Source organism: Myotis brandtii, unplaced genomic scaffold (assembly GCF_000412655.1).
Source record: "Myotis brandtii unplaced genomic scaffold, ASM41265v1 scaffold506, whole genome shotgun sequence".
Taxonomy (NCBI): Eukaryota; Metazoa; Chordata; class Mammalia; order Chiroptera; family Vespertilionidae; genus Myotis; species Myotis brandtii.
The window spans coordinates 149827-274282 of NW_005369287.1; the positions used below are offsets into that span (position 1 = coordinate 149827).

At 49.7% G+C, this 124456-nt stretch overlaps 4 protein-coding genes and 1 long non-coding RNA gene across 20 annotated transcripts in view; 3 read left to right on the forward strand and 2 right to left on the reverse strand.

The window, feature by feature from the left end:
* Positions 1–22819: 22819 nt before the first annotated feature.
* CCR9 (chemokine (C-C motif) receptor 9) lies at positions 22820–30779 on the forward strand. 2 transcript variants are annotated; one of them, XM_005877056.2, is made up of 3 exons: positions 22820–22957; positions 27382–27426; positions 28719–30779. In XM_005877056.2, exons 2-3 carry the CDS (start codon positions 27406–27408, stop codon positions 29805–29807), a joined length of 1110 nt encoding a protein of 369 aa, XP_005877118.1. In that variant the 5' UTR covers positions 22820–22957; positions 27382–27405; the 3' UTR covers positions 29808–30779. The 2 variants fall into 2 exon arrangements, with proteins under 2 accessions (XP_005877118.1, XP_014403929.1); XM_014548443.1 differs by lacking the exons at positions 22820–22957; positions 27382–27426 and adding an exon at positions 27103–27325.
* Positions 30780–38585: 7806 nt separating this feature from the next.
* FYCO1 (FYVE and coiled-coil domain containing 1) lies at positions 38586–107966 on the reverse strand. 4 transcript variants are annotated; one of them, XM_005877057.2, is made up of 19 exons: positions 107519–107966; positions 105276–105466; positions 96971–97106; positions 95598–95704; positions 93532–93657; positions 89922–90028; positions 86705–86848; positions 85736–85826; positions 82285–84666; positions 80980–81072; positions 80168–80286; positions 77962–78129; positions 75965–76111; positions 75023–75228; positions 72523–72667; positions 59217–59312; positions 48696–48906; positions 43281–43390; positions 38586–42041 (listed from the first exon to the last, which is right to left on the reverse strand). In XM_005877057.2, exons 3-19 carry the CDS (start codon positions 97023–97025, stop codon positions 41966–41968), a joined length of 4383 nt encoding a protein of 1460 aa, XP_005877119.1. In that variant the 5' UTR covers positions 97026–97106; positions 105276–105466; positions 107519–107966; the 3' UTR covers positions 38586–41965. The 4 variants fall into 4 exon arrangements, with proteins under 4 accessions (XP_005877119.1, XP_005877121.1, XP_014403883.1 ...); XM_005877059.2 differs by lacking the exon at positions 105276–105466; XM_014548397.1 differs by lacking the exons at positions 105276–105466; positions 107519–107966 and adding an exon at positions 101604–101686.
* On the forward strand, positions 50096–51104 carry LOC106727956. The gene is made up of 2 exons (XR_001364191.1): positions 50096–50325; positions 50427–51104. It is a non-coding gene; the product is annotated as an uncharacterized LOC106727956 (long non-coding RNA).
* CXCR6 (chemokine (C-X-C motif) receptor 6) lies at positions 62707–67806 on the forward strand. 3 transcript variants are annotated; one of them, XM_014548405.1, is made up of 2 exons: positions 62707–63556; positions 66025–67806. In XM_014548405.1, exon 2 carries the CDS (start codon positions 66046–66048, stop codon positions 67063–67065), a length of 1020 nt encoding a protein of 339 aa, XP_014403891.1. In that variant the 5' UTR covers positions 62707–63556; positions 66025–66045; the 3' UTR covers positions 67066–67806. The 3 variants fall into 3 exon arrangements, with proteins under 3 accessions (XP_014403891.1, XP_014403890.1, XP_014403892.1); XM_014548404.1 differs by having other exon boundaries at positions 62707–63529; XM_014548406.1 differs by having other exon boundaries at positions 62707–63525.
* Positions 107967–112441: 4475 nt separating the features above from the next.
* XCR1 (chemokine (C motif) receptor 1) overlaps positions 112442–124456 on the reverse strand; it is a 49993-nt gene continuing 37978 nt past the window's right edge. For 8 of the 10 annotated variants that reach the window (XM_005877066.2, XM_014548400.1, XM_014548398.1 and 5 more), the window contains 2 exons: positions 122656–122755; positions 112460–113669 (listed from right to left, as the gene is read on the reverse strand). In XM_005877066.2, coding sequence (XP_005877128.1) covers positions 112627–113652 — 1026 coding nt within the window. In that variant the 5' untranslated portion in view covers positions 113653–113669; positions 122656–122755 and the 3' untranslated portion in view covers positions 112460–112626. Of the gene's footprint in view, positions 113670–115690; positions 115830–122393; positions 122564–122655; positions 122756–124456 lie in introns of those variants that run through there. The other 2 variants (XM_014548401.1, XR_001364189.1) reach the window with 2 other exon arrangements.

A 124456-nucleotide genomic window follows, 5' to 3' on the forward strand; every position in this document is an offset into this window, starting at 1 on the left:
TTTTAAAGCCTTTCACACACTTGATTTTTAGGAGAAAAAAACTGGCTAATTTACATCCATTCCCAAGAACAGTGAATAAAGACATGAATAGTAGATGAAAAATCAATGCTACTGTATTTTTCTTTTTTAACAACTGTCAGAATGTGGTGTCAAGAAAGAAACACCAACTGACTCACAACAAAATCATCTTGTGCTGATCTTCTTTACTCGGAAAGATTCCGTGCATACTTAGAAGTACAAGGACTTTAGCCCAAATATGATGACCCCTTTGACATTTCCTCCAAGGGCAAGGGAGACGCTGGAGCACAGCACCTCTGGGTAAACATGGTGACAGAGAAGCATTCAAAGTGACAGGTGAACTAACACACTCGCCTACATTTTCACCTAGTGTCACGGAGATGAGCTATTAACGTCCCTAAAATCTTTTCTATTCTTTGTTAAACTTAAAAACCACAAGCTGTATTTTGCAAACTATACTTATATACTACATATCCTATAAAAACAAGAAGTAGAACAAAAAGACAAGCTTAATTTTTTTAAAAAAAAGAGAGATCTTGAGAGAATGAGAAGCTGCAGACTCGACTGCTGTGAAAGTGCCTTTGTTTGATCCAAATAAAAATGGTAGTGAACTTGGCTAAGTCTGGACTACTATTTTATCTCATTGTCTTTCCCCAAAGAGCAAATAGTTTTCCTGTAATGTCATCATTAAAACAATAATTCTACGAATTGTTGATCTGACCCTTGAGGCCGCAAAATTTGTGATGGGATGTTTACTATAGAAATTGGTGTTTGTTCACTCAAAGTTGTAGGCTGTGGTTGTTGGGGGAGGTTTGTTTACTTTCTCATCCTTGTGAGGAATCCACTGACTGAACTCAGAACAAGCATGTCAAACTCGTGGCCCATGGGCCGCATACCTTGTTTATTTGGCCCGTGTTAGCCTTTGAGTTTGACATGCTTGCTCTAAGATGCTCTCTGAGAAAGAGGCATTTGGGGGTATTGCTCCTTGAAAAAGTCATTTACAGCTGAAAGAAAACGGCTCTAACAGTTGAATTTTAAAACAAAGTGCAGGAAATCACTTTCCTGGAGTGTGAGTGGGTAATACAGCTCATGGGGCAGACATGGGAACTGATTTCTTCCTGGATTTTTATTTTATTTAAATTTATTGGGGTGACACTGGTTAATAAAATTAACCTGTATTTTAAAAAAAATTTGCTATGCTGAGCCCGGCCGGTGTGGCTCAGTTGTTGAGTGCTGACCTATGAACCAGAAGCTCACGGTTCAATTCCCAGTCGGGGCACATGCCTGGGGTTGTGGGCTCAATCCCCAGTAAGGGGTGTGCAGGAGGCAGCCAATCAATGATTCTCTGTCATCATTGATTATTTCTCTCTCTCTCTCTCCATCTCCCTTCCTTTCTGAAATCAATCAAATATATATTTAAACAAAAAAAGAAATTATGCCAAGAAAATGTAAGAAGAGTGTGTGTCCATGAGCGTATGTGCGTGTGTGTGCATATACATGTGTGTGTTGTGTATGGATGTGTCAACGTGTGTGTGAACGTATGGGGATGCATGTAGGGTGCACATGTGTGTGCGTATATATGCATAGTGCATGAGTGTATGTGTGTGTGTATGTGTGTGTGTGTGTGTGTGTGTGTGTGTGTGTGTGTGTGTATTAGTGGAAGAGCAGAAATGAACAGGAAAGGACTTGGGAATCCTGAGCTAATTCAGATGCTGGATGGGCATTTATCACGAGCTAATCTTAATAAATGCTTTCTGTAGGTGATGAAAATGAGCAAAAGGGAATAACCGAATTCTCTAACACTAGAATTGTGGGAGATTTTCTTTGCCTGAAATGAATCTTTCCTTATTTTAGATTTTGTTCCAATACTTAGGCCGGACTCAAATGTTTCAGCAAGAGGCCACCACGGGACTTTCAGAGCAGGTGGAACAGACAAGTCATTTTGAAATGGGATCACAAGAGGCCGGAGGGAGCTCCCCGGGGGCTTGGGAGCGGAGGTGCAGGCTGCGTCCTCTCCTGGTCTCACAGCCCCAGCCCAACCAGGAAACGGGGCTCACGGGGTTTCCGTAATAAACACGGAGTGGTGGAGCCAGTTACAGTCTGTGAGCCAGTTACGTACCCCTTGCCCCTTAATTAAAAGTCGCTCTTTTTTTCTGTGAGGAGGGGAGATGCTCAGCTTCGGTTTCCCAACTGATTCTGCTCCAGTTCATGGCCCACATTTTCCTGCTTGACTCTCATTTGGGCATATTTCTTTGGGATTATTTTTAGAGAAAAGATAAGAAAACACGCACAAGGTCCAAGCACACTGGCCTTGTAGGAAGGAGTTTAGGCCCGAGAGGCATCATTTCTGGGAAACCAGAGACACCGGGAGTGGCACTTGTCCAAATCTCAGGCACCCCCTGTGGCAATCCTAGTTCTGTTGAAAGAATGCAAAGAAGCAAAACAACAACAACGAAAAACACCCCTCCGAGGGCAAAAGTTCAAGGGAGGATTTATTTTTAATGGTAAAAGGAAAGATGGTTGGTGAGTAAAATCGAGAACGCTGATTAAAACTCGAAAGCTCAGAATGCCCAGAAGTGCTGTTTGGTTGGCTGTATGTGTGTTTTTTTCAGAGCCAGAAGCTATCAAACACATCTGCCTTGTTCCTAAAAGGTTTTTCTAACTGGTTGCTCATCTCAGATGAGAACCATTTACTACATACAGCTTCAATGTGTGCAGAGCCGGGGGGGGGGGGGGGGGGGGTGTTTAAAAAAAGTTCCATGCGTAGGTTGTCCCTGCTGATGAATGAATGATATCTGCAAAGGTGTGTGTGTAGGGGGGAGGGGGGGTGTACGTGTGTGTGTGTGTGTGTGTGTGTGTGTGTGTGTATGTGTGTGGTGTGGTGTATGGTGTGTTGTCATGCTATTTATTTGCAGATACAAGGGGCAGAATTAGAGATGAGACCCTAGGTGAGACCATAGCCTGGCCCTATGGACATGTTATTACAAGCTCAGGCACAACTGATTTGAGGTCTAACCCTTCTCTTAGGAGGTTTCACCAGTTACAACTCTCCAGGTAACTAACTGGAAGACTTCCCTGAAAGGGAAATCTATTTATTGAAGCTAAAAGCCACGAGGGACATTCATATCATTTATTACAAACTTGACTTGGAGATAACCGAGGTCCCAAGCTTACCTAAGTCACTGTCAAAGCGTTTATTCCCTGTCTGGTGGTTATTGTCATTATTATCGATGTGGAGGTCATTTTTCCTGAGCAAATAAAAATTACACAGGATGGGGCAAAAGGAGATGTATGAGTTGTGAGTATGAGAAACACAGGTTAATCCTTGTATTGTTATTAATTAGTTATTATATTATTTTCTATACGAACAACTGTGAAACTACTTTTGCCCCACCCTGTATATGGCCAGCTATGGACTTTTGCAAATCAAGTTCATTTTCTTGTCCATGAAATGTATTTTGGGTCTGATAGATCTGTCGGACACCACCGAGGCTCTGGGGGTCACTGCTCTTGTGAGGTCAAGTGAGTCGTAAAGCTGAGAGATTGGTTGTGAACGTCGCTCTTCCTTGGGAGAAACTTGCAGATTAATTGTAGCCTCTGCATCCTCCACTGGGAACCAGTAGGGATGTGTGGAGCAGCCTGGAAGCAAGTCCCATAGATGAAACTTCAAAGAAATACCAGGGAGCCCTAGCCAGTTTGGCTCAGTGGATAGAGTGTCGGCCTGTGGACTGAAGGGTCCTGAGTTCGATTCCGGTCAAGGGCACGTGCCCAGGTTGTGGGCTCGATCCCCAATAGGAGGTATGCAGGAGGCGGCCAATCAATGATTCTCTCTCATCATTGATGTTTCTATCTCTCTCTCCCTTTCCCTTCCTCTCTGCAATCAATAAAAAAAATACAGGGGAGAGAGCAACAAGTTAAATGACACCACAGGTAAGCAAGGGGGCCCTGTGAGGCCCAGTGGCTGAAATAAGGAGATTCCACGAAGAAAAGACTAGAGGCTACACTAAGACACCAATGGGACGTTAACAACCGGTCACAATGCATGGTCTGGGTGTGGTTCCTGGTTTGGACAAATCAGCTACAAAACATTTTGAGGGAATTTGAATAGATGCAGATATTAGATTATTAATTTTTGCTGCGGTAGCATTATTGCTTGCTATGTAGGAAAGTATTCTTACTTTTTAGAAATACATCTTGAGGTATGTAGGGGGTTATGTCATGGTCTCTAGTTTATTCTTTACGGATGACACACAGTGGGACAGTGCATATGAAATAGACTGAAGTTCAGGTTCCCCTATGGAATGGCTGAGCACACACAGACTTTTTAGCAGCCACACATATCAGAGACAACCACACCAGCAAGTAATGTGTAATTGTAAGTTGCTATCAAATAATGAGCACAAATTTTGTACAACATCTTCTAAAGATTGACGTCTTGCTGGTGAGTAAAATGAAAAAGGATAGCATTAAATGTTCAGTTCAAAATAATGAGGAAGGCATTATCATAAGAAGATAAGTAAAAAATATTTATGAAAACCTGGGAATTGACTTAATTTCAGCATGTTCACAATTAAAGATTTTTTTCAACACATTCACATTTTATTTATCTTGAAATAAACTATACAAAATTGACCTTCTTCACCAAAAATAACAATATTTTTTTGTATTACTCCTAGATAATCACAATTAATGATTTTGATAACTTTTCTTCCCTCAGTGCTACTCAAACTCATCATCTACTAGTAAAAATCAATCAGCCATGGGAAATGGTTAAATTATAATATGTCCATAACTGAAATATTGTGAAATCATTAGCCATTAAGATTTGGATTTAACTTAACTTTTGGATTAAGTATTTAATAACACGAAAACAGGTTTATGACAGAGTATACAACTATATCACCATATAGTCCTAATTTTATGTAAGTGTAAATGATTGAGCCCCAGATACTTGCTGAGGGACCATTTGATGCAGTCTATTTTAAAGAGGAGAGTAGGTTCTCACCACATTGGGCAGATGTGGTAAATTTCTGACACGATAAAGAGAAACCCAATTTTACTCATCTGCAAAACTGAGAGTTGAAGAGGTGAAGCCCTTTTGCCCTTCTCAGGATGACTCACCTCAAGTGAGCCTCCTCACCACCAAGTACAGGACCGAGCGATTCTGCTGGGACAAACACAGAGGAGCCCACGCCGAGGGTCAGAGCCTAAACCTTTGGTCCTCCAGGGCATTTTCATGGAACATTCTCTCACTCTCAGGAAGGGCGGCCCACCTGTGTGCAACCAGGAGGCCAGGATCAACCTGAGAAACGCAGTCCTTCCTCACCGGCAGCCTGTCCTCAGTCATGAGAAGGAAAAGGAACTTCACCAAGTGTCACATTGATTTAAAATTTTGAAGAGACCTGCCTCTTTCATGGGACGGGCAAGTAAAATTCTAACCTTGGTAAAAAATACATTTCCCCGATGACTGGAGTAGGTACTCAGCAACAGTTCAAAAGACTGCGGTAGAGCCCAGAGCATTGGCAAGGAAAGACCCCCAGGCCTCACTGTGCAGAGAGTGAAGCCAGAGCAACGGGTATCCTAGAACCACACTTACACCCATGTACATGTACGCACATGCACACACACATATACACACACACAAGCAAAACACATGCAAACACACAAGGCTTGCACATGGAAACACGTGTATACACATGCAAATATGTACATGCACACACACGTGTGCACATGCAAACACGCACACACACATATACACACACAGCCATGCACATGCAAGCACACATATATTCACAGCCATGCACATGCAAAGAAAAAGCTCTGGATAAACATGTACTAAACTTTTAATAATAATAGTAATAATAACACGAACTAGAAAAGAAACAGAATAAAAGGGAACTTAAACTTCTCATACTCTATATATTTCTGAAATTTTCTTTTTACAGTAGCAGATATTCACTTAATTCTTATATAATTTTTAAAAAGAAGGAAAGATGAACTCATCCACTCTTGGTAGAAATGTAAAAATGGTACAGTCACTAGAAAACAGTTTGGCAATTCCTCAAAAATTAAACATAGAGTTCCCAGGTGACCCAGCATTTGTAACAGCCAGAAACTGGAAGCAGTCACAATATCCCTTCCCAGTGAATGGACAACAGACTGTGTGGTATAGCTGCACAATTGAACACTAGTCAACAGTACTGTTAGCATAGGCAGCTAGTCTATAATAACAAAAGTGTAATATGCTAATTAGACCAGACGGACAGACGACCTTCCGCACGAAGCCAGGGCTGTGAGGGCCAAAACTCTTGCATGAATTTCATGCATCGGGACTCTAGTTAGGTCATAATGAAAGAGAAGAGAGCCAGACATCTAATTAAGCCAAATTAACTAGAAGCTACAGGGGACAGCCACATCCTGGGCCAAAGGGACATTAATCCCAGAGCAGGCAGGAAAGACCGGCTTTCCAATCCCCCCCAGAAAACAGATTGGGGGGGGGGGGGGGGAAAAAAAACGGGGGGGAAAATCCTCTGCAGGGCCCATGTGCAGTAGAAGCCGAGATGGTGCAGAGGGAGGTCCTGGTACTAAGCACGTGTCCGTAGATGCCAGAACTTTGAGGCATGTGCAGTAGGAGCCAAAATAGTGACCATAAAGGGAGGAGTGTAGCCTGGGAAAACCTGGGAAATGGATCAGCTAGGGAAAGGGCACAGAACCCCGGAAGACCCAGGAAACGGATGGGTTAGGGGGAGGGCCCAGCACAGGCTGGGAAAACTCAGGAAGGAGGTTGGCTAGTTTAAAAGACAGCCTGCTTGTTCCTGAAACCAAGGAAATATATGGAGGATTGGCAAGGACCTGGGGGCAGCTGCTACGACATGCCCGCTCTCTACATCCCCGAGGGCATATTATTTCTTTTCACCCCAACAAATCTCGCACCTATACTTCTCCCATGCGTGTGCCCCTGACATTCTTTTCTCTCGACACCACAAGAACCCATTTTCTCCCGCAACAATAAGGAACAATTATTGATACACACATTAGCTTGGGTAAATCTCAAAATAATGATGCTAAGTGAAAGAAGCCAGACAAAAAAGAGCACATACTATATATTTCCATTTGGATAAAATTCTAGAAATGCAAACCAAACTACAGTGACCAGAAACAGATGGGTGGTTGAATGGGGCGTAGGGATGGGGAGAGGTGAGAGGGAGGGATGGCCAAAGGGCACAAGGAAGCCTTTGGGGGTGATGGGTGTGCTCACTGCTTCGTTGCGGTGTTCTCAGGGGCAGATACTATATCAACATTTCTCCAACTGTACACTGTCAACAGCTTCAGTTTATTGTGTGACAATCATATCTCAATGAATCTTTTAAAATACATGCTTAATATAGACCATTTGGAAATTGCATAAGAATGAAGACGAAAAATAAATAGCATCCTCACTCCCTCGAGAAGACAACTGCTAGCATTTTGAGACCTTTTTCTTCTATGAAATTTTCACACCCATCAGGTTGTAAGTTCTACAAGGGCAAGTCTACCTAATGCATCAGTGTAGTCCTAGCACTAAGCCGGAAAAGCAAGCGTTCGATAACCAGTGAGAATAAATAAATGAATGTGGAAATACCCTAATTTCTTCACGTCCTATTATGTCAGAACTTTTTCATGTCATTCAAAATTCTTCGAAAATATATATATGCCTGTACACCTTTTCACTGTGTGGATCTACAGTATCTGATTTTAGACTTGGGTTAACAGTTTTTCAATATAATCAAAAGTGCTGTGATATTCAGCTTTGTGGATACACCCTTGCTTATATCATGGGGAATTCCAAAGATCCAATTAAGCAGGTTAATAATTTAATTTTACATTGTGCAGATAAGAATAACATAGTTAAATTTTTCATCTTCAAAATTCATTTGTTAATTAACTTCTCTCTCCCTGAGTTTCCTCTTTTGTAAAATGAAAGCAATAACAGTGTCCACCTCTCAAGGTGGGTGTGAGGATAAAAGGAGATGGTGCACACGCAGAGCTTATGACAAGGCTGGGCAGAAAGAAAATTGTGATGATGGGCACTTTGGGGGCCATATTTATGCCAGAATTATCCATGTTTCCAGGTAAATTGCCTCACCTCAAGAAGTTGTTCTTGGGATCTGTCAGTCTGAACACACCTCTCAGCCTGGCTTAAAGAATCTTGGGAATGGGTTGGAATGAAATAGTAAGATCTGCAAGTTTCATCATCACTGTTTAGCACCTCTTTAGAAAACTCATCTCAGCCAGAGATAAATATTGGCCCCAATGGAACAGATTCCAAGTTCTGGCCCTGGATAGCTCCAGGGACCTGAAGAATTCAGGGGATAAATTTTCTTTTGAGTGGACTTGCCCCAGCTTTCTGCTGAATTTCAGGGTTAAGTAACTTGGTTGAAACAACTAGCTTCGTAGAGTTGCGGTAGCAAACCATAAATCATTCTAGGTTCCCGAAGAAGCTCTGTAAACCAGAGGAAGCCAGATGACTCTCAACAGAGCTGCTTGATTGAACTGTTTTGGAGGGGATTTTTAGCCAAGTCCTGGTTCTCAAGTCTCAGCATTTGGCAGAAACATTCAGTGAGTCACACACACACACACACACACACACACACACACACACACACACACACACCTTTTGTTCATTCAGCTTAACAAAGAAAAGATGAACATATATATGTATAGAACATACATATATATTCAGAGTGTCTGCCACTATATCTTTATTTAAATAATAACCACCCCCTTTTATACCTAAGGAAACCGAGATTGGTCACTTGCTCAACCCTCCACTTAGTAGGTGGTGAGAGGGACAAATCCAGCTCCCTCTAAATCCAAAGCAAGCATGTGATTTATATACTATAAAGTAATCATATCAGCCAGCATTCCCCCTGCGCACGAGCGTTTACAAGGTCCTTCAGGCCCTGACAATCCTTCTCTGTTCAGGTGGCTACTCCGAGGCAGGGCTTCTCCCCACGTCTCCCAAACTCTGCTACCTGAGGGGCGATTCTGGCCCAGCTGCATGGGCATCGCCCAGAAGCTTGTTAGAAATGCAGACTCTCAGGCTCCATCCAGACCTGCCAGAATCAGTATTTCAACACAATTCTCAGGGGATTTGTTGTCTGATTAAAGTTTGAAAGGATTCTGTCAGCCATCAAACGTACACATCATGGCCAGAGCAGAGATACACAGAGTCATTAGGAAGAAACAGAGAGAGGTCCCCCCCCTCCCCCCCGCCCCCGAGGCCAGCAGGTCTGCACTGAACAGGCTCAGGCAGGGAGGAACAGACAAAGGAGCATCGTGGAGGCCTCCACTGACAGGCAATCCCAGCATTGCTCACGGACGGAGGGTTCTGGCTCAAGGCCATTGGCAAGGTCAGTCCTGCTGTGTGAGGGATGCATCAGTCACCAAAGCCTGCTGACCCTGCATGTTTGTCCCAGGAGACCCTTAGGAGGCAGATCGTAACCCGTTTTTATGCTTCAAGACTCATGAGGATATCCCTAGAGGACAGGACAAAGACGGAGCATATCTTCCTAATTTTGAAGGCAATACAGCCAACTCTGAGCCCATAATTGCTTGTATCACTGAGGAGCCCTCGTCTGTGGAAGGTGCTGGAAGCAGTGTGGGTAATGTCTGCAGAAGGCTTGGCATGACGTTGGTAAGGAATGAAAGTCCAAAGGAAGCTCTGATTTTTGTGTCCTACTACCCCCGTCTCATTGAAATAAAAATAATTAAGTTTGTCTGATCCAGGAAGGGGAGGTCACAGAATCTGGGAGAATCCAAAATGACATTTACATCATCTAACCTCTTGTCTAAAACCATTTACTCTAGGCCAGTGGTTCTCAACCTTCCTAACGCCACGACCCTTTAATACAGTTCCTCATGTTGTGGTGACCCCCAACTATAAAATTATTTTCGTTGCTACTTCATAACTGTAATTTTGCTACTTTTATGAATCGTAATGTAAATATCTGATATGCAGGATGTATTTTCATTGTTACAAATTGAACATAATTAAAGCATAGTGATTAATCACAAAAACAATATGTAATTATATATGTGTTTTCCGATGGTCTTAGGCGACCCCTGTGAAAGGGTCGTTCGACCCCCAAAGGGGTCACGACCCACAGGTTGAGAACCGCTGATCTAGGCCTGTACTTGGCTTCTTCAGTGAGTCCGCCCATGGAGAGAGTGGTTATGCCAACAAAAGTCCTCGAGTCCCCATGACATCTGCTCTTACATTTTCCTTCAAATCGCCATGTCTTTCCATTATACAGCACCGCCTCAGTAAGTGGGGGTATGGATTCGAAAGTTGTAATAAAGATGTTCCTGAGATGACTTCTAGGCCTGTCACCATCTCCCCGGTGCCTGCTCTGAAGCTCAGGCTGGTGGGAGGGACAGGGCAGCATGTTACAAGGGTGCTCACAAGGCCACATGGGGAGCCGTGTGGTTTGGGGTCAGGAAACCAGGCGCCTGGCTGCCGGGCTACACCCACAGACCCAGGCACCACCACCAAGCCAGGTGTCTCTTGGGTTTTGGCAGCTCTGAAATTATGAGTTGACAATCAGGTGGCACGGAAGCCTGGAAACAAAGTTATCAGTCAATCAGATGCCCCGCTTGGATGTGGTTTAGACATCCTGAAAGTGAGCACACTGTGGCACAGGGTGGAAATGCTATGCCCGGGATGAGTGATGGTGTGTGTGTGTGTGTGTGTGTGTGTGTGGTTGAACAGAGAACCTATCTTTGCTCTTAACTATCAGATGAACAATGAGCGATTTTGACAAATGGGATGATTTTATAATCACTTTCTAATGAGAAATAATCATATATTTGCCCAAGCACAAAGTCTACTTAACATTGAAGACAAGTTACAGTATTTCTGTACTTTTCAACAGATAGAAAAACACTTAGAATCCTAAAATGTTTAAGGTTAGTTACACAATTATGCAACTTACTCCTGAATACACTCTCATGGTAGAATAGTCAGTGATTACAGACCAAGTTAAACTCCCCCTTGTCCACCTCCCCCCCCCTCCCCTCCAAATTTTTCTTGGAGGTAAGCAGTGTGACCACCTGGGTATGACTCCTTCCGAAGTCTTTTCTCTGCAATTATAAATGTGAATAGTTTCCTAGACATATAGAGAATGTCATCTTGGTGTTTCGTTTTGTTTCCACCAGAAATACCACTCTATTGAACATATCTACAATGTGCTTTGTTCGTTCAGAAACATACCCAGGAGATCTTTCAATGTTAGTACATATAGGCCCACCTCGTTCTTTTTAGCTGCTGCACAGTATTCCCTAGAATGGATGTACCATCCTTTATGAAGTCACTGTCTTATGGATGGACACGTAGGTTGTTTTCCATTTTCACCACAACCATCTTGTGAGCTGGCATGAATATTCTCCGAAGGGGACACCATTGTGGAATTGCTGAGACACAGGGACACAATCCTGCCATCATCCCCTCCCGGATGAACCAATGTGCACACACTCAGGACTGGAGGAGCGTCTCGTTCCCACCTCAGTGCTCAGTAGTCAGCTCACAAAGATTTGCCTATTTTCAGGGTGCAAATATTTTTTAAAACACATTCCATTGATTTCAGAGAGGAAGGGAGAGGGAGAGAGAGATAGAAACATCAATGATGAGAGAATTATTGACCGGCTGCCTCCTGCATCCCCCACCACCACTGGGGATCGAGCCTGCAATCCAGGCATAGGCCCTGACTGGGACTTGAACTGTGACCTCTTGGTTCATAGGTCAATGCTCAACCACTGAGCCATGCCAGCTGGGCGCAGGGTGCAAATATCATGGCTGTTTAACGTGCATCTCCCTGGTTTTAGTTAGATAGAGCATCTTTTCCAACGTTTCTCTCACCTCCTCTGGGAATGGCTGCCTCTTGACCTTTTCATATATTTTAAAACCAGGGTTATTTGTCTTTTTCTTTTGAGTTTGTAGGAACAGAATTTCTTTTCTAAGAGAAATTGCAAAAAAGTAACCGCTTTCTTTATTTCAGAAAGTCACGAAAACATCTGCTTGCATAGAGAAAAAAAAGCCTGCGGTATATGTGTGTGCATCTTTTTTCCATAGCGTGACTTTAACACCCACACACCCTTAGAAAACGGAGTGAAGCCCCTAAGATTGCAACAGCAAAGAAGAAAGACCAAGAACAGACTAGTAACAAGAGAGGCCCATTCCAGCCAAGCTCAGAATCCCGGCTTCCTGGCCCGCGGAAGGCTGCGTGAGCCACCCAGGGCCAGCTCTTCCTAGTGGGAATCTTCTCTGCAGCGGGAGCTTAGGATTTGGGCCCTGGCTTGTCAGTTGCTCATCTAAGGAAGTGATGTAAGTCTGTGGCCCTCGTCTGGGGTTATCTGAGGGGCTCATCGCAGTGACAGACAGAGGAGCAAGCAGGTGGCAGCAAGGAGTGGCAGGCCCAGGCTCACCGACTCACCCTCAACCGCAGGGGAGCTTATCTGCACGGGCATCTTCCTGGCTGACAGCTGAAGTCTGGGGGCTCGAGGGAACGGGCACGAAGGGGGTGCAGCGGGGCTACAGGGGCAGGGGCAGGAGACCCCAGCTCTCTGCAGTTCTTTCTGATGTATGCGGATGAGGCCGGGGAGCAGATACAAGCATAGACTCCAAAGGTGGGGTACGGTGTGGAGTAAGGAGCTGTGACATGATCCTTTTCACCCTCTGTTTTAATGTTTCATTAAAAAAGATTCCATAGACTCAACATCACTAATCGTCAGAGAAGTGGAAATTAAAACCACAATGAGATGTCACCTCACACCTGCCAGATGGCTATCAATAAAGCAATAAACAACAAGTGCTGGCGAGGATGTGGAGAAAAAGGAACCCTCGTGCACTGCTGGTGGGAATGCAGACTGGTGCAGCCGCTGTGGGAAACAGTGTGGCGTTTTCTCCAAAAATTAAACATGAAACTGCCTCATGACCTAATGATTCCACTTCAGGGAATGTGTAAGAAGAAACCCAAAACATCAATCAGAAAGAATATATGTACCCCTATGTTCATTGAAGCATTATTTATAATAGCCAAGATCTGGAAGCAGCCCAAGTGCCCATTGGTAGATGAGCGGTTAAAAAAAGCTGTGGTGGCCCGGGCAGTGTGTGTCAGTGGTTGAGTGTCAGCCTATGAACCAGGAAGTCACAGTTCAATTCCCGGTTGTGGGCTCCATCTCCAGTGTAGGGCATGCAGGAGGCAGCCAATCAATGATTCTCTCATCATTAAGGTTTCTATCTCTCTCTCTCCCTTCATCTCTGAAATCAATAAAAATATATTTTTTAAAAGCTGTGGTACATTTACAAAATGGAATACTACTCAGCCATTAAAAAGAAGGAGATCTTCCCCTTTGAGACAGCACGGATAGACCCGAAGAGTATTATGCTAATTGAAATAAGCCAGTCAGAGAAAGACACGCACCATATGATTTCACTCATATATGAACAAAATAAACTAACAAAGAAAATAGAAACAGACTCATAAAAATTAAATCAAATTAAATGAAAAGATTCTATAAAGAGAGGCTCCAGCCATTTTTTGAGAACAGGCTTAGGGAGGCTGTGGTTTGATCCTTTGTGAAAAGCAGCTAGGCAACAATAAAAAATAAAAAGATAAAGCGGCTAGGAAGCTGGAGTTATCACGGAGGAGGTGCTACTGGGAGCCCAGGGGAGGTCTGTGACAAACAGACCCAGGAGGGAACAGCTGGTGTGGCAGCAGCAGGACCTGGGGGCTTGTTCAAGTGCAGACTCCTGGGCAGCCCCGTTTCTGATTCTGTGGCTCTGCAGCACCCACACTCTAACAAGCACGCAGGGCTGCTGGTGGCCCGGGAAACACACTTAGAACCCCTGGACTCAGATAAGTCCTGGGAAAACCTGGGCCCAGGGAGAAAACAAAACAGATGCTGGGAGGTTGTGAAGACGGTTTGTAGCTGTGGTCTCCTCTCAGCTGCTGGGGAGGAGGCGGAAAAAACTCAGACATGTCCTCATGGCAAAGTCTGCAGGTGGCAGGTGAGGGGTCACGTCTGCCCGAGGAGCTTCTAGAGGCGGGGGAGGCTGAAGTCCTGGCTGACACCCGCTGCGGGGCTGCAGTGTCTTTAGAAAGATCTCCCTGCTCAAAGCCAGGGCCAGGGCCAGGATGAGCTTCAACTGACGAAGAATACATATTAGAAAGGAACCACATCCTCCCCAGATATTTATTTTTTTAACCATTGAAAACTGGTAAAATTAAAGTAATAAATAACATGCACTTGGCTAAATAAAGGTCAAATAATTCTCTAAAGGATGAAGACAAAACCCTCCTTATCCTTGTTCTTTTCCCCCCAGTCCCAGTCCTATTCCCAAAACCAACTTCTCTAACTATACTGAGTACCCGAATCCCCTGGGATCTTGAAAAATGCAGATTTGACTCAGTGAGTCTGGGGCAGGGCCTGACTCTGCAGTTTTTACAAGCTCCCAGGGGATGTGAGGTGGCAGATGAGGGGTCCCGTCTGCCCGTCTGCCCGAGGAGCTTCTAGAGGCGGGGGAGGCTGAAGTCCTGGCTGGTACCCGCTGGTACCCGAGGGGCTGCGGTGTCTTTAAAAAGATCACAACTTACAGAATCATGAGCTAAATAATAATCATTGTGTTAATCCACTAAACTGTGGACTGGTTTGTTATGCAGCAATAGCCAACTGGTATACCTCGCTTACTTCCTTTAGAGAACGTCTCCAGAAATTCAGTTAGCTGCTCAAAGACTCAGCTTCCTTATCTTTAAAAAGGACACACTCTCTGTCTTATGGGATTTAAATGAGGTGGTGTTTGTAAAGCTCCTGGCACAAACTAGTTGCTTGGGACATTTATTTTCTTTTCTTTTCCCCTGGAGAAGGCTGGGAATCCAGTCAAGAGGAAGCCTGCACTGTTCTTCCCCAGGAGCAGGAGAGGAAACCCTGGGAAATCTCTGAGTGGCTTTGGAAGCATTAAGAAAAAAGGTTTTTATGCAGCTGAACAAAGGAAGCATCTCTCACCCTTTGAGACAGCATGGAGGGACCTGAAGAGTATTATGCTAAGCGAAATAAGCCAGTCAGAGAAAGACAAGTATCACGTGATCTCACTTATATGTGGAATCTAATGAACAAAATAAACTCCAGAACAAAACAGATCCAGAGACATTGAAACATGCAACAGACGGACGCATTTCAGACGGGGAAGAACGGGAAGAGACTTAACAAAGAATTATATGCATACATGCATCGCCCATGGACAAACATTAGTGGGGGAAGGCCTGGGGAGGGACCGGGAGTGTGGTAGAAGAGGTCAACGGGGGGAAAGGGGACATTTATAATACTTGGAACAATAAAGTTTTAAACAATTAAATTATATTAAATTAAAAAGAAAAAAAGGTTGTTAGAAAGGGGAATCCAGGGTGCGACCTCGAGGCAAGCCTGCTAATTGGGTTGAATTTAAGTGCTCTTCCTACCCTGGCCATTCATTGAATTTCTCTGTAGTGCCTAGAAATAAAATCTTTAAACAACAACAGGATCAGTATGGCTGCTCTGGCACCTCCTGAACACCACCGTCTCAGATAGCAACCCCAACAGCACCCTGGGGCATAGCTACTGACACCCTGCTTTGCAGAAGAGGAACAAGGCTCTGAGACAAGGCCATCCTGCAAGCACGTGCAGACTGGGCAGACCCCAGGTGTCACCATGACAGCGCGATGACACCTTCCAGAGAGAGTACCGCTCACTGGGCCTGTGCTGAGGGCCAGGCCTTGGCTCGGCTCTTCCCCACTTTAGCCCTTTTTCCCTCACGGCAACCCTTGGAGGGGCACTGACCCCACAGACAGGAAGGGAAGGCCCTTGCCCAGGGTCCCACAGTACGTGGCAGTCATCCCAGCACTGTACGCCCGAGTATGGACCTTTCGACTCTCTTCCTTGGCCATTCCCGGGGGTGGGTGGAATGGGGGGAAGTTCAAGAAATTGGGTAGATAGCAGGAGCCTTAAAACAGAAAGAGAAATGAGCTAAGTCTTTGAGGCCAACAGAAAGCAAGGGCGGGTCATTTCTGTGGTGCTGGCAAGAGTGGGGAGAGGAAGGGGAACTGTCCCCCACCCTTGCTCAGAGGCTCCCCTCCCCCCTCCACCCTCCCCCCAATACAAGACACCGCAGGTGGAAGCCGAGACAGCAGGTGACCCTCCTACGTGATCTCGGATGTAGGGGGAGAAGCTTCATCAGGGCTTGTCCGAGCGAGAAACTACTGGGGTCCAACTCCTACAGCTGGAGACGTATTAACTCTGTCTGGGCCGTAGGACCGTCTGGGAAGGCTGCTGCATGACCTTTGTCGGTGTATTTTTTTTAAACGTGGTTAATATTGAAAAATGAGCAGTCGCTTCTCAGGTGGAGCCCGGTGAGGAATCTGAAGCCTGGGCTGGGGTCTGAATTCGGTTCCCCGTCCAGCAGGTAGCAGCTCAGGTGTGTGGTGAGAGGAGGAAGCAGAGCCTCGGGCCAGCCGCTGCCCATCAGGAAGGCTCCTCTGAGCTCCATGTAGGGGCTGACCTTTGATGTGGTGGTTCTGATGTGGCCATTTTGAAACGGGACGTTTTGACACAGCTATATTAATGCCGTGGAAAATTTCTGACTTTTAAACAACACCAGCCATTGAACTTTCAGCGTTTGAAAAAAGTTATCAACTATCAGCGTCACCAGGGGTCAGAGACAGGGTGAGGGTCAAAATCCCGGGCGCAACTGGGGGCGGGATGAGGCTCTGGGATGGGGGTCCATTTGTAATTTGCGTTTCTTCTAGGAAAAGAAGAGTTAAAAACTGAATGGTCTGATTTTTAGGTTCACAAAACTCCCCCTAGTTAAAAACCCTTCCGGCAATCAAGACAGTGTGGTGTTGGTGAAAACACAGGCAACTAGATCAATGACACAGAATAGAGAGCCCAGAAATAGACCCCCATGAATATAGTCAACTGATCTCTGACAAAGGAGCAAAGGCAATTCAATGGAGCACAGTCTCTTCAACAAATGGTGCTGGAACCACTGGCCACCCACATGCAGAGAGTGAATCTCCACACAGACCTCACACCTCCTCCGAAAATTAACTCAAATGGATCACAGATCTCCATGTAAAGTGCAAAACTAGAAAACTTTCAGGAGATAGCATGGGGATAAACCTAAGTAGCCCTGGGTGCGGCGATGGCTTTTGAGATACAACTCAAAAGGCACAATCCATCAGAAAGAATTGAGAAGCTGGACTTCATTAAAGTGAAAAACATCTGCTCTGCAAAAGATAATGTCAGGAGGACGAGAAAATAAGCCACAGGCTGGGCGAAAATATTTGCAGAAGATACATCTGATGAAGGACTGTTCTCCAAGATATACAAAGAACTCTTAAAACTCATCAATAAGAAAATAAACAACCTGAATTTAAAATGGGCCGAAGATCTGAACAGACGCCTCACCAGAAAAGATACACAGATGGCACATAAGTATATGAACATATGCTCCATGTCATATGTCATCAGGGAAATGCAAGTTAAAATAATGAGATGCCACTACGCACCTATTAGAATGGCCAACATCCAGGACACGACAGCATCAAACACCCCCGTTCATTGCTGGTGGGGATTCTAAATGGTACGGCCACCGTGGAAGACTGTAGGTAGTTTCTTACAAAACAAACTTCCTCTTACCCTATGATCCAGCAAGCATGCTCCTTGGAATTCTCCCAAACGTGTTCAAACTGTATGCCCACACAAAAACCTGCCCATAGATGTTTACAGCAGCTTTATTCACAATTGCCCAAACTTGGACGCAACCAAGATGTCCTTCAGTAGGTGAATGGATACATAGAAAGTGGTCCATCCAGACAATGGAATATTACTCAGTGATAAAAAGAAACGAGCTATCAAGTCATGAAAAGACGTGGAGGAACCTTAAGTGCATATTACTAAGTGAAAGAAGCCGAGCTGAAAAGGCTATATACTGCATGATTCCAGCTATAAGACATTCTGGAAAAGGCAAAATGATGGAGGCGGTAAAAAGATCAGTGGTTGCGGGGGGCTGGGGGAGAGGAATCAAGAAGCAGAGGATTTCTAAGGCCGTGGGACTACTCTGTGCGATACTCTCAGGGTGGATACATCATTAGACCTTTGTCCAAACCCCAAGAACCTACAAAACCAAGCGTGAGCCCTCGGGTGAACTGTGGACTCTGGGTGGTTATGATGACAGTGGAGGTTCATCCGTGGTAACAGATGAATCACTCTGGTGGGGATGCCTGCGTGTGGGAACTCTCTGTACCTTCTGCTTAAATTTGCTGTGAACCCAAAACTGCTTTAAAAAACCCCGCAAAAGCCCTAACTGGTTTGGCTCAGTGGATAGAGTGTCGGCCTTCGGACTGAAGGGTCCCAGGTTCGATTCCGGTCAAGGGCATGTACCTTGGTTACGGGCACATCCCCAGTGGGGAGTGTGCAGGAGGCAGCTGATCGATGTTTCTCTCTCATCGATGTTTCTAACTCTCTATCCCTCTCCCTTCCTCTCTGTAAAAAATAAAATATATTAAAAAAAACAACAACAACAACAAAAACAAAAAAAACCCCACAAGACTTATTTTTAAAAAAGCCATCAGCACATCTCATGGTCTGGTTGTCACCAGCGCTGCAAAAGTTACCTGCTGGGTGTCAGAGAGGGAGGGACATGGGTGTTCGGACTCACACCCACGCCTCCCTAGAGTCAGAGAGGGAGCAGGGACAGTGGCCAGCAGACACGGGGTCTGGCTCCTGTGGGCCGAGCTCAGGGACACGCCCATCCGCCAGCTGCTCTGGCAGGCGGGCCTCACGCCGAGAGCCTGCGGAGAAACCGCGCGAGCTCTTGCTGTTTTCCTTGAAGTCTCCCACGCAGCAGCCCGTGAGCTGTGAGACGTGGAGGTCGGGTCATGTCACTGTCTGTGTAAACCTCTGATGTTTACGTAAACCTCACGCCTGGCATCAGATCAAAACGACGACCCTGGCCTCTAGTCCCCGCACGAGGGGGCCCACCGTTTCTCTGGCTGCCCCCCCAGCCCTCTCTGTCCCCAGCATATGGTCCTGACATCCCGGGGCACGGCCAGCTCTTCCTGCCACCTCCCCTCTGCTGGGAATGGTCTCCCCAGTCTTCACCTTTATGGGGACTTCTCTTCCTCAATGTCACCTCTTAAGCGAGCCCTCCCGAAGCCACACTGTCATCGCTCTGCTCCAATTCTGCCATTTAGTTTAATATGATCTGTCTCGTTTACTGCTTCACCCGTCTCTTAGATCGGAGCAGGCACAGAGTAGGAATGTGACAGAGATGCTGAGTGAAGGACTCAGCTGAGCTCTTCCAGTGAGCAAGTGTGTCCAGGCAGAAGGGCTGAGCCTTATTGCTAAGAGCTGAGGCACATGAGATAAATCCTGCAACTGGTCTCACATTTCACCTGCTGCAGGCACAGACCTCGGAGGAAGCGGGGAGGACATTCATCTCCCTTATAAATAGCTCAGGTTCTGCAAGAGCTTGGAGGCTGCAAGATGAACTCTTGACCTCCCTCTGAGCTCCAGATACGTCCACTCCAATCCCTGGACCACATCACACCCAATGCTAAGTGCGTCACTGTCGGCTCAAACCAACTTTTCCTCTCACGTCCCCTCTCTGTGAAGGCACCCAAGTCTCTCCGGAGCCTCCAAGTGACCTTGCGCTCCCCTTCCCTGTCGTTTGTCAGCTCTTGTGGCCCCCATCCCTTTCATTCCTGCTGCTGCAGGGTGGGGACCATCACTCACTCATTCATTCATTCATTCATTCATTCTCTCTCTCTCTCTGCCTCTGACAACTGCCTCCTATCCGGCCTCCTCACTTTCAATGGCTAGTCATGGCCACTGAATCTGACAAAAGATAAGGGAGGGGCTCCCCTTCAAGCCCCTCTGCCCCTGGCAAGAGGAGAGTGGCCCCCAAGCCCCAGAGGCCTCGGCTTGTATCACAGACAGAGCCGTCCCAAGGTGCCGGCTTAGGGAGAGATATCAGCTGCTGAAAGGTGGTCTGTCCAGACCTGAACTGTCCACCATGGTGGCCACTAGCCATAGGTAGCTGTTTACATTTAAGTTTAAGCCAATTTTAATTTGTTAAAAATTTAAAAATATTTTTATTGATTTCAGAGGGGAAGGCGGAGAAAGGGGGAGAGAGAGAGAGAGAGAGAGAGAGAGAGAGAGAGAGAGAGAGATACATCAATCGCTGCTGGGCTGCAACCATGGCCAAGCCCCCAGGGTCCCCAGCCTCATGGGGCCAGTGGGCAGAAGGAGAGTCCTTACAGATTTATCCCTAGGACGTTTGCCATTGGGGCCCCTGGCCACTGCCCCCTCAGACTCTCCCCACCGGGCTCCTGTGAACCCCTTGCAGACACTCTGGACTCCCCAGGTTCAGATAAGGCCTTAGTCCATGAAGAGTAGACACCTCACATCATCACTCTCCCAGGATGTGTGGGAGCCTCAGAAGGAGGACAGACCCCGAGCCTGGTTTAAACGTGGAGGCCCTGGAAACGGAGGGTGGCAGGCAAATCGTGTTAGACGCTCAGAACGTGGGAATGCCGGAGCGTGAGCCCCCGCACCCAGCCCCGCGACCCTGAGGGGACGCACCCCGGCCCTGCCCTCGGGAACTCTCCTTCGCGGGGTGAGAATGCAGAGTAATGCCCATGGCAAAGGGGAACCTGAACCTCTCAGAACCGCCCAGCTCTGGATTCTACCTGCGAAGAGAGAAACGCAGCCAAGAAAACAAAAGAATGGGGCTTTCCCTCCAGGGAACGAACCTGAACCCACGACAGCTAACACAACCACATCGGTCCCAGGCTCCGAGAAATGAGTGGGTCCTCTCTCCTGCTTCCCGGCAGCCTCGTGCCCCCCGCCCCCCCACACACACACAGGCTCCTCTCTGCACCCCTGGGGAGGGGACCTGGGAGTTCTAAGGCAGCTCTTCCAGGCCCCGAGGCTACCGGGACCCCAGGGTTCCCTATCCTTTAATCCTTTTCTCCCCCACTGCCTGCCCCACTTCCCTTCCTCCCACCGTCTCACCCAGGCAGCAGGTGGGCAAGTAGTGGGATGCCCTTACCTGGGGAAGAAACAGCCTGGGCCCTGAGAAGGTGGAAAGCCCAGCATCTTCCTACACCACAGGGCATACCAGCCTCCCGAAAGCCTTCCCGGCCTGTCAGACCCAGGGGGAAGCAGGTTCACGGCTCTGCGCAAAGACAGCGGGAGAGGCAGTTAGCAGCGCATTGTCCTCCCTGTGCTGCCCCTCCCTTCTCTGTCACAGTGGCCAGTGGAGAGGGAGACGCCAGGGGCTGCTTCCCAGCCATGCACCCTTTTCGACACGATGCTCAACGAACGTGGGGCGAGGGAAGGGGACTCAGGGCTCCGTGGAGGTGGCGGCTGCAGAACCACTTTCATTCTTACTGCGCCCGTCTGAGGGCTGAGTGTTGGTCCTTCCTACGTAGATAATCAATTCAACTCTTTGTTTTCTTTTCTGTCCAGATTGATGGTGACCGAGGGGCCCTGTGTCTGGGAGGCCCGTTCTGCTGGAGGGCACCACCGGGTCCACAGGGTAGGGGGGCACTGACCAGGGGAACTGCCTCCACGGGACTGTGGTTGTGATTGTCCCCAGAGCAAGTATGGAGGACTCTGTCATAATCACAACAGGGGACCCACTTGGGGCTTCCCTCTGTGCCCAGCGGGGGTGAAATTGTGACGTGATCCAAGGCCCGCCATCGACGGGGCTGGGGAGACTCCCGCTGCGAGCCTCGTTAAAAACATAACATTTTGGCCCGGCTGGCACGGCTCAGTGGTTGAGCATCAACTTATGAACCAGGAGGTCACAGTTTGATTCCCGGTCAGGGCACATGCCTGGGTTGCAGGCTCCATCCCCAATGTAGGCGGCAGCCGATCAATGATTCTCTCTCATCATGGATGTGTCTATCTCTCTCCCCCTCTCCTTTCCTCTCTGAAATCAATAAAAATATATTTTAAAAAACACATTTTGTATGTTTAGGCTTTTTCCAAAATTTCATCTAAACACCCATAATGAATAAAATGAAACATATTATCAGTGTTAATGTATCTGATGTATAGTGGCCACGTCCAAATAAAATCTTGCTCTATGTGACCCCGAGTTTAAGGTGCTTGAGGTCCCCCAGCATTCCCTGTGTTCCTAGGTCTGTGTCACATGTTGGCTACCGTAGTGCCACTCGATAGGATGCCAGAGAGGACGGGCACGCTGTCCCTGGCTACGTGCGGCTATCTCACACCTACCGTGTGGCTTGTGTGACTAAGGAACTAGTGACATTTGAATTAATTTTAAATTAAAGAGGCACATGGGGCTACCAGTCACTGTATTGGACGGCACGGCTCGATGGGTTTAGGTCAAGGCCAAAGGGTCCCAAGGTGATGGACAGCTCTGGGGCGACGATCCCCCAGGCCTGCTCAGACACCAGCACCTGAAGAGACCTTACAGATGCACCTTCACCAGCTGATGGCCCGGCCCTCACGGGGACTCTCCACTTCCCTTTTCCTGTCAGCAGCTGCACCATCCAGGAAAAAACGCTATTCTTGCATGATCAGCCTGTACATGCGTGTTCAGAGATGGTTTTAGCTTAGCCCAGCTTCCCCTGGCTTTTCGTTTCTGGTTGCAAACCATCGACGCTGCGAATTGCTGAAAGCTGCAGCTGGTGACACCCCACTCCCCACCCTCTGGGCCCACCCCACCAGTGACAGCACAGACAGGGGTGGCCTGGCTTCCTCTGTGCTGTTTTCACCGGGTCGCTGCCTGCTCAGAAGGCTTGCCTCTCGTCCCAGGCAGACAGCAAGCCAGCCCCTCCCAGGCACAGCTGGCGGCCCCTTCTCCCCGAGCCTCTCTCGCGTGCTGCCCTTCAAGGTGAGTACCCCGCTACCTCCTCCTCCCCATCCCTGGGCCACCTGTGCCCTCAGCTGTGTGCAGTCACAACAGCTTCTAAGACCCAGGCTTTTGTGTACGTGTTCAGTGGTCATGAGTACCAGGCTTCCAGGGTGAGCGATGACATGCCCAGGAGGTGATGGGTCGAATAGACTGTAGCCCATCCAGACAACGAAATACTCAGCAGCCACCCAATCGGATGTTGTAGCTCCATGTTAAATTGGCATTAAAAGTGGCCCATGAGGGACTGTTCACTAGAAAGCAAGATAGAGCATTGTGTGTGCAGTCGGATTTCCTCACCATTGAGAGTGTGCGCGTGTGTGTGTATGTGTGTGTGTGTGTGTTTGTGCATGCGCGCGCACACGCGTTACAGAGAATCATCTAACAGGAGGTGTCTGGGAAAGTTAACAGCGGCTAAACTAGACAAGAGGCGTTTGTGTTTTCATTTCTTTCATGATGCGTGCTTTCGTTGGGGGGATTTTCCTGGTACGGTGTGAAAAGACTCCTTTATAATCAGAAATCAGCCAAGCTGCTTTCTTTTAAATGACTCATCAATGAATACTGTTTTGCCTTTCAAACATACCCCTCTTGAGTTCTTAATCAGCTGCTGCTCCCCGCCACTGGCAGGGCAGGTGAGCTGTGCTGAGTGCGGGCCTGGGGTGGGGTGAGCCAGCAGTCCCCATGCCCATCTCCTCCAGGATGAACAAACCAGAGCTCAGGGAAGCCTTTCTTCCAGGATCTGTCTGATTACTCAGGAGCCCCACTCACAGACTCCCACTGGGAGTCCCCTGGGGCCAGGTCAGTGCCTATGGGGCCTGGGGGGGGGGCCTGACCTTGTAGCAAACTGGACAAAGATCAAAGGAAGCGCCCAAATTCCTGACTCACATCAGTGTCCAATTTGCTGGGTTACTACTGTGAGCCATGAAGGCTATGGATGGGGGGCGTTACTGCGCCCACAGCTGCTCCCTGCTCACTTTTATCTTGGTTACGTGAGGACAGTAGAGAACAGAAAAAAAAACTGATTCCAGGCTAACTTGTCTAAGAGGCATGTTCCACTTTTGGAGACTCAGCAGGTCTCTCGCTTCCTCTACCTCCAAGGTAGATGCGAGGGGCACACATCTCATGCTTTCTGGCTTTCATGCCTTTGTTGATATGTTTCTTTGCCCTGGAGCAATGTTCTCTTCCTTCATTGTATGTGTCTCTGTGATCTCCAGGCTCCAAGGGCCAGCAAAAAACACCACCTCCTCAGCGAAGCCCTCCTAGATTTCTCCCAGCGCTGGAGAATATGACTTCTTTCTCCTAATTCCCAAAAGCATTTCATAGCATTCAATACCATTGTTGGTATTTGTGGCCATGAGCTGTGAGGACACAGGTCATGTCTTATACACTGTTTAAGCTAAGCAAGTGAATCAGGTATCAAGGCACACTTGGTAAGTGAGCTGTGGGATGAAGACCGTCCCCTTGTTCTCACAGAGCTCTCTGCATTCTGCAAAAAGCATTCATGCACGGCATTGCTCTTGACCCTCCCAACAAGCCCTCGGAGAAGGTTGGCTATCATCTCCCTTTTATAAATATATGTTTTTATTGATGTCAGAGAGGAAGGGAGAGGGAGAGATAGAGCGAGAAACATCAATCATGAGAGAGAATCATTGACTGACTGCCTCTTACATGCCCCGTCCTGGGGATCGAGCCTGTAGCCCGGGCATGTGCCCTGACCAGGAATCGAACCCTGACCTCCTGGTTCATACTCTTACATGCGTCCTGGGGATCGAGCCTGTAGCCCGGGCATGTGCCCTGACCAGGAATCGAACCCTGACCTCCTGGTTCATAGGTCGATGATCAACCACTGATCCACACTGGCCGGGCTCACCTCCCTTATATAGATGAGGAAACCCAGGCTCAGTGAGGATCTGTCACTCCTTGCAGGGTCCACAGGCAGAAAGGGATGCCCAGGGCCAGATGGGGTCTTTCACTTCTGGCCCATGATGCTCCCCCCGCCTCAGCTCACTGTGCTGCAAAACACAGGCGGGCTTTCCAGTTGAGGCGCAGAGCCCTGGACGGGGCGACTCTGAGCAGCAGGGGCAGAGATGTGGGGCATCCCTGAGTCAGGCACCAGGGCACTCCCAACAGCCTCTGTACCTTTTGTCATATGCGGGGTTTCCCCCCTCTGTTTTTCCCTCCTTCTCAGGGGCAAGAGGAAAATGACAGTGCGCCCTGAGGCTTCGCGGTTTACGAATAAAATACTCAACAAGTATTCTGACTAAGATAGAGGGGAATGGAGAGCAAGGCCGCTGGGGGTGTCTTTAGGTCTGGGGAGGAAAATGGTTCGTTTTTGCTCTTTGGCTCTCGCCAAATTTTCTATGAGCCAGAAACACCTTTGTCACGGAAGAAAGATAGCCCTTATAAAAAGCCAGCACAGGGGTTCAAAGACGCACAGCAGCTCGGGGAACAGAATGGGAGACCTGCGCTCAGCGAGCGGCCCGGCCAGCTGGGCAGCTGCGAGTTCCTCCTCTGGACGAGCTTTGCAAACAGGTCCAGGGAGCGGAAGAGCAACGGGGCCTCTTTTTTTTTTTTTTTTTTTAGTAAAGCTGACAGGTTATTTTTCTGTTAGCTCTTCAAACTTCATGCACAAAGTAAAGGAAAAAATGAAAGTCTCACTTTGCACTGGCCCTCATTGTTCAAGCTCCTGCCAGACAATGTTTCAGTGGGAATCAGCTGTGAGGTGTGTCACCTTTTATATAGATTTTCAAAGATCATGCAACATAGTCTTCTACATCAGACATTTTCACCTAATAATCTTGCTGAGCTCTTTATACACTGTGAGGTCTACCTTATTCTATTTATTGGCTGCGGGTGGTTTATTGAACAGATGCATTGGAATATGACCAGTTTCTGGATAGTTAGGTTTTTTTCTAGTTGTTGTGTTTTGTTTTGTTTTTGTCCTGGGGGGAAATGCTGACACACGGCCCTGTATACGTCTCTGTGTTCTTTTGAGATAATAGCAGTAGGTGTGTTCCCAGCAGATGAGCTGCTGAGTCAGAGCCGTTGTGCTTTGTAATTTCGACAGATATGGCTTAACCCTCCAAAAAGATCACCTAAACTTCCACTCCCCACAGCCGCTCGGAGGCCCGTCCCCGAACTCTCACCAACACCATTCTCAGCGATCCCTGTGTGCAACCTGAATCCAGCAATAACCAACCATAACCAAGGTCCAACAACAATCAAAGACAAATAGCTACTCACCCAGCCGGTGTACCAGCCATTCACCTCTACTCTGTAGCAAGGGTTCATATTTTACTCATCCTTCCACTATGCTTGAGGGGCGTCGGGACTGTTACAAATAAAGCTGCTATGAACACTGGTTCTTTAGTGTTTGTGTGGATAGTCTTTCTTGCATTTTTCTTAGGCAAACACTCAGGAGTGGGGTGGCTAAGCACACGGAGAGCGTAGGCATGTTTCATTTTTTAAGAAACTGACAAATGCTTTTCCAAAGCGGTTGTCTCACACGGTATGCACTGAAAACCACTGGCTTTCAGAAAAGCAGGACGAGTCACGGTGCTGTGTTATAAAAAGGAAACCAGCAGGTTAGGGTGGGATCGATGACGATGACAGAGAAGGGTTCCTTCTAGAGCTTGGGTGTGGCGCTGGACACCACAGAGAGGACCCGCCCGCTCAGGCACAGGCCCTGCCCTGAGGGAGTCCGGCTGTGGGTCCCTCGGTCCTACAGGCGTGTGGCTTTCACAGAGATGCAAATACCTGGAAACAGCAGCGGAGCCGGCCTGCGGTCAGCCGAGGCCTGTACATGAGGCCACTACCTCTTCTTTGGTAAACAAACCTAGGGACTTCCTTTTCGGGCAGGAGTCAGGATCCAGGGAAAACAGGGCCCGTTACCCTTCTCGGAGCTGGTAAGCCAGCGTGCAGGCAGGTGCTGGGGCGCTGGGCCCTCCGGGAGAGGGACTCCGATGCTGGCAGATGCCACCCACCTTTCATGTTCTTGCCACCTGGTTACCCAGAGGCCCTGCCCCTGCCCCTGCGGAGTCTGGGCCCGAGCATTCCCAAGTCACCCGCTGTCCTGCGGTCGTCAGGCTGATAACATGGGGAAGAGGGGGATTCAGGTAAACAGACTCCGATGGAGAAGCTGAGCCAAGAGAAGCCGAGCTGATGGACAGGACGCTGGAATGGGAAGGCGCCAGGGCTCTCAGAGGAAGGCTTCGCTCATGTCTACGGGAACAATCAAGATGATTCTGGAATGTAGACTATCTGACTGACATTGGCACGGCGTGCACCCCAACCTTGCTTGCGATCTTTTTCATGAGGAAAACAGATTTAACATTGAACCTCCACCGTTAGGTGGGTATCACTGCTCCTTGACAAGCCTCTTCTTTATCTTTGCCCTCTCTTTCTAGAAGCGGGCTTGCCTCTGACGCACCATGACACCCCTAGAATTCACAGTGAGTACAGCTCCTGAAATGCACTCCTGTCTTGCCCTTTTTGGGGGTGTGGGAAAGAATCCAGGGTGGGGGAGGGATTTCTCTGGGAGGTTTCCCTGGGTAAGATCCCTGCTGAGCAGCGCCCCATAGAGGCAGTCGATGCACAGTGCAGAGGGCTTTACAAATGTGGAGAACCAGAAGCCCTTTGGGGTATGTTGTGAAGACAGAGGAAAATGCAATTTTAGATTTTTGCTCCCTCCCACCCTCCATCCCTTTCTCAAGGGCTCATGGCTCAGGGTTCTGATCACCAGCCCTTATCTCCACTCCCCCTAGCAGGGGTTCTGGACTGGCTCTGGGCCAGGAACCCACCCAAACTATAAGGAGGGGTGTTATGTGGGCATGCATGTGTGTGCATGTGTCTGAACAGTGTGTGCAATATGTGTATATGTGCATGTGTGCAAGAGGGCAGGCATGTTTGTGCATATGTGAGTGTGCATGTGCAAATCTATGCATGAATTGCATGTGTTTGCATGTGTATGTGTGTTTGTGAGGGTCTGCATCATGGGAGTCTGCCCTGTACACTGCACAGGGCCCTGTACTTAGAGGTGCCACTTGCGTGATTTAATGCTCTACTGTTTTGAAATTCTTAACAAATTTTGAACAAGGGACCCTAAAAATGGTACAACCTGTCTTGGGGCTTGTGTATGTACATGTGTATGAGAGTGTGTGAATGTGTGTGCATGCACGTGTGTACATGTGTGCTCAGATGTGTGGATACGGTTGGTGCTGCTGGAGCAGAGTACCCATAGCTCTCAGAAGACCCAGAGGGATCTGGACCCAGAAAAGTTGAAGAGCCTCTGAGGACCTTTTTGGGGAGGACAGAACAGAGAGGAGAAGGGGCAGTCAGCATCATGCGCAGAGCATGATAACAGTTTGTGCCCATCAGTGGTCCCGAGGGGCATTACTCCATGAGAGACCTGTCACGTGTCCTGCAATTGCTCACTCCTTGTGTGTGCCCTCCATGAGCGGTGAGTTCCAGGAGAGCAGGAACCGTGTCTGACTTACCCACCTCTGTATCTTCAGCACATACAGAGTATCTGACATACCATAGGTGCTCAACAAACATTTGTTGAATAAATAAATGTTATGATCCAAGCAGATGCTCTCAGAATCCCTGTTTTCTGCATGTACATTTCTTTTGTCTTATCAAAGGCTTTGGGGCTTGGAAGGGTCAAGTGGTCCATGCCTCTGCCATCAGACAGAGCCTCCAAAAGAGTGTCCTTGACCTAATGCCGTCTTGCGTCTCCTTGCAGAGTCCTGTCCCTAATCTGTCTGATGACTTCAGCTATGACTCCACGTCTTCCATGGATGACTATGAGAACTTAAACTTGTTGGACTTCTTCTGTAAGAAAAACAATGTCAGGGAGTTTGCGAGCCACTTCCTCCCGCCCTTGTACTGGCTGGTGTTCATCGTGGGCACCGTGGGCAACAGTCTGGTCATCCTCGTCTACTGGTACTGCACCAGGGTGAAGACCATGACGGACATGTTCCTGCTGAATCTGGCCATCGCTGACCTCCTCTTTCTGGCCACTCTTCCCTTCTGGGCCATCGCCGCTGCCGACCAGTGGAAATTCCAGACCTTCATGTGCAAAGCGGTCAACAGCATGTACAAGATGAACTTCTACAGCTGTGGGCTGCTGATCATGTGCATCAGCGTGGACAGGTATATCGCCATTGCCCAGGCCACGCGAGCGCAGACCTGGAGGCAGAAAAGGCTTCTATACAGCAAAATGGTTTGCATTGTCGTCTGGGTAATGGCGGCCGCTCTCTGCATCCCAGAGATCCTGTACAGCCAACTCAAGAGGGATTCTAACATCACCATCTGCACCATGGTGTACCCTCGTGATGAGAGTACCAAGTCGAAGTCGGTCGTCTTGACCCTGAAGGTGATCCTGGGGTTCTTCCTTCCCTTTGTGGTCATGGCTTGCTGCTACACCATCATCATTCACACTCTGACCCAAGCCAAGAAGTCTTCCAAGCACAAGGCCCTGAAGGTGACCATCACCGTCCTTACTGTCTTTGTCTTATCTCAGTTCCCCTACAACTGCATCCTGTTGGTGCAGACCATCGACGCCTACGCCCGGTTCATCTCGAGCTGTGCCGTTTCCATCAACCTTGACATCTGCTTCCAGGTCACGCAGACCATTGCCTTCTTCCACAGCTGCCTGAACCCAGTCCTCTATGTGTTTGTGGGCGAGAGATTCCGCCGGGATCTTGTGAAGACCCTGAAGAACCTGGGCTGCATCAGCCAGGCTCAGTGGGCCTCCTTTGCCAGAAGAGAGGGCAGCTTGAAGATGTCCTCGGTGCTGCTGGAGACAACCTCAGGGGCTCTGTCCTTGTGAGGGACCGTCTCGCAGGGGTGGATGGTCCCTTTGGAAGTGACAATAAATACAGATACAGCTTCCCCACTGATGGGACCAGAGGGACACCCCAGAAGAAAGAGGAAGTGAGAGAGAGACAACTCAGAAAGGAATAATTGGAACATTATTAGTTTGAGTCAGAATTCGCCAAGCCAGATTTTTTCAAAACTGCCTAGCCATCCCGGGGCAGCATCCCGGGTCTGCTGGCTCCTGGCTGCCATGCCTGCGATTTTCAGAGAACTGATGGACAGCATGCAAGCTCCCCCGGCTCCCCCTGGCCTGAGCATTCATGCATCTGATCTGAGGCATCTGAGATTCTCAGAGCATCGCGAGTTGCCATGGTTTCAGTTCTGCAGCCAGCCCTTCCAAAGCAGACACCGAGGCGTTGACCACTGCACGTAGTCCACAAAAGCACAAGATTTCACGGAAACTTCCATCTTTGGGGAGTTTCTGTCCTGTTTTTGAGGCTGATGCCTATGCCAGGTCTTACAGAGTCTTAATCTAGAATCTTTCCAGACAACTCAGATCCAGTCCCCCCGGGTCTCCTTGATCTGCTCTGGGCCAGGGAGGGTCCTTGTTCCTGTTTAGAAATGATCTGCAGGACTGGCCACTGGGCTGGGCGACTGACCATCCCAGCAAGTCATCTGGGTTCGGTTGGCTTCCAACCCATTTCTGTGTCCTGCCGGAGGCCCTGCGATTCCACACCTGCCTCAGGGCTGATGTGGCGAGGAGCCGGCTTGCCCACCGGGGTCATGGAAACGATCTCCTCAGCCCGTGCAGGGAGGACCAGCCCCGGGTCCCCCGTGGGCTCGCTCGGCTCAGTGGCTTTTGTGAGGGTTCACTTGGCTCCCTGTAAATGGGCTGGTCCACCGGCCCTCTCGTTGCTGAGGCTGCTGGGAGGACATCGGCCTCCATGCTTCTCCTTGCTTAGTGTATAGAGCTATCACGTTTAAAGCTTTCAACTTAGACATTCGACTGGAAAAAAGTAATATCTTTTTTTTTTTTGCGTCTTTCTTTTAGCTGTTTGGCAATTTGATCACATTTGAAAATATTTCATATATTAGAAAAATGCTTAAATTTTTTAAAATTTAGTTTTCAATTACGGTTGATATACAATGTTATGTTAGTTTTAGGTAAACTAGAAATAGTTTTTGATGTACATTTTAAAATATCTATTACTGGTCATTTTCTTCACTCTGTCCCGATATTTGAAATATGTACAATTACAGAGAAAAGAGCCATATGAAGAGTGTGATGAGGAAGAGACTGGGATAAGGAAAACGAATCTCCGAAAGACCTGGAAACCATGTTGGCCGACCCGTTTCTCTCTCCTCTGGTCAAACTTACTTCCCAGGTTTCCCCAGTTAGTCCAGGGAACTGCCAAGGACTGTTAGGGCAGCTTTGCCTGACCCGGCAGCTTCGCCAGGTGTCTAGAGGAAGCATCTGATTCTCCATGTGCCGGGACTTACTGTGGTTTCAAGGCCAGGCCATCCCTTCCAAAGGGGACACAGAAGTCTGGACCCTGCCACATCCTCCATCTCCTGCCTGCTTCTAAACGACGGGTTAGTGGGAAAGTGCACAGAAAACAGGCAGCAACAAGGGAGCACAGGGGGTCCTACAAAGGCCTCGCTAACCCATCCCGTGTGGGGCAGTTGGTGGCGAATAAGCATTGGCCGTGGACCAGCACATCAACAAGGGCTCCAGTCCCACAAGCGCTGCTCACAGTCAAGGGGAGGGTGACTGCTGCAAGGTCAGTCTATGGGCAGAGCCATCGGCATGGCCACCATTCCCGGGAGACCCAGATGTCGTTGGAGGAACTTGGAAGAATAAGGAACAAGCATGGGTCGAACCTAAATAACAGCACGCAGGTGGGCGAGAAGAACACAACTCTTCCGTCCTGGGTCCTCTCGATACTGTGGTTCTGGTGTGACGTGTCATGGGCCCTGTGGAGCTGAGGATGGGGGATGGAGGGTGGGAGGAGGGTGAGCCAGGATGGAGGTCACTGAATCTCCTCTCAGTCTAGAGCAGCGGTTCTCAACCTGTGGGTCGCGGCCCCTTTGGCTGTCCAACGACCCTTTCACAGGGGTCGCCTAAGACCATCCTGCATATCAGATATTTACATTATGATTCATAACAGTAGCAACATTACAGTTATGAAGTAGCAACAAAAATAATTTTATGGTTGGGTCACAACATGAGGAACTGTATTTAAAGGGCCAGAAGGTTGAGAACCACTGGTCTAGAGTCTACACTGTGATGGTGACTCAGTAGGAGTCTAGAGGTAAATAGGACATTGGCCAGTGTAGGCTGGTTGGCAAAACAGTGCCAGGAGGCCCACCCTCCCCTCTGATTTTGAAGAAAGAGATGTGGGAACAGCACAAGGACCACGAACCCTGAGTTGCGCCCTAACACACGTCATCACGCCCAGTTCCAAGGGCTTCCTTTGGGATCCCACTGTCACCATGGACTGTCCGGACCTAACAGCTACACCGCAGGATGGAAGACATGCTGTGACTCTTATGCTTTAAGATTCGTTGTTGGCAAATTGCCTTCGTTTTTAAGTGATTGCATAAGTAGGACCATTTCACACTCAAATTAAACCAGGTTTCAGGAACAGACTCATCTTAAGATAAAAAGTTGGAAGAGTCCACACGGGGAAATCCAGGAGGAAGTTGTGATCATCCAACATTTCCAGAAAACACGCTGTGTGAGTACTTTTTGAAATAAAGGAGGATTATAGTATATCATTACATTTTACTAGAACTCTATGCATCAGAAAAATGAAGAAAGTGAATAAAGTGTGATGTTTCCATTACCAAACATGGCTTTTCAACCACAAAGTTTAAAAAAAACACCTAATTTTAAGCTGACCCATCACAACATGTATATTCAAGTGGGAGTCATTGTTTTGAAGTAGTCAGTTTGACATCTGGTCGTTTGAAATTGTCGTTCAGGCCTACAGCATACTCATGCATTCATTCAACAAGCATTCATCTATGTACCATGAACCTTTCTACTCACTGAGGTTATAGTGGGAACACAAGATCCTTGCATCCCAGCAATAGGGACAGGCCACGTGCCACGTGGACTCAGATTTGGGAGAATGCTCTGGAAGGCTCTGTCAGGTGAGAGCCCGTGGCTGAGAATCACGAGGCTGGCCTTTGTATGGCTTACCAACTGGTTTGCAGACAGTTCCCGGGACAGGCAACTCACATGGCAGCCTCCGTGGGTGAGCCCTTGGACAAGCAGCTTTGTGTGTGTTTCTGATCTGGTGTATGTGCCTTGTATGTAGTAGACACAATATGTTGAATAAATTGGTTAAAATGTAAAATTAGTCATTTGTCCAATTTGTACTGCAGTTACCGGAAATCAGCTGCCAGGAAACTTTGGAAAAGTAAAGTTGGACAACCTGGAGCAATAGCACATTGTGTCCTTTGGGTAGTAATGCCATCCCCTTCCCTACAGGCAGCGAGAGGAGCGGGTGGTCCAGGGAGGGCTGGCTAGAGTGGGCTGGAGTGGCTCAGACTGCCGCCGGCCCACTCCTGAGAAGGGTGTGTGTGTATGATTTCTTGCATTGGCCCACAGTGGCTGTTACAAACAGTCCTGCGTGAGGAAGCAAGCAGCCCCGTGAGCGCCTGCCGCTCTGACCTGGTCACCCTTCCCCGGAGGCCTTTGCCATGGCAGGGTGGTGCTGACACGTGGTCTTCCCATGATGGGCTTACGTATACAGCGACGGCGGCCATGAAGGACGAGACCTTTGGACACTTCTGGTAACAGATTCAATAAATGAAAAGCTGTCACATGTTCTGTGTCTGCAATCTTTGAGTGGATGTGCTTGCTTTCCCAAATCTGAGTTGGCCTCAGATGTTGGAGCTTAACATGGAAAGTAGGTCAGAGTCTGGGCAAAGGCATCTTCTGCCCCACCCTGGCCTCGTAATTCCTGGTTTATAGAGGACTTTTAAAAAATCATCTCATAATCTATGCTCGAGTGAAATGAGAATGGTTTAGAGCAGTGGTCGGCAAACTCATTAGTCAACAGAGCCAAATATCAACAGTACAACGATTGAAATTTCTTTTGAGAGCCAAATTTTTTAAACTTAAACTACATAGGTAGGTACATTGTTATTAACTTAATTAGGGTACTCCTAAGCTGGCCTTTGCTAAAAACGTCCTCAATCTGATTGAGGTACGTTCGCTGAGGTCGACCCCTTCCAACTCTCCCATCCATACTCGTCTGTAGCCAGTCTCACTCAACTCGTGCACGAATCGCGCGTGCCTCCCCCGCGCTGCGTATCCCCAGGCCCCCGCCTGCGCCGTGTCTCCCATCACCCGACCAACTGACACCCCCCACTTCTTCTAATGCCACTTCTTCAAAATAGACTTGCCCAGGCTGAAAACTGACTTCTGTGCATGGGCCACGAAGTTTCAATTGCACTGTACGTGCGCGCCCGCACGTGGTATTTTGTGGAAGAGCCACACTCAAGGGGCCAAAGAGCCGCATGTGGCTCTCGAGCCGCAGTTTGCCGATCACTGGTTTAGAGAAAACCACGCCCACAGCCACCTCAGCATGAGCAACGGGAATAGCATCTTCTCTAAATAGCTCAGACATTCCCTGGGCCCTGGTTCCCTCGTGTGCAACAGCTGGCTGACTATGGCAAGAGCCTATTAAGTTAGAAACGCCACTATTGCCATCAGTGAACGGTGCTGCACTGAGCTGATCTTTCTCTTGACTTCTTTCCCATGCAGACCAATGGACCTTCTTTTTTTTTTGGTCTCATGCACCTTTGGCAATCGGACAAGACCTATAGCCCTCTGCTCAGTGTTTTAAAAATGAATCAAATATATAGGATTACCAAGGAAACCAATTGTATTGATATATAATTCTCCACATATTAAAACAATTCATGAACTAGCAATACGTGTGCCTCTCTGTTGGTGCATTAAGTAAGATCTACCAGCAGGTCTAAGGACAGCCTTTTTTTCTGGGTAGAGATGAGCATCCATGATATTTTGTGAGTCTACAACAGCTGTCACATGACATGAAAATATCTGTCATTTCCACTGGTGACAAAGTCAAAGGTCTCGCCAATTCATACTAGTGTGGCATGTTATCTACATCCCTAACTGCGGGGAGGCCTACATTTTAGTTAGGAGTTAGGGGAGAGATGCCAGTCCCCCCCAACCCAAGTTCAGAGCTTCTGAATTCAGTGTATGGACCAGCTTGGGAGCTCAGGTGTATTGTTAATTTTGGGGGGGTGGGGGGGGAGCCATGTTTAACCTGATCTCCACCAACTCATACCCATTGGTACCAAACTCACATTTCTTCCTCTGATTCTTAAATTTTGAACATGAAGGGAACTATCTTGGATTTGGGGAAGGGATTTGTTTCCATTTATAAGTGATCTGCCAGTTAGCAACATGCCCGTTGAATATAAATATAAGCCATAAAGGGAGCTCAGTGTATTGTTAATTTTGGGGGGGTGGGGGGGAGCCATGTTTAACCTGATCTCCACCAACTCATACCCATTGGTACCAAACTCACATTTCTTCCTCTGATTCTTAAATTTTGAACATGAAGGGAACTATCTTGGATTTGGGGAAGGGATTTGTTTCCATTTATAAGTGATCTGCCAGTTAGCAACATGCCCGTTGAATATAAATATAAGCCATAAAAAATGTGGGTGTAAAAAGATTGTACCTGCAGAATATTTTCATACGAAGCGATTCGTTTAGAAATGCCTTCCTCTCTGAGAATGAACTTTCCTTCACTGCATCTGGCTGGGCCAACACATTGAGGGAGAAGTCCCGGTTCCAAGATTTAAGGGTCGCTGTTGGAGTTAAATTAAGAAATAGATCCATTAGCTCATCTTAACCCCTTTCCTCAAATCCTAACTAAAGTGGTGACACAGTGGCCATCCTCAAGGACCTTCTCGAAGTGGCTCCCAGATCAGCTCCGCCTCCATCACCGGGCAGACTCGTGAATGAGCCAGCTTAGGTGGACCAGAGTTGACTGGGTGGTGCCCATGGATCTGCATTTTAACAGGCCACCAGGGAACCCAAATAAGAGAACTTTCTTCTAAGAAACTCTTTGGTTCTTGCTTTCCATTTACTGACACTAAAGGAACAGCTTGACTTTGGAGCAAAGCGGAGCCCTGGGTCAGCCTTGGACTTTTCCTGGTGGCCTGATGTCTGAACCCTTGGCGACCCAGGCGGCTCTGGGCCTGATTCGAGATGGGTCCTGGTTCCCCATCCCTCCCTCTTCCACACCAGGATAAGAGAACACCCAACCGTTCGGTGTGCGTCCTTGCTGGTGGCCAGGGCTGTCTTTACAAAGGCTTCTGGTTCCACGCGTGGACCCCGTCTCCTGTGACAAGGCCTCTTGGGAAGCATGGTGGGGCCTGCACTCCCCAGTGCCTTTCTGTGAATGCACGCAAGGCCTCGAAGGCAGCCAGAGTCAGAGGAACAGGCGGATTGCCTCTTCCCCGCCTGCTGTCACTGCCTTTGGTGTCTGTTTGGTAAACGGTCCAGGTCTCCATTCCACTAACACGCTGCCTCCACTGGACGGGGTAGCTGGCTCTGGCCACACCAACGCTGCCCCTTCCCCACTGCTCTTTTCCTCCAAGGAGCAAGGCGACTTCTGCTAACCTGCCTGCAGTCCAGCCCTGCCGGAGGCCTCGGGGAAGGCCCTTCCTGCTTTTCCCTCTCCTCACCCCTTCTGTGCTCGCTCATCCTTAGAGCCCCTCCCCTCCCACACCCTCCAGGGAGAAGACAGTGCGGCCCCACTGACCTGGCAGACAGCTTTAGGCTCCCAGGAATGGGCTCCTTCTTTCGTGGCTAGGTTGGGCTCCTTGGGAGCAGAAAGCTGGGGAGGGCCTCCTGGACCCACCTTTTCTTGGGTGAGTCCATGGAGCCACGGGCCCAAAGCCAAACGTGGTCAGGACACGCACGCATCTCAGGTCTCGTGAGGCCTGTCTCACGTCGCTCCCTTTTTAGCCAAGAAAACCATTCATTCCAGGCTCCAGTTGGGGCTGCGAGCTCGGAGATAACCTCAGTGCACACGGGCCAGAAGGTGTGAGGAAACCGCACCGGTTTCGGTCCTCCCACGGGCTCAGCGGCGGGGAGGGAGGAGACACACATCAGAGGCCGAGGTTGGCCATCGCGCTTCTGCTCGGCTTTACCATCTTCCCCCAGGAGCCCGGGGCGTGGGAAAAGCAAAAGGCTGACCTTTCTTTCAACCCTCACCCACTTTGAACGGCTTTCAGAACAGCTGTGCCCTCCCCCTGCCTTTTCATGGCTTCAGCTTCAACTGCTCCCTCAAAAAAAGTCCGTTTTCTCCTCTGGGGCGACCGGTTTCACTATCTATTTGGCTTTTCAGATGTGTGTGGGCGGCAAGCTCCTCTCGCCAGATTTTTCCCACGCATCTTCAAACCGAGAGGGCTGACCCTGCTGAGTGTCCTTCTGAGTCACCTGGGGGTGGCCACATCCCCCAGCACCAAGGGACGCACGTGGCCTGAGGAGGCGTGGTCCCTCCACGTGCCACGGAGCTGGTGACACTGAGCTGGCCAGGAGCCTGGGAGCAAGCATGGGCCTTGGAAAACCTGGGGTAGACTTAGGTCATCCTGGGCTTTAGCGGGTGGGGGAGGTGCGATGGGGATTCTGACATGGAGGCCCCCAGATCCCAGCCCCAGACACAGCACGTACATTTGTGTCTCGGCTCTTGTTCCAGCCCCCACCCCGCAAAGCCACCAGGCCTCTAGAGGGACTGTTCCATCTACAGAGACCCTGTGCTGTTTCGGGTGCTTGGATGAACCAATCTTCCGTTACTTCAGGCTGGTCGTAGGACAGAGTGAGGCTTGGATTGAGGACATAACAAGAGGGAGGACAGGGGGAGGAGCCACTGATTGCTCACCTCGCCTGCACCCTCTCCAAACCTCTCATAGGCCAAGGGAGTTCCAGGAGCTTCTGTCCCTCACCAAGTTTGCCAATGGCATTGCTGAGGGCTTACAGCTGACCAAGGCATAGGGACCGACCAGTGATTGGCCAGTCCCTAAGGATTCAGTAACTGGATCACCCTGGCAGTGCTCAATGCTGTGAGTGAGGAAAAGGAGGGAGGGGGGGATGAACGGAGCCAGGGAGCACACAGATGCAGAAAGTTACTCCGAAACGGCTGACTAAAGGGAAGGCCACGGGAGAATGGGGAGGGTTGCAGGGAAGGGGGCTGGGAGGGGTTCTATGAGTCACAGGGAAACCAAGGGAAGGAGCTCTGGCATCCCCAGATGTGGAGTGTAAGGTGTGGACAGCCCAGCCTGACCTCAATCTGACTGGTCCAGGAGTGACTGGGACACCGCCCCGGGCCTGACCCCACTAGAGCCGTGTAAGTTGGGAGCCTGCACTCCTCCCTCTGCCAGCTGCCCGGCCTGTACCACTGGTGGACTCATTGTGGTTTTAAGCCATCCATGACCTCCCCACCCCACTCTTCTGGTAAATCAGACGCCCGCCCTTTGCTCACAGCGCTGTACTGTGGAAGGGCTGGGACATGTGAGCCGAGGGCAGCTTGCCTGGTGGAGGGCGGTGGGCTGGAATGGGGATTGGCCCAGGCAGGTCTCAACACCCGCCCAAGTGGGCTGGGAAGTATCCAGAGATCAGGCCGTGCTGGACTTCTCAGAACCAATCTCCCAGCAAGGCAGCTTAACCTGACTCTGGTCTGGGTAACTTCACTGTGTGCCTTACATCCCAATGGAATTAAAGATGACACCATCCTCAATGTCATAGTGTTTATTTAAATCCTGAGGTTAAAAATACACTTCCAAACGGTGCAGCAGAGGCTGTAAAGAAATGTTTGGGGATACAAAAGGTTCTCACCCCCACTGTGCAGGTGGGGTGTTGGCATTTGATGTGCTTCTGGGTAATTCTTTGGCAGGTCAGAATGAACCGGGTGCCCAGGCCCACTATCCCATGAGGCCACGAGGACTGAGGGTTAGTCGATGAAAGTGCAATTCCGCTCAGAAGCCGTGCACCTGAGGCCCGGGTGTTGCTCTGTAGCCACCAGGCAAGAGCGTCTCTGGATAACCAGGTTCTATGGAAGCCTTTTTATCAAAATGCTTCCCGATATTTAAAGATATGGTTCATTATTTTTAAAGTGATTAAGAGGGAAAAGGCTTTATTCAGTTTTTTCCCACTTCCTTGAGTCACAATGAAATGAGAAAAACTTTACCAAAGTTCCACTAAAAAGCGCCTTTTGGGAGTTTTGTAAGATGGACAGCTGACAGCAGTGGCTGTGAAGGGCAACCCTCGGCTCTGAGCACCACAAAGGGTTTCTCTGCTATAATTCTCAACCCCCGCCCAGCATGGGGTTCTCACAGGGAGTTACCAACACAGACTTAAGAAATGACAGTCCTGAGAGTGTAGCAGTGGACATCTAATTGGTACCATAAGCCACAGACTGAGGTTTCATCCTCAGCCGGGGGACTTCCTTTCATGAGTGAAATGGCTTCACCGCGTTAGGTTGGTGACAATGAACATGTTTGGAGAAACCATCCCCTTCATTTTTGAGTTACAGTATGAGGCTTCTTTCCACTTCCCAAACCCCATGGGGTTTTCCCGTTCCAGGTTCCTGCTGGAGAATTTGTCTGCTCCTGGTCCAGTCGACCTGAGTGCGGTGGGCTCTGTAGAGGCCACACTTCACCCAAACCCGCTTCCCGACAGGCCCTGTGCTCAGGGTGCTGGATTAGTGGTGGCTTCTGAGGCCGTAGTGAACAAGCCAGCCAGCATCAATATTAAAAAATAAGTGACTTACTCAGAGCTGGGCCAGCTGTTTTTCCTTTTTAATTACCTGGGACCTCAAGGTGTTTCCTCCTTGTTGATTTCTAGGGCCATTTTGTCTACTGGCTGGGCTACCACCTTCACTAGATCTTCATTGTCATTTGCATTTTAAAAGTACCCCAACCCCAAAGCCTCAGTAAAGCTGGGACTCTGCTTAGAATAATAAAGCTGTTGCCACAACTCAGGAGGCAAGGCAGTCTCCAGCTGCAGAGTGCACAGCAAACCCGAGCTCACACGCAAAGTAACGGACAGGAGTGCATCCAACACAAAAAATATGCTACAGGGGCTGGCCATGACCTGGGGATTGATCGGACAGTCCTCCCACCACCAAAGGCCCTTTTGCAACTGCAGTCAATGCTCCAGGGGTGCTCACCATGAAGGGTCCCTGCTCCCCAGGAGTGGCTCTGGGTTGACAGGCCAAGTGGTCTTAAAGCTGCAGCAGGACCTCGTGAATAGAATGTCCCAGGCCTTTCACAGGAACCCTGTCAGCTACTCACTAGATGCTGGTTCCCGGGATCCTGCGAAAGCTAAGCTCTCACCAGATCCCAGACTGCCCTGCGTTCTCCATTAACTGTTAGTTTCTTTCACGTGAGCAGCTACTTTCTATTATGCTTTCCTGGAAGGGGGGAGGGGACGGATTCACAGGCAGAACAACGAGCTCTGAAGCCTTCAGTCTCGGGCTGTGGCACACCTAAAGACAAGCACATGCTGTGCGGTCTCCGGCCTTGCCGTGTGGCTCTGGTGCAGGGCGCCACCAGGCCCTTGGCCGTAGATGCTAGAGCTCTGGTGGCTCCAAGGAGAGAGCACAAGGCCCAGCTTTTCTCCTGAAGGTTGTTCACCATTCCCCACGCCCCACTTCAACGAACCCAAGTGCCCAGTCTCCTGCTTGAACGAGGGGTCTGAGCCCATTGCAGAAGCCATTTCCTCCAACCCCCGCCCCAGGAGTGCTCTGCTGGGGCACAGTGCATGCAGGGTCAGTGCTGCTCTTAGTCGGGGGCCCTGGCCCAGCCTCAAGCTCTCAGAACTGGCCAGGCCAGGCTCATGGATGACAGAGGGCTGCCGGGGCCCAGCGCTCTCTCCCTCAGCCCCGGTCAGCGTGGGCTGCCTTGTTAGATGTTCTGTTCAGCAGGAAGGACCGAGGCCCTGGCTACAGGTGGCTGGCTCCCCTGAACAGGAACAGAGGCCATCAAAGGTGAGCTTCTGCGGTGGGTGAAGCAAAGGGCCAAAGACCAGGAAAAGGAAGCATCTGCCCCAGGGGAGGTGGCTCCTCAGGGGAGGTGGCTCCTGGGCATCAGGTTCCGGCTGAGCAGCAGGAAGTGGGCAAGTGGTGCCAGGGAATCGGGACCAAATGGTGAACAGAGCAGATTCATGAGTCGTGCCTGTTTACACGTGAGTTACCTAAGACTTAAGAAGGCCCGTTTTTGAAAGTGGTTCTCATCCCGATTATGATCATTAGTAAACGTATCTGCATGCGAGGCAGCTCCTATTTGTATAAATGAAGGCCATCAGCCGAGAAGTGGGACCTGCAGGCCAAGCACGAGCCTGCTTTCTGGTCACAGATTGGTGTTAACCGGTGTTGGGCTTTCACCGTCTGTATGGGGTGGCTTCCGCAGGCTCTGAGTGTGGTGGGTTCTGTTCCATGGATTACTTTCAGTTCTGATTCTTAGGGGAGATCTGAGAGGCCTGGGTGATGAAGGGCTTTGCTCACGGACAGAATTGCCCAGCAGAAGGCCCAGGAGAAACGGGCAGTCGGAGGGGCCTCTGGAATTGCTGAGTGTGGGAGCAACGCCAAGCTGACTGGGGTGGAAGGGACAGGAACATGGCCGGAGGAGGCTGGTTGAGGTCTCGTGAGGGCCCCTGGCACCCTGACTCTCATGATGACCCTGGGACCCAAGGCCTCACCGGGTCCGGCAAGGGCATCTGGCTCATGGTCTCTCAGGATGCCGGGCCAGGCTGGCAGAGCAGGGCAACTCTTTCCATGGGCAGAGGTAGGTACCACCTCTGGCCTGTGAAACTCCCCAGGAGGCTTGGAACCAACTGTGCTCAGGAGTGGTGAGCCCTCCGGCAGTGCCCCTTCGGGGGCGAGGCAGCGAGGGAAAGGCTGCGTGAGCCCCTGGGAGCTGAGCTGCGGGCTGAGTGCACGCTGCCCGGACCATGCAGCCAGGAGAGCAGCCAGGGTGTTGTCGAGTTGCATAGTTGATCAGCTTTTCAGTGGCTGGGCTGTTTTTGTTGTTTTTGTTTTAGTGTTTTATGTGGCAGGTGAGAGAGTAGTGTTTCCTGTGGGTGAAGTGAAAACTGCTGAAATCCAGGTGCGGAGGCTACAGGAAATCACTCCCATCGTAGATCACGGGCCGGTCGACCGTCAAGTGGAAAAATACTTTTTTGGAGACAAACCTGAGGAAACAGAGATGGACATGGAGGGTGTTACCTTGAGAGCCGAGAGGCCGAGAGGCCGAGGCTGCAGGGGCCTGGAGGGCGAGGGTGCCGGTTGGCACAGAGAGCCCTTTGAGGGGACCTCTGCTCAGAGGCCTGGGCCGCACCCAATTTCCTGTCTGGCCAGCTGAGCTCTGTTTCTGCAAAGAATCAGGGGCCCTGGGACATCACCATGAACATCACCATGGACTTTCAGAGTGCTCTACCCAGTTATTCTGCTGAAAACCCAAGTGGATTGGGAAGGGGGCCCAGGAGGGGGGATGTGGCCACCAGCTTGGGCACCACACAGAAGAGACGTGGCTGCGTGCTGATCAGGCAGGTCTCCTAAGAGGCAGCCCCAATTAAGGGCTTATGCTGGAGCCAGAAGACATCAAAGGGATAGGTGGCCATAACCGGAGCTCCCGTCTCATGTCTCCACGAGCCCTGGCTTATGGGCGATGCTCATCAATGCCGGTCCTCTCCCACGTCCTTCCTTGGCTGCCCTTCAAGCTCTATCTCCCTACATTGCCATCTCACCCCCCAACCCCTCCACTCCTGGACCTGGACCTGCTGCTTTGATACAGGGCTTCCCAGAGGCGGCACACGAAGCCCCTGCTCCCTGACAAGCAGGCCAGGGACTTCGCCTCACAGTTCTATCCTGTTTATCCCTAGCTTTAGCCGTCATTCTTTTATTCCTCTCTCTTTCAACAATCTGTCACTTCACCCACCCACCCATTGAATCCTTCCACTGTATTTACTGAGCCTTTCTGTGGCCTGGACATGGGGAACTTGGACATCAGAGAGGCAGGAGAGCATGTCGGTTGAGTTCAGAGTCTGGAGCTGGCCAGCTGTGTTCAAATCTGGCTCCATCACTAGCTGTGTGACTTGGGAATGTCACTCATTTCCCCCGGCCCTCAGCCCTTAGCAGTAACATTAGGAGAGAGATGGTCCCTACTACCTGGGGATGCTGTGGGCAGAAGTGAGTCCGTGAGTGTGGAGGGCTGAGAACATACTCGACATGTAGTAAGGCTGTAAGTATCAGCTTGTGTGTTCATAAAACTGGCAACACATTGGAACACTGTAGTATAGGGGTCTAAAATCAAAGAACTCTTAATAATAAAGGAATGATAATTAATTAATCTATTTTCAGTGTCCACCTCTGTTCTTGAGACCAGGTGGCAGGTGGGTGGTCTGGATGCTGATGCAAGAGGAGGCCCCTACCTGGAGAAGGAGTTGTCGAAGATGAGCATGTAGATGCCTGGTGTTCGGACCTTGAGCTGGCCCTGGATGTTCTCCTTGTGGGAATTGCATCGGGTGGTGGGAATGAGGACCTGGGAGGAAAAGCAGGTAAGGAAAACCATCAGAGGCTGAAAGGGCCCCATGGACCCTCTGGGAAGACCCTTTATTTGGGGCAGGAAACTGAGTGCCCTGTCTGAGGTCAGAGCTGAGCTGGGCTGGGATCAGCCCCTAGGGGTACTGGGGTGCCTTCCACACGTCATGGTTTGGTGATAACTTGTCGCAGGGGTAGGTATGAGTTTCATCCAGATCATGAACTGGTCAACACCCCAAAGGAGTAGACCCCAGCCCCCTCTGACCATGGCCAGTGCCGGAACGCCCACCATCTGCAGAAGCAGCCCCTTCTGGCTTTAGGAAGCTGGGGCTCATTCTAGGTGAAATCCATCTGCCTGGCTGTTTCCTGTTGGCCCCAGTTTCATACAAAGCAGCAGTTTTCAAGAGACTGGACATAGGCAATGAAGGTCAGGTATCTCTGAGAGAACAAGACGAGCCTTAGCTCACTGCTAAGGAAACAACCACCAGACAGGACAATCAGAAAACAAACAGGAAGATGTATACGCAAACCTAATCTCATCAATAATCACATTAAATGTAAATAGTCTAAACATCCCAATTAAAAGGCAGAGATGATCAGGTTGGATAAAAGCAAGACCCAACCCCTTCACACCTATAAGAAATGCTATTTAAATGTAAATATGCAAATACGTTAAAAGTACAAGGATGTAAAAAGATGTACCATGCTACACTAGTCAAAAGAAAGCTGGATTGACTATATTAATATCAAAGTGAATATTATATCAAAGAATAAGACCAGGGATAATTTTATGACGATAAAGTTGTCAATTCATCAAGAGGACATAATCCTACACATTTATGCTCCTGATGACAGAGCTTCAAAACACATGAAGCACACACACACAAAAAAGTATAATTATAAGGAGAAATAAAATAAATTCACAATTATAGTTGGATATTTCAATATCTCTCAATAATTGAGGGGATAAGTAGACAGGAACTCAATAAGAAAATAGGCCCTGGCCAGTGTGGTTCAGTGGGTTGGAGCAACGTCCTGAACACTGAAAGGTTGAGGGTTCGATCCCTGGTCGGGGCCTTTTTGGGAGGCAACTGATCAATGTTTCTCTCTCTCAATGATGTCTCTCCTTTCCCCTCTCTCTAAAAATCAATAAAAAATGCAAACTTAAAAAAAAGAAATAGAAGACTTGTACAACACTATCAACAATTTGACCTAATTGATAATTATAGAACACTCCACCCAACAACAGCAGAATACACATTCTCTCCAAGTGCACTTGGAACATTCACCAGGTATTCTATTAGGCTGTAAAAAAAACAACTTACATCTAAACGGATTCAAATTATACAAAGTGTGTTTTCTGACAATGGGATTAAATAAAAAAAATGAATAGATCTCTGCAAAATCCCCAAATACTTGGAAACTACATCACACACTCTAAATAACACACAAGTAAAAGAGAAATTAAAAGGGAGATCCCGAAGGCATGGGAGAGTGCCTGGGTGTGTTCCTGACACCACAGTACATTCACTCTGGCTGGAGGCTGCTGGTGGTGAGGGAGTAGGATGGGCCCAAGACAAGCCTGGAGGGGACAGAGATACATGAGGACCTACTATGTGTGGGCTCTGAGGCAGCTACTTCTGCACATTATCTCGTTAAGTTTCATTCATGTTCGATAATATTCTAATTCCACTGGGGTCTGAGGTTTCCGGGGAGCCGAGTGGTTGGGGTGGTTAGTTCATGGATGTGGTCCATGACCTAAAACTTCTGAGCCTGGCCTGAGGCCTCCTGCAAGCACAGGTAGGAAGGAGCTGCTGGGCAGAAGGGCTGCCCTTTCTACAGGGTCACCTGTGCGCCCTGCATCTTCTACCTACAGTCACAGCCTTGATGACAAAGCAACAACCAAGGGCTCATTAAGGCAGGTCCTCTGAAGAGGATACATTTAAAATAAGACTCTTCATTACTTTAAATAAATACATCAAGACGTCTAGGGGAGATTCATAACTGCTCTGGTGTCAGAGCTCATGCAGTTGAGGTGACGGGACGATAATGGCATAAACCGGAGACGGCTCGGCGGTGATGTCTGGGGACACCTCCTTGGCCTCCATGCCTGAGTGGCCATGCCCTGGTGTAGCTGATGTGTCTGTAAAACAGTCCACGTTGGTTTAGCTGATCTTCCTATGGGCTCCGGTGTCGTGGGGTCCTGGTTCAAAGCGAGGTTCTATGCTAAATGGAAAAAGCCAGTTAAAAAGGCCACATACTGTCTGATTCCATTCACATGAAATGTCCAGCATAGGCAAGCCCATAGTGAGAATGAGCTGGTGGCTGCTGGGTAGAGGTTAGAACTGCTAGTGGGTCCATATTTTTGGGGGATGTGATAAAAATGGTATCAGAGTAGACAGTGGTGGTAGTTGCAAAACTTAGTGAATAAACCTAAAAACAAAACAAAACAAAACCCCAATGACTTGTACCCATTAAATGGTGAGTGATATCTCGATAAAGCTATTTAAAAAGTAAGACGTTAGCCTGACTGGCGTGGCTCAGTGGTTGAGCATCTACCTATGAACCAGGAGGTCACGGTTCGATTCCCAGTCAGGACACATGCTCGGGTTGCAGGCTCAATCCCCAGTGTATTTGGGGTGGGTGGTGGGGGGAGGTGGTGCAGGAAGCAAGCGATCAATGTTTCTCTCTCCATCATTGATGTTTCTATCTCTCCTCCCTTCCTCTCTGAAATCAATAAAAAAATATATATTTTTAAAAAGTAAGAATTTAAAGGTCCTGTTCCCAGTCCCGGTTCCTCCCCTGACTCCCTCTGTGGCCCTAGGTGGCCATCGAGCTTCTCTGGCCAAGCCTGGGTCCTCACAAGGGTAGCCTTGAGTTCCTGGTGTACTGTTTCTTTAACAAGTGCCTTCCCAAATTCAGACTCTAGCTCGGTGTCCAGGCATGGAGGAAGTCACCCTGGAGAGGGTGTGGCAAGGGGTGTGTGTCTCTGACCGGTGCCACCAGAGTCGGGGCCGGCCTTCTGCTGTGCTGCTCCTGCCTGGACACTTCTTCTCTAACCCATGGCCCCATATGCTTCTCTTGGTTTGGCCCAGGGTCTCCTGCCCCAATCACTGGCCCCCAGGCTGGGTTAGGTGACCACAGTGCCCACTCCCTCTGATTATGACACTCACCCTGTGAATCATGGCTGCCTTTTCACTAGGGCTCTGGTTCTATTGTGAGCTCTTCAAGGGCAGATCCCACGGGCCCCACAGAGCCCGGTACAGAGCAGAAGCTCAATAAATGGTTGTGAACAGACTGCAAGCATGCGCACACTTCCTGTGTCTGCACCTCCACAATCACACTGCACCCGTTGTTTCTCGTAAGACCCAGGCTGTCAGGGGGCCACACAGGGGGGTCCCCAGGACAGATGCTGAGGACGTGTGCCGGACCTTCCCCAGGGTGACATCTGTTTGTTTGGGGACCTCAGACAGAAATAACCACCTCCACCTACAGCTGGCTGGGGACAGGGGCCTGTGAAGGCAGAGTAGCAACTGAGCACCCAGCTCATTCCCCCCGTAGATGGGCTTCTTCTGCCCCCTGGCGTCCACTGTAGGAAAGACAATGGTGGTCATAACCCAGGAAGGCACCTGGAAGCCAGAGAGGAGGCGTGATTCCTGGTAAGAACCACACAGGTGTGGCAGGTGAGTGACTGGGAAGGGGAGAGACCCCGGGCTCAGCCACATGTGGGCAGGTGGAATGGCAAAGGTCTGGACATCTGATTTAGTCACCTCCTCCCTCCGGGCCACAAACACCCACAGTGTTAATCTGGGTGGTTGCAGTGCTAGGCGCTCGGTGGGTTTGGGGACAGGGAGGGTTAACAGCAAAGGTGCTGGTATAAGCTCTTGGCTGTGCAGAAGGGTCAGAGCGGAGCTGGTAAGTGCATCGGTATCACTGCTGCTCAACCAACCACACAGGCAAGTCACTACGCACCTCAGCTTGCTTATCTGCAAACCGGACGAAGACCTGCCCCACAGAGCGAGGCACCACCCTCCGGGTGCCCAGTCGGCAGGTGGCCCTGGGTCCACTCTCAGACCACAAGCTCCAGGACCTCCGGGCTGGGGCATCGCCACCTCTCAGGAAGGAAGTGCCCCAAAGCCAGGTAGGTAGCATGGCTGTCAGCCCCCAAAATGATGAGAGGGCAGAGCAGTGTTCAGATAAGAATGAACGAGGCTGCCTTCAGCTCGGGGGCCTTCCCACCCCTACCCCGAGCCCCTCAGGGCACCCCAAATTGCTCTTCTCTATCCTGTTTCTTGCAATTTTGGAAAATGGAGATTTGGCAACCATATTAAGGCCCGGGATCCACCCCAGCTCCCATTCAGCGTGGCCGACTGTCCTCACCATTCCCTCCACTCAGTGCTTCAAACAGAACTGGGGTTTTTACCCAAACCAGCTCTCATCCATTGTCCCCTGCACCCTGTCCCTGCAGAGGAACAGGCATGGATTCTGACCTTCTTCCTCACCCCACATTCAATCGCCACCACGGGTCCTGTTCACCTGCTCGTGTCCCAAATTCCACCCACCCTCTGCACTCTGACTTCCTCCCCTTGATCCAGCCCCGTGGCCCTCAACCTGGCCGCTCACTGCAATCACTAGGGATGTCTGTGCCCCTGACACACGAGGACCTCACTTCGTGGTCTGGGGAGTGGCCTTGGCGGAGGGTTTAAAGACGCTCCCCAGGTGTTTCTAACGTGAGGTCCCGGTTGAGAACAGTGGTCCAGACCACCGTCAATATTGTAAGCTTAGGATGTCTCAGGAGCGTATGAACTGGTCTCTGGCGTGAAGATTTCAAGCCCAACCAACCCAAGTGACAGTGGCTGTTTTGTGGTGAGATGTAGGGATCTCGGGAGATGGTGATCTCTCACAGTGATACTTCTTGCTCTGCACGACTCTGTTAAAAAATAATCCTTACATTGAGCCATCCGTCTGCATTCCTCAACGTTTCAACTACCGATCTATCTGAAGGTCAGACTGAAGCTGTCTGACAAAGGAGTGACCTCCAGACATTTGAAGACGGCTCTCCTGAGCTTCAGGTCTCTCCTTCCCCAAGCTGGACAAGCCCAGGTGCCGTGCCTGCTCTGGGATGCAGCCAGAGGGCTCTCCCACCCTGGTTTCTCTCCGTGTCCCTCTCACAGCTGGGGCCCGGAACATTTCAAGAAAGGCCTGCCCAGCAGAAGGCAGGACGGCCGTGGCCCTGCTGTAGGGAGGGCCTGGCCAGGCGTCCTGATGTGAGCCTGCGCCCGCTGGCAGGGAGCTGGCCTCCTTACCTTGCACTGATCCAGCGGAGTGGCCTCTGCCTCCCTGAAGACCACACTGAAGGAGATACTCTTGGGGTCGGAGGAGAAGACCCAGCTGATGGTGAGGCCGGTCTCGGCCACGGTGATGGAGATGAGGCTGTAGGTACTGGACCTCACAAACAGCTCCCTGCTACCCTCCCCAAAGCTGGCAATCTCATCCACTGTGAAGGGCAATTTTACCCTAAAAAAACAAATGCAGAGAGGGACCTGATCAACATGGGTAAAATGATTTAATGGTAATAAACTCCTTCAGCATTTTCTTGTCTAGGAAGCTATTTATTTCTCCTTCAATGTTAAATGATAGCCTTGCTGGGTAACATAGTCTTGGTTGTAGATCCTTGATTTTTATCACTTTGACTATTTCGTACCAATTCCTTCTGGCTTGAAATGTTTCTGTTGAGAAATCAACTGACAATCTTATGGAAGCTCCCTTATAGGTAACTAACTGCCTTTCTCTTGCAGCTTTTAATATTCTCTCTTTGTCTCTAATCTTTGCCATTTTAATTATGATGGGTCTTGGTGTGGGCCTCTTTGGATTGGTCTTGTTTGGGACTCTACACTTCCTGGACTTATGTTTTGTTTACCTTCTCCAGATTAGGGAAGTTTTCACTTATTATTTTTTCAAATAGGTTTCTCAAACCCTTGTTCTTTCACTTTTCCTTTAGGTACCCCTATGATGCAGATGTTATTATATTTCATGTTGTACCAAAATTTCCTTAAAGTATCCTCATTTTTATCTTTTAAATTCTTTTCTTTTTGCTGCACTGATTGGATAGTTTCTGCTACCTTGTCTTCCAAATTGCTGATTCAAACCTCTACTTCACATAACTGACTGTTTCTTTCTTCTTCTTTTTTTAAAAATATATTTTATTGATTTTTTACAGAGAGGAAGGGAGAGGGATAGAGAGTTAGAAACATCAATGGGAGAGAAACATCGATTAGCTGCCTCCTGCACACCTCCCATTGGGGATGTGCCCGCAACCAAGGTACATGCCCTTACTGGAATCGAACCCTGGGACCTATTAGTCTGCAGGCTGACACTCACTCCACTGAGCCAAACCGGTTAGGGCTGACTGTTTATTTCTTATACTATATTCTTCATTTCACATTTTTGTATTAATCATTTCTCACTGGTCCTTTTTTATGGTTTCTATGTCCTTTTTCATGCTGTTGAAGTTCTCACTAAGTTTCTTGAACATCTTTTTTTTAAAAAACAAATTCACATTTTATTTATGTCAAAATAAACTGTACAAAATTGACTTTCTTCACCAAAAATAATAGAATATTTTCTGTGTTATTCCTAGATAAACGACAAAACACATTTTTTGTAGGTTTTCTAGGTTTTGCTTATAAATCAAGATGAGAGACGCCGCCGCCGCCGCCGCCTCCGCTCCCGTCGCCTGTGGTTCTCCAAACTCTCGCCGCCCGGGAGAAGGTGTACCGGCATCGCATCCCGCAAGGAAAAATGGTGGAGCCAGGACAAGATTTACTGCTTGCTGCTTTGAGTGAGAGTGGAATTAGTCCGAATGACCTCTTTGATATTGATGGTGGAGATGCGGGGCTTGCAGCTCCAACACCTACCCCTTCAGTTCACCAGTCAGTGCCACTTAGTACATTAGAACTAGGTTTGGAGACTGAAGCAGCAGTTCCTGTTAAACAAGAACCAGAGACGGTACCTACTCCAGCACTGTTAAATGTTAGGCAGCCTCCGTCTACAACAACATTTGTGCTGAATCAAATAAATCAACTTCCGACCTTGGGATCTACAATTGTAATGACTAAAACACCACCTGTAACAACGAATAGGCAAACCATCACTTTAGCAAAGTTTATCCAGACCTCTGCAAACACACGCCCTTCGGTCTCAGTACCAGCAGTACGAAATGCCGTGACCTCTGCACCTTCAAAAGACCAGGTTCAACTGAAGGACCTTCTGAAAAATAATAGTCTGAATGAACTCATGAAACTGAAGCCACCAGCTAATATCACTCAGCCAGTTGCAACAGCAGCTACTGATGTAAGCAACGGCCCAGTAAAGAAGGAGTCTTCTAATAAAGAGGTAGCAAGAATATGGGTAAATGACATGAAGATGAGGAGTTTTTCCCCGACCATGAAGGTTCCTGTTGTAAAAGAGGAAGATGAACCGGAGGAAGAGGATGAAGAAGAAATGGGCCATGCAGAAACCTACGCAGAGTATATGCCAATAAAATGTATGTCTTTGGGATTTGCCAAAATAATGAAAGACTTCCAGGTTCCTCTTGAACTTAAAAACTTTACCACACACGTTATTATCTATTAGGATTTGTCAATGTGGGCACTTAAGAATTTGACAAGCACCAGCTTTGTAATGTTTTAAACTAGAATATGTTTGAAAATATATACACATGTACTGTGTTGTTTTTTTCTTCTAAAAAAAATAAAAATAAAAAAATAAATCAAGACGAGGCAGTAGATACAGTCATGGAAAAAGACAGGATAAAACAGACCAATCTGTTGTCAGTACCCATGACCCCTGATCCTGCCTTGACCATGAAACAGAAGTGTTTGACATATACTTGCTAAAAAGCTTATGAAGATATAGGCTCAACAAAGGAATGTAAACAGCAACACCCAGATGTAGAACAATGGCAGGTTCTTCCTTCAATGTTTAACAGTAACTTGTTCCTTTAAGATCATTGAATAAAGACAAAATCTACACTGAAATCCTTGTTTGGCAAGCTCACGTTTCTTTCACTATCTGGCAATTCCCTTAACTGTCCATTACAGATTTCTAATACAGTGGGGCCTTGGCTTACGAGTTTAATTCGTTCCGTGACGGAGCTCGTAACTCAAATTACTCGTATGTCAAATCAAAAGTGAACGAGTGAGACACGTGATGCTGGGCTGATGTTGTGGCGTTCACTGTGACATTCGTTGCGCCAACTAGCGGTGTGGTATCTGAAGCTGGCTCATAACCCGAATTTTAGCTCGCAACTCAAAGCAAAAAATCGGCCGAGAGAGAGAGAGAGAGAGAGAGAGAGAGAGACGGCTTGTATCTCGAAAAACTCGTTAGTCGGGACACTCGTAAGTCAAGGCCCCACTGTAGTATTCTTAAAACTCCTGCCATTCAAAGGTTAGTCATGCACTTCATCGTAAAGTTTTATGAAACACATTCCTCCCACACCTCCTCAAAATTTATTTCTTCGAATAACTGATAACTCAATACCCGCCAACGGGATCCACAGTGATAATAAATGTTATGTCTAAAATGACGTTAGCAGACATCACGTAGAAGTGCAGTGTGGCACTTTCAACGCCACCCTCTGGAAGACAGTTCTCCAAGCATGAGAGTTCACACGGGCCATTTAAACCGTCAGATCACCAATGGCTAATGCACTCAAGATATCCAGTGATTAAGTGGCCTACATATACCTTATAGCTTTTCTATGTTTTCAAATTTCTTAGATTTTTTTTTCAATATCCAATATAAGAGAAAACCTATTTCAATAGTCTCTCAGGTATTTTCGATAGTTTTGGAATTATCTGTAGGAAGCTCTGACTTAGTTGTACAGAATTTGATATATGTGTCCACCATTAAATCCAAATCATGTTTTATATCAAAGTTTATGTTAAGCAAAGCTAAGTTACTTGACCTTTGGTCTGTCAAAGTGTTCCTCAGGTATGCTTTGAGACGCTTTCGCCCATTTTCATAGCGTTCATTCTCAACCTTCATCACAGGGAGAATACACGGGACCTTCAGTGGTGCATAAACACTAGGGAAAACCTTGATGTCTGGCAGGTGGAGGGCTTCATAAATGGTGGGTGGAGGCTCTCTATCTTCTCCTCTGTGTTTCCACTTGATTCTCCCACAATGCAGCTCAGCTGAGAGTGTATCAGGACTGGGTAAGTTGTGTCTGGACACGTCAGCATGGTGCGCCTCTGATGTACTGAATTTGAGCTGTCCCATGACAGAGGGGACCAGAGATAAGCATTTAAGAGCTTTGAGGTGCTGTTCTGAGAATATATCTTTCAGTTCCTGGATAATGTGCTCCACTGTTGGAACACTTAGAGCTTCTTTCTAGTAACCCTCAGAGGTCAGCTGAGACTCCGGGTTCCCTTGCTGAGCTCCGTGGAATTTCCCAGGGAGCTTCATCTGGATATGAGGTTTGGTTGCCAAGTTGGTGGCTTCCTCAAACCAAAATTCACGATAAACTTCAATATTTCCCATCACTTCATTTAGCGAATGCAGCACCACAGTCAAGCTACTGGCTGCAAAGAAAACATCAGAAGTCTGCCCCTCGAGATTTTCCCCAAAAGCTCTTATAAAAGATAGAACATTTTTAAGAACGACAATGGTAACAACGAAATCATCAAAATCTACTGCACTACAGAGTACAAATACTCAGCTCGCTATATAGTTACTCCATCTAATATTTGTATCATGACTTATACCATCTAAACATAAAACAAGTGCTTGTAGGAGGTCCACTAAAATTGCAAAAGCATCATGCCTGCCTGACCACCGAGAATGGCAAATTTCTTTCAGTTCTTTACCCCTTTCTTCATTGTTTTGAAAGAGGAGAGAAATTACACTGTCAAGCTCTAAAAGCAGTTGTGGTGATCGATGGAAAAAAGAACTTCCTCAATTGTTCCTAACAGACACTCTCATAACAGGCACCGGTTTTGCCAACCACACATTTAAGGCACAGAAAGAACAGAGTGTGTAGACAGCTTGGGGATATTTCTCCAAAAGTCTAGAAGCAACAACTTTCATTTTGGAAGAAAATCCACTGGACACAATGTAAGCCTGGCCACAACAACATTTCATGTTGAATCCCCATTTCTCAGTTATCGTAGTGTGAAATTTCATAGCCAAAATTTCGGCATCAGCTTCATAAGGCAGGAAACCCACAAATTCCTCTCGCAGGTTATGAGCTTCGTCAACAAACCTCACCAACACAGGCAGGTGCTCTTCCCCTGCTATGTCCACTACGTCGTCAGTGATAATCGAAAAGAAGTGCGAGTCTCTCACTTCCCTGAGTGTTTCTTCCCGCACGCAGCTCTCACAGATCTCTAGCAGCGTGTGGACTGCTGTTGTCTCAAAGCGCTTTCTCAGAACCTCTTCCCCAGAACTTATCCGGCACTCCAACAGTGCCTGAAAGTTATCAAGAGTAAAGAGACCTTCTGGGATTTCATCAGCTTCGTGTCCATAGAGGTATGCTTTGTTTTCCCGTAAGAATCAAAACCTCAAATAAAGATTTTAAGTATTTTGAGTTTTGCTTCTCTTCAAGGGTTAAAGGTAAAATGTCTTCATCCTGTTCTCCACCCTCTTCTGCACTGGAGTTCTGAGCATTGCTGTTGTAGATTTCTTTATGTTTTTGTTCCTGTTCAGAAGTTTTGTCAACATCATGGGTTTTAAAAGCTCCAACAACAAAATGAATGTAGTTCCTCAAACCTGGCACCCTGTTTCAAGCCACTCTACTTCTACACACAATATCCTTCCCTCTTTTTTTGCCGGGAGTCCATGCCTCCTCATTATTTTTCTGTTTCAGTGTCCTGATTTCATCTTCACTCAATTCTTTTATTTGTTTTCTGTGTCTATTTTGTGGATTGTTCAAATGACTGGTAAGATCAAATATTGTTGGTATTGCATTGCCTTGAAGAACTGTCCTGTAAGGACTAGTTCTACAAATTACAGAAGTCTCAAAGTGTCTGGCACATATCGATAATGTTTATTTAGTTGATGAGGTGTTTTATCTTCTAAGTCTGTTCTCCTACAATTTTCCACCCACTTCTGGCATTTGGCCGGATCCCTCGGGAACCTGAAGGCGGCCAAATCCGACTGCATGCTCTTCAGTGTGCAGTTGGGGGCCGTGCAGAAGCTCGGCATCATCGCCTGCCCACAGGCCGGCCCAGCGCTCCCCTCTCTGCCTCCTCCGGAAAGGGGAGCCTGGCCAGCTGGCTGGGCAAGACAGGTGCCTCTTGAGCATCTTTATAACCACTGTTTTGTACTCTGTATCTGGTAGATTGTTTGCTTCCATTTCATTTGGGTTTTTTCTGGATATTTCTCCTGTCCTTTCATTTGGGGCATGTTTCTTTGTCTCCCCATTTTGGCTACCTCTTAGTGTTTGTCTCCGTGTATTAGGAAGATCTGCTATGTCTCCCAGTCTTCACAGGGTGTCTTACGTAGTAGGTGTGACCCAGTGGCACCGTCTCCTTGACCACTGGAGCTGGGTGCTCCAGGAATGTCCCTGTGTGGGTTATAGGAGCCCTCCTATTGTAACTGAGTCTTAATTCTGATTTGCCTGTTCACGTGTGGGGCTGACCCTCAAGCTGGCTAACCGTGAGGATTGACCCCGACCACAGTGTATGAGCTGCTGTGCAGGAGTTGACCACACGAAGCAGAATTCTCCTCAGCAGGGTCTGGTGCCCCTTGGGAAGGTAATTGGATCCTGCTCTGGAGTTGTTTGATGTTTGCCACTAGTTGGTTCTGGTGGCTCATGGGAGGGACTCTGGTGCAGGTCAGTGTCAGATGCTGCCTGTGACTGGCCCTAGGCAACCTGTTTGGAGTTTTAAAACAACCCACAGCTTGTGGCTGCCTCTGCAGCGCCTGGGCGTGTGTAGGACCAAGTTGTGCACCAAGGCTGGCATTCAGTAGCACTGAGCCTGGGGGCAGGTCAGTAAAAGGTACAAGGCACTCTGAGATTTGCCTCTGCCTTCTGGCTGCCCGTTAGGTCCGTCACTAAGAGAGCCTCCGGCAGTACTGGGTTGAATGATGTAGGTCCTTAGTGAGTCACCAGGGAGGAGGGGTGAGTGGTGTTTATCACCGAAACAGGCGGGGTCAGTGCTGGATCTGAGGCCACTCACTAAAGTCCCGGGGTACACTAAGGCTAGCCGCCAGCTGCTGGGTGCCTGCAGACCTTTGTGGTGGAGCAGGGTTTCAGGGAGTCGTCAGGGGGAGGCAGCAGAGTTTATCAGGCACAAACAGACTAAGACTTGGCTGTGTGAAGGGCTCTGCACTGCTTGGGCGTGTGAGGGGAAAAACTGACACCATCTTAGAGCCACATAACCCTGTCTGTCCCAGATTCTGCCTCTCCTGTGAAAGGGAGGCAATGGTCAGTCTTGGGGGAAGGTAAGGTGTGTGGCCCCCACCCCAGAGCCACACAACTCAGTCACTAACACCCCCTGAACCTGTCTGGACCTCTACACTCAAGGCCCAAGCAGCCGACTCCTCTGCAGGACGTGATCTTTGCTGTGTTGAACAGGGAGCCTGGAGGGTGGGACTCTTGGCATTTCCCCCAGGCTGATGCTGGACTTCTAAGAGTGCTCCACCCAAGAAAGATAGCATCTACAATATAAGAGAGAAACTTAGGGCAAGGACCGGGTGGCCATTCCTTCAGCTTTCTCCCTGGAGCCACAAACCCCAGTCTCTCCTCACAGAACTCTAGTCCCTCCGCCCTCCCTCCTTTGGAGCCCTGGGTGAGTATCTGCCAATGAGATTTTGTGCTGGATCTTAAAGAGGGCACCCTAGTTTCCAGCAGGAAACCAAGGAGGACAGAATCCCGATTTTCACAGCCAGATGCTATGTGGTACCCCGGCTCTGGTCCTCTGGGCTGGGGAGCCGGGGGTAGGGTTGAGACCGCTCGCTCCTGGGGGAACCTTGGCAGCTGAGACAGTCTTCTGGAATTTCAGTCGTGCCCATTGAAGGAAAAAGGGGGGGCGGCCCTTTTGGAATCTCTGCCCTTCCTACCAGTCTCAATGTGGCTTCTCTGTAAATCCTTAGCTTTAAGACTTCTGTTGCTAGTCTCAGCTGATTATTCAGGTGAGGCCTTCTGTTTCCGCTGTAATGCCAGTCTGGTCCTGGGAGGTGGGGAGTGCGACTTCCACCTCCTCCACGGCCGTCTGGGATCCCTCCCCCGACTCTCTAACGCAGGGCTGATATCATGGCCTCGGGGATCATATCTTGGGGCTGTGCCCCGGCTCTAACTCTCATGAGGCGGTTTGAGCCTCTTCCAGAAGTCTGAAGGGTCTAGTGACGAGAGTGCCTCTGCTTGCAGGCCCTCTGCAGGACCCAGCAGGGATGTGAAGAATGAGGTGTGGAGCCAGAGGGACCCGGACTCTGGTGCCTGCCTCACTTCTTACTGCTGCAGGCTGACTCTCCCCTCAGCCTCCGTCCCCTCATATGCAAACAGAGACAGCCACCTGCCTCTTGCCCGGTGTGGAGATGACGTAAGAGGATGAACCTGAATAGGGAAATCTCCTTGATGCTACCTGTCTTGACTGGGGCGGCGCCCCGTCCTGTACCAAGCAACTCCAGAGGCAGCATGTAGCTCAGAGCTACAGCCTGGGATGTGGTGGGCTGGGGCCAGTCTCATCGCCTCAACTCTGCCTTTCCTGGAGGAAATGTGTTGCGTCGGGGGTGGAAACGAAAGCTCAGAGAGGTTAGGTAACTTTCCCAAGACTGAACAGCAAGTGTTGGTGCTGAGAGTTCTGTCTGCCTCCCAAGCTGTGGGGATGGATGGAAACACTCCCCAAAGCTACACTAACGAGAAGACTAATCCATGATTTAAAAACCCAAATGCTTTAAAAAGAACAGCTCTGATCTGAGTCATTCACCTTTGTGAAAACTGAATTCCATTAAACATGTTTCCATGTACTAAGCTTTATTTCTAATTATGGTATAAAAGGCCTTTCCCAACGTTTACATTTTTCAGAGAATCTGAGAGCAGGCAGAGGTTCATTGTGGAGAAGAGGTCTTTCTTGTAACATCAAGTGTTACTACATTACGTGTGTAGTCACTTCCTGACGGAATAGCCCGCCAAGGCTGGGCTATCTTATAATTTATGTTCCGGAACTGTCCCTTGCATTGTTATTGTGATTGTGCCTTTAATTAATGTTTTTGACCTTTCTAGACATTATATGTTCAGTAAAGAACAATACCCAGTCTCCCCAAAGGAGATGCGAATAAGGACAAATTAACGGTTTGCTATCTCTGCTCAAATAAAAGCCTCCTGTCCACAGGACTCTCACATCATAAATGTAAATTCTACTGGTCTCCCTACTCTGCCCTGGATCCCCACAGTCATCCCTCCACACCAGAGTGACCCTTTTCCAGATGTAAATTAGAGTAAGTCACTCTTCTGTTCCAAACCTAATTTGGGGGCTCCCATTTCCCCCTCAGACAAAAACCAAAGTCCTTAGAATGGCCAACGAGGTCTGATGTGATGTGGACCTCCCAGCCCTCATTCCCTCTCTGACTAGGTCTCTCTGCTTCCGCCACCCTGGCCTTTACCCTAGTCCTTGAACATGCCCGGTACCATCCTGCCTCAGGGCCTTTGCACTGACTGTTTTCTCTGCTTGAATGCTGGTCCTTCACATATCTGAATGGCAACTCTGTCAAGTCTTAACCTTCTTGGCGTCACTCCATCTAAAGCTGCAAATTCCCCTGACCTCTCACCCGCCTCTTTGTTTCTTTCCCCTAGCAAGCTACCTTGCAACATATTATATAATTTCCTTACTCATGTTTATAGTTTGTCCAACCCTTCTGAACTACATGCTGAACATGAGGGCAGGGATCTTTTTCTGTGTTGTTCACTGCTGTACTCCAAGGACTTAGAACAGTACCTGGTACACAGGAGGTACTGAATAAACACCGGTGAATGAGTGACTGAATGTATTCAATGACTATTATGCAGTTACGCAGCCATTGGACACAACACTGGAGAGAACAAGAATGCTATGGGGAAATACACATGCAATATTAAATTTAAAAAGACTGCAAAATACAATGTACAATATTTAAGTAAAAATTATGTAAATGTGTATAAGTATAAAAAGACTGGAGAGCTACATATCAATGTGATTTACTTATCTCTATTTTCCTAGTTTTCTACAATGAAAATGTATTGTGTTTATGATAAGAAAACAAAGTTATTTTCAAAAAAGAACATAGGGCATAGCTATGGGAGAGGGATGACTTTAAAGGGGGACAGGGAGCTTTTGGGGGTGATGGACCTGGTTTGGACTATTTTTCTTTCCTAGAACGAGGTTGCCTCTTTCGCAGCATGTTAGCTCAGGGCTACAACTTAGGAATGTGTGAGGCTGGAGCCAGTCACATCTCCTCAACTCTGCCTTTTCTGGAAAAAACGTGTTGCCTCAGGGGTAGAAACTAAAACTAAAGCTCAGAGAGGTTAGGTAACTTGTCCAAGACGGAGCAGCAAGTGGGGAGCAGAGCTGGGTGGGCTTTGAGGTCCCTGAGATCGTATGAGCTGCTGGCCGAGCTGAGTGTGGGCTGGGCAGGATGACTGGTGACTATTACACTGTATTATTTGTCAAAGGCCAAGCATTACACACTGTAAAGGGGGTCTTACTGTATATAAATTATACCTAAAAAAGCACAACCTCCGGTGCCCAGTCAGCCTGCGGGTGCGTTCCAGCTCCGGCACTGGGAAGTCAGTTCCTCTGCCCCGAACCCACTGTCCCGGGAGGCCCCGCTTGGGGATGGGCACTTACATCAGCTCCCCGGACTTCAGCAAGCAGATTTCTGTGTCCTGCCCCAGGGCCATGTCTTCGGTGTCCTCAGGGGTTAGTGAGCTCGATGCGGTGTCCCTGAAATGTCATGAGAGTACAGCCATTTAGTTATCAGCACACAGGGGCCCACTACCTGAGGCCCACAGCTGGAGTCATGTAGCCAATATCAGACCCCATGGAAACCCTTCAATCTGGAGGTCGTGAGACAGGCCCGCATACCCTGTGGGCAGAGGGCACTGGGTGGGAGAGGACAACAGGGCTGCAGTGATCTCCCTAACGTCTTCCCCACGGGTGTGGGGACGGGATGACCATGCACACATGGACCACCCCCCATCCCACACCAGCTGAGTTACAGAGAGGCTCTGACCTCTTGGCTTCCTTTGGACAGCCTGGATATCGTGCCTGCTTGCCACCAGAGCTCCCACTGCCCGACCTTGCTCCTGTCTGCCTACTGCTGGAGTGCTGAGGCCACGGGATGTGGGAATCTGCTCTCGGGGTGCAACTACGTGGGGGTGGCGAGGGCTGGCACTGGGGGCTCTCAGGGGTGTCTAGATCACCAGACACCCACGAGCGCCCAGGTGCCCGGCTGGGGCTGTCTCTGCACAGCTCACACCAGCCCATGACCAGCGGGACAGTCAGCCTCCCACTGGAGCCCACTGTGGCTCAGGGCAGAGAGGTGGCATAGCTCGGGGTGGGGTGTTGGGAATCACCACTTCAAGGCGGTTCCGGTCTTGGCTTTGCGACTAACTCTGTGACTCTGGCTAAGTCCTTTCGCCTGCTGCCACCAAGGCAAGCCTTGTCATTCGCCATTCCGTTTCCCCCAGGCCCTGCCCCACCTCTGCCCTCCTCCCTTCTTGTTGCTCTTCTAACCATGGCTTCCAGATCCCCCACCTCTGACCCTGGGACAAACAGAATCACAGAATGTCCCTGCAAGAAGCAGCTCAAGAGACAGGGGTTCAGGGGAGGAGAGATGGGCCCAAGGCCACGCAGGCCGACCTCATTTCATTTGCTTTTATCCTTGTCCACAGTGGAAACACCGTAAACGAGAAAGATCTATAACATATGATGAAACAAACTCTGAAAACTGCAGCTGGTTCTCTCCATCTTCCTACATCTAGGACAAAAGATGTCCTTACCTATTGTTCCCTCTCTTTCTGCGTCTCCCCCCTCTCTGACCATCATGACGCCAGACAACCCCCAGCAACCCACAAGGAGATGATTCCCAGAGTAGGTGCCTCAGACCCTCGCTGGTCCTGCCTGAGGCCCCGCGAGAGGGAGCTGGGGGGGAGGGGGGGAGGAGGGGAGAGAATGCCTGGGTGGGCGATGAAGTTGGGAAGGTAGCGAGTAGTTTTCAATAGATTTTCAAACAGTGGGTCACGACCCACGTAGTAGGTTGTGAGTAAGTTATGGCCAACATTAGGAAAACAGACCGGAAATGACCAATGCATGTGGGGAGGGTTCAGTATCGTTTTATGAGGCTCTTGTTCTGATTTGGAGTCTACACATGTCCACACCCAGGTGGTCAGGTAACATGTACTCTCACTGTGGGATGTAGTAGAAAATGTCCAAGCAGCTGTGTTAGAAGATGCCCAAGGATTAAAAAATGTGAGAATGACAGGGAACAAAAGCACAGCCACCAGGGGGCAGCCTATCCCCTCCCAGGCCCATTTCTTTCTGTTGTCATTGATGTGCTTTTCTAAGAAAAGGAGCGAGACAAACTCACTGCCCACAAGTGACCTTCCTCCCGCCAGGCTCCAGCCCTGGGAGCTTAACGCTAGCCACAGCAGCCTCGTGGGGAAGACGGCATGCCACACTTCCCCGAGCCTACAGCCAGTCCAGCTGGACCTGTCTTCACCCACAGGTATCTACCAACTTGCTCCACCCCCTGAGGCGCTCATCTCGACATCCCTGGGCACCTGCCCTGCACACAGCCTGTGCCCAGTAAGTGTCCAGGTTAGGTGCCTCAGGCTAAGGCAGTTTTCTGTCTCAAATGCCCCCAAGGGAGGACACGACCAATTTACTTATTTATTTTTAAATATATTTTTATTAATTTCAGAGGAAGGGAGGGAGATCGAGATCAGAATCATTGGTTGGCTGCCTCCTACATGCCCCACACTAGGATCAAGTCTGCAACCTGGGAATATGCCTTGACCGGGAATCGAAGTATGACCTCCTGGTTCACAGATCAACACTCAACCACTGAGCCACGCCAGCCGGGCAAGGCTCCAAGTTAGAACCAAGTAAGAAGAAAGTGGCCATCACAGATGAGGTGGATGCTGAGCAGTCCCTGGCAATGCAGTCCAGGGGTTCATGCGGCCTGGAGGAGGGATCCCGGGTGGGGTCCTCCAGCTTGGTTTCTGCAGCTGCAATCTCTAGTATTTTCCTCCCACAGATCAAAATGCCTTGGCTCTTTTTTACTGAATTGCTGTACGTCAATTTTGCAGCCGTTGGATAGCAGATGGCCCGCTCGTTTGGATGTGCTGGGCAGGAAAGGATGCCTGCAAGGCCCCTATGCGAGGGTCTGGCTGACCCTCTTCCTCAGGGGCTCCATCTACGGCTCTGGCTGAGCCCAGCAGTTAGGAGTGGTGCTCTGACCGATGAGAGTCCGGCAGTCCCCCGGGCAGCCTGCATCTGTGAGCAGGGCCCTGTGAGCAGCAGAGGTCTTGGGTTTACAATCGCACTGTCCAACAGATAGCCACTAGCTATGGCTATTGAAACCCAAATTCACCAAATTATTTTAAAGCTACAAAATGTGACTCTTTAGTTGCACTAGCCACACAGCAGGTGCTGAGCAGCCACACGGGCTAGTGGCCACTGAGGGGACAGCACGGACCCAGGACGTGCCCGTCACTGCAGGAGACTCTAGTGAACAGCCCGGTTTGCAAGGTTGGGGTGAGTCATTTTGTGGATTGGGGTATTTTATTTTACGATTAAAGTAAATTCCTAGTAGTTGTTGTTTTAGTCACTGATTTCCTTTTGCCTAAAAACCAAGCGAAGAAGAACAGTTCTGGTATTTTGATTTCTGATTACTTGGTAACTATGGTCTGACGCAAGAGACAAACCTGCAGGCCCATTCTCACAACCAACACCTGGGGGCGACGCTGCACAGGCCACACCCAACTCCCTCCCACACCTCCCTAGCCCTTTGGTTAGGCTACCGTTGTTAGGATCTTTTAACTTCCCCTCCACAGCCCTGTCACCCACCAAAGCCTTGCAGGCAGCCTCTTCTGCCTGCAGCTGTGAAGGCCTCAGCCCGGGTCCCAACATCCTAACTAGAGTTCTGGCTCGAGAGTGCCAGGTGCTGAGGAAGAGCGAGCAGGTCATCGTAGCCTGACTTCCCCGATAAGTGTGTGGCAGGCGGCTGCCATGCCCCTCCGGTTCTCCCCTCACCTGTTTGGAAAATGTTGCAGTACACCAGTGGGAAGCCAAGGCATATGACTGGCTACTTCCCCTTAAGCAGCTTAGTTTTGTTTCCAAGAAAAGGAATGCCCTTGAAACAAGCAACACTGCAAACAGGCAGATCACAAAAGGCACTTGTGGAGGGCAGCAGGTCGAGACCTGGTTTGCCCCACGGGGCACAAGTGATTACTAGGCGAGAAGAGCACGGCCGAGTGTGTGTGAGACAAGGCTCAGGTCCTTCCAACTCCGGCTCTTGAACTCGTCCTAAATGACATGGCTGGCTTATCCCATGTCAGACCCACATTCACCTAGAAGCCATCTGGTTCACTGGCCTGGCAGTGACGGAGCTGGGTTTGTAGCCTGGAAATGCCAGTTACTAGCTGTGTGCACATGGGACTAATTCAACTACGGCCCTGGGTGTTCTCACCTATTAAATGGGGATACCAGTTCTGCAGGGTTGAGAATCCGTGGCTATCACGTTGGAGCTGCACGCATACACAGAACGAGACCAGAGCATGCACTCTGCATTGGTCCAGACCCAAACTATTCCAAAGAGACGCATGACTAGTGAATGAAAGAATTTTAAGATTCGAATGCCATCGGTTTACAAACAAAAGCCCTCTCAGGTCCCAGCGGGCGAGTCGGTCGCCAGCCCGGGGGCAGAGGGGTCTCAGTGACGGAGCCACAGCTTCCTATCTTTGACCCCAAATTACATGGGTGCAGACTGGTCATGTGGATTCTGATCTGCTAGATGGGTTGGGCCTCTTCCAATCAGCAACCGAGGGTTCTTCAAAACTACTCAGCGGAAACATGGACCACATCACAGAGAGGCAGAGGTAGAGCCTGCTGCTGAGCACAGCTCATCTCTGGAACAAACTGAAAAGGCATCTTGGTGGGTGAGTCATTTGTCTTCCTCTCTATAGGTAAGAGCCAGGGCTCTCAGATTCCTGCCGGGAGCAGCCGCCCTGAAATGCCCAGGCTTTTAGCGCGCAGCTGCTCCAGGTTTCGATCCCATCTCTCCTGCTTGCTGCCGAGGGTTAGAGAAATGACTTATGGGTCCTGGGCACTGGACGTGCTTGGAAGCGAATGGTCCTGGGGGGCAACGGCGGTCAGACCCTCCCGGGAGATGAGGAGACTCGCTGTCTATGTTTGTTCACTGAATAGCCTTTGTTTTTGTTTCTTTTGCATTTAATAAGACAGGCTCCTATCTCGGAATATGGCTCACCACTATAGAACTTTTGGAAAATATAAGGGAAATAAGTCTGCACCAACCAGAGCGAACTGCTGATAAAATCTGGTCATGTTTCTGTTTTAAAAAATATATAGTCAAAACCCTATAGCTTATCGTGGATTCTTAGACCAGGGTGGTAAGGTATGTGGCAGAGTGTCAAAGGGCTCACGGACCCCAGGAGTGCAAGTGTGTGTACGTATTTCTGAGGAAAAGGTCTGCGGCCTCGATGAGATTCTCAAAGGGGTTTATGATCAAAGGTTAAGAACCATGATTAATTCTATACCCCTGTCACCTACTCACTGCAATAGTAACAGCCAATACTAAGTTTGTGCTTATACTCTTCTGAGCAATTCAAATGCGTTACCGTTTTAAAAATATTAAAAGCACTAAACATTAGTTATATTCTATTTTGTCTGAATTATAATTAGCTATTTTTTTTATTATTAGACATTTACACTATTTCCAAAGTTGCATATATTACCTTTTTTATTTTTTATTTTCAGAAATAAACATAGAACTTTGGTTATGGAAGTAAATGGTTTTCCCATTTCTAGAAGGGAAAGTAATTTTTTAAGGTTTTGAGAAAATCCGATTTATTGATTTCAGAGAGGGAATTAGAAACATTAACGATGAGAGAGCATCACTGGTTGGCTGCCTACTGCACACCCCCCACCGGGGATTGAGGATGCAACCGAGGCATGTGCTCTGACTGGGAATCGAACCATGACCTCCTGGTTCATAGGTCAGTGCTCAACCACTGAGACACCGCGGCCGGACGAGGAGCAGGGACTTTTTATTGCGTAGTCTCACCCAAAGGCAAGGCCCTTCCTTGCAGTGAAGGGTGCTTTGTTCCCAGAAAAGACTGAGGGGACAGCACCAGGGCTGATGCCACTTCCAGTCAGAAGTCTTCCAGGAGATAAGAAAGGAGAGATAAGGCCTCCTTGTTTATGCCCTTGTCTGGCTGGTTGTTGTATTTTTTTTTTTGCTGGTGGTTATTTTGACTTTGCTAATCCAAATACCTGCCTCCTTCCAACTATGAAATTGCAATAAAGAATACCTGTGTTTTCGTTTAAAAAACAGCAACACAAAAAACCCATCTTCTTGAGGTACTGATAGCCCTGGGTCCCTGGAAATGAGCCACTGTGTGTGGAGAATCTGCAGGCCAGTGGCCTGGCACTCCAAACTCGAAGCTGCTGCAGGCAGGTGCCCGTGCCCACGCCACGGGTCACATCACCTCTGTTATGTCCTGCCTGTGGTCCTCGGCAGGGTCACAGGGCAAAGAGAAGGGTCAAAGGGAAGTGTGGGCCTTGAAGGGCAGGGAGTCCCAGGCAAAAGAGGCAGCTATTTGCACTTAGCTACAAGCCCCACTGCAAGGCCTGCCACCGGCCTCTGGCCACCCACCCAGCTGGCCATTTCAACCAGGGCTCCCATTTGTTAAAGGAGACCCCTCAGCCTAAACTGCTAGTCATAAAAGCTAAAGCCATGTTCTCTTCTAAGGAAACCTACCTCTTAAGAGATGCCTAAAGGTCAAAGTATCTTCAGGAAATGAGGCTCTGACGGGGCACATTGTCACTGGGACAGGCGATAAAGGGGAAAGATGAGGCTGGGGTGTGAGAACTCCCCAATCCCTGGTCAGGGGCCGGCTCAGCCCAAGTGCTGGGCAGCCACGTGCATTTCTCTGTCTGGTTTTTCTATCAGTCGTCCTTTAAAATCTATGTAGTTGAGAGCAAAAGGCAGGAGGGACGGGCCATCCCCCAGACACCTCCTGGGGAACACGTGCCTTGGCTTTCACGAGTAGTTCAGGGGTCCAATGTAACAGCAGGTGGGGCACAGGATGGGCGGGCACGTGCTGTGAGGCCTGGGCAGGTGTAGCAGGCCCTTCTGTGCTGCTCTACCAAAGGGCACCGACCCCATGTCACCACAGGTGCCCTTTGAGGCCGAAGTGAGCACACGTTTTCTGGGATGCGCATGGTCTCCCAGGCGGGTGAGTCCTGAGAACTGTAAGGCTCATGAAGAATTCCCTGTCCTGCTGGAGCATTTTCCCCACTGAACTGGCCGTGTCGTGTACTAGACTGTGCAGGGCGGAGCTGGGCAAGGGGGCAGTGGGAAGACGGGCGTGGACCCTCAGCCCAAACATGACTCCTGTGTTTTGACTCACAGGTGTTCATCAGAACAGACACTATGGAGGACGACGACTATTTTGCAAGCATGTTCAATGTGTCCAATGCCAACAAGCAGGAGCACAATAACTTCCTGGAGTTCAAGAAGCTCTTTCTGCCCTGCATGTACGTGGCTGTGTTCCTCTGTGGCCTGGTGGGGAACTCGCTGGTGCTGGTCATCTATATCTTCTACCAGAAGCTGAAGAGCCTGACGGACATGTTCCTGGTGAACCTGCCCCTGGCTGACCTGGTGTTTGTCTGCACCCTGCCCTTCTGGGCCTACGCAGGCATGCATGAATGGGTCTTCGGCAAGGTGATGTGCCAAATCCTGCTGGGCGTCTATACTTTCAACTTCTACACGTCCATGCTCATCCTCGTCTGCATCACCGTGGACCGCTTCATGGCGGTGGTCCGGGCCACAAAGGCCTATAACCAGAAGGCGAAGCGGATGAGCTGGGGCAAGGCCATCTGCGGGTCCATCTGGGTGGTCTCCCTGCTGTTGGCCTTGCCACAGATCATCTATGGTGATGTCCATAAGTACGACAAGTGGGTCTGTGATCACAACGAGGCGATTTCCACTGTGGTTCTCGCCACCCAGATGACTCTGGGGTTCTTCCTGCCACTGCTCACCATGATTGTCTGCTACTCGGTCATAATCAAGACGCTGCTTCGTGCCCGAGGCTTCCAGAACCACAAGTCTCTCAAGATCATCTTCCTGGTGGTGGCTGTGTTCCTGCTGACCCAGACGCCCTTCACTCTCGTGAAGCTCATAGGCAGCACGAGCTGGGTGTACCACACCATGACCAGCTACCACTACGCCATCATCGTGACGGAGGTCATTGCCTACCTGCGGGCCTGCCTCAACCCTGTGCTCTACGCTTTTGTTGGCCTGAAGTTTCGGAAGAACTTCTGGAAACTTGTGAAAGACATTGGCTGCCTCCCTTACGTGGGAGCCTGGAGCCAGCCGAAGTCCTCGGAGGACACTTCCAAGACGTGCTCCGCCTCCCAGCAAGTGGAGGGCACCAGCATGTTCCAGCTGTAGGCTTTGGGGCTCAGAGAAGCTGCCCAGGAACTTGCAGGAGCACAGAATGCCGTGTCCTCTGGCGGCGACGGGGAAGGCTTTGTTTATAGCTTGTGCATTTTCGCGGAGAAGTGACCCAACGCTGCAACTGGTGTGCAATGCTTCTTCTCAGGTGTGAACACACCTGTTCTCTCCTTGAACACCAGGCCTAAAGCTCACAGGGGGAGCTAGAAACTGTAAGGGGTTTCCTTCCTCCATCTCCGAGAATTCTGACACCAGGGGGAATGGCGTGACTCTAAAACCCCAGGTTCTCCTTCACTGAGACTGAGACTGAAGGTTGAAGAGGTTCCATGACCACAGAGCTGCTGACAGCAGGTGACGTGGAGCTCCCAAGTTCAGGAGATTCTTCCAGTTTTGGGGAGGCAGGGATGACAGCAGCCATGAGAACAGGTGCTGACCCTTTCCTTTGGGCTCCTCACCAAGGAGGTCAGGTTCTGCCTCACTTTTGGGTTAACTTTTATGCTCTTGTTCTGTGATTAATCCTGGAAGGACTTGCACCAGGGAATATGAACAGGCCAAAATAACTGAGTCGGCTGAGAATCCCAGGGGTCCACAGAATGCTAGAAACTGTGCATAGCCAAGTTTAAGATCACCGTGAATCTAAGAAGTGTTCTGAAAAGGAGTCTATGCTGGGTCTGCTCATTTTAAAATTGAATGATCTGCCTGGCCGATGTGGTTCAGTGGTTAAGCATTGACCCATGAACCAGGAGGTCTCGGTTCGATTCCAGGTTGGGGCATATGTCTGGGTTGTGGGCTTGGTCCCCAGTAGGGGGTGTGCAGGAGGCAGCCAATCAATGATTCTATCTCATCATTGATGTTTCCACCTCTTTCCCCCTCTCCCTTCCTCTCTGAAGTCAATAAAATTTTTTTTTAAAAACCAACAACACAGATATCCTATGCCTTTCACACACATGCGCACAAATCCTTTATGTATATGTAATTCTCTCTTCCACACATATGTCAAACAGCATATGATTTTCATGACTAAGAAATAAAACTTTTAAAAGTCTCCAAACTACTTTACCCCTTGGGCACTTTCCACTTTAATGTGGCATGCCTGGGATAGGTCAAGAGCTTATTTGTGGGCCCAGGGCACAAGAAAGAAGTTAAGATTGCAAACTCTCAGGGCACTGCTCTACCCAGGACGTGGAATATACCAGTGAAAACCACCCAGCTCCTTGGCTGTGGTTTCCAACCTCCTGCCCACCATGTGAGGTGTATTTGTTTAACCTCCATACTGTGGTCACGGAATGAGGCAGTTTTAAATGTCAGACACTGTGCGTGTTGTGTCTACTAGATCCTAACTCTCTGCTCAATAGGCTTAAAGTTGCCTCTTTGGTTCATGAGTCACAAGTCACTCGCCAAAATGAGGAGGACAGCTGACGTCAGCTGTTATGCAGGCAGAATTATGGGCTGAATAGTGCGGTTTTGAGGTTTAGATAGACCAGACCTGGATCCAGCTCTGCCCGTCACTACGTGGTAATCTCTTCACCTTTGTTTTGGTGAGACATGGACTGTACCACGGCCGACCTCCCAGGGCTGGCTGCGGGCTGGAGGCCCTGCGTACAGAACACTGGGCACAGTTCGCATTCACGGGCAGGAGGGCTCCCAAATGGCAGAAGTGCCTGCTCTTTGTCCCGAGAACCAGCAATACTACTGAGCCGCAGGAAGGACGAAACACTGCCATCTGCGACAGCATGGATGGATCCTGAGAGTCACATGCTAAGCAAAATCAATCAGATGGAAAAGGGCAAGAATCATGTTCTCACTCACTGTGAAGGACATAACACAGAAGGCAGCAAATGAACAAACAAAAGAAACAAATAAAAAGTTCATTGACACAGACAACAGTATGGTGGTTGCCAGAGGGAAGAGGGGTGGGGAGAGGTTGAAGAGGGTCAGGGGGGTCAAATATATGGTGACAGAGGAGGGCAGACTTAGGGTGATGAGCACACAATACAATATACAGATGATGTTTCAAGTGTACACTCGAAACCTATATAATCTCATTAACAATGTCACTCCGGTAAATTGAAAAGACAAAAACTAGCAACACAAAATGGAAGCTGCTGTGTTGGCGAGGCTTGGAAGGGTTTGCTTCGCGCCTTCGGAGAGGCGTGGCATGCCACACGCACTGCCAGCGGCACAGGGCCCACATGACCCCACCTGCTGTTTCATAACCGCGCCCAATGCATCCATGAGTGACTTTCCTATACTCGGGCCTCATGATCACTGCGTCCGTCCCAAACAACACGATCTGCTCTTTTCCTGGGGACAAGGCCGATGCTGACCTTCTTTAAATGGGCTTCACTGGGGCATTGCCGTCATCTCCCTGTGTGCCTCCACCTCGTGTAGAGCACCTCTGACAGCGGGGCCACTAGCCCCTGACTTTCCTGACAGTGTCCCCACACAAGAGGCGAGGCCCTGCAGCATCTCCACAGGCTTCTGTGGGGGGAAGCGGTGGTGAGGAGAGAGCAGGGCCCTGGGTCACTCAAACACCGGCTCAGTGGCAGCCCCACCTCTTGTGTCCCTGGGAAAGTCACTCAGGCCCCCAGGCCCACGTCACCACCCACACCCCTGGCTAGCGACAGTGAGGCCCGGTCAGTGCACTCCGAGGGCCAAGCTGGGGGCTGCCTGGCCACAGCAGCACAAGGGCCACTGTTGGGACCACTGGCTCCTCCCTGACCAGGCACCGCCAGTCCGTACCCCACCCCCGGCCCTTCCACAGCTTAGCAAACCCGCCCACCTGTCCCCAGGAACCGCACAGCAGCTGAGTCCTTCACCTTCCTGCCTCGTCACTCACTGGTCCTACACTCTCTGGGCCCTTAGCTGAGACACCTGGGAGTAGGGATGACTTTCCACATCCTCCCCTGGGTACACGCCATTCGTTACTGGCCACAGACACTGGCACAGCCCACGGAGGCCGCAGGGCTTTTGCGTCTTGATTTCATTCCATCCACACAATAGCCCGCAAGTCGAAGTTCCCACCCTCAGACCTGCTCTTCTCCGCCCCTTATTCTCACGCACACCAGCACGTCATAAAGGCCTTGGAGCCGGGGGAGGGGTTGGTGAAGGGGCAGGGAAAGGAAGGGAGACAGAGGGAGGACGGGGAGCAGGGGAGCAGGCTGGGTGTAGGCACTCTGCCTGGGGTGTGGCCTCAGGGTCTGAAGGTAAAGAAAGTGCTCCTCGCCGGCCATGTTTGCAATGCTTGGTAGAGACCACAGATGGCCGCCCTGTCCTGTGTGAGCACAGGGTGACCAGATGCAGGGCTACCTGGGAGCAGCCCGGTGACCTCCATGAGTGCGCTGACTGGGGAGAGGGTGCTGCGGGAGAGAAACCTGAAGCTGCCCCACCAGAGGGGTGGAAGCAGAGCAGAGAACACACGGCCCGGGAGTGGTCAGGGCGTGCACTCCAGCCTTCTCCTCCAAGGGCTCCAAAGGCAGCACCCCTTCCATGTGCCCAGCCTGTGGTTCCTGGGAACTGCCAACACCGTTTTGCAGGCGAGGAAACTAATTCAGAGACTAATACCCGCCAAGGCTCACACCGCAGAACGAGGGCTAGGACCCCAGTGAGGAGCCTTTCTCCTCCCACAAAAGTTGGTGAGGTTTTATGCAGCTGACGGGCCCAAGGTACCTGCCAGCTCCACTTACCCGAAGGCAGAGCTGTTGGTTAACCCAAGCACACTGTGGCGTTCTAACCTTAATCAGCATCACCATATCCTGTCCTCATTTTGTTGCTGAGATACCAGGCATCAAGTTTCCCGGTTGGTGACAAACCCACCACAGCTCCCCAAAGCACATGACCACGAAGCATCAGCTCTACAGCGTTACCAGCCATGATGCTGTGTGGGTGAGCTGAAGCTCAGTATCATCTGGGCATCTGGAGTGGTTTACCTTGGAGAAGCAAGGGGGCCGCTAGGTGCCAGGTAATGGGCACACAGCAGACATGCCAGCTCAGCCCTACACATCACAACGCAGGCCAGCCTCCCAGAAGCGCTGGCAGCTTCCTTCCCTGGGACACTTCCTGATTCCCGTGACTGACGCGCATATATCTGTCAGCACTCAGAACACCTTCTGTTTTTGTTCCTGCTGAGAAAGGGGAAGGTGAGGGGCCAGGGAGAGAAGGCTACAGGGGGCTCACTTTCTCATGCAGCTGCAGCCGAGGCTGCCCTCCCAGGCCCAAAGCTCGGTCCTGCTCACCTGACCATCACCTGGCTGGGAGGCGAGGCACCGTCAGTGAAGAGGGGCCAGGTGAGGACGGCAGACAGCGACTTAGCGCTAATGGGACGGAACACGCCCTGGGGACCGCTGGGCTGTGAGGGTGGGGGAGAACGTGCAGGCTGCTGCAGTCCGGGAAGAATTCTGGGGTTCCAGAAGGAAAAGGCCCAAAGCCACAGAAGCGACATGAGCAGGGGCTCTCTTGGTTGTGTGATCAGGATGGCTTTAACCATGAGGCCACACCATGGTATGTGCAGTCACTCTTTAGTAAAAGAACACTGGATACGGAGGTACCCTTACGCCTAAAATCTCCTGTCGAGAGTCCCATGATGATTAAATGCATCCCCTCCCGTGCAGCAGAAATCCTGGGTGACAGCCACCTCTCAAGTCGGGGAGGAAGAGAGGAACAGAGAGATCAATCCGAGTTGGCAAGACCAAGACTCATGCTGTGGTCCTAAACCGCCGGATTTCAGAAAGTGACTGCATTTGGACCACAGGCCCTCATCCAATCTGAGTGGTGTCTTGTGCGAGGAGGAGGCAGGACACACCAAGGTGACGTGCAGACACCACGCGAGGAGGCATGGTCATGGTCTGCAAGCCAAGGAGAAAGGTCCCAGAAGAAACCAAACTGCCACCTCCTGGACCTGGACTTCCAGTCTACAGAACAGTGAGAAAACTCATCTCCGGTGTGTCAGCACTGAGTCTGGGTGTTTTGTTATGGCAGCCTGAGCAGACTACTGTAGCTGCCCACGCCCAGGAAGGCCTTAATGCTGAAATCCGGGACCACTGACTTTCCCGGGACGTCTCTGTCAAGGTCAACAGTGACCATCCGGAGCCCTGAACTCCCTGAGGGCCACTGCTCCCCAGCACTGTGCCGAGGCCCCTTCCCTTCAGCAAGGACAGCGATCCTCCCTCCAGAGTCCAGTGGTTCTCAACCTTCCTAATGCCGCGACCCTTTAATACAGTTCCTCATGTTGTGGTGACCCCCAACCATAAAATTATTTTTGATGCTACTTCATAACTGTAATTTTGCTACTGTTATGAATCGTAATGTAAATATCTGATATGCAGGGTATATTTTCATTGTTCGCGACCCACAGGTTGAGAACCGCTGCTCCAGACTTTCCTGGTCCTTTGATAAGCAAGCGCAAGGGCCAGGCATTGAACGAGCACTCGGGAAATGGCAGCGACCTCTACTCACTGTTCGGCCACGCTGGGGTCAAGAGAGTCGGCTTCGGTGGGCGTTTCAGGCAGGGAGGAGCCCGACTCCTGTATCTGGCACAGCTCCTCGTCCGTGATGATGTCGAACACAGTGTCGTCTGGTGACCTGAAGTCTGGGTTTGCGCCTGGACCACAGAGGCCGATCAGGAGAGAGGAGAAACACACACGGTCATGCACAGGATGGGAGGGAGCCTCGGGGGCGTGAGGGGTGCAGCCACGCAGGACAGGCCACCGGGACACACAGTGAGGAATCACCCAACGATAGCTCCTCTGCCCAGATGTGCGAGGAATGGCTGTCAGGACGTGGCTACTGGGAAGAGCCAGAAAAGCAGAGTGGGGACTACAGAGGAAACTAGACGCACAGCTTAATTTCTCTCCAGCCCTTCAGTCAGGGGCTCGGAGAGGTTTCACGCTCTTACACGGCCTCTGAAGCCCCTGGTTTACAAGGGAAACCATGTAGCAAAACCTTATCAGGAAAGACCCGAACGGAAAAGTAAACGCACTTCTGTGCTGCCGAGTCCTCGCTCTGTGAGATAGGGCCTTCCCACGCCTCTTTGAATTCTGTCTGGCCTGCATTTTCATCCCAATCCATGGGGGTGGGGGTGGGGGTGGGAGTGGGGCCTCCCTCTGCTCAAGGACTTGTAGCGGCCACTGTGGTCCTGACCAGGGGACTGGTGCTGGGCTTTGCAGGCCACTCGGTAGCAAGGATGCCCTGTGCGTGCTCCTGTGCCCGTCCCCACCCACAAGCACCCTCTTGCATGTGTCATGGAAAATGTGATGGCAGGTCTGAGGTGAAAGAAAGAAGAAACGAGAATGACAGGGAGAGAGGGAGGGAGGGAGGAAGGCAGAGAGACGAGAGGAGACAGGAAATAGCAGAAATCAAAACAAGTGACCTCAGTGCCCTGGTACAGGGCCACCCTCTGTGGTCGCCAGAACACTCACCACTGAGTCAGAGCAAAAAGAAGGTTCCAGTTCCTACGAGCAACCAGTTTCCCATCTGGCCCTCCACATGGCTACTGGGACGGGCCCTCCACATGGCTCCTGGGACGGGCCGTGCTTTAGAAGGAATGTTCTGTTCTTCCTCTTGCCCGAAGTCTACATAATAAAAGGGCTGAGGAGCGGCTGAAAATGGGGCCAGGGATTGGTTTCTTTGTACAGACCCAGACACAAAGGAGCATCAGGGACCCAAAGTGATGTCCACTGAGAGAAATAAAAACAGGACAGTAATGAATGGAGAGCTGTACTATGTTCACGGATTGGAAGACTAGACTGATTTCTGACAAAGATGCAAAGGCAGTTCGACAGGAAGAGAATACACTTTCCAACCAATGGTAGTGAAACAATGAGACAACCATGTGCAAAAAAATGAATCTCTACCGAGAGTTTGCACCATATCCATAAATGAGCTCCAAACAGGTCAGAGGCCCACACGTGCCACCTCAAACTGTAAAACTTCTAGGAAAACTTGGAAAAATCTTTGAGTCTTTGGGTTAACCAAAGATACATATGATACACAAATTAAAAAAAAAAATTGATCCATGAGAAAAAAAAATGAATAGACTGGCCTTCATCAAAATTATAAACTTGTGCTGTTTGAAAGAAAGTGAAAAGACAGGCTGTAGACTGGGAGAAAATACTTGTAAAACACATATCTGTAAATAACTTGTATCCAGAACACATAAAGGACTCGCAGAAGATGTGAAGAAATACTAAAGCTGTGCCAAGCACCCCCTCCCCACCCCGAGCGGTTCTTTGTACCCACTGTGGGTGATGAGGCTGCCAACCTCCTTAGGATCCAGTTAAACAAAAGACACTGGCGGCCCTGGGTCCAGGCAGAGGCCAAGGAGTCCACAGGGAGCAGCCCAGCGGGCAGCGCTGCCTGAGCAGAGATGAGACTCCCTCAGCCCTGGCCATACCGGCTCTGCCTCCCGGGACGCCCGCAGGCCAGCCCCCTGAGAGCAGCCTGAGCTGGCCAGGTGGGCCGTGCTGGGAGCAGGAGCAGCAAAACCCGCTTCCTTTTATTGCACTGAGTGAAAGGACATGAAGGAGAACACACCCTCCCTGGCCACTGAGAGACCGTGAGCCCCAAGAAGGCGTGCAGGAGGCGGTCATTTCCAGACACAGCTCCTGGCCTTCAGTCACTCTGGGGGCGAGGGTGGGACGTCGGGGCCCAGGCTGCGAGAGACAGCGTCTCTCGGGTGTGGGGTACGGTCACTGGTAGTATGTGAGCTAACAGGGACACAGACCTCACGTTCACGACGCTGAATCACACCGGCAGAAAGGTATTCCCTTTTCAATTCTTATTCAATCCCAAGTGCATCATAAAGAAAGCCTCAAATTGGTGGACTACACTTTTATACCTCCCTAGTGCCCAGGTTTGGAAAACACTGAACTGAGCTGTGGCAGCTAACTAGCCAAGATGGGGCAGCGGTGTGGGGATGGCACCTGGGGAACACCGAGGGCGGCAGCAGGAGTCTGACCTTGGCCTCCAGCCGCCTGCAGCCCAGCCTGGGCCGGCGACAGAGTGGGACTGGGCTGGCTCTGGCTGGTGCCCGAGCTGGTGCTGTCCGGGGAGCCGGGGCTGAACTTCTGGAAGCAGGCTCGGCAGCAGCGCTCCTTCCGGCCCCCGGGCTTTGTCGCCACGTAGTTGTTGCAGCAGTAGTAACAGAAGATGCGACCACATATCCTGGGGACCAAGCAAGCATGGGCTGTGAGGACGGTGCTGTGGGCCTCGTGCCATCTGCTCAGCACCAGAAAGGGGCTCTGGGTTGGGTTCTAGACACCACATGGCTCTCGTCACACCTGGCTCTGCCCCCCCCTTTAGAATGTGGCCGTAAGGCCCATCTGATAAGATTCCAATAAAGCCATCCTGGTAGGATTAGTGGGAGAATGTTTTGTTTCCTAAGGTTGTGGGAGGCTGGGGGATAAAGTGTGCAGTCAAGACCACCTTCCCTGACACAGGATCCGGGTGTGGCCGAGGACCTGAGAGAAAGACCCCAGGCCTGTGCGATGTCCCCTCTGCCACCACTGGAGACCTGCTTTTGTCTGCCCTTCTTTGGGCCCCAGGGGTCTTTGCTCTGTGCTCCTCCAGGGAAGCTTAAGCCCCACGGGCCTGGGTTCCAGTAATACCCTTCCCCCTCTGGTCCCTCAGGCTGAGGGAGGGTCAGGGCTGCTGGTCTGGGTGCTCCACATGCCCTCGGGTCCCCTAACTCCACTCACACATCTGTATGAAAGGCTCTTTCCCTTCAGGATCCCCTGGGGGTCCTGCTATTACCCTGCCTAAGACACCCTCCTCACCCAGGTCCCTTACCACCAAAAAGCACTATGGTCCTGGTGGGCACAGCCTCGGGCTGGCCCGTCGGCTGCCTACCCTGTTCCGGGCCCTGCCAGGGGCGGTGCTGGCCAGCATGCGGCCTGCTAACCTGCAGCGGTGCCGCCGCACCATCCAGCTGAACTCGCGCTTGCAGTCAAAGCAGTGGTTCACCTCCGAGTCCCCGAATCGCTCCTCAGCGCTGAGCTTCTGCTGGAATTCCAGGGCATCGGACTTCTGCCAGAGCGCATCCTTGTCCCTGGGACAGAGCCACGTCAGGAAAAAGAAGGAATCCATGAAAACAATCGAATTATTCCGGATTCATTTTTAAAAACTGACTCCAAATTCCCCAAGACACAGAAGGAAACTTCACCTGTACCCTGGAAGCACACCCTCTCTAGGTCTCCTGTCACCCGACTCCGCAGGCCCCTCCACTGTGCAGGCCCTTCACCGGCATCACACACGTCAAGGCACAGAGGTGACCTGGGACGTGCAGAAAAGGCTCTGGCACCTGCAGAGCGGCCGGCACGGGCAAGGGTGACACAGCTCAGGCGTCTAGATGACAGTGCACGAGACCTCTGGGAGCTGAAGCCATAGCGTGCTGTCGTGGTTACCCGACAGTGTGCTGTGAGCCAAGGACCACGAGCACACTGCCCTCTCACATCTCCAATGTGCTCGGGGCCTTTACGCATTTATGGCTCATGGTTCAAGTAGCATCTAATCATTGCAGGGGATCAAAGCTTTCCCAGCCTGAATGATGTCCGTCACCCTGTGTTCCCCCGAGGGACAGCAGTCACCCCAGGAAGCAAGTCTGAAAGAAGCGGGGGCTTTTGAGAAAGGCCTGGCAGTATCTGAATGTGCCTGACACACCAGGGAAGATGTGTACAGAGACACCCTTACTGCTGCCATTGGTCACTTTCGGGGCTCCCGGCTTCTGACACGGGAGAGTTTAATTCTTTCCCGGATGGAACCCCAGTCACCATCCTAAGGCCTAACATGGCCCAGCAGCACCTCAGCCCTGATAACCAACACCAGAGCCACCTCAGCCCTGAGGGAAACAGGCTCCACCCAGCCAGGGACCTCACAGCAACCCCAGACCAACCCCCTAACCCCCAAAGCCAGAACATGGAATCGACTGGCTTTCCCAGCACACAAGACACTGTCAGGACCAGCATTTCTCCCGGCTGCTCCACAACTTGTCCTCTGTCCCAGGAGGCCAGGCACCCACACCCTGGGAATGTGGGAATGCCGCGGACCTGGGCTTCCTCCTCACCCATCGGGGGAAGCTTTCTGTGCTCAGAGGTCTCAGGTCTGCACATTGATGACATGTGGGTGACGTTTTTAAACGTCCACCTTAGTTATAATTTAATATCACCATTTTGCAACCCCAAATAAATGATTAGGTCTAGCATTGCTTATCAATGGCCGCTAACATTCAAAGAAAGGGCTAATCAGATCGATGTGGCCCTTGAACGCCTCAGAACTCTAAGCCAATTCCATGCAGCGTCCTGGCCACAAGTGTGAACCTGAGTCTGAGCAAGCCTCTAGCAGAGCAGAGATTCTGGCTCTGGTTTGCTGATGCCTGGAACCCACTCCCACTTTTTCTGGGTGAGACCTGGATGTAAGTATTTTGTTTTTTTTAATGGCTCTCCAGTGATGCTAATGGGCAGTCAGGGCTGAGAAGCACTGCTCTGACCACCAATTTATAGAAATACAAAGGCGGGGGGAACACGTTAGATGACCTCATGAGGATGCAATAACCAGATAAATGACCTGGCTTTCTCAAAAATAAATTGCAAAGAAAAAAAAAGTTAAGAGAGATGGTGGGGACACCCACAGACTAAAGAGATCTAAGAAAATATCGCCATGCAATGCATGGATCTAATTTAGGAAAATTATAAGGCAATTGAAAAAATTGTGAAACCGAAATCCACTCTCACCAGGTTGCCATGGGCCTGAGCAGAGCCTGTACGTGAGTGTCTGTGTGTGTGTGTGTGTGTGTGTGTGTGTGTGTGTGTGTGGCAGATTGGCAGATAGGGAGGGGGCGCATTTCCATGAAGAGTTCCGTTACGAACAGTTGCATGTCTTTAAAGAAACACCAACACTCACCTGAGCAGCTCTATCAGCCGCTCCTCCAGGTTCTTCTTGGTCCTAGTCAGGTCATCTAGGTCTGCCAGCATCTTCTGGTCATTCTTCTCCCGGCTTCTCGCCTCCTGGCAGAGTTTGCTGCAATACTCCTGGATTTTTGCCGTGGCTCTTTCAAGTTCCTTCTGGGTCCTGGTGGGGGAGTGGTACGTTCCCTGACTCCCCACTCCTTCCCGCTTCCCCTGGGCCTCTAATAGGGTCCTCGGCCCTCCCAGCCTCCCCCCACAGTGAAGGAGCCCCTCGGCACTGCCTGCTCACAGGTGGGGCACACCCCTGGCCTCGAGGACTCCCCTCACACACCCAAACTCTTCACACCAAACACAAGGGGCATTCTGGAAGAGCAGGTAACCGCAGGCACCCGAGCATCCCAGGATGAGTTGAACTGAGGTTTTAAGAGGAGCCCTAGGACAAGACTCAGGGGCTAGTGCTGGGGAGGGGGAGTATTTGCAAGAGGAAAAGGAGTCAGGACAGAAAGGACAGAGGGGCACAGCTTCCTGGAGGTGACCACATGGAGGAGGACAGTCTTCATGTGTCTTTGTGACGCTACACACAGACATGGCACCGGGCACACAGCAGGCGCTCCACGGGCACGGCCCGATGTGCTGGCTGAGCCGCTGTCGGCCAGCCTTTGCCCACCCCACCTTCAGCCTGGCTATCCCCTAAGGCAGTGGTTTGCCAAGGATGCTCTCTAAATCCCAAGGACCACAAGATGTTTATAAAAGCTCCAGTAGACAGAGGGCTCTGCAGAGACAAACTAATTTGCATCTCATCCGGCCTTTTCACCTCCAGCATAGTGTCGTCAGGAGGCTGTTCACTAGACCCTGTCCACCTAAACGAGTACACACAGACCAGCACGGCCTGCTCACACAGGGGATAACAAAAATCCGCTCCTGCCACATGGAAAATGCAACTTGGAGCAGCTAAAACAATGGTGTGAGATCTCACAACCAACCACTATTACTGCATTAAAAACAACAACCCATCACCAACGTAGAAGTTCTATTTACACTGCCAGGTGAGCGTGACCTGGCTAACGGAGCCAGGAGTCAGGTGGGAAGGAATGCATGTCCAGTCACTGAACACCCAACATGCGCTGCGTCTCCCGCTGGTGGGCCCAGCCTCCGAGGAGGAGGGGAGGAGGGTGAATAGAAAAGTAAAACCCTCGGCACAATTCGGGTGCCTGCCTTGGGGGTGGAGCAGGGCACACGTGCAATTCGGTCCCTGCATCTCCTCCTGCTACACCTGTTTTCATCAGCGCCTGGCAGGACGAGCTGGGCCCCATCGCCAGGCGGTGGGCTCATGCTCCAGGTGGTCCCTAAGCCTGAAGACGAGGAGGCTCGGGGAGGCTCAGGGGGAGGCGCAGGGGCTGGCCACACATAGGCCCCAACTATAAGGTTAAAAAACCATGAGGAAAGGGTGAGAGCGTGATGTGCTCTGCACAGACACAGCACCAGAACGGCTGTGGGAACACAAGCTGGCCAGGGTCCCTGGTGCACTCGCTCACTGTCGGGACGAGCTTGGGAAATGAGGGAGAGCTCGAGGCACCTCCAAAGTGAGGGAAACATGCACACGCGCACCAACACCAGCGCCCCCCAGTCAAACAGAACACGTGTCTGTCCAGATATTGTTGAGAAAACAGACCTCTGGAGCCCAAAGTGTCTGGGTTCCAATCCTACCATCGCTTACACCCTGTCTGACCTGGGAGGGCAAATGAACTCTTCTGAGCCTCATTCTTCCCATCTATAAAATGGGAATAAATAATACCACCCTCATTGGACTGTTGGGAGGATTAAGTGGGCAACTAGATGCGAAGTATTTAAGGCGGTGCCTGCTCCATTTCAGGCATTATTTAAGCGTCTACTGATTTTATTGCAATTATTACATCCCAACTTTTACTTCCTGTTAGTTTTTCCAAAACACGATGCTACCGGACTGAAATACGCCTGCCAGGGGTAAGGAAGTGGAATTGCAAGGGCCTGCCGTCCACAGGGCTGTGAGGGGCGACGGCCAGGCTCTCGGTGGCATGCTTCCGGCACAAGCACTTTCTGGTCTGTGGCTTTTCTTGAAAAAGGACTTCAGTTTCACGAGTGGCTGACTTTCTAAATGACTGCACCCAACACCCCTTCCCTGAAGACTGCCACTGGGTGCGTGGGAGGGGCGCGTCACTAACCTGTCCAAGTTCTCGCGCAGGGCGGCCCCCTCCTTGTCCTTCTTCAGCATGGCAGCCTGGCACTCCGAGAGGCGGCTGCTGGTGCGGCTCAGCTTCTCTCCCAGGTCTGCCTGGGTGGCCTGGCACAGGACGGCAGGCGCAGAAGCACGTGTCAGACGCCATGAGGCGACAGCTGTGCTCTCACCATCTGGATGGTACCTTCCAACTGGAGGGACTTTTGTTTTTTTGTTTTAAATGAGGCCAAGAACCTTTGCTCTATGTCTGTGGTGTGTAACACACTCCGATTTGTAATGATGTCCCTTAAGCATCAATGGCAACTGGTTGTGGTAGTTGGAGGGGAGGCATGGGTCAGGATCTCCAGGGTGGGGCTGGGGGTGGGCGGCAGGGAGCAGGATTCAGTGAAAAAGATCACTGCCCTGAAGACGGTGGTTTTAGCGCCACCCCCGTCCCTGCTTGGTTCAGACTGACTCAGAGCACATCTGCAGGGATGACTAGAGGACGTTTTCCTTGCCAGAGGCTGCGTGAAAAACACATCTGGCAGCTCCAGCCAGGTGTCCGGGGAGTGAAAGGGACCATGATACAAACTCGGGGTGTCTGCAAAAGTGGACTGATGACCCCTTCAGCTTGGGAATGGGAAGTCCTATGGGGAGCCCCTCAATGGTCCAGTGAGAACCAAACCAGATCCCCTCGCCCCTGATGGGTCCACATTCTGAGAGAGGAAACGACCAGGTGGAGGCCACCACATCGGTCTCCCTTCCCAGGTGCCAGCCTCTGATCAGGGGTCCCAGAGGGGCACTCCCTGCCACGCCTACCTCCAGCTTGTCCACGGCCTCCTTGGCAGCCCGCAGCTGCTGGCCCCGTACCTCAAGCTGGCCCCGGAGGCTCCTGCACTCTTCGCTGGCAGTCTGGAGAGGACGAAAAAGGGATCTCAGAAGTGGGGTCCTTGCTCTGAGACTCCTCAGTCACATTCCCCAAATGGGTAAAAACAAGCTACCTCCCTCTTTTCCCCCAAACTCAACAGGCGTCAGGCTTCATTGGTAATAAAACTCTTTCAAGTTTACTGAGAGACTTAGCGTGGTCCCCCAACTTGGAACTTCATTTCTGCAAGAGAAAATGTGGCCTCTGAGCCCCATGGAGCTGCATGGGATGGGGCGACAGGGTGGGAGGTACATCTGTGCAAACAAATGCCATTTATCACGGGCCCTTGGAACAGATGAGAACAGTCATCCCAGTCCTCACTTTTAACTCCTTTTCTTTGTGCAGCATCAAAGGCACGTGGTAACCGCTGTTCTCATCTATTCCAAGGCCCTGTGATAACGGAGTCAGTTCCCTCCGACTGCACCTGCTGTCAGAATGGCACCTGAGGGGACAGACACAGGCCTCGAGGCAGCCAGGACTGCTGGTCACAGAGGCTACAGCAGGGGTCTCAGACTCACATGCCCAAACGGGCTGGGTAACTGCATAAAGGATCGCAAGGAAAATACCAGAGGATGCAGGTCCCCTGTAACGTGGGCGGTGCCCGCCCAGCTCCTGCTGACCGCTGCCGCACCGAGGAGGGCATAGGCTTTAAGGTCGCTCAAGATTCCAGCCCAGCCAACATGGCTCAGTGGTTGAGCGTCGACTTATGAATCAGGAAGTCACATGCCAAGGTTGCAGGCTCGATCCCCAGTAGGAGGCGTGCAGAAGGCTGCGGATCAATTATTCTCTCTCATCATTGATGTTTCTATCTCTCTCTCTCCTCTCCCTTCCTCTCTAAAATCAATAAAAAAATATTTTAAAAAAAAAAGGAATCTCTCAAGATTTTGAACAAGTGCCCAAAGTGAATGTGTAAACATCCTGCTCTTTGAATGTTGACTATTAATTTTTAAAAAATTCTCTGGGCCAAACTTGTGAGCCATGGCCTTGAGTTTAGATTTCTGGGCTAAGGCATTATTCCCCAATGTTGGGCCCCTAGCATGTTCCTGCAGAGAGGATGCTGTGAGCTATGATGGCGGGACGGGACTATGTACGCCTGGGCCCTCATGTGCCCGTGGCTGAAGGTGCGTCCTATCCCCTCATGAACCCACCAGGTCCTGCCGCAGGAGACAGGTGCAGCCCATGGCCAAGGCTAGGATTACCTTAAGTTTACTCTGATAGTCCATGATCTCGGTGCTCAGCTGGAACTTGAGGGTGTCAAGCTCCTGGTGTGCAGTCTCCTGAAGGCCCTGGGCCCGCTGCTCGGCCTGGGTTAGCTGGGCCTGCAGGCCAGGCAGTGAGTTAGCTGCCTCCTCGGCTGCCTTCAGCTTCTCCTGCAAGCTCTCCTTCTCTCGCTGCAGCCCCGCCACCTGGTGTTCCAAGCCCTCACGCTCCTTGGCGGCTGCCTCTTTGGCGTCCCGGAGCTCCTGGACGGTGCAGGCCAACATGCCCTCCATCCGCTCCCTCTCTGCGGTCAGTGCGCAGACCTGGATGCCGAGCTCGGCGGTGTCCGTGTTGGCCCGGTGCAGCTGCTCCTGCAGCTCGGCATGCTCCAGCTGGGCTTCCTGGGAGCTGCACTTGGCCTGGGACAGCTCCTCCTGCAGGGCCTGGAGTTCCTCCATCCTCAGATGGGCCTCCTGGGCCCGCTCCTCCTGCAGGGCCCCTTCCTGCTCTGAGCACTGCAGCAGCTCCTGGACATGTGCCCTGTTGAGGGCCTCGTTCTGCTCCTTCAGTTGCTGCACAAGGGCCTTGTGCTCCTGCAGAGCCGCCTCAGTCACGCTCAGCTGGCTCTGCACCTTCTCTCGGTCACCCAGGGCTGCCTGGAGCTTGGCCTTGAGGTCCACCACCTCAGCCTGCACTCGCTGAGCCTCCCCCTGATGGACCTCCAGCTGCGCCTGAGATAGGGCCAGCTGGGCAGCTAGCTCCTGGGATGCATTTTCTTGAGGTGGGCTGAGCCCCTGTTGGCCTTTTTCTGCTCTGAGGGTCTCGATCAGCTGGGTCTGCTGCTGGCACTGGCTCTCTAAAGCCCTGAGCTCCCCTTCCCGGGCCTCTGCCAGCTGCCGGCATTGCTCCATCTGCTCCCGTAGCTGCTGGCACTTGGCCTCCTTGCTCTGCAGGGCAGCCTCCTTCTCGGCCATGCGGGCCCTCATGGTCTCCTTGGCCTTCACAACAGCCAGGAGGCTGGCCTCCATCTGGTCACCCATGTGCCGGATGCTGGCTTGCTTGGACTCCAGGGAGGCCAGGGAGCCCTGGATGGCTGCCTCCCGCTGCTGCAGGGCCTGGTAATCCGCCTGCAGGGCACGCAGCTTGTCCTCCAGGCGCTGGTTACGGGCCACCACGCTCTGCAGCTCCTTCTCCAGCTCCATGTTGGCCTGCCGCAGCTCCTCCTCCCGGCCGCTCCCCTGAACTGTAGTACCATCCATCGGTCCCTCTTGCAGGGCGGAATCCCGGGGGGCCAGCACCTCACTGCTCTCCGCTGCCACAGGCAGGCCGGGGCCTGGCTGCGCAGCCAGCCGCTCCAGCGTCCCCACCTTCTCGCTGAGGCGGTCTCTGTCCTGGATGAGCTGCTTCCTCTGCTCCTCCAGGTCGCTCACGCGCTGGCTCACCTGTGCCAGCTGGGTCTCCAGGAGCCGCAGCTGCCGTGTCAGGGACCTGGCCTCGCGCTGCAGCAGCTCCTTCTCCTCGCGCTGCTGCCGCTCGACCTGTCTCACCTCTGCCAGCTCTTCCTCCATGGTGCTCATGTGGGCCAGCGACTCCTGCAGCCGGCGCCGGAGCTGGGTGGCCTCCTTCCTCTTCGCGGACAGCTCTTCCTGCAGCGAGGCCATCTCCCTGACGACACGCTCCAGGCCGGCACGGGACTCCTCCTTCAGCTGCAGCTCCCTGGCCAGCTGCTCCAGCTGCGTGCTCTGCTGCCTGTTGAGCTCCTGGACCTTGGTGCTCTCCTGCTCTAGGGCGTGAAGCTTCTCCCCCAGCTGCTGGATTGTCAGGGCCGAGGTACTGGGGTCGAGCTCTGGCTGCCCCTTTGTGTCCAGTGCCACATCTGCCTTCTGCTCAGCCATGCCCGGACCTGGGACATTAGCCGAAAGCTCGTCCTTCCTGCCCAGCGCGTCCCGTGTGGCCTCGAGCTCCTGCGCCAGGCGCTGCAGCATGGGCTCCAGCCGCTGCAGGGCCAAGTGGGAATCCCCCTCCTTCTCCGCGGGGCCTGGCTCCAGGGCCTGCAGGCACTTCTGCAGCTCCTGCACGGTGCTCTGTGTGGCCTGGGTGACCTCCCACTGCTTCTGCAGCTCAGCCGTCATGCGCGTTAGGCGGACGTTGTCCTCGGCTGCAGAGCGGGCCCGCTCCCTCTCCACCTGGAGCTGCTCCCCCTGTGAGGTGACGGCTGCCCGCAGCTCCTGGTTCTCTCGGTCCAGCTGCTGAATGCGCTCCTGCAGCTGCTTCTCCCGCACCTCCAGCTGGTCCAGCTCCACCCGCATCTCATCGAAGCCTTCCAGTGCCTCGTTGTTCAAGGGGCTGTTCAGGTCAAGGCTGGAGGCCATTTCCTGAGTCTGGGGGTGGGGGGAGGGGAAAAGGGGGAGGAAAACAACAAAAACATAGCTTTGGGATGAAGCTACATGGCTATTTGGAAAATCTTTAAAGTTTAATGAGAACAGAAGTAATACAGCAATTACATGACCTAAGGTTAGTCCATCGAGCTGTTCAAAGGATGAGAACCCTTTTGCTCACAGCACCTGCCAGCAGCACACCCTAAACACCCAGGGCCACACACGTGAGAGCCCCGAGACTCAGAACTTGCTTCCCACTCAGACTCCTGTGCATTAGTAACATAAAAATGTTACTAACTTAACTTACATAACTTAAACTACTGACCACCACGCACTATGCCCACAATTCCTGGGGTGATTAGACCACAAAACAGGGTGAAGTCGATTTTCTACTCTTAATGCTGCTTATGTTGAGTCCCTTTTCCACCACGCACTATGCCCACAACTCCTGGGGTGATTAGACCACAAAACAGGGTGAAGGATTAGTCCATTTTCTACTCTTAATGCTGCTTATGTTGAGTCCCTTTATTTTGTTTTGTTGATTAATTTCAGCAGCCTTTCCCACAAAACTATATACAACTCTGACACATTCATTTCTAACAAAACTACCAAAACTAACCCTACCCACCAGCACTTATTTAGCACTTGCTATGTCAAGCCCTTATGCACAGTACACGTGCTCCCGCACCCACCCCCACAACCATCCGCTCAGCTACAGTGATTTTTCGATCCCCTTCGTATGGGTGAGAGAGCTGATGCTTCCAGAGGGTCAGGCATCTTCCTGGGGCACAGCTGGTAGGTGACAGGCGGGATTTGACTCAGCCGCCTTTAACCAGAATGTTAACCTGCTTCTTTTCAAATACCTTAAAGCTTTTAAAAGAATTTACTTTTTAAGGGTCTTAAGCTCTATTTGGTCATAAGAACCTGGACTCTAGAAAATATTGGGTCTAACTGAGGGTTCGTTGCTCTGGCCGGAACAAAGGTGTCCGAGAACATCGCCCTGAGCTGTGAGGGGCAAGGACACATCCTGGCTGACACTACGGCGGGGAAACCCCAGCCTCTCGGGCATTACCTGCAGGTAGCTGCTCACTAAGCTGCTCATGCTGGAGCTCCGGCTGGGGGGTTTCCACAGGTAGGCAGAGGAGCCGGGGGCCAGTGTCCTCCTGCGGGGCATAGAACAGGCACACCTGTATCACAGCAGGAAGCACGCACGCACACACACACGCACTCACGCGTGGAAACCAGGTGTGTTGGGGGGACTCCGCTGTAAAAGTTTAAACATGATGGCTTTCCTTCCTGTGCCAAACAACACCTAAGTGAGCGTAGTATTTCCCAATTTTTGGTTTAAACTTTCCTTGACTGTTGGTGCCTGCCTCAGTCTGTCTGCTAGTGAGGAACAAGGAGCAGTCAACGTGGTCCATAAGGTCACACTGTGCTTAGGGGCTCATGGTCACGGCTTCACAGACCTGCTTTGAGTCAGGTGGCTGTCCTGGGGAGTTAGGTGCAGGCCTTGCCTCTGCGGCCCACCAGCGTGTGACTTTGGGCAAGTCCCCCTCTTTAAGCCCGTGTCCTCAGCCTCACCCTCCTGGTGTGTTGTCAGGATTCAGCGGGATGATGTGTTGAGCGCCATCTTGGTGTAAAAAGTGAAAACATGGTAACCTTCCCAGCAACCCTTCCACGGACAGGCTGTAGCTTCCACTCCCTCTTCCTGCCTGGAAGGCCTCCTTAACCCCCAAGGAAAAAGCCCACCTGCTCCTCCCCAGACTGGCACACATCCCTTAACATTAAAAAACCCTGGCTTTTGCATATGCATTTCCTCTCATGCCACCTGGCCAATTAGGTCAGCTTAAGGTTGGAGCCTTCAGATGTTTGGTGAGTCACAGTTCAACAAAGTCTGTACAATTAACAGGCATAAGAGTGGTGAAGCTTTGTGTATTTACTGAGCACACAAAAGTCCTTTGAGTAGACTGGTGGCAATTTTGAAAACTTCAAACATCCCCCCACCACCCTGTCTTTTAAACCAAGCAATTCTTTACAATACCTGGCAAACGTCGGCCAGGCCGCGTCCAAGTCATAGCCCCTGGACACCAAGTCAAACTGAACGTCGGTGAGCTCGTAGAGCTGGCCCACAATGTCAGAGCTCAGCCTGGGCTTCAGAAAGGGGCTTCGGGCGTAGTACCAGTCGCTGCAGGGAAACATACAAGGTGCGGTTACAAGAAATGCAGGAAAGGAAAGAGTGGATCGAGTGCTCTCAACATGGCGCTGCCCCATCCAATTCTAACACAGGCTACTAAAGCGAACAGACAGACAGACAGACACACGCCCCCCCCCCCATGTGATTTCCACTGCAGCTCCTAACTCCCCTATACGCCTGCTCTTCACAGAAATTCCTGAGATGAACTAGATACTTATACAGTTACTATTTCTGTTAGATCTATTTCCCAAAAAGGATATGAGAAACCTTAAATCTCAATTACTTGCCCAGAAAGGGTAGTTGTAGGGGACAGAACACTTCCTTTTTGTCTCATCTGCGATTCCTCCTGGAGAATTCATTACAGGACTTTGACCTCACTGCTAATTTCTGTCCTGACACCAATTTAAAAGACAAAGAACAAAAGATCTGCACTGTGTGGTGTCCGCTGTTCACTTCCTGGAGCAGGAAGAATTTAAAAGGACACACTGCTGAGTTTAAAGAGCTACTTGGCTGATGCCCGTGAACTTGGCTTCCTAAACACTGGAAGCCAAGCTGTTCTCACCAAAGACTAGAACTAAACAGCCTGCAAATCCAATGTGTGAAGATTCTCTCACCTCACATGAATTCACAAAGGCCCTCACGTGTCACTGTGTGAGAAATACACCTTTAGGCAAATCCATCTTAAAGGTGACAAAATGAAACAAAGTATGCTCCCCCAACAGTTCTATTTTTTTTTTAATTCAGCAATGATTTCTTTGATTACCTGGAGGCACGCTCCCTAGGGAGAGGGAGGCAGAGCTGGAAGAGGGGTCCTGGTCTGACACACTCACTCCACTTGCTTTACACACTCAACCCCTCCCCCACCCCAGGTGTCATCACTAGTGGCACAAAGGTCCCCACACGGGTGCCCATCATGACCTCCAGGGTGCCCAGACATGCCTGGCAGGTGGTTACCTCAGTGAGGCCCAGGCTCAGTGGGGCTCAAAACCCCACAGGTGATTCTGCAGACAGGCCAGGGTGACCAGTGGGGTGTGTCCACTCATTAGTGCCTGCCAAGGCCATGCCATCCCCAGGGAAAACTGCTTGTCAGTCTGGACCCACGCTCCTGCTCTAGGACTCAGACTCAGCACGGGGAGCCTGGGGGCAGGGGGGGGGGCACTTAGTGCTCCTTGCCCCCCACGTGAGGATGACAGATGTGGGAGGGCTCTGCTTGTGCCACAAGGGCAGACACTGCAGCCGCAGGTGTCATTACATTCACCAGGGCACTTGGGTTCACCTGTGAATGGACCAGGGTCAACCCAGAGCTGTCGGCATTTACCTGGTCACTTTGGTGTTCATGAAGCACTGCTGCAGGGTGTCTGCCAGCCTCTGGTGCACCAACGAGTAGCGGATAAATGCTCTTCCTTTCCCCAGAGATGTTCGGAGCTGGAAAAAGATGACATGGGGATGCAGAACTGTTAGCCTAAGTCATAATGGCGCATGTCTGTAAGCACCCATAGATGGCCTGCATAAAACAGAAACAGCACAGACAACGCCACCCAGTTCTACCCTGTACACTGGCTTCACTCATGTCCCTCAAAGGACACAAACATCTGATAACATCACCCCCCAGAGCGAGGCCTGAAGTGGGTCGCCTTCTTCTGGGCCTCCATCCAAGAATAACCTGTGGAATAACCTATAGGCAGGTTCAGAAAGATGTGTTCACGAGGCTCCGAACACCTGTGGGTTCTACTCCATCAGAGTCTCTGGGTTTGGAGTCAGAGAAGAACTGTATGATTTAATTTGGAATATTCAGAATGAAACTTGGAGGCCGAAAAAAGGACTTCTCATACCAGAAATGAGCCTGAGCGAGAGCTGGTCAGCGTGGCTAGTCTGGGCTGTTTGGCGGTAGAGGCCTACAGGGCTTGGCTGGAGCCCTTGTGGAGGGGGAGAGAGGAGGGCAAAGGGCAGGGTTGTGTAAGGGGACTTTTAAGAAGTTCTAATGACTGTATAACTGCCTCCTCTGCACCCTCATGAGACCAGCAGTGAAGTGCACGCATCGTCGACACTTTCCTGGTGGGTTTCTTTGCAGCTACACCAACTCACTGCATTTAGTCAGCAGTCATTACAGGACTTTGACCTCACTGCTAATTTCTGTCCTGACACCAATTTAAAAGACAAAGAACAAAAGATCTGCACTGTGTGGTGTCCGCTGTTCACTTCCTGGAGCAGGAAGAATTTAAAAGGACACACTGCTGAGTTTAAAGAGCTACTTGGCTGATGCCCGTGAACTTGGCTTCCTAAACACTGGAAGCCAAGCTGTTCTCACCAAAGACTAGAACTAAACAGCCTGCAAATCCAATGTGTGAAGATTCTCTCACCTCACATGAATTCACAAAGGCCCTCACGTGTCACTGTGTGAGAAATACACCTTTAGGCAAATCCATCTTAAAGGTGACAAAATGAAACAAAGTATGCTCCCCCAACAGTTCTATTTTTTTTTTAATTCAGCAATGATTTCTTTGATTACCTGGAGGCACGCTCCCTAGGGAGAGGGAGGCAGAGCTGGAAGAGGGGTCCTGGTCTGACACACTCACTCCACTTGCTTTACACACTCAACCCCTCCCCCACCCCAGGTGTCATCACTAGTGGCACAAAGGTCCCCACACGGGTGCCCATCATGACCTCCAGGGTGCCCAGACATGCCTGGCAGGTGGTTACCTCAGTGAGGCCCAGGCTCAGTGGGGCTCAAAACCCCACAGGTGATTCTGCAGACAGGCCAGGGTGACCAGTGGGGTGTGTCCACTCATTAGTGCCTGCCAAGGCCATGCCATCCCCAGGGAAAACTGCTTGTCAGTCTGGACCCACGCTCCTGCTCTAGGACTCAGACTCAGCACGGGGGAGCCTGGGGGCAGGGGGGGGGCACTTAGTGCTCCTTGCCCCCCACGTGAGGATGACAGATGTGGGAGGGCTCTGCTTGTGCCACAAGGGCAGACACTGCAGCCGCAGGTGTCATTACATTCACCAGGGCACTTGGGTTCACCTGTGAATGGACCAGGGTCAACCCAGAGCTGTCGGCATTTACCTGGTCACTTTGGTGTTCATGAAGCACTGCTGCAGGGTGTCTGCCAGCCTCTGGTGCACCAACGAGTAGCGGATAAATGCTCTTCCTTTCCCCAGAGATGTTCGGAGCTGGAAAAAGATGACATGGGGATGCAGAACTGTTAGCCTAAGTCATAATGGCGCATGTCTGTAAGCACCCATAGATGGCCTGCATAAAACAGAAACAGCACAGACAACGCCACCCAGTTCTACCCTGTACACTGGCTTCACTCATGTCCCTCAAAGGACACAAACATCTGATAACATCACCCCCCAGAGCGAGGCCTGAAGTGGGTCGCCTTCTTCTGGGCCTCCATCCAAGAATAACCTGTGGAATAACCTATAGGCAGGTTCAGAAAGATGTGTTCACGAGGCTCCGAACACCTGTGGGTTCTACTCCATCAGAGTCTCTGGGTTTGGAGTCAGAGAAGAACTGTATGATTTAATTTGGAATATTCAGAATGAAACTTGGAGGCCGAAAAAAGGACTTCTCATACCAGAAATGAGCCTGAGCGAGAGCTGGTCAGCGTGGCTAGTCTGGGCTGTTTGGCGGTAGAGGCCTACAGGGCTTGGCTGGAGCCCTTGTGGAGGGGGAGAGAGGAGGGCAAAGGGCAGGGTTGTGTAAGGGGACTTTTAAGAAGTTCTAATGACTGTATAACTGCCTCCTCTGCACCCTCATGAGACCAGCAGTGAAGTGCACGCATCGTCGACACTTTCCTGGTGGGTTTCTTTGCAGCTACACCAACTCACTGCATTTAGTCAGCAGGTGTGGGGGGGGGGGGGGGGGAGCAGAGGTGCGTCTAGGTGGCCCAGCTATGCGGGGGTTATAAAAAAGGAGCACAGTTCTCTTTCAGGGTGGAGGAGCTGGATGGAGGGCCTGGGTACGGGACTGTCTTCGAAACCTCTCCCCACCATAACAAAACATGGTTTCTAAAGGTTTCTGGAAGCTTGCTGTGGAGAGGGAGAGTGCTGGTCAGACTCTGCCAGCTGGGGACACACAGCAGCCAAGATGGACGAGACCTAGGGGACAGCCACAGAAGACACGTGAGACCAGTTGCAAATCAGGATTCATACCGCTGACGGTTCGGCTCCAGAAGACCAGGCACCGTTTAGCTCAGAGCTATCCGACTTCTCACGGTTCACTTAAGGAGATGATACCACAACATGAAGTCGTTTTAAAAAATAAAAAGGTGTGAAACCTCAATAATCACAAAGGCTGCAAGACATTTTTCCATGTCAGCTTTGTGGGTTTGGGTTTAAGTCAGGATGCCTGGAGGGAGGTGGGTGGCAGCGTGGCCCTGGCTTTATCAAATCGCCGTGGCCTGTCTACAGTCGGTTGGCCGTGACAGATGCCCAGGGGGAATCTTGATGACATCACTATGTCCAAGCACTTCTGCCACTGATGAGTGAAGTGAGAACGAAGTGTCCAGTGGTGACGGCTAGGGAACTCGGGCAGCGAGAACAGCTGAGCCGGGTGCGGTGAAGCGAAGCGTGTCTGTCACATAAACACCCCCCCCACCAGCCCGATGGAACCGAGCCAACCTCACAGGACAGCCGTGTCTGTGAGCTCCCAGGGAGCAGCTTGTCTTTATGAGCAAAATGGCTACTGTCACAGCATTTGGGACATTTACCTTTTTAATGGAAAACACGTGAGTCTTGTTTTTAACCAGGCCCATTAATGGAATGTATTTTATATACAGAAAGGGAGCTATTTATTTTAAGGTCTTTTTAAACATCCCTTAGGGAAGAGAACAGTGGTTCCCTTGTATTACAAATGAAAATACTGCCCAGCCATTTTATTTTCTACGTTTTAAGATCCTGGGTCCGCTTTTATGGCCTAATTCCTGAAATTTATTAGCAATCAATCAGATCATATGCAGTCTACCAGGAAGCGATACAGCAGCGAGGACAGGAAGTCTGCAAGATACAGGAGAGCTGATTCCGCTTTACCCGGGGCCATGTGCCAGGAGCCTGACAACCAAGCTGAAGGCAGGTTCTGCTTCTGCCCTTCGTGGGGAGATGCACAGAGCCCAGCGTGAGCCCATCCTGAACCTCTAGAAGTGGCGTGGCGGGTCAGAGCCCTCGACTGCTTTAGGCCACATGGCTGCCTTCGCCCAAAGGGGCCAGAGGGGCCCAGCAATGCTCTTGCTCATGAACTTTTACCTTCTGGCTTACTGGCACTTGATTGTTGATTAAAGTTAACCCAAGTACCAGCAGCCCATCCTGCCCAGTGACATCCCAAGCTCAGTGGTGCCCAGAGAGCAGAGTCCTCAACAGATGAGAGGACTGCACCCTCTGGGCGGGGGAGCCTATGTCAGCCACCAGAAACCCAACAATGTTTGTGCAAGCAGGGAATGCTCCTGCTTCTAGAAGACAGTTTCCTGGCCTCAAAAGGTTGGACTGCAATTGTGAGTAAAGAATAAGAACCAGCTGAAGAGTAGATGGAGGCGTTTCATAACCCTGGGCCGTGAGGACTAAACTAAATGTACTTCCAGACTTGAGCTGTTGGAGGTCAGCGGTCGCAGGCTGCAGTTGCTGTGAGGAGCGGGAGATGGAGTGCAAGGGAACTCCTCAGCGTATGGAGCGGAGGGCAACACTGAGCACCCCCTCCAGATTTGGGGTGCAGCAAGCATGCTCTACGTCACAGACCCCAGTGGCCCACCAGGCAAGATCTCACAAGACCCGTCTGCACTACACGGACATGAAAGACACTGGCAGAACAAACTCCTCAAGTCGGGATCTTTCATGATCTCCGATGTCAGAGGTGCAGCTGGCGGAAAACGCCCAGCCCTCATGCCAGCGTATCTGTCATGCTCTATAAGAAGAAACCAGCTGGCTCCGGCGCTGGAAGGAGTTCTCCCGGGAGCACCTGACTGCGGTCTCTGCAGGAGGCCAGCCAAGGAGCACGGTGCTGCCTTTAAAGTATCTTTAAACTTACAGACAAGACACTGAAAAGATGAAATGTCCAAACCCTCTAGGCCTCCTGCTCTAAATCCAGGGGGTCACTTGCTCCCTAATATGTAAAGTTCTTACTCTCAGATGGACTAGGCGTATGAGAGGAAAAGAGATTCCTCAGGAGTGGGAGACTCGGGAGAGACAGAGAGATTGTTCTGGAGTTTTGCAAAACGGAGGAGCCACGGCATTCTGCTCTAGGGGCTCAGCACTTAACGTGGGAAGCTGCTTAGCACACCGGCATTTAATGTCTCTTAAGATCCCACATCACTCTCTTCATTTCAAATCTAAGGTTTCTGGAAAACCTGCAGGCAACAGCCCAGCAAACATGAAGAATTTATCTAAGAAACTGACACTTTCAGCAGGTGCTGTACACCTCCGGGGGCCCATGGGCCGACCACAGTGTGAACAGCCCGCTATGAGTGTGGGCTGCGGTCTCGTAACAGGCCCGGCTGGGTGAAGGCTCATGTGGGCGGCTTCCCTGCGCTGACAGTGGGCACTGAGTGTACCTGGGCTAATGTGTTAACTTCACCACCCGTAAACACCACTTCCTCACTTGACTGTCTGCAGCAGAGTTCTCTGTAAAGAGACGCTGAAGACGGGTGACAGGAAGACGTGGGGTCCTTGGCTGCTCTGCTTACCTCCGAAATAGACTTGACGAATCGGATCCCATCGTTGGCGCCCTTCACCTTGGCCAGGCAGGCACAGAAGTAATCCCAGTAGTCCTTCTTGTTGCCCAGGAGGGTGGCCTTCTCCTTCTGATCGAACTGCGTAGGGAAAGGGACAGAGAGAGGCGGTCCAGACCCACTGCTGTTCATTTCATTAAATGATAACTAACAATAGCTTCTTGGTTGCCTGGCACTGGGCAAGGCCCTTTACGGGCATTATTTCTATTTATTGTCAAATGAAGGAGCTTTAATCCAATTTACAGATCTGAGGCTGGGAGAGGTTAAGTAACTGGTTCAAGGTCATACAACTATTAAGATTCAGGAATAGAAGCCCCTGCCCCCCCTCCCCAAATTTATCTCTTGAAGAGATCTCTATGCATAGAGTTGGGTGGGAGACCACCAAAGTTTGCTAGTAACAACCTTGATAAAGATATATAACAACTTATGACAAAGGAATACAAGTGAAAAGTCTTAAGGGCAACATGAAGTATGTTAACTATGTCTCAATTTAGGAAAATGAGTTAGTGGGATTTAACCCGTTACATCAATGTTTAATACACATACAATAAATTCAAGTAAGTATCAGCTATGAATCATTTCAAATCCAAAACCAAAACTGGCTACATGAGAAAAAAAAGTCCATAAATATCTTCACAAAGTAAAACAGAGAACAGGTTGAAAGGGCACACATGGGGCAGGAGTCCTTCAACAGGCTGGGGCACCCCTCCAGCAGGCTCTCATCCTTGTATACCTTGGTGGGATGTGACGCTGAAAACTAATGGTGCTCAAAATGTATAGGCATATCTTCCTATAACACAACACCTTACAGCATATTTTTTCTGACTATAGAAGACATGCAGATATGTTAGGAAATCTGGATTTTAAAAAATAGAAAAGATGTGCTAGCTGGTTTGGCTCAGTGGATAGGGTGTTGGCCTGAGGACTGAAGGGTCCCGGGTTCGATTCTGGTCAAGGGCACATGCCTGGGTTGTGGGCTCGAGCCCCAGTAGGGGGCGTGCAGGAGGCAGCCAATCAATGATTCTCTCTCATCGTTGATGTTTCTGTCTCTCTTCATCTCCCTTCCTCTCTGAAATCAATAAAAATAAAAAATATTTTTTAAAAATAGAAAAGATTATAATGCCTAGGATTAACTTCTATTAACATATCGGTCCATTTCCTTCCTGTTGTAGTTGATGTACTTTTCTGCATCTGCAGAGTTCTCTGGTCTGTGCACTTGAACCAGCGGACACAAGCATTAGGCTGCAAGTGTGTGAAAGAAAACTCCCTGGGCTGACTTCAGAGTGGGGACCAAACGTCCATTTCCAGCCTGCTCCTGGGTGAGCTGGTGCTGCTGGCCTATGAATCACAATGCTTTGGGCAGGAAGGCTCTAGCACAGGCCTCTGGACAACCTTCAGAGGTCCAAATGCTCCTGCAAAATGTGACTGGTGTGTGCACATATGCATGTCTGTTTGGGAAGAGATTCCATAGCTTTCACCTAATTTTCAAAAGGGGATGTGACTCCCCCAAATGAAGATCCCTGCTATACAGAAACCTTCTTACCTGCCTTAAGTTGACCTAAGTCTCTAAAGAATGTTCTGGATTCCCAAATCTTCCTAAGGCAGCAGTTCTCAACCTGTGGGTCGCGACCCCTTTGGGGGTTGAACGACCCTTTCACAGGGGTCGCCTAAGACCATCAGAAAACACATATATAATTACATATTTTTTGTGATTAATCACTATGCTTTAATTATGTTCAATTTGTAACAATGAAATTGGGGGTCACCACAACATGAGGAACTGTAAGGGTTGCGGCATTAGGAAGGTTGAGAACCACTGTCCTAAGGGGCAACTTGCCGAATCCCCAGAGGATGGCATTTGGAGGCCAGAGTCACGATGGGGACTGCTCTGACCTTCGGTCTAACCAGGACGGCCTAATGGCTCCACTGAGCTTCCTGGCCCACATCCTTAAAGCTGACAAGTCACCCATCAGGGAAACAAGACAACAAAGCAGAAATCAACACGTTACAGAGTCACTTACTTGAAGGAGGTACTCAAGTTTGTAAGAAAACTTATGCAAGCTGGTGCTGTCATCTGTGATGGGTTCCCCTCCTTCTTTAAATTCTTTGCTTAGTTCTGTCACAGCATCTTTAAGACAACAAACAGGAACACGTAACCAGGTGGAGGCCAACCACTAGGAGACAAGCAGGATAACCGGGAAGCAGGAGGCGGCAGTGGTCAGATGATGGCAAAGCACCTCGCAATCGTGAAGTGCTGTGTCCACCCCCAGGGACGTAAGGCCAAGTCAGAAGGCGCTAAGGTGTCCCGAGAGCCCGCAGGCACTTTGCAACAGCTCCCTGGGTGGGCATTTTCCCAGGCCATCCCTGCAGGCCCACCATGCAGGCCTCATACTGCTTGGTCAACAAATGTTTGCTGTGTGGATGGATCATTGAGCAGTCCCCTAACACTGGCTGCCAGAAAGCCTTATCCTTCGTTCTGGCCATGTTTCTTCACTCTCCCTTCACTATCACCTCACCGCGCAGTACAGGGAAGTCCAGGCTTCAAGAAGACCCAGAATGTGCAAATAGTCATGTGACAATCGCAAGAACGACAACAGTGCCTGCTTCTGTTAACGGGGCCCAGCGAGGGGCCAGGCCTTTGCAAGTCGTTCTCCTTTAATGTAGCCCTGTGAGGCAGGAAGTGCCTTACTTCAACAAATCTAAGGTGCAATTAATTTTAAGATGATCCCAACATCAGAGCTGTTTAAACATGAAAAAGAGTAAGGACAACGTAGAATTTTACAGACGAGGAGCTGGCAGAGAGGTCAGATCACTGCTGTGCACTGAGCGCTTGGGGTGGGGGGCGGGGTGGCAGGGGCCTTCCTCTGCACCCTCAGGCTGAGTTCCTGCGCCTGGCGATGCCCAGGAGCAGCAGGCCCACAACCGGAGCTCAGAGTTCCGGAGTTCGTCCAGGATAGGCTACCTGCCCACTGCCAGCAGGCGAGACAGCAAAACAAGAAAGACTGGTATCTGGTCTTCCTGCTCAGAGAGAAGGAGAATATTCTTTCCCGTCTCCATCAGAGAGAGCCCAGAGTGCTTCAGCCAGGAAAACAGACACACACACACACACACACACACACAGAAACCAGACCCGGACCTGGAAAGGAGTATTTGATTTTGTTTACAAAGTGCCCTTACAGTGCCCAGAGAGGAGGGCCCTTGGGGTCTCCCAGCCATACAGGATGGACAGCTGAGCCCCGAATATTTCAATATAATGTGTCCTGAGGGCTCCAATCAACGTCCCCCACCCCTCCCCGTGTGAACACAGATGAAAGGGCTGAACTTCAACCGCAAAAGCAAAAGCAGTCACAGCTCCCTCCACACCAAACCCACATGCCTGGCGGCCTGACCGTACCTTGCAAATCACGGATGATCCTCTGGAGCTGGCCATCCATGCTGGGGGAAGCCATGGCGACTGGCTACAGGCCTCGGTCTCGGCTGTGCCCTCCTGCCTGGGTCCGATCAGCAGAAGTCAGACTCCATGGTGGCACCTGCACGGGGAGGAAGCACTAGTCAGACAAAATGTACAAACAGCAGAGGGATGCTGCTCTGAGCACAAAGTTGCCCCGTCTGGGCATCTTCCTGCAATGGGGAGGGCTTGACCTTTCTGTGTGGGCCTTGCTCTGTGGGCATCCCCTGGTTGGCTTCTGACACACTTATATTCAGACACAATGACCTGTTTGGGGCCTTAAAAAACACACACACACACAAAAACAAGATGTAGCCGGTTTGGCTCAGTGGATAGAGCGTAGGCCTGCGGACCAAAGGGTCCCGAGTTCAATTCCGGTCAAGGGCACGTGCCTTGGTTGCAGGCTCCTCCCTGGCCTGCCCTAGTCAGTGCTCCTGTGGGAGTCAACCATCGATGTATTTCTCTCACAGCGATGTTTCTCTCTGTCTTTCTCTCTATCTTCCACTCTCCCATAAAAAAAAAAAAAATCAATGGGAAAAAAACAAACATAACAAAAAACATCAGCCAAACAACCTGGCCTAGCCTCTCCTAATCTGCCCTCTTAGACAGCACGGCTTCACTTTCCACCTTTAAAAATGCCTCCCAGTGGCTCCCTCACACCCCAAAACCAAGGCCAGAACTAGTCCACCCACCCAGCTCACTGGCCTGCCAGGCCTCTGGTGTCGGCTACCCCCAGACCCCTAGCTCCCAACATCCTCCCCAGCTTGCTTTCTCGGAGGGCGGCTCTGCAACCGGTGGGCGAGACAGGACACCTACCCTCAGGGCTTCTGAACCAAGGAAGCCTGGCTTGCCTCACAGGGAGAGGTCTGCAGCCCCAATGCCCAGAGTCCGGCTCTGCCTGGGTGGGCAGACACTGCCGGGCCTTTCCCCAGGGGCCTGCGCAGCCCTCAAGGGACACTTCTATTTTAAGCTCAGTTACTGTCCTCTTGCGGCTGGTGAGTCCTGAGTTACCAGCCCTACTGGGCAGCTGCTGAAGTGATTTAAGGACACTGTAGTGGCTGAACCCAACAATGATGAGATCTGAGCAGCACTGGAAAGAGGCCTGGGCATGCATTTGGACACTCCTGTGTCCTTCTTTCAGAACCTCTAGCTCTTTCCTTAGATGTCCCATGCAAAGGTGGAGTGTTTGCTGGCACAGCAGTTGGCAAGACTAGAGGTGCCCGTAGTAGTAGCCACGATAAACGATGCTGGGCCCTGTCAGGCACTTTACACACGTGATCATTTTAATTCCCACAACCGCCCGAGCAGGGTAGATAACGCACAACGGAGAAACTGGCATTCAGGGAAGTCATGGAACTTGTCTAAGACCACGGGCCAGCAAGGAGGGGAAATGGGGTTTGACAACCCTGGTCAGTCTGATTGTGCTAAACGATGCTGGGCCCTGTCAGGCGCTTTACACACGTGGTCATTTTAATTCCCACAACCGCCTGAGCAGGGTAGATAACGCACTGGCATTCAGGGAAGTCATGGAACTTGTCTAAGACCACGGGCCAGCAAGGAGGGGAAATGGGGTTTGACAACCCTGGTCAGTCTGATTGCAAAGTGGACTTTCAGCTGAGCCACTGTCACTACAGCGAATGACCAACCAGTCCCACTGGCTTCTAGGAACCACCCTGAACTCCAGCCACTTCCCAAATAATGTGCCGCTACCCCGAGTGTTTCTAACGCGTGCTGGCCCTCACTCTCCCGCCATCACCATCCCCTCATTGCTCCAGGAGTCAAGGCAAGAAGATCCTGGAATAGAAATGATCCCAACCTGAGCTCCTACAAATATTTACGTAAGCATTCCAGTGTCAGCCTGGGTGAGGAGGGCCTGTCACAGGGCGGGTATGCCAGGCCTATTTTTAACTAACAAGCTAGGGCAGCTGTGACTCAGGGAAAACAAGGCCCAGAGAGGGCTTCTCTGGCCTGGGAGGAACGAGACAGGCGCATACTTACACACTCCCAGTAACTCATGACACGGAGCCCCAGAGAGTCAGGGGAAACAGAGAGAACCTGCCAAAGCCCCCCAGCAAGTGCTGGCACCCTGCCCATCACAGACGCCAAACTGAGGGTGGGAGCGGTTTACAAAAGGCCAGACCACCCAGCCCTATCTGTCCAGGTCGCCTGCTGAACAGAGACTGAGCAGGGAGCAGCCAGGGCCTGGAGAGAGCCGGCGCCCAGGCTGGGCCACACCTCTGCAGGGGCCCTGCTGCCCAGGCAGACACTTCGGACCCTCTGGCGAGGCAGTGCCCAGCTGCCCTGGCCCCATGCTCTGTCACGGGCCTACTATGTGTGGGCTGGGGACACAGAGGCAGGCAAGGCACAGGCCAGCCCTGGACGGGCTTGGCTGGGCACCGAGGAGACAGACAGAAAAACATCCAGACATCAGGAGAGGACAGAAGAGGTCCATGCAGACATCTGGGTAAGATGTTATGTGTACTCGGCAGTGAAAAGGCATGAACCACAGATACACATAACAAGTGCTTTATGCTGACTGAACGAAGCCAGACTGAAAAGGCTACATGCTTTCCGATCCACGTGCATGCTCTTGCAAAGGCAAAACACTGGGAGACACCAGATAGTGGTTGCCAGGGGCTGGGGTGAAGGGAGGCTTTGACTATAAGAGCATGCAGAAATTTGGGGGGCAATTCTGTTCTATCTCGACTGTGGCGGTGGTCACCTGACTGCAAATATCCGACAAGCATGAGCTGCGGTGGGACCCGGGGAAGGGAAGGTTCCTTCTGCTTGGGGGAGGGGGAGGGGGAGGTGGACACTGTGATGGCACCCGTGTCGGGCCAGGCCTGAAAATGAACAGGTCTTCAGAGAGACACAAGGTGGAAAGGGCGCCAGAGAGGAGGGTCCGGGAAGCCTGTTTCTCTACCGACGTCCCTCTTTTTTGAATGCTGTCAACACAGAGAGCCTTGCAGCTTCTGGGAGGACTAATCTCGGAGGAAGATGACTAATACCCCAAGAGTCCTCAAAGGAAGCCTACTGGGCCTGTGTGTTTATTCAAAGTAGAGGCAAGACTGGCACACCTGGGAGAGGGCGGAGCTTGGAAGGGCATGAAAACAGCAGGTGGAGTAAAGCTGGCAGGCTCAGGCCAGGACAATGCAGGAACCACACAACCAGCAGCATATCCTAGAAACCAGCCCTCTGTGGAGTCTGGCATGAGGGAAACAACGTCTGCAGACCAAACTGGCACCTTGGCATGACGAGCCTGAACACAGACAGAGAGAGACTTGCTCCTTCAAGACCTCTTGGCGCTTTGGGGAAGCTGCCCTTGTGTGGGCCCGAGCCCAGGAGGCCTTCCCTGCCTGACCCAGCAGTGTGCTCAGCGGAAGCCAAGTTCCCGGGTCACGGGGTGAGCTGTGCCAGCTGCCAGCAACCTGAGCTACTTTTCCAAATAGCCTGCGTCACCACCAAGCTAGTGAGCCCTAAGAACCGGCTGCTGGGCCTATAGGTCGCGGTGGGCTTTCCACCGAGGCTGCGGGTCACCACCTCACACGGTTTTGGGAAGTCAGAGCTTCCCTGGAAGACATGACATGGTCACCATAGGGATGCTGGCTCCATGGACTTAGCATTTTGCTCTCCCTCTTCCTTAGTCTGAGGTCATTAACCAATGAAAGACACAGAAAGGGGCAAGGGCACTGCCTCTCTCCAAACCACGGTCAACTTCCTGTGTCTCTAGATAACTTCGGCCTTTGGTTGAGGGATGAAGCTTTTTATCTTTTTTTTTTTTAACTCACACCACTTCTGACACCAAATGTGTGGCTTTTTCCCACAGCAGGAACCAGTTCCGACAACAACTGCGTGCCCCACAATTCAATTCACTTCTGACACTAACTACTTGGGGAGACATTGGATTCTCTTGCCAACAACTGAAAATTATGTTTAAGCTTAGCCAGAATGCCTGAAAACATCCAATCTTCTGAAAGAGGAAAGGGGACTATACGCATTTTTAAAAATTATTTTAGAGGTAAATGACCTTCCCCCACCTTGAAAATTCCTCCTATTCCTACCCAAAAGCCCTAAATGCTTAAACAATAGACACAACCCTTTAGTCCCAAATCAAGATACAAAGACTGACTCACATAAACTTATTTATTCTATGGTGCAAATGACTAATATTCATGTTGCCCAGAAATGGGTTCTGGCAGGGGCAATACTGTGTGTGAGTAGCTACATCAGGAAAGAAGAATTGGAAGGGTCCGAGAAGGGGAAAAAAAAAAAAGAAGGGGAGGAGGAGGTTTGGGGCATGAAAGGCAACCATGCCTTGCTCTCAAAATTTGTCCTACTTGTTCAATAACCAGTACTGATAACAACAACACAATAACTAAGAACTGACCCTGAGAGGCCACCGTCCGGTGGGGCTCCTCCCACTCTCAAACACGGTGGAACACACCAGTTGTAAATTCCACCCAGACCAAGAAAGGATGTTAACCCGTTCAGATCAGCCAAAGCAGCAAGCCTTTCTGGAAGAGCCCACTGCCTTGGCCTGGCTCAGCCGCCTATGGAAAGGGGGGCCCTAGGCAGGTACCTGCGGCTGGGAAGGCCCACGGCGCTGCTGGCTCGGCGCTGAATCTGCTGCCGGCAGTCAGGCTGCCCTCACCAGCTTCGAGGTGCCTGGGCGAGTGCTCAGCAGTTTGTCAGAGGCCAGCTCAGAGCAGACATTTCAGCTCACGTGAGCAAAGGCTCCTGAGGCAACCCCACCCCTTCGACCTATAATTAAAATGGTGAGCCACTGTATGCCCGGGTCATCTTTCCCAAGCACACCTTCTGGCTTGCAATCTTCTCCTTTTCTTAAAGGGAATGAAGACTTCAGACTTTGTCATCCCTTCTTGAACCTTCTCTTGCCCACCCCCCACCAACAATTTCAGGTTTCTTGGTCACTTGTCCTGGAAGACACACAAATCTGGCTGCAATTCCTGCCCACTGACCCAGGAGAGCAGGGTGAAGAGGAACCTGTGGATGGGGGGGGCGGGGGTGCTTCTGGGCCTGGGGGAAGCTGTCTTTTTTTTTTTTCCAGGAAGGTGGGCAGCTGCTCCCAGGAAGGGCTACCTATCAGTACTACCCATCAGTACTGGTATTTGGGGCTGCAGTGCCATCGAAAGCCAGAGAAAGCATCCGGGAGGCCACAATGGCATGTGCGTGTGAAAATCTGGGCAGTTTCTGGGACAGCTGCACAAACAAGTGAGAACAAGCGGGCGCACCGACCCCTAACAGCACAAACCCCAAGCAGGTGGGAACACAGCAGTGCTCCCAAATTGTGCCCTGGGAGCCAGGCCAGCCAATGTTGAACTCCGGACCGAATCTCTGGCAGAATGTGCTGTACCACTAAACATGGCCTTGAGGAAGACAGCAGGTGACCCATGGGTGCTAACAAACCTCCTGCCAGCCAACGGGGTTTGCTGGGCACCACTTCAAAGAGGCAGGCCTGGACCAGGAGATAGGGCTACAGCTGTGAACAGGCTGGTGGAGTCCCAGACCTTCAAGGAACTCATGCTCCAGGGGGGAGAAGCAGATAGCATGACCACGCCTCCTGCACAAGCTTATAGAATAAGAGATCACTTGAGGCAGTGATGGCGAACCTATGACACGCGTGTCAGAGGTGACATGCGAACTCATTTTTTTGGTTGATTTTCCTTTCTTAAATGGCATTTAAATATATAAAATAAATATCAAAAACATAAATCTTTGTTTTACTATGGTTGCAAATATCAAAAAATTTCTGTATGTGACACGGCACCAGAGTTAAGTTAGGGTTTTTCAAAATGCTGACACGCCGAGCTCAAAAGGTTCGCCATCACTGAGTCTTGAGGCCTGAGAAGCACTGCGATGAAAACAGGTGAACCCATTGGCAAACTCTACTTTGCTCACGATTCTAAGCCCCCACTGCATGGGGACTCGCCTGCAGTACCCGGCCAGTACTTTCTTGTTTAATCGGTCTTTCCCACTTGTCTGTAAGCTCCATCGCTATTCATTATTTATTCATCATTTCCCAGGCACATAGCTCAGTTCTGACTATGCTGGTGGGCCCTCAATAAATTACTTGTTGAATGAATGAATGAATGAATGAATACAAACCAAACCACTGACTCTTGCTCCACAAACCAAATTAAACTTTAGGCGTAGAAATGTACTAGAAATGTAGCAACATGTAAATAATGATAATTATCCTGCAATGGTGAGTAACATAGGTAAATCTGCCCCTAAAAAGCAATTTCTCTGATTTTTCAATTTGCCTTTATTGAGCATAAAAATACTTTTATGTTGACTAAAATAATGCATTTCAAAAGTCAAGTGGTAAATGCAGACATTATATCATCATTATGGTGGCAATACTACAGTTATTACTCTGAGAATGAATGGAATTATGTAATTTAGGGATTGGATGGATTAAGTGTGTCTACAGGAGAGTGTGTACCACAGCTCTGACCCGGAGGCAGCCTTACCCAGAAGCCTCCTTTCCCTCACCCAGGACAATAATAACCACGGCCACTACCACCACCTCCCCATTCACCCAGCCTTCCCCAAGGCCCTCTGCTTCCTCCACTCCTGGAAGTTTAGATCTGGAACCATCAACAGGAACACTACAGGGGTGGGTGTGGGAAGTATTGATGGATCTGAGTTAGGTTGTGCTCCTTGGGTGACAAGAGCAGCAACGTGGCTACGGAGGTGGGGTATGGGGTGGGGCTACGCTGGCACATAGGAGGGGCAAGCAAGAACTAGGATTGTGGGAGTTGTGGCAATGGGCAAGAAAACGGTCTTCTCTTTTATCAGTTGTAGCCGAGTATTGCCAATCTGGATGCTCTTTGAATTTGGAATCGGACTGGTCATGTGAAATTTCCGTTACCTATCATGCGATGAATAATGCAATCAAGATCACACCACGATTGGGTGAGAACCATGGTATGTTTCGCTCACCAAACTATTTTCAGGCAATTTTAGCAAATCTATTTGTCCTAGGGACATTATTTGACCTCCTCCTACCTGTGTGTGGTGGTTTTTAAATTTGTTTTCTTGGTACAGTGTGGGGAGGTGATCCTTTACCTTCCTTCATGAGTTGGGGAAAGAGAAGAACAGATACTCTCAGTGGCTAACTTTGGCTGAGGCTCCTACTAAGAGCTGCACCTCCCTGACCAAGGCTGCAGGTTCAGTTTGAGGAAATTCCTTCCAGCTCTATGTTAAATGGACAGCACCTCTGGTTCAGTTGTCCATCCATCCTGGACCTCTTACAGGGACTCTCTTGCCCTACCCCTCTACCTTCTAGTGACTTGCTTAGAATGCTTTTTCTGCTTCCGTTGTGTGTGTGTGTGTGTGTGTGTGTGTGTGTGTGTGTGTGTTTTTAATTGCAAGTTTGTCCCTAAGAGTTTTCTGCCTCAGGCTGAAGGTGCACTACCCACATCCTCCCATGGTTTGGTCAAACCTGCCCCTGGGTCCCTGAACCAGCCCCAGGGCCACAGTGCCGTAACCAGACCTCAGGTTCTCCTTAAAGTCAGTCCTCAGAACTACAATGAAAACAGGATCTGGCCCAGCTATAATGTCTTTCTAATGCCACCCAGAACTGCATGAACAGGAAGGACCACTGGTGTTCACTACAACCACCAGGCTGAGTGGCTTCAATGTGAGGAAGAGGGGAACATGCCTCCTGCACAACTCGGCACATCTCTGCCATCTTCATCTTCTAAAAGCCATGGAGCCCACGTGCTCTGACGGTGAACCTCTTAATATGGGGACAGCACAGTGACACATCTAAAAACAGCAAGGAGATAAACAGAGCCATGGAAACATTTCAACAGCCACTCTACTCGTGTATTTAGTTCCTCAAACAGGGGCTCTTATGCCAATCAAGAGCTTAAAAACAAAACAAACCTGGCATTGAGATTACAAATAGAGAACATTGTTTATCTTTTGAGCAAGACAATGACATTCAGCCACTAGGTGAGCAGATGTTGACAAGGCCAAACTCCACTCATCTCTGCTCACAGGCGGCTTCTGCCTAGTTAGTCTCCACTCATCTCTGCTCACAGGCAGCTTCTGCCTAGTTATGGCACCAGTTCATGAGCCTTACCTGCTCTGCCGACTGGGGCTGCTTCAGTGAATGAGGCACCAAACTCTGAGTTCCTAGCAGTGATTTTCACCAGGAGACCACAGCTAGACAACACCCTTCCTCTGCCTCCAGTTTAAAGGCATTCTGGTCTTGACTCACCCAAGTTGTCGTTGGATTCACCAGAAAACCCATCAGCCAAGAGGGAAGAGAAGGACCGCCAGGAGTGGTGGGCGGCTGTGCGTTCTGGTGGAAGCTGCCCACGACCTCGGTGACCAACACGGGTCAACGTCACCAGCTGCTCCGGCCTGGCGGTTGAAGGTTAAGCAGTTTACCGCTCCACGTGGGCCTCTCTGGGATACAGATCACAGCAGGCCAGTTAATTTTAAGAAACAGCAGAGGTGCCAGAAGCCCAAAATACCTAGAAGCTACCCTTAGTAAAAGGCCATTTACATTTGTAAGGGCAATCTCCATTTGTAAGGGTGTTTCCCCCTCAGGGGACCAGGCCTGCTTTTGCCTGCACTGGAGAAGGCAGGAGCTTAAATCTGCATAACAGCCTCACCCTGGGGTGCCGTGCTTCCCCCAGAGCCCTCCCAGAAAGGACCCTCCACCCCCAACATCTGCTTTTGACTTTAGCTGCAGGTGGTATTGAAGGTGTTGGCTTCCACCATTTTGGTGAGTTACACAGTTCTCCCTGGGTCTCTCCCTTGGATACGTGTGATTAACCTTTAATTTGTTTTTCTCCTGCTAACTTGCCTCGTGTCAATTTGACTATTAGACCCATCAGAAGAACCCTGAAGGGCAGAGGATAATTTTTCCTCCCCGATATCTGCTCTTAAGTGGTTCCTCTCATCACAAACATCTGTGGGTGCCAACCCTGCCCCCAAAGGACCAGGCTAACAGCGTGGCTCCCAAGCCCACACCGGTGCCCTGAAACCAGCCACAAGGAGCAAAGACCACCCAAGGAGCCGCTGGAGGGACCGACTCCAACGCACAAAAATCACCGACGTCAAATATTGGTCCTAGAATCGAACAGGTGGGTATGTGTTCACCATACAAGTCTTTCCAAGAGTCTGTGCGTTGAACTATTTTCCTAACCAAATCCTGGAAACAATTATAAAACGAATCGAAGCGGAAAACCCGGTTCCTAAAACAGGAATCATTTAATCAAAGAAGGCCACACAGCCCAGCTCGGAGGCAATGAACTCTGCTCTCCGGGGTGAAGATAATAACGGCCCACAACCGGTACAGGGCATTCAATCGTTTATAAGCAGTTCTTGTCACAGAAGGGGGAGAAGGCGGCCCGCTCAACCTGGGCCCACTTCAGGTGGGAGCCCCCGAAAGCAGGAAACCTCAGCCGGCAGCGCTCCCCCGGCTGCGCCCCCAGCACCCGCACGAGGCAGATGGCAGGGAAGTTAAGCTTGCGACCGAGACCGAAAGGCCCGCGGCGGCGGCAGGGGGGCAGTGAGCAGATTAAGGCCTGATCCTCTGCCCTCGGAGCCCCTGACCCATTTCTCTGTCGGAAAAGGAAGCGGCTGCGGTAAGACGCGGGCGCAGAGGGGCAGAGAGGCAGTGGCCAACGCCGGCGGCTTCACGAAGTGCTCTAATTTTTTAATTCTTCCCCTGGGGAGGGCAGCCAATGGGAACTGTGAAGAGTGACAAAAGGCATCAGAAGATGCACGCACAGGGAGCCACGTGGTTAATGTGTCAACCACACATGATTTCTTATAATAACAACATTCAGCACCCTCTCTACGTCCCCCAGCCGAGGTTCTGCTCAAGTGCGGAGCAGCCACACCAGAGCCAATCCACAAATCCACAGGTGTTTCAGCAAGGATGGCCGGGGGCCAACCTGAGAGCCTGTGTCTGGGCACAAGGGGCAGTGGGTAGAGGGCGGAGGGCCGTGATCTGAGGATGGATGTCTCGGGATGAACAAACCAACCTCTTACGGGAGGAGGGGAGAGACCAGAGCATCCGTGGAGCAGCGCAAAGTGCAGGGTCTGGGCAGTCCTGGCCCCGCTGAGCCAGGAACTGGCTCCTTCAGGTCAGTGCCTTGACCATGCGAGCAGAAAGCTGGGGACCTCTCCCCGCTGCGCCTAAAACACCCCGGGCTTGTTCTGAGATCCCCACCGGGGGCGTTCCTCTGCGGCCCCTCGGCCGTTGGAGGTCTGGGAGCTGGCGTTGGGGGGTCTTCCTCACTGGTCACCAGGGGTAGCCTGGGCTCCCGCACCAGTTTCACCCGCTGTGGACACTTCCCAGGCCCGCTGGGCAAGGGCTCGGGGTCTGCGGGACACCCGGGAGGGGTGGGAACGGAAAGGGCAACAGGTGCCTTGAAGTTTTCCGCTCCCGGGCCGAGAGCAGCCTGGGCGCCCCCAGGGTCCGGCCGGCCCCCCGGTGGCACTTACGCGCTAGTGGGTCCACCGCTGGGCAGAACCGAAACTTTCTGGGGCCAAGCGGAAGACTGCGGGTGCGCGGCGGAGACGGCCATGATACGCAGAGCCCGCCACAAGCGGGTGCGGACTACAACTCCCGGCATGCACCACAAGCCCGAGGCCTACAACGCCCATCGGACTCCAGCGGCAGATCGGCTCAGACTACAACTCCCGGCATGCTCCGCAGAGCCGAGGTTGACAACGCCTACTGGTTCTCCCTTGCATCTGGCTGTAGGTTAACCTTTCAATCTCCGAGGACACACAAACCAAGGTTTTGGGAAAGCAGCCCCGTCCATGTGTGGCTTTTGAGAGTTTGAAATGTGGCTAGTTTGAGTTATTGTACATGTGTTGTAAGTGCAGAATACACTTGAGTTCCAAAGACTTATAATAACAAAATTCAGCACCCTCTCTACGTCCCCCAGCCGAGGTTCTGCTCAAGTGCGGAGCAGCCACACCAGAGCCAATCCACAAATCCACAGGTGTTTCAGCAAAGATGGCCAAGGGCCATCCCGGGGGCCAGTTTACTTTGAGGGTCTTTTCTACTGGGCTTTCCATGTTTGTGGGTTTCTTTGTCCCACCAGAGGCAGCTTTCGCAAATGAAAGCCACAGGAATTCAACAAACCAGGTGATGCCTGGGCTGGTGGGCTCTGGAGAAGAACCCATGGGAAGCCTATGAATGAAAAAGAAATTCCGAGCAGAAAGCAGTATCATTCCTTCTGGTTGGTCCTTGTTCAGACACAATTGGATTAAGAGATAGGGAAAGCCCTGGACTTGGAGACAGATACTTGGGTGTTAGGCCAGAGGAGAGATAGGGACAAAAAACTGAGCCAGGGAACACTCAAGACAAACTTGGCCTCGGACAATTTTGCCTAAGGCCTAAATGGAGCCAATTTTCCACCATCCTGATTCACACAGGACTTGTTTCACACTTTATCTCCAACCCTTCTTCTGTGTCCATCCCTTCACCCCAAATCCTAACCCAGTTCCCCCCATAAGCAGAGAACTTTTAGGAATCTTATGTAATGATCTTGGGTAGAGATTTATTTGTGCATATGATACAATGATTCTGTTTTTATTAGATGATTACAATAGTATTTCATATTAGTCTGGTCTGAATGATTTACAAAGCAAGTACTTTACACACATAACTTCATGTGCACCTCCACTGTGTGCGTAGAATCTGTCTTTGTGTTGTTGACATACAGTTTTACAAATGAGGACACTGAGGCTCTGAGAGATCCAAGGTCACAGTAAGTGAGTAAAGAGCTTGGATTTGGGGTGAGTCCAGGGCTCAAATCCCAAGAGACTTCTCAGCCAGTTTACTTTGGGGGTCTTTTCTACTGGGCTTTCCATGCTTGTGGGTTTCTTTGTCCCACCAGAGGCAGCTTTCACAAATGAAAGCCACAGGAATTCAACAAACCAGGTGATGCCTGGGCTGGTGGGCTCTGGAGAAGAACCCATGGGAAGCCTGTGAATGGTACCTGGAGTTGACTGGAAGATGGATGTAATATAAGCAAGTGTCAGAAGAGGAAATGGAAGTAGAAAAAAAAACACACCAAAAAGAAAGTCTCCTTATCCACTTACTCAACCAACCACAAATATTGTGGGGCACCAAGGCAGGTTCTAGTTATGCAACACAGATTGTGCTGTTGAGGAAGTTCCACTCTGGCTGGAACTTCATCTGAGGTCTGGGGCTGCCCTGGGCTTGGAGGCACGTTCCTATTTGGAGATCAGCAAGGTTCCTCTCCTCTTGATTTTGTTTGAGGGAATGTGGAGCTGGAAATGCTGTGAAGAGGATCTTCCTTGCGTACCGTTGGGGATTTTATATGTTTCTGGTGTGGCAGTTCTGCAGACCTGTGACCAGGGCATTATATTTCAACTATTAGGGGAGGGATAGGCTCACAAGAGTCCGGCTGAGGTTGAACAGTGGTTTTAGTGGGTGGAGGGAGGAGAAAGCAGGAGGTTGTAGCTGATGAAGGGTGTGGTCAGAGAATGTAGAGTACAGTCCCTGGCCTCACCCACACTCCCTTTCTGAGAGGGGGTCCCTCTACCTTCCAGTTTTTACCTTTCTGTCTCTATGCCTCTTTCCTTGCATTCCCACGGAACTGGATTAGGAGAAGACTCTTGGTTAAAGATCACTTTCAGAGCTAGTCTATTGGGAGTGCCAAAACATCACTAGAAATGCAGAGATGGACATGATTGTATTTCATGAACTGTTCCTAGGGATATGGCTGTATGTGTTGAAAGAAATACTTAGATATGCATCTTGGGATTTGAAGGAATGGGATGGGGTAAGGAGACAGTGGATCAAGCCTCTCAAAGGCCATGCTCTCTGGTGATACAAGACCCCTTAAGCCTGCCTTCTAAGAAGAGTGGGCTCAAAACCCATGGAGCTTTGGTTTGGCCAAGTGGGTATGTAATCTGGAATCCTCTGTTTTTCTGCTCCCTGGCCTCAGCCTGCCATTTAAATAAAAGTTGAACAAAAGTTAAGTAAGGGGGTGCCAAATTATTGTCCTGATAGAAGCCCATAGGCTTAGCTCAGACCCCGAAACCATCTCATCATCTTCTTCCTTAGGTGGTGGGCTATTTCTTCCATAGATGGTGGGTGATGGCCCACCTATTGGTTAGCTAGTCCCTTCCCTGGTGCACCACCCAGCCTTCTCCAGGTGTTACTGACCAATTCTTAAAATTAGACCTTCACTCTTCCCCAGCAAGGTCAATGTCCTCCAAGGCTGGCCACCCAATGGCAACTAGAGTATTGAAATTATAGCTGGAACTGAAGGGAAAAAATGCTTTATAAGCTCTCCAGGCTCCAGCCGAGGGCTGTATTAGTCGCTACTTTATTCAATAAACATATATTGAGTGCCACAGTGACTCTACAAACTCCTGCTCAATGAACTGTGGAAGATTCTGGAATTCCCATTTTCAAGGAGTTGCACCCAATGTTTCTAAGTAGGGTACATGTCAGAATCAGCTGGGGAGCTTTTCTAAAGGCCCCAGTCCAGAGCTGAATCAGGTTCACAGACGGGGACCAGGTCTGGATGGTATGGGAAAAGTTAGAGGATGGTCCTTGGATGTGAAGCTACGGGACCGTGGAAGAGGCAAGCATGTGTACCATGAACTAAAAGGCAAGGTCAGATATAGTCATTGCCACCTAGAAGATTAAGCAATGTGCTCTGAGTGTAGACTAGGAAAGAAAGGTTAATATCTATAAAGAAGTGGCTTGGGGCAAGGAAGGTAGAAAGTGCCCCATGGCACACATCCCCCAAAAGCAATTAGAAGAATAATGACAGTTGTCATTCTTTGCTCGCACTTCGTACACAATGACAGAGCACCGGGGTCCATGCTTGGCAGGGTGCAGGACCAGGTGCCTGCCTTCAGCCAGTTTGCCGTCTGATGGGGCAGGGAGATAAGACATGCATGTGTGGCCCTAACCAGTTTGGCTCAGTGGATAAAGAAACAGCCTGCAGACTCAAGGGTCCCAGGTTCGATTCCAGTCAAGGGCATTTACCTTGGTTGCAGGCACATACCAGTAGGGAGTGTGCAGGAGGCAGCTGATCGGTGTTTCTCATCAATGTTTCTAACTCTCTATCCCTCTCCCTTCTTCTCTATAAAAAATCAATAAAATATATATTTTTTAAAAAGACATGCATGTGTGTAACTATGACACGTGGTGGAAAGTGACAAATAATATCTTTCAGGGACAAGCGAAGTGCCACAACAACCAGAGAGTGCTCTCCTGATTTAAAGATGGGGGAGGGCTTCCTGAAGAAGATGGCCTTTCAGCTGGGGCTTGTAGATTAGGGAGCAGAAGGACAAGTGTCCCAGGCCCAGGTGACAGCATGGCAGAGGCCAAGAGGAAACTGGGTCTTTTGTGGTTGGACGCCACGCTGGTGGCATGGGGGCTTAGGATGGAATAGAATGCACAAGTTAGCTAGCAGTGGATTTCAGGGGCCTTGAAGGACTTGCTAAGGTGTGTGGGCTTTATTTGTAGGTAATAAGGAGCTGCCTAAGGGTTTTGAGCAGCTTGGTTTCAATGCAGAGGATGCTGGTGGGGAAAGAGATGAGCAGCAGGAAGATGCTGAGGAAGTGAGGCCATTGGGGACGAATCCATGACCATGCAATGGCGAGAACAACTCTGAGAGGCACTGGGAAGGCAGAGTCAATAGAACTTGGCCGTGGGAGTGGAGGGAAAGAAAATGCATGGCTTGAAGATGACTCAGGTTTGGAGGGTGAGCAACCGGGGGGAAGCTGGTGCCATCAACCAAGCAGGAGAACATTCCAGGTGGAACATGATGAATCTGAAGTGTCAGATCAATAGCTACCGGGAGAGAATGAGATATTGGAGGAATCTTCACCTTGGCTGCCTTCACCAAGATGGATGCAAGCCTGGGCCTTCGGAGCTGGACGTTGGTACCTTGTTTATCTTTATATCCTCCAAGTACTTGCTTCATGCAGACGGCAGCACTTATTGAATTCATTCTTTTTTTTCAATAAAAGATCTATGGACTACATATGCTAGAAGTTGGAATTATGATGCAGAACACATCTCCAGTCCAGTTGTAGGTTTTTAGATTCCAGATTTGAGGATGCGGGTACTTTTGTCCTCATCCAGTCATCACTGAAGAATGCTCTCTAAAATTAGCTGGGACAACCGTACAGTCAGGAATGGGAGAGACTGTCTTGCCAGCAGCCTACATTTGCACAATTATCACACATGAGTTTCAGCCTCTCCTCAAGTCTTGAAGGATGCTCCTTTCTGGGAATCCTTTTATGTTTTAGAACCTTCTGAACTAAGCAATGATAACAAACCCATGTCTAAATGAATGAATAAATGAAGGAATGAATAATAAACTCAGAATCTAAGAAATGTTTTTCTTGATGGCAATATAAAATTTCCAGGCAGGGAGCCCCTTTTCTGCAGTAGGACCTCCTGGTATAACGTATTTCTTTCATCTCCCACCCCTGCAGCCGTAGCATCCCCAGTGTTGTGCCTTCTGCAATGCTCTTTCTTGTACCACTTCTCTTTGCTCCCCCTCCATCTCTTCTGTCCATCTCAACCTGCAGTGCCAAACTCCCTTTCAATAGAAGGAGGCGCCCTCAGAGTGGAAAGCACCTGGGGAGTGAGGTAACGGGGGAAGGCTGGGCGTCTGTGACCGGCAGAGCCCGGAGTGCCGGAGCAGACTTTTGAGGTGTCTGCGGAACTTGACCCCGACAAAGACATAGAGCACTGGGTTGAAGCAGCAGTGGGAGAAGGCAAAATCACGGCAGATGAGCAAGGCATAATCCAGCTGCCAGTAGGCCTTGCAGCTCTGAATGATCTTAAGTTTCAACAGTGTTTGCAGGAACAGGATGAGGTTGTAGGGAGCCCAGCTGATGAAGTGTGCCAGCACAATGGTGAGGATGAGCCTGACTGTCCGGTGGTGCCGTTTGGACCGCGAGCGGAACAGAGTCCTGAGAATCTCCACGTAGCAGAACAGGATAATCGCCATGGAGAGCAGAAAGAAGACAATGTGCTGGTAGACGGAGGCCAGGTACCACTTGAGTTCTGAATAATCACATTTCGAAGGTTCTGATGAATATTCTGGAGGATCAAACACTTTGTGGAAGATGGCATCGGGGATGGAGGACAGGATGCTGACGGCCCACACAGCTGTGGTCATCAACACGCGGCATTGGAGGGTGTAGACTCTCAGGGACGAGAGGGGGCTCACCACAGACAGGTAGCGATGGATGGTCATGATGGTCAGGAAGAAGATGCTGCTGGAGAGGCTGATGGAGAAGATCATGTTGGAGAGCTTGCAGAAGAAGTCTCCCAGCACCCAGCCCCAGTGGTACACCAAGGCCCACAGAGGCAACAGGAAGGAGAACACCAGGTCTGAGAGGCACAGGTTGAGGATGAAGACATTGGTGAGGGACTCCAGGCTCTCATACTTCACCAGGACCCACAACACCAGACTGTTGCCCACCAGGCTGAGGAAGAACACCAGGCAGTACAGGATGGTGGTGTTGAAGGTCGCAAAGGTGAAGGTCTGAGTCTCACACAAAAGGCTCTGCGAATCATAATCATAAGGGGTGGTGGACTCTGGGATGCCTGAGGGCTCCATCTAGACACTGAGAATATCTGAAACGAATAACAATAAGATACCTAGAAAAACCTCGGTAACTTGGAAGTACAACATACTTCTAAAGACTCTATGAGTCAAAGAACGAATCACAAGGGAAATTGTAAAATATTTTGAACTGAATAATAATGGAAGTAGCACATATCAAAATTCATGAAATGTAACTAAAGCAGTGCTTAGAGAAAATGTTATAGCTTTAAATGCTTTAATTAGAAAAAAGAAAGGTTTAAAAATCAATGATCTAAAATCGGTGGCTCAAAAACTGGAAAGAGAACAAATTGAACCCAAAGTAAGTAGAAGGAAGGAAATAATAAAGATAGATCAATGATCTAAAATCGGTGGCTCAGAAACTGGAAAGAGAACAAATTAAACCCAAAGTAAGTAGAAGGAAGGAAATAATAAAGATAAAGAAAGAAATAAAGAAATAGAAAATAAAAGAGAGAAAATGTACAAAACAAAATCTGGTTGTTTGAAAAATATTTGTAAAGGTAATAAAACTCTAGCTAGATTGATTGAAAACAGAGAACGGAAACTGTCAACAGCAGGTATGAAAGAATGGTGATTGCTACAGATCTTACAGATTTTAAATGAATAACAAAGAAATATATTAATTTTATCTTAAATTCAACAACTTAAATGAAATAGGAAAAAACTTTAAAAAATTCAACTTACTAAAACAGACATGAAATGATATGGCAAATTGAAATGTCCTGCATTTATTATAGAAATTTAGTTAACTATATAAAAAAATTTTCCCAGAAAGAAAACTCTAGATGACTTTTCTAGTGAATTCTGTGAAACTTTATGGAAGAAATGATATGAATCTTATAAAAACTATCTGAAATATAAGATGGAATACTTCCCAAACCATTTTATGAGGCCAGCACAATCCTGATACCAAAACCAGACAAAAATATTGCAACCCTCACCCCCCCCCCCCCCCCCCCCCGCCAAAATGACAGACCAAACTTCCTCATGAACATAGAAACAAAACCCTTGACCTAATATTAGCAAATCAAATCCAACAATATATTTAAAAGGGATAATACACCATGACCAGGTGGTCTTTATCCAGGAAATATAAGATTGGTTCAATATTTGAAAAATTAATCTGCCCGACTGCCATGGCTCAGGGTTGAGTGTTGAGCTATGAATCAGGAGGTCACTGTTCAATTCTGAAGGTCAGGGCACATGCCCGGGTTGTGGACTCAGTCCCCATTGTGGGGCGTGCAGGAGGCAGCCGATCAATGATTCTCTCTCATTATTGATTTTTCTATCTCTCGCTGCCTCTCCCTTCCTCTCTGAAATCAATAATGATCGATTTAAAAAAGAATTGTTCTTTTAAAAAATAATCTATATAATTCACCATATTAACCAGAATAATGACAAAACTACATGATCCTTTTTGATAAATGCAGAAAAGCACCTGACACAACTCAATACCCATTCATGACATAAACTCTCAGCAAATTAAAAATAAAGGGGATATTGGGCATCTACAAAAATCACTCCACTTTTCTGTTGGTCATTCATTCATTTACTCAAAAATTGAGAGGTACTCCTAGTCTGGGCCCGGGAGGCCTTAGGAATATGAAGGAGAATGTTGCCAGAACCTAAACCACTCTGAGTTACATTCTAGTTTGGTTCCCCTTTGCCCGTCATTGCTCTCCCTCCCCATCTCCTTGGCCTCCTCAACCCTAGTAAACTTATCTTTCTGGTCCTCAATATATTTTGGATTGAGAAACACAGTTCTAAATTATCTAACTACCAATAACAACCACACCTTACATAAAAACTTATAACCAATTAATCCCTTCTACTTTCTTTAGCATAAGGAAAAGAAAAGTGTTATATATGACAGTTCTACTCCAAGCACCATGCACCGACCCATGGAATCAGCCTCTGGAGGGAGGCTCAGGAATATGCACATTTATCAGCTCATCAGGTGGTTCTGCTGGCCACCAAAGTCTAAGAATTCCTGTTAAAATTAGAGGAGAACATAAGTTTAAAAGGAACTCACCTATATCTACACCTCTTTCCATGCGTCTCAGGCAGAAATGGTGCTTCTCATGAGAAACCAAAAGTAGGTTGGAGGAAGGTGGGAGATGGAGTCTTCACTAATCCCTCCTCCTCCCACCACCAGGCTTCCTACCTGGAATCTATCAAGGGTAGGTTCAGGTAATTTTGGAGTTAGAAGGGATATTAAAGGATAATGTATTTTTTAAGTTGTATTTTTATTTTATCAAAAATTGTATTTGATTAATGTACCGGTTATAAATAATTATGATTATTTGAAATTAAGATAAAATTCATGTAACGTAAAATTCACTATTTTATTTATTTATTTTAAATGTATTTTTATTGATTTCAGAGAGGAAGTGAGAGAGAGAGGAATATAGAAACAAGTGATGAGAGAATCATTGTTTGGCTGCCTCCTGCAGGCCCCCTACTGGGGATCGAGCCTGTAACCCAGGCATGTGCCCTGACCGGGAATGGAAACATGACGTCCTGGTTCATAGGTTAATGCTCAACCACTGAGCAACACTGACCAGGCAAAAATTTATGATTTTAAATTGTGGAATTCAGAAGTTTTTAGAATATTCACAATGTACAATCATCATTACTATCCAATTTCAGAACATCTCCATCACCACCCCCCACGAAAGAAATGCCATGCTTGCTAGTAATCAATCCCACTCCCCACCTCTCTCCATCCCCTGGCAACCACTAATTTACTTTCTGTCTCCATGGTTTTGTCAATTCTGGACATTTCATGTAAATGGAATCATACAATATGTGATCTCTTGTGTCTGGCTTCTTTCACTTAGCACATTTTGAAGATTCATCCATGTTGTGGCATGTCAGTACTTCCTTTTTAAGGTTAAATAACTGATTAAGTAATGGTTGCATAATCCCATTGTATGGTTAAACCACATTTCATTTATCCATTCATCAGTTGATGGACAGTTGGGTTGTTTGACTTTTTGGCTATTATGAATAATGGTGCTCTGAACATTCATGTACACATTTCATTTGGACATATATTTTTAATTCTCTTGGGTTGTGAACTTTCCGGATTGTATGGTAGCTTTATGTTTAACTCTTTGAGGAATTGCCAAACTGTTTTTCACAAAGCTGCACCATTTTACTTTCCTACCAATGTTGTATGAGTGTTTCAATTTCTCCACATCTTTACCAATGCTTGTTAGTTTCCTTCCTTTAAAAAATTGATAGGGTATGAAATGATGACTCATTATGATTTATGTTTACATTTCTTTAATGAATAACAATGTTGAGTATCTTTCCACATCATTTGGAAATTTACTTTACTGGGTATTTTTTGGGGGAAGTATCTATTCAGAACATTTGCCTTTCTAAAATTTTGTGTTATTTGGCTTTTTATTCTTAAAAGCGTTATTTATATACTAGAAGCTCAGTGCACAAAATTCGTGCACAGGTAGGGTCCCTAGGCTGCTGGCTGCTGGCCGGGGCCTCCCTTCATTCCATGCCGTCCCCTGTTGGTCAGTGCACGTCATAGTGAGTGATCAAACTCACGGGTAGTCAAAATCCCAAGGGGACACGTTGCATATTAGGCTTTTATATATATAGATTCTGGACACCAGTCTCTTATCAGATATGTGATATGCAAATAACTTTATCCATCCTGTGGTTTCCTTTTTAATTATTTGCTGGTGTCCTTTCACACACAAAAGTTTTTAACTTTGATAAAGGTACATTTATAAGTTGTTTTTGTTTTTTGTGGCTTTGGTGTCATAGTTAAAAAACCATTGTCTAATCCAAAGTCACAAAGATTTGTACCTGTTTCCTGCCTAAAGTTTTTCAGTTTTAGCTCTGAACTCTTAATTATATTCCATTATTGTCTTAGGCCAGCATTCCACTGTTTTGATGACTGTAACTTTGTAGTAAGTTTTGAAATCAGGAAGTATGCGGCCTCCAGCTGTATTCTTCTGTTTAAGATTGTAAATAGATAAATGGAGTATGATTGCAAGTGGTTTCAACAAGGGTGCCATGACTACTCCGTGGGAGAATATTAGCCTTTTTAGCAAATGTTGCAGGGACAACCAGATACAAAAGAATAAATTTGGACTCCTACTTCATGTGAGATACAAAAATTAACTCAAAATGGATTAAGGGCCCAATTGTTAAGAACTAATACTATAAAACTATTGTGGGTCAAAGGACACTATCAATAAATGGAAAATAAATTTTAATAGGGATTGCATTGAACCTGTAGATCAATTTGGGGAGTATTGCTATCTTAGCAATATTGAGTTTTTCAATCCATGAACACTGCATTTACTTAGGTATTCTTTAACTTTTTCCCATGATGTTTTGTGGTTTTTGATATACAAATTTCATGCATTCTTGCTTAAATTTATTCCTAAGTATTTAATTTTATGCTGTTGTAAATGAAATTGTTTCCTTACTTTTATTTTCAGATTGTTCATTAGTAGAGTATAAAGATACAACTGATTGTTATATATTGATCTTATATTCTTCATCTTTTACTAGCTTTAATAGTGTGTGTTTTTTTAGTTTTTTTGTTTGTTTTGTTTTTATAAATCTAGGATTTTCTGTAAAATCATGCCATCATCATAGTGAGATGGCTTTACTTCTTCCTTTCCAGGGTCAGTATATACATTTTAAAACAGAAAGTTCTAAAACATTGGTCAGGCTGCACAGAGGTGGGGCTGAGTTCCAGCCTCATGTCGACTCAACATGCAAAAGGAGAAGTCCAGTCCTGGGTATAGCACAGTGTGGACAGCGACCTGGTTACCACTGTTAAGGTCTGGACCCGTCTGTGGGAAAGTAGGATCCAGGGCAGAGAACAGCGTCAGAGGTCTTTGGCATCAGCATCAGAGTGGAGTCCTTGGCAGGAATGAATTGCTATTAATACATGAACTTCTGACTGTAGGTCTCCACGGTCTCATGATCTAATGGGACCAAGTCCAGCAATATGGATGGCTCTGTTTGAGCCTCAGCCCCATGGACATGAGACCAGGCATAGGCTTATTCACATCAAAGGTCTTGCAGTGTTGGGAGCCCTTGGGGAGAGCATCCTGGCTCCAGTGAGCAGTACGTTCACAGGGAACATATGCAGCCATGGCAGTGATAAGGGGCAGCCTAGGGTAGCCGTGCAGGCCAAGGATACCATGAAGGGATGGAAAGGAAGAATACTGCAGCCTTGTTGATGACAACACATGAGACCATGTCAGGTCCTCATCATGCACTGAATAGGCTTTAGGAGATGAGGGTCAGGAAGACTAGTGCTGAGGTCCTGTCATGGGGGGTATGTATTTGCGAGGGCCAATGTAATCTGGATTTTGAAGTCAGTGTGACCTATAAGTACCGCGCGCTAACCGATTGCGCCACTGGAGGTGTAATCTGGATTTTGAAGTCAGTGTGACCTATTTGAGTGTTAGGCTGGAGAGGGTGGGCCCTTCTATTAATGCCAGAGTCTAAGGCAGAGTTAGATCTACAGGAGGACATGAAATAGCAATAGCTTCAAGAGTTACAGAAATTTGTGACCCTATGAAGGTCACTGCAGGTCACTGCACATTATTCTTATTGCATCAGAAATACAGTCACAGGAGTCAATGTGAATCATTGATCAAAATCAAAGATACATATTGAGAAACAACTCCATATTGATAGTAAGTAAGAAAGCAAGTAAGACAATAGACAGGTTAGAGGGGAGGGCTCTGCATCCAGGAGAGGACTGGAGGCCAGCAGGTCCAAGTGGAGGCAGAGCTGGAGTTGGAAAATCACTGTGCAGCCATCATAGTGAAGGTTGGTTCAAGCAAGAGCCATCAATGGACACTAAGTCTAAGGGTGAGGAATTTTACTGACAAGCAGGATATTTTCATGGTCTTAAAGTGTCTCCACACAGGCTACTTATTAAACAATAGTAATTATATAGCAGAGAAATTGGACAACACCTTGACAAAGTGATCAAAATTAACATCCTCAATGAGGGTGCAGGTGGACATCACGTGCCTCCAGATGTGATGTCCTGAGAAGGACACAATATCACTATTCTAGCAAGAGGCATAACCCAAATCCAAAGATGACAACTCATCAAACTCAACATGTGGAATGCTCTATTGAGAAAGGGGGGAGCTTGCCTGGCTGGTGTTGCTCGGTGGTTGAGCGCCAACCTATGAACCAGAGGTCACCGTTCAGTTCCCGGTCAGGGCACATGCCCGGTTGCAGACTCAGTCCCCAGTGGGGGGTGTGGAGGAGCCAGAGGATAGATGATTCTGTCTCATCATCGATGTTTCTAACTCTCTTTCCCTCTTCCTTCCTCTCAGAAATTAATATAAAAAGAAAAAGGAAGAGGGGAGCTCTATTCCTCAAAAATGTCACTGTGAGAAAGGCTGAGAAACGATTCCAGATTAAAGGAGGTAAGGAGACATGACAGCCAGATGCAGGATATGACCCTAGGTTGGATCTTGCCTGGAGGGAAAAACTTGTTATAAAGAACATGATGGGATAAACTGACTGAGCCGAATACCCAGATTAGACACAAATGTTAATGTCAACACAGAATTTACTGACATTGATAACTGCGCTGTGGTTATGTAATACATCATCCCTATTCTCAGGAAGTACACACTGAAATATTTAGGGATGAAGAGCCATGGACTATGCAATTTATTTTTAAGTAATTGAGAGAGAGAGAGAGAGAGAATATATGCCTGCAAGCACACAGGAAAATGCTGTGGGGCAAAATGTTAGCAACAGTCAGTGACAGTGGCAACAGTATGAGTTCTGTATGTGCTGTTCTTAGTCCTGCCATCTTTCTCTGTTTGAAATTCTATTCAAATCAATAGTTTAAAAGCTAAAAACAAACAAAAAGTAGACGGTGCAAAACCTTACTCTCCTGTCCTCCTTCAAACCACTTTGATTAATTTCTTGTGTTTCCTTCCCAAGTTCCTCTTTGCAAATACAATCGGGTTATTTTTGCATGAAGTCATGATCTAGAGCAGTGGTTCTCAACCTTCCTAATGCCGCCACCCTTTAATACAGTTCCTCATGTTGTGGTGACCCCCAATTTCATTGTTACAAATTGAACATAATTAAAGCATAGTGATTAATCACAAAAACAATATGTAATTATATATGTGTTTTCCGATGGTCTTAGGTGACCCCTGTGAAAGGGTCGTTCGACCCCCAAAGGGGTCGCGACCCACAGGTTGAGAACCGCTGATCTAGAGAGTCTCCGCCTCCTCAAGGAGTCACCCAAATGGCCTTGCTTTTTCATTTGTTTCCTGCAGAAGTCTTTATTGTTAGTATAATACTCTGAACTTCCCCCTCTGGCCAAGTAGTCCGTTCGTTCATTGGCGGAATCTGTAGCAGGTAAGACATCTGGACCTTGGAGTGGGAGCAAGAGAACTTCTCCTAAGTTGTATCCCTAGGTGTCCTCTGAAGTGGGTTCAGGCTGGGAAGGAGGGAGCAGAGGTCCTAGAAGCCCCTCTGGAGGCCCTGATTCCATAACTTCAAAAGCCCAAGGCTGTTGGGATCCTTGCCTGTCTAGCAGGAGGATCTGCACCGACAAGCATGGCTTTCGGGAGCATCCATTTCTCTGCCAACCACTGACTTGATTAGACCTCATAGCAACACTTCAGTAAGGAGGCCACTATCCATATTTGAATTTTATGGATGAGCCAGCAGAGCTGCCCAGAGGTTAAGTCACTGGGCCACAGTCAAATAGCAAGAAAGTGCAGTTATCAATATCAGTAGATTCCGTGTGAAAGTTAACACTGGTGTCTAATCTACTCATGGGTATTCCCGCTTAGTCAGTTGATTCAATCATGTTCTTTATCATAGCTTTTTCCCTCCAGGCAAGATCCAATCTAGGATCAAATCCTGCATCTTGTTGTGATGTGGCCGAGTGGGATTCAGCCCAGCTTGCCTGACTCCGAGGACTCAGGTTTCTTGAGGATGGCTTGGTTCAAGCTGTTTTCCAAGATTGGGTGTAGGGTTGGGGTTGGGGTGTTAAACAGTATCTGACCCCTTAGGCTGGGTGGAATGTCCCCCTCCATCTGTCTTCTGACCGCTCTTAGAAACGCCTGGAGGAGGTTCAGTCCTCATTATATGTGTCAGACTAGCATGTCAAGATTTCATTTCAACACTGATTTCTTTTCACACAAAGATTTTGACCCACATGATCAATGAAGGGCTATTTGGTGACAGCTTTAACTTGAAGAGACGATATAACCATTCTGGAAAACAATTTGACCGAGTCTTCAAAGTTTAAACACACACCTATGTGATCCAGCCATCCCACTCCTATGTGTGGCTCAGTGGTTGCACATCAACCCATGAACCAAGGGGTCACTCGTTCAATTCCTGGTCAGGGCACATGCCTGGGTTGGGGGTTCAGTCCCCTGTAGGGGGTGTGCAGGAGGCAGCTGATCGATGTTTCTCTCTCTGTGTCCCTCTCCCTTCCTCTCTCTCATATCAATAAAGACATTTTTTAAAAAGGAAATAAAATTAATGTCCATACAAAATTTTGTTCATAATAGCAGCTCTTTCTGCTATTCATAGCAGCTATATCTGTAATAGTGCAAAAACTTGAAGCAGTCCAGGCGTCCATCATCAGGTGAATGGGTACATAAGCTGTGGAATACCCATACAGTGGGATACTCTTAGCAATAAAAAGGAACCGACTCTTAACACGTGCTACAACACAGATGAATTTCAAAATGATGCTGAGTGAAGGAAGTGAGAAAGAGGATACACTGGGTGATTGCATTTATAGAACGTTGTAAAAAATGCAAGCTAATCTTCAGTGACAGAAATCAGATCCGTGGTTGCCTGGGTTGAGGGTGGAGAGAGGGTTTGAATACAATGGGGCATGATGAAACTTCTGTGGGTGATAAAAAGTTTGTCATCTTGTTGTGATGTAGCAATAGAGATAGGGAAAATATTGCCAATGTGTGCTCTTAATCAAATACTTACAAAGGCAAGGTTCTGGGTGACCATCCATGCATTTGATACTTTAAGATGCTTTAGTCAATCTGAGGTGTGTAATGACATTGGCTGGTGGCTCTCCATTGTCCTAGAGAAAGTGAGCAAAGAAGAAGATTAGCTCAGGGCTTCAGATTGTCCGCTCAAGTTTTGCATGAGTGACATGAAAACTTCTAGATCTGTCCTTAAAGAAATCTATCTCCTGTGGCCAGGAGACTAAGATTTCTGAAAACCAAACCACCTCTCAACCTGCAGTGGCCAAATCATAATGCAAACCAAATCCACAGCCTTGCAGGGTATCTTCTGTTAAAGTGAGGGCATTGACTGGGGAAAAAGAGATCCTGAAAATTGGGTCGGGGACATATGGGAAGATCCAAGGAAGCTGGGGGTATAGAACCCCTTTGTTGCCAGGAGAAGCAGCCCTTCCACCTCTGTATGACCTACCAAGCCATCACCGAATGGAGGTGTTATAAAGGGTGTCCCAAAATTCACGCAAGAAGTAATTTTGATAGAAAACACAGGTTTATAATTAAAAATTGTAAAATTTTTATTGATTCATAAATCATATAGTATAGGGTTATGTATGGAATAGTATATCAGGTAAATGGCCTCCACGGCTTTGCTGGCACATACGCACTCTTTTGTTGAAATTTTCCATAAATGTGGCTGAATTTCGATGAGGCTCATTTTCATCTTGATGGCTTTGTTAATCGACAAAATTGTTGCATTTGGGGTTCAGAAAATCCACAAGTGATTGTTGAGAAACAAATGCATCCGCAACATGTCACTGTTTGGTGTGGATTTTGGGCTGGAAGCATCATCGGACCATTCTTCTTCGAAAATGCGGCTGCTCAGGCAATAACAAAAGAGTGTGTATGTGCCAGCAAAGCTGTGGAGGCCATTTACCCGATATGCTATTCCATACATAACCCTATACTGTATACTTTATGAATCAATAACAAATTTACAATTTTTAATTATAAACCTGTGTTTTCTATCAAAATTACTTCTTGCATGAATTTTGGGACACCCTTTACATGAGACAGGACCAAGCAGGCCCTGAAAGCACAAGTAAGTTACGTGAGGAAGTGACCCAAATGCCCACGGCCCCTACGCTTGCTACACTGCCTTCTTACTCCCAGCCACACACCTATGACCTCACGAGGAATTCCCTATGTCCAGTTGAATGAGGAGGAGAAAAACTCATGTCTGGTTTAAAGATGGTTCTGCGTGATCTGCAGACACCGCCCAAAGGTGATCCACTGGAGAGGCACTGCAGCTTCTTGCTGGACATCCCCGAAGGACAGCGGTGAGGGGAAAGCCTCCCAACGGGCAGAACTTGGAGCACTGCCCCTGCTTGTTCATTTGCTTGGGAAGAGCAAGGGGTACCCACGCTCTCAGTCATGTTATTTCTAGACGGTGTCTGGGTTCAGTCCCACCGATCTCAGCCTGTGCACATCAAATCTGCTAGTTGATTTCGGAGGGGAAATCTTAGTTCCCTGATTCCCAGTTTTGGGTATAGAGAGGAAAGAGAAAAGGACTCTCGCTTTTACTTCTATATAACAGGCAGCTTGCATTTCCCGTTTCTAGCAAAAAAGAGGAAAGGGTGCCTGGCCACTTTTCACTTTCACTTGACCAAGGTCCAACTACACATGACCACTGTAGCTGCCCAGATTTATTTTTTTGGTTCGACTTTATTGAGGTACTAGAGGCCCGGTGCACAAAAATTTGTGCACTCGGCGGGGAGGGGGCCCTCAGCCCGGCCTGTGCCCCCTCGCAGGCTGGGGCCCCC

Coding starts and splice junctions, on each gene's coding strand:
- CCR9 (XM_005877056.2), top strand. CDS start 27,406: ATGACACCCCTAGAATTCACA. Junction 27,427..28,718: donor TGACACCCCTAGAATTCACA/GTGAGTACAGCT, acceptor GTCTCCTTGCAG/AGTCCTGTCCCTAATCTGTC.
- CXCR6 (XM_014548405.1), top strand. CDS start 66,046: ATGGAGGACGACGACTATTTTGCAAGCATGTTCAATGTGTCCAATGCC.
- FYCO1 (XM_005877059.2), bottom strand. CDS start 97,025: ATGGCTTCCCCCAGCATGGATGGCCAGCTCCAGAGGATCATCCGTGAT. Junction 43,391..48,695: donor CTCCGCTGGATCAGTGCAAG/GTAAGGAGGCCA, acceptor TTTTCCTCCCAG/GTCCTCATTCCCACCACCCG. Junction 42,042..43,280: donor TTCGACAACTCCTTCTCCAG/GTAGGGGCCTCC, acceptor CTGTTTCCTCAG/GTTTGTCTCCAAAAAAGTAT.